Source organism: Zea mays, chromosome 10 (genome assembly GCF_902167145.1).
Source record: "Zea mays cultivar B73 chromosome 10, Zm-B73-REFERENCE-NAM-5.0, whole genome shotgun sequence".
NCBI classification, from domain to species: domain Eukaryota; kingdom Viridiplantae; phylum Streptophyta; class Magnoliopsida; order Poales; family Poaceae; genus Zea; species Zea mays.
In genome coordinates this window covers 66,757,804-66,901,982 of record NC_050105.1, presented here as the reverse complement: position 1 = coordinate 66,901,982, position 144,179 = coordinate 66,757,804, and the positions used below count along the sequence as shown (strand labels likewise).

General features: G+C 47.6%; 1 protein-coding gene and 3 pseudogenes across 1 annotated transcript; 2 read left to right on the top strand and 2 right to left on the bottom strand.

Moving 5' to 3' along the window:
- Positions 1 to 63,354: 63,354 nt before the first annotated feature.
- LOC103642487 (osmotin-like protein) lies at positions 63,355 to 106,016 on the top strand (annotated as a pseudogene).
- An 828-nt stretch (positions 106,017 to 106,844) lies between these two features.
- Positions 106,845 to 108,794, bottom strand: LOC103641158 (uncharacterized; annotated as a pseudogene).
- A 1,379-nt stretch (positions 108,795 to 110,173) lies between these two features.
- Positions 110,174 to 110,614, bottom strand: LOC103641159 (uncharacterized; annotated as a pseudogene).
- Positions 110,615 to 111,140: 526 nt separating this feature from the next.
- LOC103642488 (uncharacterized) lies at positions 111,141 to 111,896 on the top strand. Its single transcript, XM_008665750.2, has one exon. The coding sequence runs from the start codon at positions 111,141 to 111,143 to the stop codon at positions 111,894 to 111,896; it is 756 nt and encodes a 251-aa protein (XP_008663972.1).
- The last annotated feature ends 32,283 nt before the right edge of the window (positions 111,897 to 144,179 follow it).

Sequence of the window (144,179 nt, the reverse complement as noted above, 5' to 3'; positions counted from 1 at the left end):
CCATTGATCTCCTTTTAATGTCCTAGTGAGAATTTATTAAGATTTCTAGTTGAACTTATTTGAGCGAGGTTTATCTTTCCTCTCTTTCCTTCTATTTCTTTTATGCCTTTAAGGTGGGTTTGAACTACAAGTTAACTTAATAAATTTCCAAAACTTCTGTAAAAATTACAGTGCCTTCTTACTGGTGTATAATTCTCAGTCGCAAAATTTGGGGTTCAAAAAGTGAGGGGTTTTCTCTGTATAAAATTATCAAATATTAGGGCAGAGGGGGCGTTTTGAACTACAACTCCTTTTTAACAGAGGGTTATTCTCTAAGACATATTTTTTTCTGGCATCTAGATGTTATAACATGACTTTGTACCAATTTGTAGCCAGTAATACGTATTACTTATTTTTCTATGATTTTCTAAAGTTTCTAGCCAAAGGGGTGCTTTCTACTACCACTATATTTGAAAAATATCAAACAACAGATTTCTAATTTTTTCTATCTTCTTCTTTGTGCAAGAGCAATCATTCTGAAGTTTGGCAACTTTTTTGCTTAAGGGAAGGGTGGTAGGAATTTCTTAAACTAAATGGCCTTTTTCATGAAGTATTGGTAATGGGTAGTCTTTTGCAGCTTTCAATTGGGTTTTAAGATTTTTTCTGATGGCCTACTTCATTACCTATCTGGTAAAATTTTATTTGCCCATTATTGCACTATTTTTGGTTTGCTCATGATTTATTTGAAATATGGCCCAATATCAAGTTTTATTTGTTTACCCTACTTAAAATGATGGGCTGGGGTGTTTATCATTTTTGTAGTGGGGTTCTAGTGGTTACAAGTTTACTGGATTTTTATTAACAATTTTGAAATTGTTTTCATAATTCTAATAATTGTTTTTCTAGTTTGGTTAGTGCTTAATAAAACATTTCACTTTGAATCTGTTCTAGACTAGGGGTCCCTTTATTTTTCATAGGTTCTCTGTTACTTAAGTAGACTAGGAAGAATAATTGCATTCGCTGTTCATTGTTTTCTAATGCCTTTCTGATTTTCCTAAGTTTTGGGCAAAAACAGTTTTTAATAGATAACCTTACTTAAACTTTCAATATTGGGGTGCTCACTATTTTTAAACAATGCTTAAGGGGGGTTTACACATCTACAAATTTTCTTAAGTTCAGCACAGAAGCATAACAAATTTTCTTTAGTTTATTAAGGTTTGGTTATTTTCCTTAATCAATTTCAAACTCTAAAATTTAAAACAGAAAGTATAGGGTTCAGTATTTTTAATTGAAAGTCCATAATATTTTGAATCCAGCAAAATTGGTTTGGTCAAATTTGGTTGAATATAACTCAAGATATAAATTCTCTAAGTTTTCTGCTGAATTTAAAAAGGTTAAAAAGAAATGGATAAAGGAAAATGGTTTTGCATTGGGGTCCCTAGCGAAAGATCTTAAGTGAATTACAGACAGGTCCTTGGTGCACTATTCACATGAGTCTACGGCTCTGTGGAAAACCCCCTAGGGTTTCTGGAAATCGAACCCGCGATCCTTCCTAATGGAATAGTGGTCGTGGAGGAAGAAAGGGGCGGAGGGGCGTACCGGCAGCGAGACTGCTCCGGTGAGGTGGCCGAGAGTGTAGGGGAGGTCCTGAGGGTCACGGCGATGTGCGGGTCACCGTCGGGGATGGTCGGATTCGGCCGGTCCACGTGCGCAGGCGAGGGAGCTCGTCGGCGGCGAGGAGTCCGGCCTAACCAGGGCACGATAGGTCAATTTAATGGGTCAGTGAGCTTCACAAAGATCAAGGAAGGCGTGTGTGCAAGGAATCGGAGAATGACTCACTGGATTGCTCGGTCTTCGCGCGCAGGCAGGCGACCGATGTCCGGCGAGGATAATCATGGGTCTCCGGTGAGGTTCTGCCCGGTCCGAGCGCTTGGAAAGCTTCACGGGTCACTGGCGAAGCTAACCGAGAGGCCGACACAACTTGGACGCAACTGGAGTGAGCTGGCCGCGATGGCCGAGGCTTGGGCAGTGGTGGCGGGCGGAGGAAAAGCTCGCCGGAGCTAAGGAGGGGCGTCTGGCCAGCGAGGGTGAGCATGGGGTGATGTGAGGCGCGCTCAGGGGAGGCTTTAAAGGCGCGGGCGAGCACGGCCGAGGGCGAGGGCGCACGGCGAACTTAACCGGACGCAGAGGCGAGCGCGCGCGCGGGTTGGGCGAACGCCGGCGTGCCGACCAGGGTCGAACACGTGTGCGCGTTCATTCTGCCCGAGTTCTAGCGCGTGTGGTCATTCATCTGAGCTTGCTCTTGCCTTGGTCAGTGCACAAAACCTCTTCTCCTCCCTATAAGCTACCTATCTTGTGTAGGGGTCATAGGATTTGGCCTACTGGTTTCAAAGATTTGGAGCTCTGAAGTCTAGTCTGTCTCCCAGCCCGAGGCAAATCTTCGGTTTTGTCGTGTCTAGGGCTCGCGTCCCGATGCCATCTTCTGACATGTGATAGAGGGTTAGTTAGACACGTTTTTTTCAATGGGAGCATTAGGATTAGAGCTAAGGATCAAGGTGAACGCGCTCGGTTTTGGTTCAAGGGCTGAAAATTCAGAAATTTGAATTTCATATTTCCCCATTGAACCTTCGCTTGAATGGCTTGTTTGGAGTTTTTAATAAACTATTTTGGCCAAGCTTTCATAATCTTTATTATAGCTTATTTGGTGTATTTCATTTTTAATAATTGGCCTAAGCCATGATTTCAAGTTTTTCATGGTCTTTCATCCCTTTTCTTCATTTCTACTTAAATAGCTTAATTAGGGTTGATATTAGGGTTTCAACATTTTCCCTTTTTGAAAACCTCAATTGTGTTAAACATGATTCTTTTAGATATAAACTTAGTGGATCTTTTATTCTTAATTTGATTTGGTGCTTCATGCTCAATTTGGCTTACATGAAATGATGGTTCTTAGGTTAGCACTGAGAAAAGCCCTAGGTGACACTGGTGTGTCACAGCCTTCCCCCTTAAAGGAATCTCGTCCCGAGATTCGAGGCAGAGTCCTCCTGGGGTGAAGCGAAGGGTGAGACTTACATGAAGTGGGTGCTTTATTTATTAGGGCAAACTGCTCTTCGAATGTCATTCTCTTTGCAACTTCAGAAGGAAGTCCTTTTAGTTTTAGTTTTAGAATTTAACTCATTCTATTTTAAGATCATTTTTCTAAAATTTAGATTCGAAGGGCAGGAGGAGGGGTTGGGCATGATTACGTACCAATTTCCTTACGTAGGCAATCGGGGAAGTTGGAACGCAGAAATTTCTCAGTCTCCCAAGTAGCCTCTTCCTCTGAGTGATTACTCCATTGGATCTTATACATCCTGATCGATTTAGCCCGAGTTGATCTTTCTTTGCAATCCAGAACCTTGGAAGGGTACTCTTGGTACGATAGATCCGGCTCTATCTCCAATTCTGGTTCTGCTATGATCTCAGTCGGCAATCGAACACACTTCTTCAGTTGGGATACATGGAACACATTGTGGATGGCAGACATTTTTGGAGGTAACTTCAATTTGTATGCCACGAGTCCACATGCTTCTATGATCTCATAAGGTCCAATGTAACGAGGGGCTAACTTGCCTTTGATACCGAATCTCTGCACTCCCTTGGTGGGTGATACGTTCAAATATACGAAATCTCCCACCTCGAACTGGAGAGGTTTCCTTCTCTTATCATAATAACTCTTCTACCTGGCCTGAGCAGCTTCTAGATTCTTCCTGATTAGTTTGACCTTCTTTTCGGCTTCAGTCACTAAGTCAGGTCCGAAAACTTCTCTTTCTCCAGGCTGAGACCAATTGAGGGGTGTTCTACACCTTCTCCCATAGAGAGCTTCAAAGGGTGCCATCCTTAGGATGGATTGGTAACTGTTGTTATAAGCAAACTCTGCCAAGAAGAGGTGCTTATCCCAGTTCTTGCCACAATAGATTGCACAAGCCCTCAGCATATCTTCAAGAATTTGATTTACCCTCTCGGTCTAACCATCAGTCTGTGGGTGGTAAGCTGAACTTCTGATTAGCTTGGTTCCCAAAGACTCTTGCAGTTGTTCCTAAAATCTAGAAACAAATTGGGCTCCTCGGTCAGAAACAATGGTCCGGGGCAATCTGTGCAAACACACGATCCAGTCAATGTACAACTCTTCATTCTTTTGAGCCTTATCAGTGGTGTGCACTGGGAGAAAATGTGCCACTTTCGTCAGTCGGTCCACAATAACCCAAATCGAATCATGATGACAAGAGGTGTTGGGCAGACCCACAATGAAATCCATGCTGATGTCATCCCATTTCCACGAAGGTATAGATAGGGGTTGCAAAGCTCCAGCTGATTTCAAGTGGCTTGCCTTTATCCTCTGACAGGTGTCACATTCCGATACATATTGGGCTATCTCCCTCTTCATTCTGGTCCACCAATACAAGGGCTTCAGATCATGGTACATTTTGGTGCTCCCTGGATGCATAGAGAATCTAAAGAGATGGGCCTCGTCCAAGATTTTCTTCTTGAGATCCTTATTTTTAGGAACCACCAATCTGCTTTCAAACCACAATATACCATTTCCATCTTGGTGGAAACATTTATACTTCTCGGTTTTCTGATAGAGGTTCTCCTTAATAATTTGCACTCCCTTGTCACTGAGCTGGGCCATGATGATCTTGTCTTGCAAAGCTGGCTCAACGGAAATGTGAGACAAAGCACCAGAAGGAATCACTTCAATCTTCATCTTGGTCAACTCATCACACAAGGTGTCAATGCGAGAATCCATCATAACACAGTTGCATTGCAACTTCCGACTCAAGGCATCTGCTACCACATTGGCCTTTCCTGGGTGATAATGTACCTCCAGGTCATAATCCTTGATCAGCTCTAGCCATCTTCTCTGCCTCATGTTGAGATCAGCCTAAGTAAAAATATACTTAAGGCTCTTATGACCAGTGAAGATGTTGCAGTGGGTTCCCATCAAATAGTGTCTCCACATTTTTAATGCATGAACCATGGCTGCCAACTCTAGGTCATGAGTGGGATAATTTTGCTCATAAGGCCTTAGTGCTCTTGATGCGTAAGCAATGACTCGGTTGTCTTGCATCAAGACACAACCTAGTCCAGTGCCAGAGGCATCACAATACACATCAAATGGCTTGCTGTTGTCGGGTTGCGCTAACACTGGCGCTGTGGTCAGATGTTGCCTCAATGCATGAAAGGCATCTTCGCACTTCTGACCCCAAACAAACTTGGCTTCTTTCTTCAACAGCTCAGTTATGGGTTTCGCAATTCGAGAGAAATCCGGAATGAATCTTCGGTAATAACCAACTAATCCCAGAAAACTCTGAATCTGACGGACAGTCGTTGGCGGCTTCCAGTTCATCACCTCTTGCACCTTATCAGGATCAACAACTATACCTCCCTAAGAGATAGTGTGACCCAAGAATTTGATCTCCTTTAGCCAAAAATCACATTTTGACAATTTGGCATAAAGATGGGGCTCTCGCAGACGTTGAAGCACTACATGCAAATGTCCGACATGTTCTTCTTTGTTCTTCGAGTACACCAAGATATCATCGATGAAAACCACTACGAATTTGTCCAATTCAAGCATGAAAACAGAATTCATCAGATACATGAAATATGCTGGTGCATTAGTCAGCCCAAAAGACATCACCAAATATTCATATAGCCCATATCTGGTTGAGAAAGCAGTCTTCGGAATATCGCTTGCTCGTATCTTGATCTGATGGTAGCCGGAGCGAAGGTCTATCTTGGAAAACACTTTGGCTCCGACCAACTGATTGAAAAGAACATCAATACAAGGCAAAGGATACTTGTTCTTGACAGTCACCGCATTAAGTGGGCGGTAATCTATACACAGCCTCAAGCTTTCATCTTTCTTCTTTACAAACAAAGCTAGACATCCCCAAGGCGAAGAAATTGGGCGAATAAAGCCTTTGTCCAGCAATTATTGCAATTGCTTCATCAATTCTGCCAACTCAGCGGGTGCATCCGGTAAGGCCTCTTGGAAATAGGTGTCGTTCCCGGTTGCAACTCGATGGCGAATTCAATATCCCGGTCTGGTGGCATTCCTGGTAATTCTTCAGGAAAAACATCTGCATACTCACAGACCACTGGAATCTTCTTCAGAGGTAACTCCATCATAGCAAAAGCACATGACTGAGTAGAGTCTTGACGGGGCAGAAACAAGGTGAAACTCCCACAGATTGGGGAATTGATTTCCACGATGCGGCTGGCTACATCAAGCACTACTTGGTGTAGGGTCATCCAATTAGCTCCTAGAATAATATCCACATTTTCCAAACCCAAAACAAGAAGGGTGGTTTTGATAATGTGGCTTCTCAGTTGAATAGGCACACTTTGGTTTAATTGGTTAGTTGCAATTTTACCTCCAGGTGTGGCTATCATAAATGACCCTTTTGTGTGATAGAAAGGCAGTTGACATTTAGCACTAAACTTTTGGCTAATGAAACTATGAGATGCATCAGAATCAAACAGAATTAATGCAGGTTGATTATAAACTGAAAAGATACCAGTCATGACGGGGGCTCCCTCAGGTAACTCCTCCAGAGTAGTGAAGTTGAGCTTCCCTTGCCTGACTTGTACCTTCTGCTTTCTTCCCTTGTCTTGATTTGGTGCTGGCATCTGCCTCTGCTGATTTCTTGGGCAATTCTTGGCATAGTGGCCCACATTGCCACAAGTAAAGCACTTGTTCCCATTGCCCTGTCGGAACTGCTGCTGCTGCGGAGGCTGATTGTTCCTTGGAGCGGGAGCTGGAAAACAAGTGGGTGTCGGCTGCTGCTGCTAAGGTGGCCTGATCACCCATCTGCCTGCCTACTGCTAAAATCCCCTGCTCTGATTGTGAGAAACAATCCTGAACCTCTGGGCCTGAGCGGATGGTGTTGCCATTGGTGCCTTTCTCTTCTTCTCTACCCGATGAGCTACAATACAATCCTCCTGGGAGATGGCCAGGTTGACCAACTCATTGAAGCTATCAGCCCGGACAGTGTTGAGACGTTCCCGCAGCTTGGTGTTGAGACCCCTGCAGAAGCGGTCTCTCTTCTTCTCGTCAGAATCAGCATGATAACCTGCGTACTGGAACAGGTCGTTGAAGGCCTGAGCGTACTGCAATACCATGTGGGTTCCTTGATTGAGTGCCAGGAATTCATTCAGGTTGCGATCAAGAATTCCTGCTAGAATATGGTGCCCTCTGAAAGTAATCTTGAATTCCTCCCAAGACACTTCACGATTAGTAGGTAGCATAGCACGAAAGTGGTCCCACCAAGTCTGAGCAGGGCCACGAAGCTGCTGCGCTGCGAAGCGAGCCTTGGTATCATCAGGGCAGTCTCCCGTGAGGAGGGGAAACTTGGACTCGACGACGCGGAGCCACACGTCGGCATCCAACGGATCCTCTGCCTTGGTGAACAAGGGCGGCTGCGTGCTCAAGAATTCCTAGTAGGTTGTTGTTGCCGGAGGTCGCTGCGGCTGGCCTCCACCATGCTGCTAAGGGTGGGGCTGGCGCTGCAAGAGATGTCGCAGAATCTCATTCTGCTGGGCCATCAGCTCCTGCACTGTGGGAGCTGGAGGAGGTGGCGGGGGAACTTGCTCGTTATGCCCGCGATGCTACCTAGCTGCCATCTGAAAACAGAGATTGTTGCCATTATTATCCCAATTCACAATTTCGAACAACATGCTATTATCTCATATGGAAATAAATTGCCATAATCAGAACATTAAGTTCGAATGAAGATAATATGGTTACAAACATCCCACAGATCTCAAAAGTTCTCAAGGGTTACATCAATTAGGGGAAAGTACCCGTAAGCCTAGTCCAAAATCTGCCATTAACTAAGCTCGCGTAGGTTTCTATCCTCTAAGACGTTAAAACGACTGATCAACCCTGAGCGGTGGAAGCGACACTGGATGCGAGTGAAGGGGCATCATGTAGGTAGTCCCGTTGGCACCAGGGGCTGGTCCTAACTCCTCAAGAGCCTCTTCTCCCTCGCTTCCGGCCTCATTTGGCCTCCATCTCTAAGTGGTGCATGTCCAGGTGGTCATTAGCTTCTTCAAGTTCTCACTGCACATCATGGAGCTGGTTCTCCAAGACATCAATAGTGTTATCTTGGATTTCCACCTGCTGCTCCAAGGTGGTAATGCGCTAGCTCAGCCTTTCCACCTGTAGGTCCTTCTCCACCAACTCGGAGGACAAGTCGACCACAAAGTCTTCTCGGCTGTCGAGGGTGAGCTTGGTGGTTTGAGCAATGTTAGCAAGATGTGCCATAGCATCGCTCAACAGGGCCTGAAGGCGGTACAGCGCACTCATGCACTAAACAGTGACCCTCCCAACCAAGTCAGGATACATTGCCCACACATCCTTCACATGGCTCACACGGTTACACCACATGGGGTCATCCTTCTTCTTAGCAGGGAAGAGTCCCAAGGGGTGCATCACCATCTCCAGGGGGTGGTAGCCACAGAAAGTTGTCAGAGTCTTCATGGCTGCTGCTTCAGTGGTGTCGTCCGTCCTGAATCCAATCGTCTCGGAGTCAAGAGAACGCCAACCCGGCTGAAGGGGATGATCCTCCAAAGTCAGCCAGACTCAGCAATGTGGTACCCGATGCTCCTCGTACAACTGCACCGTGTATAGAGGGGGTGTAGGGTAACCGGCGGAGTTAAGCACTTCCCACAAGATGGAAGGAAAGCCATCATGAGAAAGGAAGTCAGAGCTGAAACGAGTGTCTCCTCCACTGGCGGGGGTGGGTGAAGTCATCTGCAGAAGGGTATCAAATGTAAAGATTATGGTGGAAGGAAGAAAATAAAAGAGCCTGAGTGGTTTAAAAGGAAGCGGTTTAGCTCAAGTTTTTGCTTCTTTAGTTCTTAATCCCTTTTAATTTTATAATGCATGCATGCTAAAAATAACGTCTCCTCTCCGAATAAAAGGGTGCTTTTAGGGCATCCTTTAAGAATTTGAATACTGGCCCACAGGGCCTTATTAATTAGCCACCTATTTCTCCCTCTATTCCTAAGGCCTTTCGTCCTAGGTCTAGCGGTCTAGTCCTGACGATTCATATCAGTTTCTAAGCAAGTTTTAGATTTTTAAAAAATTGGTATTCATGGTTTATTGTGCTTCTCTGTGGTGGTATTTGCTCTGTTTCTAGCTGTGGCAGAACCGCCCGAATTATTCCATTTAAGTGCCTAAGTCACGCCTCGGGGGCCGTAACACACTTAAATCGGAATAACCCGTTAGTCCCTCAGATCTAGTCTGATAAAGCCACTTAACCAGGATCAAATACCACATACTCACTCGAAGGTGAGTCACAGAAGAAATACAATAAAACAGGAAAACCTCAAATTAAAGTACTGAATTATTACATAAATCGGAGTTTTTTTCAAGTAGCTGGTAAAAGTTCATAAAATAAGATGCAGCGGATAATCGATATCGTCGGTAGCGAGGAAATGGGCAAGGCCTGTTAGAATTATAGGCATTTTCCATATCATTTTAATTCCATAAATTAACATTATGATGATGACATATAAAAGATAATTAACCATAGAAATCGTGATCTCAAATATATCCATAACAATATGGATCATGAGAACATAAATCTTATTAATCATATAAATCATATAAATATAATAAGCATGTAAACTGACGGAACAATTGAAAATAAACAGATAGCAACATAAACAACATGACTGTAAAATTAGAACAAACAGATATAACATATTACTAGCATGAACATACATCAGACATGTCATGATTGTCGGTGTTTTGGGTCCGACCGCACACCCGGGGTTGCCCCTCAAGGTGTTTCTAGGAGTAGGACGGTGTCGACGACTGTAGCAAAATGGTTCGTGCCAATCGCACGAGGGACAGTGGACAAGATTTGCAGGTTCGGGCCGCTTAGAGATGCGTAACACCCTACATCCTGGTGAGTATGTGAGCGTGGTTACAAGAGGGCTCTCTGGATTGAAGACACAGAGAGTTGTTGTGGGTGGCTAAATAAGATAAGGTCGATCGTTCTGAAGGGGTGCCCCCTAGGCCTTATATACTCGACCGTGGGGCAGTACACGTGGATATGATAACAACAAGTAGCTAAAAGGTAGTGAACCTCTTGGGTCTATCCCTACATAACCCTCGCCAACTTATCCTCGCATGTCAACGTTGCATGGGGGCTTCAGCGCGGGAAAGTCGGGTGTCTGTTGCGATTTACTCGTTCGACGTTGTGGGCCGTCCGGGTTTGCACCAATCCGATCTTACGTCTTCTCAGCTTTGTTGGTTGTCTCTCCCCAGGCCCACGAAAGAATGACCTTACGATTTATTGGGCCCTTGGGCCTTTCGTGAGGTCTTTTACTCCTTTAGTGGACCCGGGGGATATCTATCCCCCACAATGATATAATATAATAGGACAGTTTGGATAATTCTATGGCTACATACGAAACAACAGAGATGAATATATGAAACATATATAATCTGTAGAACGTAAAACAGTAAGGAACTGAATTGATCATACCCTCCCATGCGCTCCGAGGATCCTGATCCTTGTCCAGCTTCTCTTGTCATGTCGCCAGGAAGAAGAAGATGTTTTGGGCAGTCGCATAGACGCTCCCCAAAAACCTAATTGTCGATCCCCGTGCAAGGTCTCGAACGGCAAGGGCTTCGGAGGCACCTGTCCTCTCGCTGCTCTGTGCGCGCAGAGTCACGAGATGGAAATACCCTCACTTGTGGCTGGACTGTGACTCTAAAATGGTTCTGCTCTCGTGTACCAAGTGCCAGGGGTTCTCCTCTACTTAACCTCTCACGGAAGGAAGTTGGAGGACAAGGGTCGCATGCGGCTGATGGGAAGCTGAAGGAGAAGGGTCTCGCATGCGGCTAACGAAGAGACGGGCAACTGAAAGGTTTAACCCGGAGTTGAAACTCCCGCGGTTAATGAGTGCTAAAAATTAACACAACCACACCACGCCCGCTCGCCGCCTGCCTGCCTGCCTGCTCGCCTCGCCACGCCCGGCCCGGCCGGCGGCGGCACGTGCTCGCGCGTGTGGCACGCCCTTGTCCGTTTCTTGACTTCTCAAATTAAGTGGTATAATTCCTCCCATATAAGTCAAGCCAACGACCCTTGGACTTCCAATATGGTACTATTGGTATTCTCCACCATGACACACCATAGAGTTTATTCAATAAATGGGCCAAGCCCATAAAAGATCTAACAATCCCCACCAAACTCTAGGGTTTGTAATGATGAAGTATCAGAATCACAATCCTTTGATATACCAGTGTTTCGATGGAGACTGTTAAGTTGAACATCCATCTAGAATAAGAGTTTCACCCATTCACAACTGAACAAGGGACTAAGCCTTGAATTGACAGTTTTGTGCGAAGTGAGATTCGCTCAAATCCTTTGCTGATACTAGGCTGCAAAAGGGAATTCCCGCTGTTTAGAAGCATATAAGTCACACTTCAGTGCCTTTCATGAGTATTTAGGGATTACCCAAGTCCCATAGACTGTGACCAGCAGTCTGACTCATATAGGTGTATTCCTCAGCAGATGTTCTGTAGGACAACATCTCACCTTTATAAGACTCTTGGAATACATTAAGGTAAATACCATCCTGCCTTACAGATAGGAAAGATGTGCATCAGAAATGAGTTAAAGAAGGGAACTTTCCTCACAATCTACTCCTAGCTTGTTTCTCCACTCTACTTCATGGGATCTCCGATCACATAGAGCAGGTTACCACTAGAGTAGATTTCACATGGGTCTCATACCCATTTCTCTCGATGCATTTTCTATCACATTGCGTGACAGACCCTTAGTGAATTGATCTGCCAGATTATTCGATGTGTGGACATAATCCACCATTATAACTCTGGAGTTTTTCAGCTTTCTGACAGATTTCAATCTCATCTTAACATGCCTTATAGACTTCATATTGTTCCTAGAACTGTTAACCTTTGTAATCACCGTTTGGTTGTCACAGTTCATGAAAATAGTCGGTATCGGTTTTTCAACTACCGGTAAATCCAATAGGAAATCATGAAGCCACTCGGCCTCAGCCCCAGTAGTGTCTAATGCTGCGAGTTCTGCTTCCATTATAGACTTTGTTAAGATAGTCTGCTTGCAAGAATTCCATGAAACAGCGCCACCTCCAAACAGAAACACATATTCGCTTGTGGCATAATGCTCATCAGCATCAGAAATCCAGTTGGCATCACAATAGCCTTCCAGCACTTTTGGGTTTCTAGTATAATGAATATCGTATGTCATAGTACCTTTCAAATATCGCAACACTCTCTCAAGAGCACGCCAGTGATCATCTCCTGGTTTTGACACAAACCGACTCAGCTTACTCACAGCATATGAGATGTCCGGCCTTGTTGCACTTGCAAGGTACATGAGCGAGCCAATGATCTGGGAGTATGTCAATTGATCCCTTGCTATTCTCCGATTCTTTCTCAATAGCATGCTAGGGTCATAAGGTGTTGGAGCAGGATCACAGTCACTAAAACCAAAGTGACTCAATACCTTTTCCACATAGTGAGATTGTAACAGAGTTACCCCACCATCACCTTCTCTAACAAGCTTGATGTTTAGAATGACATCAGCTTCTCCCAAATCTTTCATTTCGAAATTTCTCGATAGAAGATTTTTTAACTTCCTCAATCACATTGAGATTTGATCCAAAGATCAGGATGTCATCAACATAAATGCATAGCATAACAGACTTACCCCCACCATACCGATAATATACACACGTGTTAGATTCATTTACAACAAAACCAGCAGCTGTAAGAGTATTATCAAACTTTTCATGCCATTGCTTAGGTGCTTGTTTTAGGCCATACAATGATTTTATCAACCTGCACACCTTGTTCTCTTGACCATCCGCAATGAACCCTTCTGGCTGATCCATGTAGATCTCCTCATCCAACTCTCCATTTAGGAAAGCTGTCTTAACATCCATATGATGAATGATAAGACCATAAGAGGCTGTCACGGCTATTAATGTGCGAATTATAGTCAATCGAGTCACTGGTGAGTAGGTATCAAAGAAATCTTCACCCTCTTTTTGGGTATATCCTTTGGCCACAAGCCTTGCCTTGTACCTCTCGATTGTACCATTAGGCCTAAGCTTTTTCTTGAAGATCCATTTGCAGCCTATAGGTTGACAACCATAAGGACGGTCAATGACCTCCCAAGTTCCATTAGACATAATAGATTTCATCTCACTCCTTACTGCTTCCTTCCATAAGTCAACATCAGGAGAGGAATATACCTCACTAATGGTAGTTGGTGTGTCTTCCACAAGGTACACTATAAAGTCATTACCAAAGGATTTTGCAACCCTCTGTCTCTTGCTCTTTCGAGTGACTATAGTGTCATCCTCCTCAGGGATGTGCACGTGAAGATCCTCAGCCTGATCTATAGGAATAGACAGTTCGTGCTCATGGGGAATTATAGTCTCATGACTTGTATCACTAGGTGTATTCTTCATGGGAGACTCATTCTCAAAAAATGTTGCGTCTCTTGATTCCATGATAGTATCATCATGCATATCAGGCACATCGGATTTTATAATTAAGAACCTATACCCAGTGTTGTGAAAAGAGTACCCAAGGAATATACAATCAACAGTTTTAGGCCCAAGTTTACTCTTTTTGTTGATTGGCACATTCACTTTAGCCATGCAACCCCAAGTGCGCAAATATGAGAGATTTAATCTTCTCTTTTCCCATTCCTCAAATGGTGTGATCTCTTTGTTCTTTGTTAGAACTCTGTTCAGGACATGACACGCTGTCAAAATCGCCTCACCCCACCATGCCTTGGATAATCCCGCTGTACTCAACATGGTATTCACCAAATCTGTTAGAGTGCAGTTTTTCCTTTCAGCAATCCCATTGGATTGTGGTGAGAATGGCGGTGTCCTCTCATGAATAATACCATGTTCCACGCAGAACTCATCGAACACATTAGAGAAATATTCTCCACCTCGATCGGACCTTAACTATTTTATTTTCCTCTCAAGTTGGTTCTCAACTTCAGCTTTATAGGTCTTAAAATAACTAAACGCTTCATCTTTTGTTTTTAAGAGATACACATAGCAAAATCTGGTGGAGTCATCTATAAAAGTGAGAAAGTATCTTTTACCACCTTTTGTCAAAATTCCATTCATCTCACACAGATTAGAATGAACAAGTTCTAGAGGTGCCAAATTCCTCGCCTCAGCAGCCTTGTGAGGCTTGCGGGGTGGTTTTGATTCAACACACACATGGCACTTAGACTTTTTGACCAAGTTAAATTTAGGAATTAGATTTAGATTTGCTAACCGCATAAGTCAGCCAAAGCTTGCATGACAAAAATGTGAATGCCATAAATCTGACTCATCAGAAAAATTAACAGAATTCACCATTTTATTACACACACCATGAAGTGATAAGCTGAACAAGCCTCCGCAGTCATATCCTTTACCAACAAAAGTACCATGTTTCGACACAATGCATTTATTTGACTCAAGAACAACTTTGTATCCATCTCGACATAGCATAGAAGCACTAACGAGATTCTTCTTGATAGAGGGCACATGATGCACGCTCTTCAATGGCACCATCTTTCCCGAAGTAAACTTCAGAATGACCGTACCAACACCAAGAACATGAGCACGCGACCCATTTCCCATTAACAAGGCACCAAACCTCCCGACCTGGTAGGAGGAGAACATAGAGGCATCAACACACACATGAATGTTTGCACCACTGTCCATCCACCACTCAGGTGAATTACAAACTGAAAGAACAAATGGTAAAGAATTACCATACCCAGATGTTCCATCTCCAGTTTCAGTGGTTACAACATTTGCTGATTTCTTGTCCTGTGTGAACTTGCGATCAGGGCACTCTCTTGCCCAATGTTGATCACTGCCACAGACAAAGCATCCTCCCTTTCCCTTGTTGTTGTTCTTCTTCTTTTTAAACTGTGCTGTTTGAACAGGTTTATTTGCGTTCTCTTGTTTGTTCTGGTTTTTCTTCTTGTTGAACTTGCGGAAGTTTCTCTTCTGCACCACATTAGCAGTAGAGGTCTCCACACCTTTTCCATTGTCCTTTGTTCTAGCCCTTTCCTCAACATCAAGAGTACCAATGAGCTCTTCCACATTTAACTCTTGTCTCTTATGTTTGAGAGAGGTAGCAAAGTCCTTCCAAGAAGGTGGCAACTTGGCGATTATACCGCCAGCCACAAACTTGTCAAGCAAAGGACAAGGAAAAAGTTCGAGTTCCTTAGCTAGTGCCTGAAACTCATGAGCTTGTTCCACTACATATCGATTCTCAACCATCTTGTAGTCATACAGCTGCTCCATGAGATACAGCTTGCTACCAGCGTCAGTTACTCCGAACTTTCCAACAAGTGCATCCCACAGCTCTTTCCCTGTAGGAAGGATGATATAGCTTTTCTGGAATTTTGTATCAAGTGCGCTAATTACTGCTCCTCGAAACAGGTTGTCTTCAGCCTTAAACTTAGCCTCATCCTCAGGAGGTAAGTTGACAGGCTTGCCCTCAGCGGCATGAAAACAAGACATTGCAGTAAGCCATAATTCCATCTTAGCTTTCCATATCAAGAAGTTTTTACCATCAAAAGGATCAGGCTTTAGCACAACAGCAAAACCTCTGACAGAAAAATGCCTAACATTAGGTTTTTGGATTGTTAGAATTATAGGCATTTTCTATATCATTTTAATTCCATAAATTAACATTATGATGATGACATATAAAAGATAATTAACCATAGAAATCGTGATCTCAAATATATCCATAACAATATGGATCATGAGAACATAAATCTTATGAATCATATAAATCATATAAATATAATAAGCATGTAAATTGATGGAACAATTGAAAATAAACAGATAGCAACATAAACAACGTGACTGTAAAATTAGAACAAACAGATATAACATATTACTAGCATGAACAGACATCATACATGTCATGATATAATATAACAGGACAGTTTGGATAATTCTATGGCTACATACGAAACAACAGAGATGAATATATGAAACATATATAATCTGCAGAATGTAAAACAGTAAGGAACTGAATTGATCATACCCTCCCATGCGCTCCGAGGATCCTGATCCTTGTCCATCTTCTCTTGTCATGTCGCCAGGAAGAAGAAGATGTTTTGGGCAGTCGCGTAGACGCTCCCCAAAAACCTAATTGTCGATCCCCCGTGCAAGGTCTCGAATGGCAAGGGCTTCGGAGCCACCTGCCCTCTCGCTGCTCTGTGCGTGCAGAGTCACGAGATGGAAATACCCTCACTTGCAGCTGGACTGTGACTCTGAAATGGTTCTGCTCTCGTGTACCAAGTGCCAGGGGTTCTCCTCTACTTAACCTCTAGCGGAGGGAAGCTGAAGGAGAAGGGTCGCATGCGGTTGATGGGAAGCTGAAGGAGAAGGGTCTCGCATGCGGCTGACAAAGAGACGGGCAACTGAAAGGTTTAACCCGGAGTTGAAACTCCCGCGGTTAATGAGTGCTAAAAATTAACACAACCACACCACGCCCGCTCGCCGCCTGCCCGCCCGCCCGCCCGTCCGCCTCGCCTCGCCACGCCACGCTCGGCCCGGCCGTCGGCGGCGCGCGCGCGGGCGCGTCACGCCCTTGTCCGTTTCTTGACTTCTCAAATTAAGTGGTATAATTCCCACCATATAAGTCAAGCCAACGACCCTTGGACTTCTAATATGGTACTATTGGTATTCTCCACCATTACACACCATAGAGTTTATTCAATAAATGGGCCAAGCCCATAAAAGATCCAACAAGGCCTATCCCACTACTCCTCCTGCTCCTCTCCTGCCGGAGCAGCATCCCACTCGACCGTCCAACCCGGTGGCAGGGTGGTAGGCCAAGTCACACCATCAACCATATCCTGAAGCGTACCTGCAAAAATTATGCCACAAGCAAGGCTGAGCATACTAATACTCAGCTAGACTTACCCGGTGTGAGGAATCTACTCCTCTATCTCTAGACCATGCAGCTGTTTGGCTGAGGGGTTTGGTTTGCCAAAAGCACTAGTTGTATCCAAAATCAAATTTTAGCTTTTCAATTTCTAGCATCATTATTTTAACTGAGTTTGCTCCTTCTAAGCATACATGGTAGCAAGCATTTGGTACAAACAACAAGTTATCTCATGTAACCTCATTTCACTTCTTACTCAATGTAGTACAAGGGGTCAAGCAGTCTCATTAGCTGCGAGAAGCAGACGATTCGAATCGAGTTTTTAACCTTGCAAGGTAAACCTAAACACACGACATGTCAGGGCACTTCGTCCCCACACATGTCAACCGTCCCCATCGATTCCCCATTCGCGGCCAGGCCTCACCGCCTTGGCATACAATGCTCCACTAACCCTGGCTGCCGTCGTGCAGTGACCGCACTTAATTCCTTTTTCCCGTCTCATGGACAAGGCATCCTCCCTGGATCCAAGTCCATAGACTAACATATATCCCGTTATCAAGATGAATACAATCATGTCCTGACCTCGCGCGTGTGCTAGGAAAATCACTCGACTTCTACCAAGATCCTGATTAGCAAAGCAGCTACTCGACCTAGCATACTAGTATCCATCTCAAAAAGGAATCCTAAGTTCATGCAACTAGAGGTTTCAAGCAACTCTTACACTTAAGTGCACATTACAATCCTACAAACATTAAATGTAGTAAAGTAGCATATATAGATACGGTTATGCATAAAACCAGGGCTTGCCTTCAATAGCTAGGGCTGCGGGGAGATCCTCGATGTCAGTCTCGGGAGCTTGCTCCTGGTCTTCCTCGTGGACAGCTCCTTGCTCGGGGATGAGCACGTACTCTCCGTCATCGAGATTGCAATCTAATGAATGCAATGAGTAAGATATATGTATGGTATGATATGTAATTTAGCAATTAAACTTGGCTGGTGAATGATCATTTTAATAAGGTAGGGCTAAGTCATGCTACTTGAAGATTCTTGGGGTATACTTAGTAATTTACGGTTAAGCTTAGTTAAACTAAGTGGTAAGTCCATTTTGGTGTTCCACTGATCTCTTGTTAATGTCTTAGTGAGAGTTTATTAAGATTTCTAGATGAACTTATTGGAGCGAGGTTTATCTTTCCTCTCTTTCCTTCTATTTCTTTTATGCCTTTAAGGTGGGTTTGAACTACAAGTTAACTTAATAAATTTCCACAAATTCTGTACAAATTACAGTGGCTTCTTACGGGTGTATAATTCTCTGTCTCAAAATTTGGGGTTCAAAAAGTGAGGGGTTCTCTCTGTATAAAATTATCAAATATTAGGGTAGAGGGGGTGTTTTGAACTACAACTCCTTTTTAACAGAGGGTTATTCTCCAAGACATCTTTTTGCTGGCATCTAGATGTTATGACATGACTTTGTACCAATGTTTAGCCAGTAATACTTATTAGTTATTTTGCTATGATTTTCTAAAGTTTCTAGCCAAAGGAGTGCTTTCTACTACCACTATATTTGAAAAATATCAAACAACATATTTCTAATTTTTCCTATCTTCTTCTTTGTGCAAGAGCAATCATTTTGAAGTTTGGCAACTTTTTACTTAAGGGAAGGGTGGTAGAAATTTCTTGAACTAAATGGTCTTTTTCATGAAGTATTGGCAATTGATAGTATTTTGCAGCTTTCAATTGGGTTTTACAATTTTCTCTGGTGGCCTACTTCATTACCTATCTGGTAAAATTTTATTTGCCCATTATTGCACTATTTTTGGTTTGCTCATGATTTATTTGAAATATGGCCCAATATCAAGTTTTATTTATTTAGCCTACTTAAAATGATGGGCTGGGGTGTTTATCATTTTTGTAGTGGGGTTCTAGTGGTTACAAGTCCACTAAATTTTTATTAACAATTTTGAAATTGTTTTCATAATTCTAATAATTGTTTTTCTAGTTTGGTTAGTGCTTAATAAAACATTTCACTTTGAATCTATTCTGGACTAGGGGTTCCTTTATTTTTCCTAGGTTCTCTATTACTTAAGTAGACTAGGAAGAATAATTGCATTCACTGTTCATTGTTTTCTAATGCCTTTCTGATTTTCCTAAGTTTTTGGCAAAACGGCTTTAATAGATAACCTTACTTAAACTTTCAATACTGGGGTGCTCACTATTTTTAAACAGTGCTTAAGGGGGGTTTACACATCTACAAGTTTAATAAGGTTTGGTTATTTTCCTTAATCAATTTCAAACTCTAAAATTTAAAACAGAAAAAATTTGGTTGAATATAACTCAAGATAAAAATTCTTTAAGTTTTCTGCTGAATTTAAAAAGGTTAAAAAGAAATGGATAAAGGAAAATGGTTTTGCACTGGGGTCCCTAGCGAAAGATCTTAAGTGAATTACAGATAGGTCCTTGTGCACTATTCACATGAGTCTACGGCTCTACAGAAAACCCCCTAGGGTTTCTGGAAATCGAACTCGCGGTCCTTCCCTAATGGAACAGTGGCCGTGGAGGAAGAAAGGGGCGGAGGGGCTTACCAGCGGCGAGACTGCTCCGGTGAGGTGGTCGAGGGTGTAGGGGGGGTCCTGAGGGTCACGACGATGTGCGGGTCGCCGTCGGGGATGGTCGGAGTCGGCCGGTCCACGTGCGCAGGCGGGGGAGCTCGTCGGCGGCGAGGAGTCCGGCCTAACCAGGGCACGATAGGTCAATCAAATGGGTCAGTGAGCTTCACTAGAGATCAAGTAAGGCGTGTGTGCAAGGAATCGGAGAATGACTCACCGGATTGCTCGGTCTTCGCGGGCAGGCGGGCGAACGAAGTCCAGTGAGGATGATCTTGGGTCTCCGGTGAGGTTCTACCGGGTCCGAGTGCTTGGAAAGCTTCACGGGTCACTGGTGAAGCTAACCGAGAGGCCGACACAACTTGGACGCGATTGGAGTGAGCTGGCCGCGGTGGCCGAGGCTTGGGCAGTGGTGGCGGGCGGAGGAAAAGCTCGCCGGAGCTAAGGAGGGGCGTCTGGCCAGCGAGGGTGAGCACGGGGTGAGGTGAGGCGCGGGCGAGCACAGCCGAGGGCGAGGGCGCGCGGCGGACTTGACCGGATGCTGGGGCGAGCGCGCGCGGGGGTTGGGCGAATGCCGGCGTGCCGACCAGGGTCGGACACGTGTGCGCGTTCATTCTGCCCGAGTTCTGGCGCGTGAGGTCATTCATCCGAGCCTGCTCTTGCCTTGGTCAGTGCACAAAATCTCTTCTCCTCCCTATAAGCTACTGATCTTGTGTGGGGATCATAGGATTTGGCCTACTGGTTTCAAAGATTTGGAGCTCTGAAGTCTGGTGTGTCTCCCAGCCCGAGCTCGAGGCAAATCTTTAGTTTTGTCGTGTCTAGGCTCGCGTCCCGATGCCATCTTCTGACATGTGATAGAGGGGTTAGTTAGACACGTTTTTGTCAATGGGAGCATTAGGATTAGAGCTAAGGATCAAGGTGAACGCGCTCGGTTTTGGTTCAAGGGCTGAAAATTCAGAAATCTGAATTTCAGATTTCCCCATTGAACCTCTGCTTCAATGGCTTATTTGGAGTTTTTAATAAACTATTTTGGCCAAGCTTTCATAATCTTTATTGTAGCTTATTTAGTGTATTTCATTTTTAATAATTGGCCTAAGCCATGATTTCAAGTTTTTCATGGTCATTCATTCCTTTTCTTCATTTCTACTTAAATAGCTTAATTAGGGTTGATATTAGGGTTTCAGCATTTTCCCTTTTTGAAAACCTCAATTGTGTTAAACATGATTCTTTTAGATATAAACTTAGTGGATCTTTTATTCTTAATTTGATTTGGTGCTTCATGCTCAATTTGGCTTATATGAAATGATGGTTCTTGGGTTAGCACTGAGAAAAGCCCTAGGTGACACTGGGGTGTCACAGGCCTGCGCGGCCTCTAGCGTGCGTGGCGGACTGGCGCGGCCAGCCCGCCCGCGGCGCGCTCGCAGCAGCGGCCCGTGGCACGGCTCGCGGCCATGGCGTGGCCCGCCTGCCCAACACGGCGGCTCGCGGTCAGCCTGCTCAGCCTCTACCCGGCGCGACAGCTCGCCGACCTGCCAGCGCGGCGACGCGCGGCCAGCCATCCCCGGCCGGCTGGCGCGGCTGGTGCGGAGCGTGGCCCCGACATGGCGTGATCCTCAGCACGGCGGCCAGGGAACAGTCAGCTCAGCCCGCGGCGTGGCTGTCCGAGCCCTGCGTGGTCTCGCAGCTGGCCAGTGTGGCACGCGCATCCCAGCACGGCTCGGCCATGGTGGTGCGGCACCGGTGCCCTAGCGCGAGTTCGACCGCCGATGGGAGCAGCCACTAGGCTTGGCCGGCTGAGGCCTCAGTGCTGTGCAGTTGTGGGAAATGAAGACGATTGTGGCCACATGAGATCTCGTCGTTTTGAACTGTGAACTAGTACGTATTCAACATATGTGAATCACAAATACATTTGATCACGTTCTGATTGTGGTAACTTTGTAATCATGTCAAGTACACGTTAATAATAGTATTTTGTCGCATCATAGGATTTAGCTATTTAATTGATTATTTGTTTGTCTAATGATTAATAAAATAACATTCTAATTTAGGTATAGCTCTAACATGTTCTCGTATAAATACCCGTTAATGTGATTATGTTGATGCAAATGTTGTAATTAACACTTTCTTAATACAGATGCGGGATCGGTTAGCGATTCTAGCTTATCATCGCGTTGTTTTCACGTGTTGCCGCGTGATGTTTCACGTGTTGTCGCGCGCGTCATCGCGTGTCGTCCGTGCGTGTTGTTCGCACGCGTTGCCGCACGCCGTTCGCGTGTGTCACATGCCTTGCCGCGCGCCGTTCGCGCGTATCACGCATTGTTCGCGCGCTATTTGCGCGTCGTCGTCGTTCCTTCGTGCGTTCGTGCCGCGCGCCTGGTTCGCGTGGGTCGCGCATTGTCGTGCGCATTATTAACTTATTTTCGCTTATGACCACTCACGTTAATTAATCACCTGTGTAGTTGTTAACTATTAGAATATCAAATTAATTGAAACTAAGTAGTGGCGTTAATTTATACTTTATAAATGTCCTGACTATTACTTGTGTAACATAAACGTTATAACTTCTCGACCGTAGCTCCGACTGTTGCATTCATTTTTCCTCACGTGATCATAGAAGTGAGCTATATTCCATATTACATATTTTTATCATGTTTTCCTTGGCATGGTATAATGTTCTTATGCAAGTATATGTTTGCTTGTGCCTGTTTGTATTCGTTGCGCGTTGCAAATAGATTGTGGTCTGTTCCTGAGCTTCGAGGAATCAACGATCAAGATTTGGTGAACCACTAGTCCCGATATCAAACTCTTCGAGTTCTACAAGGCTGAAGATCCTGAGCATCTGTTTGGTGAAGGCAAGTGTCCCCTGACCCATTATGTCCCATTTACTGTATAATTCACTGTCCCGCATATTATGAACAACATAAGGATTGACTAGCATTCTATTTACCTTGTCCTTGATTACCTTTTGGGTTACTTGTCGGGGACCATAATTAGGGGTACACCCAACACTCTTAAACTCGGTTGGTAATCACCATCAGCACAAGCTGCAGAGCCTGATGGGCGCAATTTAGGTCAAGGCTCTGTCCACTCAAGGGACGTGATCTCGCCTCACTCGAGCCCAGCCTCGGGCAGGAACAGTAGACCCAGGCGGATTCACGCCTCGCCCGAGGGCCTCCTCAAGCAACGGGCACACCCTCGACTCGCCCGAGGCCCAGCTCGGGCAGGCTTCGCAGTGAAGCAACCTTGGCCAGATCGCCTCGCCAACCGACCGTATCGCAGAAGCATTCAATGCAAGGATCGCCTGACACCTTATCCTGACGCGCGTTCCTTAGCCGACAGGGCCGAAGTGACCGCAGTCACTTCGCCCCTCCACTGACTGACATGACAGGAAAATAGCGCCGCCTGCCTTGCTCCGAATGCTGTGCCACCCGCCAGGGTGAGGCTGACAGCAGCCGAGTCCAGCCTCAGGCGCCACAGGAAGCTCCGCCTCGCCCGACCCCAGGGCTCGGCCCCCGCCTCAGCCTTGGAAGGTGGTCTCCGCCTCGCCCGACCCCAAGGCTCGGCCTCAACCTCGACCTCAGAAGGCGGTCTCCACCTCGCCCGACCCCAGGGCTCGGACTCAACCTCGACCTCGGGAGGAATCGCGTCCTTACCCGACCCCGGCCTTGGCCTCAGGAGGAGTCTCCGCCTCACCCGACCTTGGGCTCGGACCGACCACGCCGCAGGGGGTATATCGTTGCCCTACCCCTAGCTAGCTCAGGCTACGGGGGAACAAGACCGGCGTCCCATCCAGGCTCGCCTCGGTGACAAGTAATGATGGCTCCCCGCGTGCGCCCATGACGACGGCGGCTCTCAGCCCCTTACGGAAGCAAGGAGACGTCAGCAAGGTCCCGACAGCCCAGACAGCTGTGCTTCTACAGGGCTCAAGCGCTCCTCCGACGGCCACGACATCGCATGCACAGGGCTCTAGCACCTCTCCAACAGCCACGTTGGCATGTACATAGGGCTCTGGCTCCTCTCTGCCGGACACGTTAGCATATTGCTACACCCCCCATTGTACACCTGGACCCTCTCCTTACATCTATAAAAGGAAGGTCCAGGGCCCTCGTACGAGGAGGGTGGTCGTGCGGGACTCTCTCTCTCTCTCCCTCGTGAACGCTTGTAACCCCCTACTGCAAGCACATCCACTCTGGCGCAGGACAACACGAAGCCACGGTTTTCCCCTCTTTGTGTTCTATCTCGCACCAACCCATCTGGGCTGGGGCACGCAGCGACAATTTACTCGTCGGTCCAGGGACCCCCCGGGGTCGAAACGCCGACAGTTGGCGCGCCAGGTAGGGGACTGTTGCGTGTTGACGAACAACTTCCCGTCAAGTTCTAGATGGGTAGTCTCCAGCAACCTCTTCAACCCGGGACGCTGCTCCGTTTCGGGAGTCTCGAGTTCATGTCCCTCGACGACAGCTACGACATGATACTCCTTCCTCCGCCATGCGACAACGACGGCCGTCAGCCCGCCTGGCGGCGGCGGACTCGGCGACGTCTTCCCTCCATGGCGGAAGAGCAACATCTGGGTTTGTCCCGTCGCCTTCCTCGCCGTAGGAGAAGGAGACGGGGCAACCATGGCCAAGCAGGAGGCGGCACCTCGTCGGCTGTCGAGCGAGTCGACGACGCCGGCGCCCCAGCGGGGGACACGTCGGGCGTTGACTTCGCGTCTGAGACGAAGACGGGCGCCGTTTGTGGCAGAACCACCCGAATTATTCCAGCTTAAGTGCCTAAGTCACGCCTCAGGGGCCGTAACACACTTAAATCGGAATAACCCGTCAGTCCCTCAGATCTAGTCTGATAGAGCCACTTAACCAGGATCAAATTCCACAATCCCACTCGAAGGTGAGTCACAGAAGAAATACAATAAAACAGGAAACCTCAAATTAAGTACTGAGTTATTACATAAATCGGAGTTTTTGAGTAGCAATAAAGTTCACAAAATAAAGTGCAGCGGATAATCGATGTCGTCGGTAATGAGGAAATGGGCAAGGCCTAGCCCACTACTCCTCGTGCTCCTCTCCTGCCGGAGCAACATCCCTTTTAGGTGTTATAACATGACTTGATACAAATTTCTAGTCATTACTACCTTTTAATTATTTTTCTATGGTTTTCTCAAGTTTCTAGCCAAATAGATGCTTTCTACTATCACTATATTTGAAACACATCAAACAACAGAGTTCTTATTTTTCATAGTTAGTATTTTGTGCAAGAGCAATCATTCTGAAGTTTGGCCTCTTTTTGCTTAAGGGAAGGGGTGGTAAGCATTATTTGATTTAAGTGGCCCTTCTCTTAAATCATGGTCAATAGGTATGGGTTTGCTTCCTTTTCATGGGTTTGCATTTTTCTCTGGTAGTTTATCTCATCATGGACTTAGCAAAATTTTGGTTGCCCATTATCATATTATTTGGGGTTGTTCATGATTTAGTTGGAAAATGCCTTGTTATCACTTTATATTTATTTTCCTTACTTAAAAGTTGGGCTGAGGTGCTCTGTATTTTTGTAGTGGGGCTCTGGTGGTTGTAAGTCTACTGGATTTTTATTAAGCATTTTAGTTCTAGTTTTGCCTCTTTAATAATTGATTTTCAGTCTATATAAGGCTAAACAAATCATTTTAATTTAAAACTGGTCCAAATTAATGGTCTCTGTATTTTCCCTAGGTTCTCTGTTACATAAGTAAACTAGGAAAAATAATCTTAATCACTGTTCATTAATTTATAAGGCCTTTCTGATCTTCTCTAAGTTTTGGGCAAAATAGCTTTAAATGAAAAACTACATCATATTTTTCAATGCTGGGGTTCCTACTATTTTTAAACAGTGCCTAAATGAGGTTTAAACATCTACAAATTTTCTTAAGTTCAGCACAGAAGAAAAACTAATTTTCCTTAATTAAACAAGGTTTAGTGGGTTTCTGTTTTTAATTTTAAACTCTAAAATTTAGAACAGAAAGCATAGGGTTTACTATTTTTAAATGATAGATCATAATATTCAGGAGCTAGCAAAATTGGTTTGACAACCTTTTATTAAGATTTCATCAAGTTATGGATTTTCTAAGTTCTCTGGTCATTTTAAAAAGAATAACAGAATTGGTTAAATGGAAATCCACTTTGCACTGGGGTCCCTGGCGGGTTTTCTAAGTTTTCTTCGCGGATCAGCCCTTAAGCTACTATTCACAAGAGTCACTGACATTACAGAAAACCCCTCGGGTTCTACAAATCCTAACCCGAGGTCCTTCTTCTACCTTAAACAGTAACCGCGGCGGGAAAAAGGGCGGAGGGGCATACCGGCGGCGAGGTTGCTCCGGTGAAGTGGTCGAGGACGAAGGGGAGGTCTCGGGGGATCACAACGGTGTGTGGGACGCCGTCGGAGATGGCCGGAGTCGGTCGGTCCACGCGCGCAGGCGGGGATGCTCGTCGGCGGCGAGGAGACCGGCCTGGTCACGGCGAGATAGTTCAAACAAATGGGTCAGGGAGGTCCACGGGATGCCAGAGAAGATATGAGCGCAAGGAATTGGGCGGGGACTCACTGGATAGCTCGGTCCACGTGCGGCGGCGGAAGACCGAAGTCCGGTGAGGTCGATCTCGGGCCTCCGGTGAAGTCCGGCCGGGTCCGAGGGCTTGGCAAGCTTCACGGGCTACTGGCGGAGCTAGCCGAAGCACTGGCTTGCCCAGAGGATGGCTGGAGTGGGCTGGCCACGGTGGCCGAAGCTCTGGCGGCAATGGCGGGCGGAATTGAGCTCGCCGGAGCTAAGGGAAAGTGGCTGGCCGGTGAGGGTGAGTGCCGGGCGAAGAGAGGTGCGCCCGGGGAGACTTTATAGGCACGGGCGGGCACGGCCGAGGGCGTGGGCGCGCGGCGGACTTGACCGGACGCCGGGGTGAGCGCGCGCGGGGGTTGGGCGAGCTCTGGCGTGCCGACCAGGGTCGAACACGTGTGCCCGTGCGTTCTGCCCAAGTTCTGGCGCGTGTGGTCGCTCATCCGAGCCTGCTCTCGCCTTGGTCAGTGCACAAAACCTCTTCTCCTCCCTACAAGCTACCATTCTTGTGTGGGGGTCATAGGATTTTGCCTACTGGTTGCAGAGATATGGAGCCAGGAAATCTGGTCTGTCTCCCTGCCCAAACCCGAGGCAAATCCAAGGTTTTGTCGTGTCTAGGGCTCGCGTCCCAATGCCATCTTCTGGCACACGACAGAGGGGTTAGTTAGACACAATTTTGTCAATAGGGCCATTAGGATTCGAGTTAGGGATCAAGGTGAACATCCCTGATCTTTGGCTCAAGGTCTGAATTTCAGAATTCTGAAATTCAGAATTCCCATTAAGTCCCCACATGAGAAGCTTGATTTGGGGCTTTAACTGAGTTATTTTGGCTAAGTTTTCTCAACATTTCTTGTTGCTTATTAAATATACTTCAATTTTTATAATTGGCTCAAGTCATAATTTTAAATTTTTCATCCCCTTTTTCTTATTTTCTTGAAATTTGCTCATGGGGCTCACTTAGAGTTTTTAATTAGGGTTGCACATTTTTATTTTTTTAAAAGTCTCAATTGTTTTGATCATGATACTTTTAGGTATATGCTTGGTGAATTCTTTGCCACTTAAGTTATTTTGATGCTCATGCTTACTTTGGCTCACATAAAATAATGATTCTTGGTTTGGCATTTGAGAGAAACCCTAGGTGACACTGGGGTGTCACAGCCTTCCCCCTTAAAGGAATCTCGTCCCGAGATTCGGGCCAGAGTCCTCCCAGGGTGAAGCGAAGGGTGAGACTTATAGGAAATGGGTGATTATTGTTATTATTAGGGTAAAACTGTTCTTCGAATGTCATTCTCTTTGCAACTTCAGAAGGAAACCCTTTTAAGTTTTACTTTATAGTTTCTTCATTCTGAATTAAGATCATATTTTTGAAAATTAGATTCGAAGGGCAGGAGGAGGGGTTGGGGGTGATTACGTACCAGCTTCTTTAGGTAGGCAATCGGGGAAGTTGGATCTCAGGAATTCCTCGGTTTCCCAAGTAGCTTCCTCCTCTGAGTGATTACTCCACTGGACCTTGAACATCTTAATCGATTTAGCCCGAGTTGATCTTTCTTTGCAATCCAGAATCTTGGAGGGGTACTCTTGGTACGATAGATCTGGCTCTATCTCCAATTCTGGCTCTGCTATGATCTCGGTCGGCAATCGAACACACTTTTTCAGCTGAGATACATGGAATACACTGTGAATGGCAGACATCTTTGAAGGTAACTTCAGCTTGTATGCCATGGGTCCACATGCTTCGATGATCTCATAAGGTCCAATGTAACGAGGGGCTAGCTTGCCTTTGATCCCAAACCTCTGCACTCCCTTGGTGGGTGATACCTTGAGGTATACAAAACTTCCCACCTCGAACTGGAGAGGTTTCCTTCTTTTATCATGATAGCTCTTCTGCCTGGCCTGAGCAGCTTCTAGATTCTTCTTGATTAGCTTGACCTTCCTTTCGGCTTCAGTCACTAAATCAGGTCCAAAAACTTCTCTTTCACCAGGTTGAGACCAATTGAGTGGTGTCCTGCACCTTCTTCCATAGAGAGCTTCAAAAGGTGCCATCTTTAGGCTGGATTGATAACTATTGTTATAAGCAAATTCTGCCAAGGAGAGGTGCTTATCCCAGTTCTTGCCACAATCGATCGCACAAGCTCTCAGCATATCCTCCAGGATTTGGTTTACCCTTTCTGTCTGACCATCAGTCTGTGGGTGGTAAGCTGAACTCCTGATTAGCTTGGTTCCCAAAGACTCTTGCAATTGTTCCCAAAATCTGGCAACAAATTGGGCTCCTCGGTCAGAAACAATGGTCCGAGGTAATCCGTGCAAACACACGATCCGGTCAATATACAATTCTGCATATTTCTGAGCCTTATCAGTGGTGTGCACAGGAAGAAAATGCGCCACTTTCGTCAATCGGTCCACAATAACCCAAATTGAATCATGATGATGAGAGGTGTTGGGCAGACCCACAATGAAATCCATGCTGATGTCGTCCCACTTCCACGAAGGTTCGGAAAGCGGTTGCAAAGCTCCAGCTGACTTCAAGTGGCTTGCCTTTATCCTCTGACAGGTGTCACACTCTGATACATACTAGGCTATCTCCCTCTTCATTCTGGTCCACCAGTACAAAAGCTTCAAATCATGGTACATCTTGGTGCTTCCCGGATGCATAGAGAATTTGGAGAGATGAGCCTCATCCAAAATTTTCCTCTTGAGTTCCTGGTCTTTAGGAATTACCAATCTGCTTTTGAACCATAACACACCTTTCTCATCCTGGCGGAAACAATCATACTTCTCAACCTTCTGATGGAGATTCTTCTTGATAATCTGCACTCCCTTGTCACTGAGCTGGGCCATGATAATCTGGTCTTGCAAAGCTGGCTCAACAGAAATGTGAGACAAAGAACCAGAAGGAATCACTTCAATTTGCATCTTGCTCAACTCATCACACAAGGTGTTAATGCGAGAATCCATCAGAATACAGTTGCATTGCAACTTCCGACTCAAGGCATCTGCTACCACATTAGCTTTTCCTGGGTGATAATGTACCTCCAGGTCATAATCCTTGATCAACTCTAGCCATCTTCTCTGCCTCATGTTGAGATCAGCCTGAGTAAAAATGTACTTAAGGCTCTTATGATTAGTGAAGATGTTGCAGTGGGTTCCCATTAGATAGTGTCTCCACATCTTCAATGCATGAACCACTGCTGCTAACTCGAGGTCATGAGTGGGATAGTTTTGCTCATGAGGCCTGAGTGCTCTTGAGGCATAAGCAATGACTCGGTTGCCTTGCATCAAGACACAACCTAGCCCGGTGCCAGAGGCATCGCAATACACATCAAAAGGCTTGCTGCTGTCGGGTTGCGCCAATACTGGTGCTGTAGTCAGATGCTGCCTTAATGCATGGAAGGCATCTTCGCACTTCTGACTCCAAACAAATTTAACTTCTTTCTTCAGCAACTCAGTAATAGGCTTCGCAATTCGGGAGAAGTCCGGAATAAATCTTCGGTAATAACCAGCCAATCCCAGAAAACTCCGAATCTGGCGAACAGTTGTTGGTGGCCTCCAGTTCATTACCTCTTGCACTTTATCAGGATCAACAGCTATTCCAGCCTGAGAGATAGTGTGACCCAAGAATTTGATTTCCTTTAGCCAAAAATCACACTTGGATAACTTGGCATAAAGGTGGTGCTCTCGCAGACGTTGAAGCACTACATGCAAATGCCCGGCATGTTCTTCTTCGTTCTTTGAGTACACCAGAATGTCATCGATGAAAACCACCACGAACTTGTCCAATTACGGCATAAAAACAGAATTCATCAGATACATGAAACATGCTGGTGCATTTGTCAGCCCGAATGACATCACCAAAAATTCATATAGCCCATATCTGGTTGAGAATGCCGTCTTCGGAATATCACTTGCTCGTATCTTGATCTGATGGTAGCCAGAGCGAAGGTCTATCTTGGAAAACACCTTGGCCCCAACCAACTGGTCAAAAAGAACATCAATACGAGGCAAAGGATACTTGTTCTTGATAGTTACCACATTAAGAGGGCGGTAATCTATACACAGCCTCAAGCTTTCATCCTTCTTCTTCACAAACAGTGCTGGACATCCCCAAGGCGAAGTGCTTGGGCGAATAAAACCCTTATCCAGCAATTCTTGCAATTGCTTCTTCAACTCTGCCAACTCAGCGGGTGGCATTCGGTAGGGCCTCTTGGAAATTGGGGCCGTTCCCGGTTGCAACTCGATGGCGAATTCAATATCCCGGTCCGGTGGCATTCCTGGCAATTCATCAGGAAAGACATCTGCATACTCACAGACCACTGGGATCTTCTTCAGGGGTAACTCCGTCATAGAGAAAGCACATGACTGAGAAGAACCCTGACTAGGCAGAATCAAAGTGAAATTCCCGCAGAACGGAGAATTAACTTCCACGGTACGACTGGCTACATCAAGCACAACTTGGTGCAAGGTCATCCAATTTGCCCCTAGAATAATGTCCACATTTTCCAATCCCAACACAAGAAGAGTGGTTTTGATAATGTGGTTTCCCAGTTGAATAGGCACACTTTGGTTTAATTGATTAGTTGCAATTTTACCCCCAGGTGTGACTATCATGAATGACCCTTTTGAGTGAGAGAATGGCAGTTTGCATTTAGCACTGAACTTTTGGCTAATGAAACTATGAGATGCACCAGAATCAAACAGAATTAAAGCAGGTTGATTATAAACTGAAAAGGTACCGGTCATGATAGGAGCTCCTTCTGGCACTTCCTCTAGAGCAGTGAAGTTGAGCTTCCCTTGCCTGACTTGCACCTTCTGCTTTCTTCCCTTGTCTTGATTTGGTGCTGGCATCTGCCTCTGCTGGTTCCTGGGACAATTCTTGGCATAGTGGCCCACATTGCCACAAGTGAAACACTTGTTCCCATTGCCCTGGCGGAACTGCTGCTGCTGCGGAGGCTGATTGTTCCTTGGGGCGGGAGCTGGGTAGCGGTTGGGTGCCGGCTGCTGCTGCTGCTGAGGTGGCCTGATCACCCATCTGCCTGCCTGCTGCTAAAAACCCCTGCTCTGATTGTGAGAAACAATCCGGAACCTCTGAGCCTGAGCGGATGGTGCTGCCATTGGTGCCTTTCTCTTCTTCTCTGCCCGGTGAGCAACAATGCAATCCTCCTGGGAGATGGCCATGTTGACCAACTCATTGAAGCTATCAGCCCGGACAATGTTGAGTCGTTCCCGCAGCTTGGTATTGAGACCCCTGCGGAAGCGATCCCTCTTCTTCTCATCAGAATCAGCATGATACCCTGCATACTGGCATAAGTCGTTGAAGGCTTGTGCATACTGCAGTACCGTGCGGGTTCCTTGATTAAGGGCCAGAAATTCATTCAACTTCCGATCAAGAATGCCAGCTGGAATGTGGTGTCCTCTGAAGGCAGTCTTGAATTCCTCCCAAGATACCTCACAATCAGCGGGGAGCATAGCACGGAAGTGGTCCCACCAAGTCCGAGCGGGGCCACGAAGCTGCTGTGCGGCGAAGCGAGCCTTGGCCTCATCAGGGCAGTCTCCTGTGAGGAGGGGAAACTTGGACTCGACGACGCGAAGCCACACGTCGGCGTCCAACGGATCCTCTGCCTTGGTGAACAAGGGCGGCTGCGTGCTCAGAAACTCCTGGTATGTTGCCATAGCCGGAGGTCGCTGATGCTGGCCTCCACCATGCTGCTGTTGGTGGGGCTGGCGCTGCAAGAGCTGTCGCAGAATCTCATTCTGCTGGGCCATCAGCTCCTGCACTGTGGGAGCTGGGGGAGGTGGCGGGGGAGCTTGCTCGTTCTGCCCGCGACGCTGCCTAGCTGCCATTTGAAAACAGAGATTGTCGCCATTGTTATCCAACTCACAGTTTCGAACGGCAAGATATCATCTCATATGGAAGGAAAATGCCATAATCATAATATTGGGTTCGAAAAGAAGGTAACATGGTGACAAATATCCCACAGATTTCAAAAGTTTACAGGGTTACATCAATCAGGGGAAAGTACCCATAAGCCTAGTCCAAAATGTGATACTACTAAGCTCGCATAGGTTTCTATCCGCCTAAAAATGTCAAAGCGACTCCTTAACCCTGAGCGGTGGAAGCGACACTGGATACGGGTGAAGGAGGCATCGTGGAGGTAGTCCCATTGGCACCAGGGGCTGGTCCTAGCTCCTCGGGAGCCTCTTCTCCCTCGCTTCCTGCTTCATTGGCCTCCATCTCCAGGTGGTGCATGTCCAAGTGGTCATTTGCTTCCTCGAGTTCCCTCTGCACATCGTGAAGCTGGTTCTCCAAGACATCAATAGTGTTGTCTCGGATCTCCACTTGCTGCTCCAGGGTGGTGATACGCTGGCTCAGCCTTTCCACCTGCAGATCCTTCTCCACCAACTCTGTGGATAGGTCGACCACAAAATCTTCCCGACTGTCGAGAGTGAGCTTGGCAGTCTGAGTGGTGTTAGCAAGAAGTGTCATAGCATCGCTCTGAAGGGCCTCAAGGCGGTACAGCGCACTCATGCACTGAACAGTGACCCTCCCAACCAAGTCAGGATACATTGCCCACACATCCTTCACATGGCTCACGCGGTTACACCACATGGGATCATCCTTCTTCTCAGCAGGGAAGAGTCCCAAGGGGTGCATCACCATCTCCAGGGGATGGTAGCCACAAAAAGTCGTTAGAGTCTTCATGGCTGCTGCCTCAACGGTGTCGTCCGTCCTGAGTCCAATCGTCTCAGAGTCAAGAGAACGCTAACCCGGCTGAAGGGGATGAGCCTCCAAAGTCAGCCAGACCCGACAACGAGGTACCCGATGCTCCTCATACAACTGCACCGTGTACAAAGGGGGCGTAGGGTAACCGGCGGAGTTAAGCACTTCCCACAAGATGGAGGGAAAGCCATCGCGAGAAAGGAAGTCAGAACTGAAACGAGAGTCTCCTCCACTGGCGGGGGTGGGTGAATTCATCTGCGGAAGGGAATCAAGATAAAGATTATGGTGGAAGGAAAAAGAAAAAGAGAGCCCGAATGATTTTAAAGAAAGGGGGTTAGCTCAAATTTTTAATTCTTCTTGGTGTTTTATAATGCATGCATGCTGGAAGAAACGTTGCCTCTCAAAAGAAAGATAGGGTGCCTTTTTAGGGCATCCTTAAAATATAAGTACTGGCCCACGGGGCCTACTTAGTTAGCCACCTATTTCTCCCTCTATGCCTAAGGCCTTTCGTCCTAGGTCTAGCGGTCTAGTCCTGACGATCCGTAGCAGTTTCTAGGCAAGTTTTAGATTTTGAAATTTGGTGTTCATGGTTTATTGTCCTTCTCTGTGGTGGAATTTGCTCCGATACCAGCTGTGGCAGAACCACCCAAATTATTCCAGCTTAAGTGCCTAAGTCACGCCTCAGGGGCCGTAACACACTTAAATCGGAATAACCCGTCAGTCCCTCATATCTAGTCTGATAGAGCCACTTAACCAGGATCAAATTCCACAATCCCACTCGAAGGTGAGTCACAGAAGAAATACAATAAAACAGGAAACCTCAAATTAAGTACTGAGTTATTACATAAATCAGAGTTTTTGGGTAGCAATAAAGTTCACAAAATAAAGTGCAGCGGATAATCGATGTCGTCAGTAATGAGGAAATGGGCAAGGACTAGCCCACTACTCCTCGTGCTCCTCTCCTGCCGGAGCAACATCCCACTCGACCGTCCAACCCGGTGGTAGGGTGGTAGGCCAAGTCACACCATCAACCATTTCCTGAATGGTACCTGCAAAAATGGTGCCACAAGCAAGGCTGAGTATACTAATACTCAGCTAGACTTACCCGATGTGAGGAGTCTACTCCTCTACCTCTAGACTATGCAGCTGTTTGGCTGAGGGGTTTGGTTTGCCAAAAGCACTAGCTGTTTCTAAAATCAATTTTTAGCTTTTCAAATTCTATCATCATTAACTTTGCTAGATTTGCTCCTTCTAAGCATACATGGTAACAATCAATTAGTTCAATCAACAAATTATCTCAGGTAACCACATTTCACTTCTTACTCGATGCAGTACAAGGAATCAAGCAGTCTCATTAGCTGCGAGAAGCAGACGATTCGAATCGAGTTTTAACCTTGCAAGGTAAACCTAAACACACGGCATGTCAGGGTACTCCGACCCCACACATGACAACCGTCCCCATCGATTCCCCGTTCGCGTCCAGGCCTCACCGCCTTGGCATACAATGCTCCACTGACCCTGGCTGCCGCCGTGCAGTGACCGCACTTGTACCCACCATAGCTAGCATGGGAGACCCAGTCTCAGGTCGCATGAGGGATAAAGTCCGCGCCCGGCTTCACTCAGGTACTAGGTTTACCGGTTACCATTTTTCCCGGCATGTGCTTAGTACGTTCAAAAGCTTGACTCAGGTATCCACACATTAATCCTTAATTCATTTTTCCCGTCTCGTGGACAAGGCATCCTCCCTAGATCCAAGTCCATAGACCAACATAAATCCCGTTATCAAGATGAATACAATCAATTCCTGACCTCGCGCGAGTGCTAGGAAAATCACTCGACTTCTACCGAGATCCTGATTAGCAAGCAGCTACTCGACCTAGCATACTAGTATTCATCTCAAAAAGGAATCCTAAGTTCATGCAACTAGAGGTTTCAAGCAACTCCTACACTTAAGTGCACATTGCAATCCTACAAGCATTAAGTGTAGTAAAATAGCATAATTAACAGGTTATGCATAAAACCGGGGCTTGCCTTCAATTGCTGGGGCTGCGGGGAGATCCTCAATAGCAGCCTCTGAAGCCTGCTCCTGGTCCTCCTCTTGGACAGGTCCTTGCTCGGGGATGAGCACGTACTCTCCGTCGGCAAGATTACAATCTAATGAATGCAATGCGTAAGATATATGCATGATATGATATGTGCTTTTAGAAATTACAACTTTAAAGGTGTATGATCTTTTGAGTTAAAACAAGTTAACTTTACTTATGTAAAATCCTTTAGTGGTATACTTGGTAAATTGGGTTAAACTTAGTTAAGGTAAGTGGTAGGTTTATTTTTGGGGTTCCACTGAATTCCTTTTAAGTCTTAGGGATAGATGATAAGTACTCAAGTTAGACTTATTGAGGTGGGGTTTATTTCTTCTTTCCTTTTCTTTTATTCTCTTTAATGTTTTGGAGTAGGTTTGAACTACAAGTTGCTTTTATAAAATTCTAAAAATTCTGCGAAAATTACAGTGGCTTGTTACTAGTGTGTGTTTCTTTGTCTCAAAATTTGGGGATCAGCAAGTGAATAGTTTTCTCTGGACAAAATTATTAAACTCTAGGGCAGAAGGGGTGCTTTGAACTACTACTACTATTTAACAGTGGGTAATTCTCTAAAACTTATTTTTGCTGGCTTTTAGGTGTTATAACATGACTTGATACAAATTTCTAGTCATTACTACCTTTTAATTATTTTTCTATGGTTTTCTCAAGTTTCTAGCCAAATAGATGCTTTCTACTATCACTATATTTGAAACACATCAAACAACAGAGTTCTTATTTTTCATAGTTAGTATTTTGTGCAAGAGCAATCATTCTGAAGTTTGGCCTCTTTTTGCTTAAGGGAAGGGGTGGTAAGCATTATTTGATTTAAGTGGCCCTTCTCTTAAATCATGGTCAATAGGTATGGGTTTGCTTCCTTTTCATGGGTTTGCATTTTTCTCTGGTAGTTTATCTCATCATGGACTTAGCAAAATTTTGGTTGCCCATTATCATATTATTTGGGGTTGTTCATGATTTAGTTGGAAAATGCTTTGTTATCACTTTGTATTTATTTTCCTTACTTAAAAGTTGGGCTGAGGTGCTCTGTATTTTTGTAGTGGGGCTCTGGTGGTTGTAAGTCCACTGGATTTTTATTAAGCATTTTGGTTCTAGTTTTGCCTCTTTAATAATTGATTTTCAGTCTATATAAGGCTAAACAAATCATTTTAATTTAAAACTGGTCCAAATTAATGGTCTCTGTATTTTCCCTAGGTTCTCTGTTACATAAGTAAACTAGGAAAAATAATCTTAATCATTGTTCATTAGTTTCTAAGGCCTTTCTGATTTTCTCTAAGTTTTGGGCAAAATAGCTTTAAATGAAAAACTACATCATATTTTTCAATGCTGGGGTTCCTACTATTTTTAAACAGTGCCTAAATGAGGTTTAAACATCTACAAATTTTCTTAAGTTCAGCACAGAAGAAAAACTAATTTTCCTTAATTAAACAAGGTTTAGTAGGTTTCTGTTTTTAATTTTAAACTCTGAAATTTAGAACAGAAAGCATAGGGTTTACTATTTTTAAATGATAGATCATAATATTCAGGAGCTAGCAAAATTGGTTTGACAACCTTTTATTAAGATTTCATCAAGTTATGGATTTTCTAAGTTCTCTGGTCATTTTAAAAAGAATAACAGAATTGGTTAAATGGAAATCCACTTTGCACTGGGGTCCCTGGCGGGTTTTCTAAGTTTTCTTCGCGGATCAGCCCTTAAGCTACTATTCACAAGAGTCACTGACATTACAGAAAACCCCTCGGGTTCTACAAATACTAACCCGAGGTCCTTCTTCTACCTTAAACAGTAACCGCGGCGAAAAAAAGGGCAGAGGGGCTTACCGGCGGCGAGGTTGCTCCGGTGAAGTGGTCGAGGACGAAGGGGAGGTCTCGAGGATCACAACGGTGTGCGGGACACCGTCGGAGATGGCCGGAGTCGGTCGGTCCACGCGCGCAGGCGGGGATGCTCGTCGGAGGCGAGGAGACCGGCCTGGTCACGGTGAGATAGTTCAAACAAATGGGTCAGGGAGGTCCACGGGATGCCAGAGAAGATATGAGCGCAAGGAATTGGGCGGGGACTCACTGGATAGCTCGGTCCACGCGTGGCGGCGGAAGACCGAAGTCCGGTGAGGTTGATCTCGGGCCTCCGGTGAAGTCCAGCCGGGTCCGAGGGCTTGGCAAGCTTCACGGGCTACTGGCGGAGCTAGCCGAAGCACTGGCTTGCCCAGAGGATGGCTGGAGTGGGCTGGCCACGGTGGCCGAAGCTCTGGCGGCAATGGCGGGCGGAATTGAGCTCGCCAGAGCTAAGGGAAAGTGGCTGGCCGGTGAGGGTGAGTGCGGGGCGAAGAGAGGTGCGCCCGGGGAGACTTTATAGGCGCGGGCGGGCACGGCCGAGGGCGTGGGCGCACGGCGGACTTGACCGGACGCCGGGGTGAGCGCGCGCGCGGGTTGGGCGAGCTCTGGCGTGCCGACCAGGGTCAAACACGTGTGCCCGTGCGTTCTGCCCAAGTTCTGGCGCGTGTGGTCGCTCATCCAAGCCTGCTCTCGCCTTGGTCAGTGCACAAAACCTCTTCTCCTCCCTACAAGCTACCATTCTTGTGTGGGGGTCATAGGATTTTGCCTACTGGTTGCAGAGATATGGAGCCAGGAAATCTGGTCTGTCTCCCTGCCCAAACCCGAGGCAAATCCAAGGTTTTGTCGTGTCTAGGGCTCGCGTCCCAATGCCATCTTCTGGCACACGACAGAGGGGTTGTTAGACACAATTTTGTCAATGGGGCCATTAGGATTCGAGTTAGGGATCAAGGTGAACATCCCTGATCTTTGGCTCAAGGTCTGAATTTCAAAATTCTGAAATTCAGAATTCCCATTAAGTCCCCACATGAGAAGCTTGATTTGGGGCTTTAATTGAGTTATTTTGGCTAAGTTTTCTCAACATTTCTTGTTGCTTATTAAATATACTTCAATTTTTATAATTGGCTCAAGTCATAATTTTAACTTTTTCATCCCCTTTTTCTTATTTTCTTGAAATTTGCTCATGGGGCTCACTTAGAGTTTTTAATTAGGGTTGCACATTTTTATTTTTTTAAATGTCTCAATTGTTTTGATCATGATACTTTTAGGTATATGCTTGGTGAATTCTTTGCCACTTAAGTTATTTTGATGCTCATGCTTACTTTGGCTCACATAAAATAATGATTCTTGGTTTGGCATTTGAGAGAAACCCTAGGTGACACTGGGGTGTCACACCGTTTCCCCGCAACACGCCAACCCCAAGCGGACGGATGACGCCAGCACGCTCGCGAAGGACTTGCTGGGCGTTAGCCTCGTACCTGAGATAACGGTGCAGTCCGTCCCCTACGCGACTTCGTCACCGTCCGTCGATCAGGAGGTACCGTCCATTTTCCACCCTGTGCCTTTTAGATTCAGCTTCGATCCGCCAAGCGACCCCGCTTCGGTGGACGCTTTCATAAAGGCATATCCTAACCTTCCGGGGTACCATATGTGGTCAACCTAGGACCGACTGACGGCTGTCTCGACCTACGGGGCCCCGGGCTCCGAGGAAGACGACGAGCCCAACTCTGATTGGGATTTCTCCGGGCTCGGTAATCCTAGCGCCATGCGAGACATCATGAACGCATGTGACTACTGCCTCTCCGATTGCTCCGATGATGGCCACAACCTTGACGATGAAGGTTGTGGCCCAAGTCGCAAATGTTTCCACGTCGATCTGGGGGGTCACGACGAAGGCAACCACCTTGGTATGCCAGAGGACGATGATCCCCCAAGGCCTGCGCCTCACGTTGACATCCTACGGGAGCTAGCTGTGGTCCCAGTCCCTGCGGGGGGTCAGGACACACAGCTCGAGCAAATCCGCGAGATGCAGGCCAAGCTCGACGAGGAAGCAGGACAACTTGTGCAGCTCCTGCAGAACATCGGGCAGGAGTGGGCAGGCCGAGCACTAGCCGGAGAAGCGCGTCATCTGGCCCAGGACGTCTAGTACCGCATCGCTGACGATGTCAGGGCAAGGCTGCCCCCGGCTTCCAGTGGGGTCGGCCAGAACCTGGCTGCAGCGGCAATACTACTCCGAGCGATGCCGGAGCCATCCACCACCAAGGGGCGGCGTATCCAGAGAGACCTCAAGAATCTCCTGGAGGATGTCGCGGTCCGACGAGCCGAGAGCTCTGCCTCCCAAAGGCAAGGGTACCCCCCGGAGCATCGCGCCGCGACTTCTCGATTCATGTGGGAAGCCTCGGTCCACACCGGGCGCACGCGGGACGCGACGCCTGTGGCCCCGGGTCACCTCGGCAACGAGCACCACCGTTGTGACCGTCGAGCCTACCTCGATGAGAAGGTGCGCCGAGGCTACCACCCTAGGCGTGGTGGACGCTACGACAGCGGGGAAGATCGGAGCCCCTCGCCCGAACCGCCTGGTCCGCAAGCCTTTAGCCGGGCCATACGACGGGCGCCGTTCCCGACCCAGTTCCGAGCCCCGACTACCATCACCAAGTACTCGGGGGAAACAAGGCCGGAACTGTGGCTTGCGGACTACCGGCTGGCCTGCCAGCTGAGTGGAACGGACGATGACAACCTCATCATCTGTAACCTCCCCTTGTTCCTCTTCGACGCTGCCCCGGGCCTGGTTGGAGCATCTGCCTCCTGCGCAGATCTACAGCTGGGACGACCTGGTCAAAGCCTTCGCTAGAAACTTCCAGGGCACATACGTGCGCCCTGGGAACTCCTGGGATCTCTGAAGCTGCCGCCAGCAGCCAGGAGAACCCCTGCGGGACTACATCCGGCGATTTTCGAAGCAGCGCACCGAGCTGCCCAACATCACCGACTCAGATGTCATCGGCGCGTTCCTCGCCGGCACCACTTGCCGCGACCTAGTGAGCAAGCTGGGTCGCAAGACTCCCACCAGGGCGAGCGAGTTGATGGACATCGCCACCAAGTTCGCCTCTGGTCAGGAGGCGGTCAAGGCCATCTTCAGGAAGGACAAGCAGCCTCAGGGACGCCAGCAGGAAGACGTCCCCGAGGCGTCCGCCCAGCGCGGCACGAAGAAGAAGGCCAAGAAGAAGTCGCAAGCGAAACGCGACGCCGCCAACGCAGATCTTGTCGCCGCCACCGAGCACAGGAACCCTCGGAAGCCTCCCGGAGGGGCCAACCTGTTCGACAAGATGCTCAAGGAGTCGTGCCCCTATCATCAGGGTCCCGTCAAGCACACCCTTGAGGAATGTTTCATGCTTCGGCGCTACTTCCATAAGGCCGGGCCCCCGGCAGAAGGTGGCAGAGGCCTCGACAACGACAAGAAGGAGGGCAACAAGGCAGAGGAGTTCCCCGAGGTTCACGACTGTTTCATGATTTATGGTGGGCAAGTGGCGAACGCCTCGGCTCGGCACCGCAAGCAGGAGCGCCGGGAGGTCTGCTCGGTGAAGGTGGCGGCGCCAGTCTACCGAGACTGGTCTGACAAGCCCATCACCTTCGACCAGGGCGACCACCCCGACCGCGTGCTGAGCCCAGGAAAGTACGCTCGTTGTCGACCCCATCATCGGCAACGTCAGGCTCACCAAGGTCCTCATGGACGGAGGCAGCAGCCTCAACATCATCTACGCCGAGACCTTCGGGCTCTTGCAGATCGATCTGTCCACGATCCGGGCCGGTGCGGCGCCCTTTCACGGGATCATCCCCGGGAAGCGCGTCCAGCCCCTTGGACAACTTGATCTGCCCGTCTGCTTCGGGACTCCCTCCAACTTCCGAAAGGAAACCCTCACGTTCGACGTGGTCGGGTTCTGAGGAACCTACCACGGAGTGCTGGGGAGACCATGCTACGCCAAGTTCATGGTCGTCCCCAACTACACCTACCTCAAGCTCAAGATGCCGGGCCCCAACGGGGTCATCATCGTCGGATCCACGTACCGACACGCGTACGAATGCGACGTGGAGTGCGTGGAGTACGCTGAGGCCCTCGCCGAATCCGAGGCCCTCATCACCGACCTGGAGTGCCTCTCCAAGGAGGTGCCAGATGCGAAGCGCCACGCCGGCAACTTCGAACCAGCAGAGGCGGTTAAGTCTGTCCCTCTCGACCCCAGCAACGACGCCTCCAAGCAAGTCCGGATCGGCTCCGAGCTCGACCCCAAATAGGAAGCAGTGCTCATCGACTTTATCCGCGTGAACGCCGAGGTTTTTGTGTGGAGTCCCTCGGACATGCCTGGCATACCAAGGGATGTCGCCGAGCACTTGCTGGATATCCGAGCTGGAGCCTGACCCGTGAAGCAGCCTCTGCGCCGATTCGACGAAGAAAAGCGCAGAGCCATAGGCGAGGAGATCCACAAGCTGATGGCCGCAAGGTTCATCAAAGAGGTATTCCATCCCGAATGGTTAGCCAACCCTGTGCTTGTGAAAAAGAAAGGTGGGAAATGGAGGATGTGTGTAGACTACACTGGTCTAAACAAAGCATGTTCGAAGGTTCCCTACCCTCTACCTCGCATCGATCAAATCGTGGATTCCACTGCTGGGTGCGAAACCCTGTCATTCCTCGATGCCTACTCAGGGTATCACCAAATCAGGATGAAAGAGTCCGACCAGCTCGCGACCTCTTTCATCACACCCTTTGGCATGTACTGCTATATTACTATGCCATTTGGTTTGAGGAATGCAGGCGCGACATAGCAAAGGTGCATGAACCACGTTTTCGGAGAGCACATCGGCCGAACGGTCGAGGCTTACATCGATGACATCGTAGTCAAGACGAGGAAAGCCTCTGACCTCCTCTCCGACCTTGAAATGACCTTCAAGTGTCTGAGGGCGAAGGGCGTGAAACTCAATCTCGAGAAGTGTGTCTTCGGAGTCCCCCGAGGCATGCTCCTGGGGTTCATCGTCTCCAAGCAGGGCATCGACGCCAACCCGAAGAAAATCGCGGTCGTCACCAACATGGGGCCTATCAAAGACTTGAAAGGAGTACAGAGGGTCATGGGATGCCTTGCGGCTCTGAGCCGCTTCATTTCGCGTCTCGGCGAAAGAGGCCTACCCCTGTACCGCCTCTTAAGGAAGACCGAGCGCTTCACTTGGACCCCCGAGGCCGAGGAAGCCCTCGGGAACTTAAAGGCGCTCCTTACAAGCGCGCCCATCTTGGTGCCCCCCGCTGCGGGAGAAGCCCTCTTGATCTACGTAGTCGCAACCACTCAGGTGGTCAGCGCCGCGATCATGGTCGAGAGACGAGAGGAAGGGCATGCACTGCTCGTCCAGAGGCCGGTCTACTTCATCAGTGAAGTACTATCTGAGACCAAAATCTGCTACCCGCAAATTCAGAAGCTACTGTACACGGTAATTCTGACGCGGCGAAAGTTGCGACACTACTTCGAGTCTCATCCGGTGACTGTGGTGTCATCCTTCCCCCTGGGGGAGATCACCCAGTGCCGAGCTGCCTCAGGTAGGATTGCAAAGTGGGCGGTGGAGATCATGGGCGAGACAATCTCGTTCGCTCCTCAGAAGGCCATCAAGTCCCAAGTCTTGGCGGACTTTGTGGCTGAATGGGTCGACACCCAGCTTCCGACAGCTCCAATCCAGCCGGAACTCTGGACCATGTATTTCGATGGGTCGCTGATGAAATCAGGAGCAGGTGTGGGCCTGATCTTCATCTCACCCCTCGGGAAGCACCTCCGCTATGTGCTATGCCTCCATTTCCCGGCGTCAAACAACGTGGTCGAGTACGAGGCTCTAGTTAACGGGTTGCGCATCGCCATCGAGCTAGGGGTTCGGTGCCTCGATGCTCGTGGCGACTCGCAGCTTGTCATCGACCAAGTCATGAAGAACTCCCACTGCCGCGACCCGAAGATGGAGGCCTACTGCGACGAGGTTCGGCGCCTGGAAGACAAGTTCTACGGGCTCGAGCTCAACCACATCGCTCGACGGTACAACGAGACTGCGGATGAGCTGGCTAAAATAGCCTCAGGGCGGACAACGGTTCCCCCGGACGTCTTATCCCGAGACCTACATAAACCCTCTGTCAAGACCGACGACACGCCCGAGCCTAAGGAGGCCTCGGCCCAGCCCGAGGCACCCTCGGCCGCCAAGGGTGAGGCACTGCGTGTCGAGGAAGAGCGGAATGGGGTCATGACTAATCAAAACTGGCAGACCCCGTACCTGCAATATCTCCACTGAGGAGAGCTACCCCTCGACAGAGCCGAAGCTCGGCGACTAGCGCGGCACGCCAAGTCGTTCGTCTTATTGGGTGACGAGAAGGAGCTCTACCACCACAGCCCCTCAAGCATCCTCCAACGATGCATATCCATCGCCGAAGGTCAAGAGCTATTGCAAGAAATACACTCGGGGGCTTGCGATCACCATGCAGCACCTCGAGCCCTTGTTGGAAACGACTTCCGACAAGGTTTCTACTAGCCAACCGCGGTGGCTGACGCCACTAGGATTGTACGCACCTGCCAAGGGTGTCAATTCTACGCAAGGCAGTCCGCTCAGGCCCTGCAAACAATACCCATCACCTGGTCATTTGCTGTGTGGGGTCTGGACCTCGTCGGTCCCTTGCAAAAGGCACCCGGGGGCTTCACGCACCTGCTGGTCGCTATCGACAAATTCTCGAAGTGGATCGAGGTCTGACCCCTAAACAGCATCAGGTCCGAGCAGGCAGTGGTGTTCTTCACCAACATCATCCATCGCTTTGGGGTCCCAAAAAACTCCATCATCACCGACAAAGGCACCCAGTTCACTGGCAAGAAGTTCCTGGACTTCTGCGAGGACCACCACATACATGTGGACTGGGCCGCCGTAGCTCACCCCATGACGAATGGGCAGGTAGAGCGTGCCAACGGTATGCTCCTGCAAGGACTAAAGCCGAGGATCTACAACGACCTCAACAAGTTCGGCAAGCGATGGATGAAGGAACTACCCTCGGTGGTCTGGAGTCTGAGGACGACGCCAAGCCGAGCCACGAGCTTCTCGCCGTTCTTTCTAGTCTATGGGGCCGAGGCTATCTTGCCCACAGACTTAGAATATGGTTCCCCGAGGACGAAGGCGTACGACGACCGAAGCAACCAGAACAGCCGAGAAGACTCACTGGACCAGCTGGAAGAGGCTCGGGACATGGCCTTACTACACTCGGCATGGTATCAGCAGTCTCTGTGACGCTACCACGCCCGAGGGGTTTGGTCCTGAGACCTCCAGGTGGGGGACTTGGTACTTCGGCTACGACAAGACGCCCGAGGGCGCCACAAGCTCACTCCTCCCTGGGAAGGGCCGTTCATCATCGCTAAGATTTTGAAGCCCGGAACATACAAGCTGACCAACAGTCAGGGTGAGGTCTACAGCAACGCTTGGAACATCCGACAGCTACGTCGCTTTTACCCTTAAGATGTTTTCAAGTCGTTCATATACCTCGTTTTCTTTACATGCACAAATAAAGTCTAACCATCAAGGAAGGGTCAGCCTTGCCTCGGCAAAGCCCGGCCCTCCCTCGGGGGCTAGAAGGGGGGAACCCCCTCTGCGTCAAAATTTTCCTCGGAAATGTTTGACTACCAAAACGACTTTCGTGTTTCTCGACTATATCGGTAACAGAACCCCGCAAAACGAATAAGAGCGCATGTAAGCAGCAAGGCCGACCGAGCCGAGGGACTCCTACGCCTCCGGGATACAGATACCTCACTCGTCACCTTCCACGAAAAACAACTCTTACTCAGATAAGCGATTCTGCTACTGACGAACAAGTCCGGATACTCGAAACAAGAGGAAAAGAAACGCAGCTTTATAACATGACGGCAAAGTGTTTAGGCCTCGGCGGCCGCGAAAGACACATGCATGTTCCAAACAAACTGCTCCGGCAGAATCAGGCATCGCCCGGGGGAGGAGCGGCACCCTCGGCTTCGTCTCCACCCTCAGCGTCGTCTCCACCCTCGGCGAGGTCCGCCCCGGCCCTGGACGGCGACGCAAGCGGAAGGATCTCCACCTCGAAAAAGGACGCCAGCACCGCGCTTGGGCCCACGACGACCACGTCGAGCCTCTGAACCTCGGCTAAGGCAGCTTCATCTTTGTCGGGTAGACAGTACCCCTCACTGACCCGCTCCAGGTCCACGTTGTAGTGGGAAGCGAGCACGGCGAAGGCCCGCCTAACGCCGTGATGCAGCGCCTCGCAGAGTCTGCTGTGCGCATGGCCGCCCAAGGCCTGCAGGCGACTCTGGGGGGAGCTTTCCGAGGGGACGTCGTCGAGACCAGGTCGAGATAGCTTCAGACATGGCCACGCAGTCGGCCTCCTTCTGCTCAGCTGCCTGGGCAAGTGCCTTGGCGAACTCATTGAGGGCTAACTCAAACTCTGCAAACAGCCAAACAGAATTCCTCAGACACGAGTTGAAGAATGAAGCTGAATCGAAATCACCGAAGCTGCGGCTTGGGCGGACTGGGCAGACCCGACGGCCACGGCCAGGTCCTCCGCAAGGGCTCCGGCCCGAGCAGACACCTCGGCTAGCTGGCCCCCAAGGGCCTCAGCCCGGCTTTCAGCCTCGGTAGCCTGGTTCCGAGATTGGTCCCGCTCGCCGATGACCTAGCCAAGCTCCAGCTGCCGCTGCTGCGCCTCTGCGCGTGCCACCGCTGCCTCCACCCCCAGCTCATCACAGAGCAACCGAAGGTCCGCCGCCTCGGTGCTCCGTTGGGCGAGGCGTTCGATAGCCTCGGTAAGCGCGGCCCTCAGGAACCACAGCGAACCCCAGACGTCGGCCTCGCGGCGGATGAACAACGACTTGGTGGCGCTCAGATCCATCAGATCCTGAGGAAGGCAAGCAGGGCGTCACAAAGAATGCCCTGGTCATGCGAAAGGTATGCCTGAAATCCTTACCTGGAGGATCCTGGGAACGTCCCTGGAAAGGATCTCCATGGTCGACCGAAGCGACCCCATCGCTGCCTCGGCGTACTCACGGAGCTCATCCCGAGACTACTCCTCCCGCTCATCGTCAAGGACGAAGAGGGGTTTTGAGGCGCCGCGGGTCCAGAACCGGAGCGCCTGTCCACGTCGCTCATTGGAATCGCGCCGCGCGGGGATGAGGTCGCCGCTCCCCAAGACGAGTCGCGGTTCTGCGCCCCCCTCCTCCAAGGCGTCGGAAACCCCTGCAGTCGACGCATCGGGTACCCCCTCGGCTAAGGAGGCGGGCTTCCAATCACCGACCTCAAGCAGCGGCACCTCAGCCATCTCAGCATCAGCGGTGACGGGTGGCTCCACGGGTAGAACGGCAACAGCCTTGATAGAAGCTGGTGCCGGTGTCGGCAACACGTCAGGTGGGCTCAAGGCCACGGCCGCGCCAGCAGTCTCCCCCAACACGACGGCCGCCTCGACGGAGGGGTCAGCCTGGGGAGCTCGCCCCATGGCAACTCGCGCCGCCTGGGCCCCCCGCTTGGGGGCATCTTGTGCGGAGGCCAGCCAACCGACGTGGTGCGGTGCGGCACTGGCTGCAAAAGCCAGCACCGTCTTAAGGGCCTTCCTGGGAGTTAGATCGGCCAAACTGTACCTCCGTTTGCTGGGAGGAAAAGGTAAAGCAGGATCAGGACACACGAAGAAAGAGCTAGGACATAGGTATCCTCAGATACTTACCCGCTCCGGACCAAGTCCAATCGTGCCTGCATGGAGGCCCCTCGGTCCTCGCAGGCGCCGCCGAGGTTCGCCCCGCTGCCGGCTTCAACGTCGTTCCCACTTTGGGCGCCCGGGGCGCCGAAGGGACGGCCTGCCCATGCGACGTCACGACGACCTGAGGATCAACCTCCTGTACGACCGGCACGAGTGGCTGCTCTTGGGGGACAGGCGGGTCGGCCTGACCCCCCGGGGTCACCTCAACTACCTTGCCCAAGGGGTCAAGTACCCCCTCAGCCTGCCCCTGCTCTTCGGACCGGGACCCCGATGTCCCGGCCTCAGATACCGATAGCACCAGCCCGCTCGGGGGCTGGCTCGACGACCCCTGGCCTAGCCTCAGATCCGGGCTGAGGCCAAGGCGGGCCACCATGTCGTCGTCCTCGTCATCATCGTCGTCAGGCGTCTCCGGCGATGGCTCCCTCGGGAGCCCGTCCCTCTCCTGCCTCCGACAGCGCCTCTCCAAGGCGTCCCGAGCCTGCATCCGCTCGCGAGCCCGAGCCTTTTTCGCGTCCTTCTTCTCCTTCTTCTCCGCGGTGACCCTCCGCGCGGCTCGGTCCACCGCGTCCTCCAGGACCGGTGGCAGGGAAGGCTTGTAACACCCCAACTCCTGGAGACGAACAGAAATCCTGACCGTGAGAATCAAGGGCAACCTGACACAAGAAAGGAGAAGGAGCGGACACTCACCAGGGACACGCACCCACGCTCGGGACGCATCAAGGGCTGGGTAAGGGCGTCGGCGTCCAGCGTCCCTACCGTGCCCGCTACCCGCCTGCGGAGGTCATCGGCGGAGAGGGGGACCGAGGACATCTGCGAACCCTCCAAGTCGACCCCCGGCATCATCTCCGAAAGTGGCAACCGCCGCTCTGCCAAGGGAAGCACCCTCCAGCGATGGATGGCGGCAACCACCCCCGCGGCGGTAAGCCCCCCGTCTCGTAGCTCCTGCAAGGCCTCCAGAAGGGGCTAGAGTTTCTCCTGTTTCTCGCATGCGGCCCCATAGCGCCAGTTGCTGCCGGCGGTAGTCACCACTCGTTGAGAAAACGACAGGAGCCTCCCGTCGTCATTCCATAGGTAAAACCACCGGCGCTGCCACCCCTTGTTTGAAGACACAAGGATGGCGGGGATGTACTGTTGCGCGCGCGCTTGCCTCAACTGGAGGATGCAGCCACCAGCTCGCACCGCCATGCGAACCTTCTTTTCCCCCATCGTCAAGGCAAAAGGCTCCGCGGTGAAGAGATGGGTCCATAGATCCCAGTGGGGGTCATTCCACAAAAAACCCTCGCAAACCGCCGCGAAGATGGCCGCTTGCGCAATGGAGTTGGGGTTGAGATTGTGCAGCTCCACCCCGTAGTAATGAAGGAGCGCCCACATGAAACGGCTTGCTGGCACTCCAAACCCCCGCTCATGGAAGGAGACGAAACTCAGCACGTACCCCGGCGGGGGGTCGGGCCGGCCCCACTCGGAGGGACCATCCACTCCGGCTGTGGGTCACCGGAGAGGGGACGGAGCAAACCATCGGTGACAAGGGCCTCCAGATCGTCCACCGTGACGGTGGAGAAAGGCCACGGGTCGCGCGGCGGAACGACGGTTACCCGGTCGGCCATCGCCAAATGAAGGGGGCGGCGGCGGAGCGGACTAGGTGCGTGGTTTTCTTTCTCTGGCTATTCCCTTGGGTCGCGGAAACCAAAGCAGGAGGCGAGCAGCAGAGTAAAAACCACTACCGGTCCCTCTTTTAGGTATATAAAGGCCCGGGCAAGACCCGTTCAACACTTCGCCCAAACCCACCGCGAAATTCAAACTCGAAGGCGAAACGCCCGTTCCTCGAACGACTCACGCACGCACAACGGCTGCCCCACGAACCACCCATCCCATCGGATTAACTCCGCGGTAGGGCAGGCGACACCTTTGGCAGGCGAAGCGGGCGACGTTTCACCTCCGCCATGATAACCGCGTCAAAAAGGTGTGCCACATCGTTTAATTGCGTATCCTTTTCCTCTTCCTCTTTCTCTCTCTTGCTACAGGGACCGGAAAGGGGATATTTCGAAAGTGATCCTTCTCCGCGAAGGAAGCGGGCCCCGAGCCCTCCTACTGATCAGGGGTTCGAAGGCTGGCCCCTCGGAAGGGTTCGACAGCCGCCCCAGAGCAATCGGGCTTCAGGCTCATTACTGATCAGAGGTTCGAAGGCTGGCCCCTCAGAAGGGTTCGACAGCCGCCTCAGACCACTCGGGCTCCGCGCCCACTACTGATCAGGGGTTCGAAGGCTGGCCCCTCGAAGGGTTCAACAGCCGCCCCAGAACACGCAGAGCGAGGGATGACTCTAGGTACGTCCGATACATGGCCGAGGCTCGGGCTATGCTCCCGAGGTACCCTAGGACATTTCCGAGACCAGCAGGAGCGATTCTATAACGGAATCCCATTAGAGGGAGGCATCGACCCTCGGACCCTATCGAACAGGACCGGGTCCGGCAAATCACCTGCAGGGCCACTAGCCGACCCTTATCGAACGAGGCACGGGCGTCCACTCGGATCACCCGTTAGCAACTCACTGGAGACACCATGTTCGGCGCCCTCCGAGGGCAACATGGTGCTTTCCCCCCTCCTCCTTGCGGAAAGGCGACGAAGGGGCGTATGATAAAAGCCGAGTCAGTCCTTGACCGTCCTCTCGCTCTGTGCAGAGGCTCGGGGGCTGCTCTCGCAAACCCGGCTCTGGCCAAACCGTTGACAGCGTCAACATACCAGCCCGAGAACTTGGAACCTGACCATGCACCCGGGCTACAATCAGATCGCATGAGGGAACAACCAGACCGACCGAGGCATCATGAAAGGCATTAAGACCTCAGAGGAGTCAAACCACTCCTCCGAGGCCTCGGGGGCTACACCCGGCGGGTGCGCTCGCGCGCACCCACCGGAACGAGATGTAACCGAGAAAGGCCGGTCCCCTTGCAAAAAAGTGCGACAAAGCCTCCAAGTGAGTACCAACACTCCTTTTGAGGCTCGGGGGCTACTATCGGGGACCATAATTAGGGGTACCCCCAACACTCTTAAACTCGACTAGTAATCACCATCAGCACAAGCTGCAGAGCCTGATGGGCGCAATTCAGGTCAAGGCTCCGTCCACTCAAGGGACGCGATCTCGCCTCACTCGAGCCCAGCCTCGGGTAGGAACAGTAGACCCAGGCGGATTCACGCCTCGCCCGAGGGCCTCCTCAAGCAACGGGCACACCCTCGACTCGCCCGAGGCCCAACTCGGGCAGGCTTCGCAGTGAAGCAACCTTGGCTAGATCGCCTCGCCAACCGACCGTATCGCAGAAGCATTCAATGCAAGGATCGTCTGACACCTTATCCTGACGCGCGTTCCTCAGTCGACAGGGCCGAAGTGACCGCAGTCACTTCGCCCCTCCACTGACTGACCTGACAGGAAAACAGCGCCGCCTGCCTTGCTCCGACTGCTGTGCCACCCGCCAGGGTGAGGCTGACAGCAGCCGAGTCCAGCCTCAGGCACCACAGGAAGCTCCGCCTCACCCAACCCCAGGGCTCGGCCCCCGCCTCGGCCTCAGAAGGTGGTCTCCGCCTCGCCTGACCCCAAGGCTCGGCCTCAACCTCGACCTCGGAAGGCGGTCTCCGCCTCGCCCGACCCCAGGGCTCGGACTCAACCTCGACCTCGGGAGGAATCATGTCCTTACTCGACCCCGGCCTCGGCCTCAGGAGGAGTCTCCGCCTCGCCCGACCATGGGCTCGGACCGACCACACTGCAGGGGGTACATCATTGCCCTACACCTAGCTAGCTCAGGCTACGAGGGAACAAGACCGGCGTCCCATCCAGGCTCGCCTCGGTGATAAGTAATGATGGCTCCCCGCGTGCGCCCATGACGACGGCGGCTCTCAGCCCCTTACGGAAGCAAGGAGACGTCAGCAAGGTCCCGACAGCCCCGACAGCTATGCTTCTACAGGGCTCAAGCGCTCCTCCGACGGCCACGACATTGCATGCACAGGGCTCTAGCACCTCTCCGACAGCCACGTTGGCATGTACATAGGGCTCTGGCTCCTCTCTGCCGGACACGTTAGCATATTGCTACACCCCCCATTGTACACCTGGACCCTCTCCTTACATCTATAAAAGGAAGGTCTAGGGCCCTCGTACGAGGAGGGTGGTCGCGCGGGACTCTCTCTCTCTCCCTCGCGAACGCTTGTAACCCCCTACTGCAAGCGCATCCACTCTGGTGCAGGACAACACGAAGCCGCGGTTTTCCCCTCTTTGTGTTCCGTCTCGCGCCAACCCATCTGGGCTGGGGCACGTAGCGACAATTTACTCATCGGTCCAGGGACCCCCGGGGTCAAAACGCCGACATTACTATGGTTAGCTTCATGCTAGCGCTTTACTTTAATCAATGAACATGATGAGATACAATGATGATACTATGGTTTTATTCTGGATATGATGATATACTTGTGGCATTTAAGGGGACTCGAGCTGTTTCTCGAGTGCCTCTCCGTAAGGACTGGTTCGTTGGATGACCGCCCGGGAAAACAGTGCAACCATGAGGGTGGAATGGGACACCCTTAGCTGAATAATTAGAGAACTGGGGTGTAGTTCGCTTCACCGTCGTACCGTTAATGGAGCTCGGTGTATGCGGCTCGCTCTGTCAAGGTTGGTTCGCCCCTTGGCGAGGAGAGCGGTGCATTTAGGAAACCTAACGGGCGGCTACAGCCTCAGGGAATCTTTGTAAAGGCTTCGTAGTGAATCCCTGGCCATTCACCTCGGGAGTGAATAAGGGTCTTGCAAGCCCGGGCTAGAGAGGAAATCACGACTTGTGGGTAAAGTGCGCAACCTCTACAGAGTGTTATGAAACTGATATATCAGCCGTGCTCGCGGTTATGAGCAGCCAAGGGAGCTCCATTGATTAGAGACACATTGATTAGAGATGTTTGGTTACAGATGATGACAAGGATAATGATGTTTTTTATGATTATGATTATGCTTATGGTTTCTGGTATTCTTTCCATTTGGAAAGAGTACTTTTGGGTTAACAACTTGGGTTAATGTTAAAACCTGGCTCTCTACTATTAATAATTACCTGACCAACTAAAAGCAACTGCTTGACCTTAACCCCACATAAAGCTAGTACACTTCAGCCAAACGGGACATTTGTTGAGTACGTTGATGTGTACTCACCCTTGCTTTCACAAAACACCAGGTTGCCTTTGGTGCAATCTATGCTCAGGTAAAGAAGAAGGTGTCGAGGCGGATCTCCAGGAGTTTCAGGACTTCGATGAGTTCGAGGATTAGGCAAGCGACCTCCCCCAGTCAGCTGCCTGTGGTGGGTTTATTTACATTGGCTACGTTTTGATTCTGTGTACTTTGATTTATATTATGTAAATGGCTCTAGTCTGTAATATTATTACTTACTCTTTATTGTAATTCGAAGCATTGTGCTATGATGAGTCATTTATGTAATCGTTGTGTACATGAATTACTGATCCTGGCACGTACATGGTTCACATTCGGTTTACCTTCAAAACCGGGTGTGATACACATGGTCGGGATACCTGTCATTCTCAAAGCCAGGGGGTTGTTCCACGTATACCTCCTCCTTCATTGGCCCATTGAGGAAAGCGCTCTTCACGTCCATTTGAAATAGCCTAAAGGAATGGTGAGCGGCATAGGCTAACAAAATTCGAATTGACTCTAACCTAGCCACAGGAGCAAAAGTCTCCTCGAAATCCAACCCTGCGACTTGGGCATAACCTTTTGCCACAAGTCGAGCCTTGTATCCTGTCACCACCCCGTGCTCGTCTTGCTTGTTGCGGAACACCCACTTGGTTCCCACAACGTTTTGCTTTGGACGTGGCACCAGGCTCCAGACTTCATTTCTTTTGAAGTTGTTTAGCTCTTCCTGCATGGCCAACACCCAGTCCGGATCCTGCAAGGCCTCTTCTACCCTGAAAGGCTCAATAAAAAGAGACAAACGAGTAATGCTCACAAAAATTAGCTAATTGTGAGCGAGTAGTTACTCCCTTGCTGATGTCACCCATAATTTGATCGACGGGGTGATGTCTTTGGATCGACGCTCGGACTTGAGTTGGAGGGGCCCGTGGTGCTTCTTCCTCCATAACTTGATCTTCCTTTGCTCCCCCTTGATCCTGCCCTTCTTCTTGAGGTATCTGTACATTGTCTTGAGTTGGGGGATGCACCATTGTTGAGGAAGATGGTTGATTTTCTTCATGTGGTTCTTGTGGTCGCACATCGCCTATCGCCATCGTGCGCATTGCGGCCGTCGGAACTTCATCCTCATCTATGTCATCAAGATCAACTTGCTCTCTTGGAGAGCCATTAGTCTCATCAAATACAACGTCACTAGAGACTTCAACTAATCCTGATGATTTGTTGAAGACTCTATACGCCTTTCTATTTGAGTAATACCCTAGTAAAAACCCTTCTACAGCCTTGGGAGCACACTTAGAATGTCTACCTTTCTTCACCAGAATGTAGCATTTGCTTCCAAATACACGAAAGTAAGAGACATTAGGTTTGTTACCGGTAAGAAGTTCATAGGAGGTCTTCTTGAGTAGGCGATGCAGATAAAGCCGGTTTATGGCGTGGCAGGCTGTCTTCACAGCTTCCGACCAAAACCGCTCAGGCGTCTTGAACTCTCCAAGCATCATTCTCGTCATGTCGATTAGCGTCATGTTCTTCCTCTCTACCACACTATTTTGCTGTGGTGTGTAGGGAGCGAAGAACTCATGCTTGATGCCTTCCTCCTCAAGAAATTCTTCAACTTGTAGATTCTTGAACTCGGACCCATTGTCGCTTCTTATCTTCTTCACCTTAAGCTCAAACTCATTTTGAACTCTCTTTAAGAAGCGCTTTAGGGTCCCTTGGGTTTCTGACTTATCCAGTAAAAAGAACACCCAAGTGAAGCGGGAAAAATCATCAACAATTACGAGACCATACTTACTTCCCCCGATGCTTAGATAAGCAACGGGCCCAAAAAGGAGCTCCAGTGGTCTTGATGTTGTCATCAAATTCTTGCTGTGATGAGTTCTTCCCACCTATTTCACTGCCTGACATGCTGCACAAGGTCTGTCTTTCTCAAAACAGACATCGGTTAAACCTAACACATGATCTCCCTTTAGAAGCTTATGAACGTTCTTCATCCCAACATGTGCTAGACGGCGATGCCAAAGCCAGCACATATTAGTCTTAGCCATTAAGCATGCATCTAGATCGGCATTCTGTAAGTGCAATCAACACTAATTGAGGGTTTTGGTGATTAAATGACAAAACAAACAGAGATTCTAACAAGTTTGCTCCTAGCATGTATACAATTATTCTATAGATAGGAGAAGCACAGATCTTATGAGTATGCAAATGTAAAAGCACAGCGGATTAAAATTCTACATCATATAGCGTGCTCCAAGTGCTTGGAAACAACGGCCGTTCAATTAAGAGGGATCCACAATAAGTTAAGTAAGTAATACAATGAGCTCAGTTCAAAATCCTTCAAATCCTCTAAGAGAATACTTTTCTAGATCATGAATGTCTTTGGAAAAACCACTCTTACTCCCCACAAAAGTTCCACCTTGGTTCACTTCAGTTTTATCAAAACTTGCTCTTCAGTTTCAAAAACCGGTTCAACCGGACCTAAAACCGGTTCAACCGGTTTCTGTACTGTTCCTTCTGCCACCTCTGACCTGCTAGTCTGCCAGTCAAAAGCTGTCAGAAAAGTCGTGTGCAGAGTTTTTCGAAAACCGATTCAACCGGATTTGGGTCCGGCTCAACCGAATTCTGGGTCGGTCGGGTCTCCGACTGAGTAGCTCAGTGAACCGAGAACTCCCTGGTGGAAACCGGTTCAACCGGTTTTTGGTCCACTTCTCCCAACGGCTGCCAGCTTTTGGAGGATCCTTTAAATACCCCCCACACTCTCTCTCTCTCTTCATTCACTTTTGCCCTTCCATGATTTCTTGGCTAACCAACCTCCAAACAAAGGCATTCATTTCACCTCTCACACCCGAAATCGCATCCCCTTCAATCGTTTGAAGGATCCTTGGTGTGAGGTGAAGTCGATCTAACACACTGTTGATTTCATCTTGATTCTCCTATTCTCTTCATTCTTGAGATCATTGCAAACTTAACCTTGTGCGGATTTGTTACTCTTGGAACCTTGCGTTCCTTGACGGTTAGAGGTTGCTTGGGAGTCTCCAAATTTGTGGATGACCCCAAGAAGTTTGTATCACCCGCTCTTTGCGCAAATTTGAGAAGAGATTGCCTTGACCTTAGTGGTCGGCTTGTGGAGGATTAGGGTTGGAAAAGACCCAGCCCTTTGTGGGCTCCTCAACGAGGAGTAGGACACCTTTGTGGTGGTTGCCGAACCTCGGGTTAAATCGTGTGTTCTTGTGTGTTCTTGTTAAGCGCTTTAATTTGTTGGTTAGTTAGTATTCGATTATATTGTGTGCAAATCGTGTGAAAACAATTCATACCAATTTGTCATCTATTCGAGTGGATTTTCTCTAGGGCAAAGTCTTTAGCAAAATCTCTCACTACTTTTTCACATTTGTTTAATTGTTTATCTAATCTAAGTTGAGCAGGTTCAAACTTGTTCAGTTGTAAACAAAATCAACTGAACCGGTTTGCACCAGTGCAACTTGAATTTGACACTATTTCGAAGTTTTTAGTGGAAAATTTCAGGTGTATCCTATTCACCCCCCTCTAGCCTACTTTCAATTGGTATCAGAGCTTCGTACCTCGTTTTACGCTTAACCGCGTGAGGAAACGATCATGTCTACTCAAAGGGACCATGTGGATCCTCTCCTTGAGGAAATCCCCATCACATCTTCCGGTGAGGAAATAGACCCCAAGGTCCTCGACCTCGCCATGAAGATTGCCGAGAAGATGTTCCTCAAAATGAAAGAGGAAGATGCTAAGAAAAGGGAAGAAGAAGAAGAATCAAGAAGAAAGGCCGAAGAAGACAAAGGAAAGGGAAAAATTGAATACAATGACGACCTAGTGGAACTTTTGGTGTCTAGGGTGATGAGCAAGGTAAGTCTCAACATCGAAGGATCATCTACCAAAAGTAAAGGTAACGAGTTCGACAAAGTTCAATTTGTTTATTCTAGAAATTTTATCCCCAACTTCTTTTCCGCCCCACTTGGAAAGTTACCAACTCTTAGTGAGTTGAACTATGATGAGTGGGCCGATAAGATGAAGTCGCATTTAATCGGTGTACATCCTAGTCTTTGGGAGATTGTTAATATAGGTATGTATAAGCCCGCCCAAGGAGAAGAGATGACTCTGAAAATGATGCAAGAAGTTCACCGCAATGCTCAAGTGGTGAGCATAATAAAAGGAAGTCTTTGTCCGGAAGAATACTGGAAAGTCCAAGGAAGAGAGGATGCTCGTGACATTTGGAACATTCTTAAAATGTCACATGAAGGAGACCCCAAAGCTAAGAGACATAGAATTGAAGCTTTGGAGAGTGAGCTTGCTAGATATGATTGGACTAAGGGTGAGTCACTTCAATCACTCTTTGATCGGTTAATGGTGTTGGTAAACAAAATAAGAGTGCTTGGAAGTGAAGATTGGAGTGACTCCAAGGTCACTAGACTATTCATGAGAGCATACAAAGCAAAGGACAAGAGTCTAGCAAGGATGATAAGGGACGTGATGACTATGAGGAAATGACGCCTCACCAACTATTTGCAAAAATTCAACAACATGAATCTGAAGAAGCCCCAATCAAGACAAGAGACTCTCATGCCTTGATCTCAAATGAACAAGACACCCCCCAGAAGAACAAAGACCACAAGGCAAAGAAAGTGGTCGAAACATCAAGTGATGAAGATAGTTCAAGTGATGAAGACACAGCTATGTTCATCAAAACCTTCAAGAAGTTTGTGAGGAAAAATGATAAGTTTCAAAGGAAAGGAAAGAAGAGGGCATGCTATGAATGTGGCCAAACCGGTCATTTCATAGCGGATTGTTCTAACAAAAAGGAACAAGAAGCAAAGAAGGAATACAAAAAGGACAAGTTCAAAAAGGGGGCAAGAACAAGGGATATTTCAAGAAGAAATATGGTCAAACCCACATTGGTGAAGAATGGAACTCCGATGAAGAAAGTTCTAGCTCCAAAGAAGAGGAAGTGGTGGCAAACATCGCCATCCAATCTACTTCAAGCTCGCAACTCTTCACCAACCTCCATGACGACTCCTACACTCCAACTTGCCTCATGGCAAAAGGAGATAAGGTAACTTTATTTAGTGAAGATTTTGAAAATGATGATAATGAACAACTTGCCATGAAAAACAAAATGATTAAAGAATTTGGTTTAAATGGATATAATGTTATCACTAAATTAATGGAGAAGCTAGATAAAAGAAAAGCAACTTTTGACGCTCAAGAAGACTTGCTCATCCTTGAAAAGGAGAGAAGCCTAGAGCTTTAAGAATTGCTACTCAATAAAGATGAAATGTTAGAAGCCTTGACTAAGAAAGTCTCTTTAGTCAAGATAACTATAGAGGATAAGGAGAAAGAAATGACAAATATGAAAACCTTTATAGTTAATATTGCAAATGAAAAGGATGCACTTGAATCAAGCATGTTAAGCTTGACATTCCAAAATCAAGAACTTCAGGTGCAACTTGAAAATTGCAAGAACCTCAATGCTTCATCTTTATTGATTGAATCCAAGTCTAGCTCCTCAAATATACCGTTTGTAAACATTGTGTAAAATATCATGCTTCTTGTTGTTTGACTAACCATCTAAGGAAGAAAAGCCCATAGGTTAAGGTCAAAGAAATATTGAAGAGATGCACTAGCAATGATGGGTTAAAGAAAGTTGAACCCAAATACAAGTCCTTGAAGCCCAACAATGGAAAAAGGGGGCTTGGGTTCAACTCATGTAAGGAAAACCCTAGCATAGTGCATAAGGGGTGGAGATCCCCCAAGTACATAGAGGGAACCATCCTATATGATGCCTTGGGGAGGATTCACTCCTCAAATGACAAGTCAACTCAAGTAAAGGTAAACTTGAGTTCCACAAAGAATAAGATGAAGGAAGCGGGATCCACAAGTGGAGAAAAATTTATTGCTCCCATTTCTCATTCTTATCTTTGTGATTATATGTTGACTTGGGATTCAGGGAAATTGGTTGTGAAATATGTGGGTGCCTACACTAAAAGAAAAGTCATGAAAAGAAGTGTGTGGGTACCCAAGGCTATAACTAACACTGTAGGACCCAATTCAATTTGGGTACCTAAAAGCATAGCCTAAATTTGTTTTGCAGGTCTACTCCTCTGGTGGGTCAAGCTGGGTGCTTGACAGTGGATGTACAAATCACATGACCGGGGAGAAAGACATGTTTCACTCCTTGCAACTAACTCAAGAAGCACAAGAAATTATGTTTGGAGATAGTGGCAAGAGTAAAGTGATTGGTATTGGTAAAATTCCTATCTCTGACCAACAATCACTTTCAAATGTTTTATTAGTAGATTCTTTAAGCTACAATTTGATGCCTGTTTCACAACTTTGTGGAATGGGATATAATTGTCTATTTTCTGATGTCGATGTGAAGATCCTTAGAAGGGAGGATTCCTCAGTTGCCTTTACGGGTCGCTTGAAGGGCAAACTTTATCTTGTTGATTTCACAACAAGTAAGGTGACGCCTGAGACTTGTTTAGTGGCAAAATCTGACAAGGGTTGGCTATGGCATCGCCGGCTAGCTCATGTCGGCATGAGGAATTTGGCCAAACTTCAAAAGGATAGTCACATCATTGGACTAACAAATGTTGTGTTTGAGAAAGATAGGGTTTGTGGCGCATGCTAAGCAAGAAAGCAACATGGAGTCCCACATCAATCAAAGAATGTGGTCACAACAAAGAGGCCTTTGGAGCTTCTGCATATGGACCTCTTCGGACCTGTGGCCTACATTAGTATTGGTGGTAGTAAGTATGGTTTAGTTATTGTAGATGATTTTTCTCGCTTCACCTGGGTTTTCTTTTTGAGTGACAAAGGTGAAACCCAAGAGACCTTGAACAAATTCATGAGAAGAGCTCAAAATGAGTTTGAGCTTAAAATCAAGAAAGTGAGAAGTGACAATGGGACAGAGTTCAAGAATACAGGTGTTGAAGAATTCTTAGGCGAAGAAGGAATCAAACATGAGTTCTCGGTCCCCTACACTCCACAACAAAATGGTGTTGTGGAAAGGAAGAACCGAACACTAATTGAAGCCGCTAGAACCATGTTGGATGAGTACAAGACCCCTGACAATTTTTGGGCAGAGGCGGTCAACACCGCCTGTCATGCAATCAACCGCCTTTATCTTCACAAGATTTACAAGAAGACTGCCTACGAGCTTCTCACTGGTAACAAACCTAGAGTTGATTACTTTAGAGTATTTGGTTGTAAATGCTTTATTCTTAACAAGAAAGTCAAGAGCTCGAAGTTTGCTCCTAGAGTGGACGAGGGCTTCTTGCTTGGTTATGCATCAAATGCGCATGGATATCGTGTTTTCAACAATACCACCGGTCTTGTTGAAATAGCGATAGACGTGACATTTGATGAGTCTAATGGCTCACAAGGGCATGTTTCTAATGACATTGCAGGAAATGAAGAACCACCTTGTGAGGCCATAAAGAAGCTTGCAATAGGTGAAGTAAGACCTCAAGAAAAGGATGATGAGGAAGGAACCTTGTGGATGACTAATGAGGTTTTTGATGTGGGCACAAAGGTGGTGGGTGATAAATCCTCCACCCAAGCAAACCCATCAACCTCAAGTCATCCAAGTCTTGAAGAAGGTCATCAACCCCACAGGATGCCAACCGTGGTGGAAGGTGAACATGAAAGTGTTGATGTTGAAGTGCCTCTTGATCAAGTGGATGATGAGGAGGAGCAAATTCAAAGACAACCATCAGTGCCCCATCCTCGAGTCCACCATACCATCCAAAGAGATCATCCTGTGGACAACATCCTGGGTAGCATCAGGAGAGGGATAACAACTCGATCTCGTTTAGCAAATTTTTGTGTATTTTACTCGTTTGTCTCCTCTCTTGAGCCACTTAAGGTTGAAGAAGCGTTGGGTGATCCAGATTGGATAATTGCCATGCAAGAGGAGTTGAACAACTTCACCCGGAATGAAGTCTGGTCCTTAGTCCAAAGACCCAAGCAAAATGTGATTGGGACAAAATGGGTCTTTAGGAACAAACAAGATGAACATGGCGTTGTTACAAGAAACAAAGCACGGTTGGTTGCCCAAGGCTACACTCAAGTGGAGGGACTTGATTTTGGTGAAACATATGCACCGGTAGCAAGGTTAGAGTCAATTAGAATATTAATTGCCTATGCTACTAACCATGATTTCAAGTTGTACCAAATGGACGTCAAGAGCGCATTTCTAAATGGACCACTACAAGAGAGGGTCTATGTGGAGCAACCACCGGGCTTTGAAGATCCAAGAAAGCCCAACCATGTCTATCTACTTCACAAAGCGCTCTACAGGCTTAAACAAGCCCCTAGAGCTTGGTATGATTGTCTTCAATATTTTTTAATTAAGACTGGATTTACAATAGGAAAAGCTGACTCTACATTATTCACTTGCAAAGTTGATAATGAGTTATTTGTGTGCCAAATATATGTCGATGACATTATATTTGGTTGTACTAACGAAAAATTTTGTGAAGAATTTAGCAAGGTGATGATGAACAGGTTTGAGATGTCTATGATGGGCGAGCTCAAATACTTCTTGGGATTTCAAGTCAAACAACTGAAGGAAGGCACCTTTCTATGTCAAACCAAGTATACACAAGACATGCTAAAGAAGTTTGGCATGGAAAAGGCAAAGCACGCCAAGACACCAATGTCATCAAATGGACATCTCGACCTTAATGAAGAAGGTAAACCGGTAGACCAAAAATTATATAGATCAATGATAGGTTCACTGCTTTACTTATGTGCATCTAGACCTGATATCATGTTAAGTGTTTGCATGTGTGCATGTTTTCAAGCTAATCCTAAAGATTGTCATCTTGTTGTCGTTAAGAGAATCTTAATATACTTAGTCCACACCCAAAACCTAGGATTATGGTGTCCTAAAGGCTCCCTTTTCGATTTACTTGGCTACCCTGACTCAGACTATGCCGGTTGCAAAGTAGATCGAAAAAGCACTACTGGGACTTGCCAATTTCTTGGGCGGTCCTTAGTGTCATGGAGTTCCAAGAAACAAAATTGTGTTTCACTTTCCAATGTAGAAGCTGAGTACATAGCAGCTGGTGCATGTTGTGCACAGTTGCTATGGATGAAGCAAACCCTTAGAGACTTTGGTTGTGAGTTTAAAAAATTCCACTATTGTGTGACAATGAGAGTGCCATTAAACATGCAAACAATCCTGTGCAACACTCTAGAACCAAACATATTGATATTAGACATCATTTCTTGAGAGACCATGAAGCCAAAGGAGATATCAAATTATTTCATGTGAGCACTGAAAATCAACTAGCCGATATCTTCACCAAACCCCTTGATGAGACTAGGTTTTGTTTTCTTAGAAGTGAACTAAATATCTTGGATTCTCGAAACGTGTCTTAAGAACTAAAATTTGAATCATTATTGATTGATATAAAATTGTTTTATGCACAAAATGACATGTGAAATCCTATTTTTTATTGCCAAAATTACTCATGTCATAAATATTGATTGTATTTTAGGCCTTACCGGGCTATATCTAAAAACTGGTTGAGTAAACCGGCTGAGTAGGCCACTCAACCAGATTTTCTCTGGTAAGAACCGGTTGAACCGGTATAAAAACCGGTTGAACCGATTTTCGTCGCGTCGGTGTCCGCGTTGTCTGTCAGCTCCACAGTCTGCGCCGTCAATCTTGCAGACTGTGCTGTCAGTGTGGCAGGTTTTCTGCGCAGTCAACGTTGTTTTCTGCGCGTTTTACTGTTCACACTGCAGCAAAACCGGTTGAACCGGTTTCAGAACCGGTTGAACCGGTTTCAGAACCGGTTGAACCGGTTTCAGAACCGGTTGAATCGGTTTTGGTCAGCTTGACCAGCCGCCGCCTCCTCTTTTCTCTCCGCCCCTTCCCTCTTTCTCTCTTTACCATTTCATTTGTTACAGCCGACGTCGCCTTCACTTTTTCTCTCTCTCTCTCAACACACCACACGACAAATCCCTCTCGAGCCATCAAATCCTTATGGAGTTTGTTGGAGAGTTGTTCCCCTTAGCCTCCTCCATCAACTCCTTCCTCTTCGTTGGGATTTTTGTGGTTGAATCATCATATCGAGGTATTGTCTTTTTCCCATTTTTTTGACTCGACCCAACACCGTTCTTGATTATCTTGTGTACTTTTCAAAGATACTGTGTAATTTAGGTGCTTGGCACACTTAAACTGTTTTCATTTGTCTCGAACATTGTTTGAATTAAGTAGTTTGATATTGTTCGTTGTAGTTAAACCGCTCACATGAACGGTTGAAGTGAATGCTCAATATCATACGAGTCTTTACTCAAACATGTTCGTTAAAATCCTTGAACATCGATTACCTGTCTCACCATATGTTCCTCCTTTTTATCTTAAGGATGGTGCGTCGTAGAAATCCGTCTGTAGTTGAGTCCGACTCCGATGACGACGCTCAAGAGATTCATGAAGAAACTCCTCCACGGTCCAGATCCAAGCGCGGGCGCGGATCTGGCAATGTGATGCAAGGTGGTGAGGCCTCAGGGTCTCATGGGCTCGCGGTCGAACGGCCCGGAATCCCTCCGGTCAGTCTCGACCCGTGGCCAATCCACAAGCCTGGGAGACAACCAGTGATGATGACGGAGGCAAAGATGATGAAGTTGATCTCCCTTCTGCCAACACACCCATTATCCGGGGGTTGGTTCTTCACCGGGCAGAGGCCTGTCGATCTACAAATGAGCCAGTCACTGATTTCACTGCCAACGGAGGGTCTGCCCTTCTCCAGGACATCCGCTTCCAAAATCCTACATTACGTGTTCGTGATGTTAGGATCGATGGTAATCGGTTCTGGACCCTTCAACATGTTGATTTTTATAATTCCGTGATTCTTCCCAAGAAGCACCAGCCAATCCTGCATCAGCGGTATATTAACTCGGAAGGATGTGAAGCAATTGGTGATCTAGAGATGACATAGGCATTGAGGGCCTGTGAGAGGAAGAGGATGAAGAACATAATGACATTTCAATACGATTGTAATGATCAAGTGATTGCTCAATTCTATTCTACCCTTTGGATCAAGCTGGCTGATGAGGAAAGTCCTTACAACTTTCCTTATCTCAATTTCTATATTGAAGGCAGCTGGTATAAGGTGAGCTACCAGAGGTTTGCTCACATCCTGGGATTTTCTGATGGAGATATTTCAGGCGACAAAATTAAGATTCATGACTTTCGTCCTCCCACCAAGGATGAAGCCAGGGATCTTCATATCTCTGAGACTGATAAATATTGGGAGTCTACCAATCTGCACAAGTTCTACAGATACATAAATTCTCTCTGCAGAATGACTCTCATCCCCAGAGAGGGTAATCAAATGAATATCTTGGGAGAGAGAAAAGTCTTGCTCTCATTTATGAAGCCAAATAGTTCTGAAAGTATCAATGTATTTGATATGATTTGGCAAGAAATCATTCATGCTGCCTGCTTCCCTCTCAAGGGATGTCTTCACGCCCCCTTCATCATGAAGATGATTGAAGTGGTGACTCAGTTTTGCTTTGAGAAAGGAATAAGACATCTCTCTTACACCCCCTTCTGGATTGATCCAAACAATCCAGCAGGGCGTCTGAGGAAAGCCCCCTCCAGCTCTCGTGGACATGCTGCTGCCAGCCCCTCGCATCCCTCTCCTGGTCGTGGATCTCCCACACCACGTGGTCGTGGTCGAGGTCGTGGTCGTGGGATGGGAGCTCGACTGGCCCATGGTATTGCAGCCTTCTTTTCCATGTGCATGAGTGTAACACCCCAGGTGTTACTCAGGGTGACCACCCCAGGGTTACCCTTTTTTTTACCCATTATCACATGAAGATTGAATTGGGCAAAGTATACCAAACTTGGAATTCTAGGTCCTAAGCAAGTGTAACCCACCTTGGATGTCATGCCCTAGCTTGTCATGCACATCTAAGTGGGGATCTCCCAAAACCCTAAATCAAAACCCCCATAGGCAATGGGAACCCTAATTGAAGCCATGATCAAAAGAGCATGTAAACCTTATGATCATGGTTTGGGCCAAATATAAAAGTTGTAATATACTTAATAACCTACAATTAATAGTAAGGAAGTACCCCCAAAAAGTTTTCAGAAAAGCCCTAAACAGTTCACCTAAGATTTAGCACAAGGGGGAATTCAGTTTTTGCCTAAGTACAAAAACTAACCCTTGCACAAAGACTCCACATGTTCACCCTAATCCCCTTTTCAAAACCTTTCGACCCAATTGACAAAATGGCGCCAAATTAACCCTAGAACACCCTGGAAAGAGATGACACCTACCCTAGGGCGCTAGACACGACTTGACACCCCTTTTGTCTCGGCTCGGGCTTGGCTGACACAGCAAACTTCTCCCCTCTCTATCTCCCTACCCCGACCATATCTCGACTTGGAACTCACAGCAAAAAGATAGGATTTGGAGCAGAGAAGCGACCGTACACAGTGACTTTGCCAAGATACGCACGCTATGGCACTCTAATCGGCCGTTGAACCATGGCAGAAGCAAGCTTCCACGTGTTCGACGCGAGCTGACATCCGGGGGCGCGCTCAGAGCACGCCCGTGCGCGAACCCCCGCGCGCCCGCGGCCGCCCGTGATCACGCCCGCGCTACGGCTATAAAGCCCGCCCCAGTACTTGGCTGCCTTCCCCGTTACCTCCTCCGTACCTCGCCGGACTTGCCCGAGCCAGCCATTAGCTCCGGCGACCTCCCCGCGACCCGCTAGTGCCGCCCGAGGGCAACCACCGCGGCCAGCCCCTCTCCCGTCCTCCTCTGTTCGATCCAAGCCCTCAGTTAGCTTCCTGGTGAAGCCGTGAGACTTGCTCAAGCTTGACCCGGGGACCCGCGTCACCGGAATAGCCCAATCGTGCTCACTGGAGTTCAAGAACCCGCCGGCGCACGTGGACCGGGTAAGCCCCTGCACCGTTTTCCAATTCCTTGCGCGCATGGCCTCTGTGTCATCCCGTGAAGCTCCTCGTGCACCCTAATTGAACTATACCGCCGTGGTTTGGCCGGAGCAGGAGCCGCCGACGACCCCCGCCGCCTGTGCTCGTGGCCAGGGTAGCTCCGACCACCTCCGACACCGACCCGCACACCGACGTGACCGTCGCGACCTCCCGGACGTCACTGACCACCCCGCCGGAGCTCTACTGCCGCCGGTAAGCCCCACCGCCGTAAACTATGCCGCGGGTACTGTTTAGGCCGGCCAGGGAGCGCGGGTTGGATTTCAGTTAAGTCCAGGGGGCTTTGCGCAATGTCAGTGACCCAAGCCAATAGTGGACCAAGGGATGTTCTGTGAGAAAAGAAAAGGAAAAACCCCAGGGGCCTCAGCGTAAACCTGTTTTCTTTTCCATTTTCGAATTTCTTTTCTTTTTGTTATAACAGATAGCTAAATAAATGCATAACTTGAAGAATATTCATCCAAAAATGTTCAAACCAATTTTGCTAGATTCTGGAATTCATGAACTATTAGATAAAAATAATAGAACCCATGGCTTCTGTATTTCTTTCTGAAGTTTTGAATTAAATAAGAAAACTACTCAAAACTCAATATTAGGAGGAAAAATAGGAATATTGTTTGACCAGGGTTAGAAAAATTTTGAGAAGCTTATATCTACCTACTAGACCAAGTAAAAATGTTAAACCTCTATGTCTACTCCATTTAAATTAGTTTTACCCCTTATTCTATAATATGCTTAAGGATAAGAAAAATAGAAAATGTAATTAAATTAATGAACCAGAGAGTACCTCTATTTTTGTTAGGTTACTTATTCAATATAGTTCACTGGAAAAATATATCATACCCTGTTTTAGTGTAAAATGAGTAGGATCCCTTTTGTTTTAATAAAACAAGTAAAACTTAGGAAAACTCTACAAAAATAACCCCAAGGTAAAAGCACCCCCACCCTTGGGATAACTATTGTTTTATTAGAGAGAACTTAGGAAAAATATGAAATCTGCTGTTTGACATTTTTCAAATAATAATGTAGTAGAAAGAGCCTTTTTGACCTTAAACTTAAGAAAATCATAACTAAATAACCACCCCTTAGTTTTCTGTGATTTTTAGCACAGAGACCTATTATTACTATGGGATGCCAATAAAAATAACCTTTAGGGCAGAACCTATCCCTAACTAAGAGGTGTAGTGTAAAATGGCCCATTTTGCATAACTCTTGTCATTTTTGTTTAAAGCCTAGCTTTTATACTTTAAGCCTCATATTCTTAAAACAAGCTAGAATAGCAAGTGACAACCCACTGTAATTTTTGCAGAATTTTTGGAAATTATTAAAACACTGTCGTAGTTCAAACCTACCCTAGAAACCCTAAATAGAAATTAAGGAAAGGAAAATGAATAATGTGAATTAATGTTATCCTAAAACCCTTGTAATCTGTCCACTAAAATGTATCAAGACAATACCAATCCACTATGTTATTCTAAAAGAAAACCTGAGCTTAAAAGGTAATAAGTCTATATCTATGTATACCACTAGAAGCCCCACAGAACCAGGAAACCACTAAGTTAATTCTTGACTTAGTTTCTTTAGTTTAATGTTCTTAAATCTTGCATAATCATGACATACATGTTCATTGCATTTCGATAGACTGTAATCTTGCTGACGGAGAGTACATCCTCGTGTCGGAGCAAGGAGCTGCTCAGGAGGTAGCCCCAGATCCAGCACCCGAGCCTGCACCAGAGGACCTGCCTGCCACTGCTTTGGAAGGCAAGCCCCGGTTTTATGCATAACCTATTATTTATGCTATTTTACTTCACTTAATGATTGTAGGATTGATTGTGCACTTAGGTATAGGAATTGTTTGAAACCCTAGTTGCATGATCTCAGGAATCCTTTTGAGATGAATACTAGTATGACAGGTCGAGTAGTTGCTTTACTTAATTAGGATCTCGGTAGAAGACGAGTGATTTTTCTAGCACTCGCGCGAGATCAGGAAATTGATTGTACCCACTTTCACGCTGTCATGATATCAGTTGGTGGACAACAATCCATGGGGATTGGTTGTTTACGAGATGGGAAAATGGAATAAGGATTAACGTGCGGATACCTGTGTCAAGCGTTTGAACGTACTAAACACATACCGAGAAATATGGTAAATCGGTAAGCCTAGTACCTGAGTGAACCTGCCCGCAGATTGCCCTCCTCACGCGACCTGAGACGAGGTCTCCCATTCCGGTTATGGTGGGTACAAGTGCGGTCACTGCACGACGGCCAGTCGGGGTCAGTGAGGCATTGTACGCCAAGGCGGTGAGCCCCTTTCTGTTGCCAGGGAATCGATGGGGACGGTTGATATGTGTGGGGACGGAGTGCCCCTGCATGTCGTGTGTTTAGGTTTACCTTGCAAGGATAAAAACTCGATTCGAATCGTCTGCTTCTCGCAGCTAATGAGACTGCTTGATCCATTGTACTGCATTGAGTAATAAGTGAAGGTATGATGAGATGAGATAAGATGTTGATTGTTAATAATGCTTGCTACCATGTATGAGTAGATAGTCCACTTTTAGCCTTAAGAGAGTCACACTTAACTTTGACTAAGTTAAAATCTTGATTTAGAAACTCAGCTAGTGCTTTTGGCAACCAAACCCCACAGCCAAACAGCTGCATGTCTAGAGGTAGAGGAGTAGACTCCTCACACCGGGTAAGTCTAGCTGAGTATTAGTATACTCAGCCTTGCTTGTGGCATAATTTTTTACAGGTTCTCTGGAGGAGATGGTTGCTGGGATAACTTGGCCGTCCACCTTGCCACCGGGTTGGACTGTTGAGTGGGACCCTGCCTCAGCTGAGGAGGAGCATGAGGAGTGAGGGGACAGGCTTCCCCATCTCTCTGTTTAATTACCGTTAGTTTTATTCCGCTGCACTTCGAACAATGATGGTTACTTTTGCAAAAACTCCGATGATGATGATGGTGATGTAATAATTTAATATTCTGACATGTATGGTTTTATGCTTTATTGTATTTGCTCTGTGACTCACCTTCGAGTGAGATTGTGGTACTTGATCCTGTCAGTGGCCGTGTCGGACTAGATCCGAGGGATTGACGGGTTATTCCCATTTAGGGCTTGTTCGTTTTGGAGTGGATTGAGGGGATTGGAGGGGATTAAATCCCCTCCTATACAAATTTGTATAGGAGGGGATTTAATCCCCTCCAATCCCCCTCAATCCGCTCCAAAACGAACAAGCCCTTAAGTGTGGTCTAGCCTCTAAGGCGGGGCTTGGGCACTTAAGTTGGAATAATTCGAGCAGTTCCGCCACAATGAGCTGGCGAGGCGTCAGCGGGAGACTGACGACAACCTTCGTCGTCAAGCCTCTTCCATGGGCATGTCATTTGCTCCCCACTCGCCTGATGTGCCTCTTCATCCTCCTCCACCAGAAATCAATGAATGGCACCAGCAGGCCTATGGGGTGCCCTTCATGACAGTTGAAGATGTAGAAGAAGAGGAAGAATAATTTGATGATCGTGAGCAGTATGCCCCGCCTCCCCACCAGGGGGATCTGGGTCAATCCTCTTCATATCCTCCACCCCAGGATCCATCGGGCAGCTTGTGGCGGAACCGCCCGAATTATTCCAGCTTAAGTGCCCAAGTCACACCCTTAAGGGCAGCAACACACTTAAACAGGAATAAACCGTCAGCCCCTCAGATCTAGTCCGATAAAGCCACTTACCAGGATCGAATACCACTAGCTCACACGAAGGTGAGGCACAGAGAAATACAATAAAACATAATACCATAAATTTAATAAGTATCATTACTGATTACATTATCGGAGTTTCAGAAATAATAACCATAAATTTTAATGCAGCGGAAATAACTAAAGGAGAAAACCGAGTAACATGGCGAAGCCTGGCCACGCTACTCCTCCTGGTCCTCTCCTGCGGAAGCAGTAACCCACTCGACCGTCTATCCCGGTGGCAGGGATGGAGGCCAAGTCACACCAACAACCAATCATCCTAAGGAGTACCTGCAAAAATTGTGCCACAAGCAAGGCTGAGTATACTAATATTCAGCTAGACTTACCCGGTGTGAGGAGTCTACTCCTCTACCTCTAGACATGCAGCTGTTTGGCTTAGGGATGGCAATCGGGTGGGTAGTACGCGGATATATAGTTCGTGAATCCATACCCGCGAGACAAAACTCAACACATACACGTACCCATAAACGTTCGTGGATATGGATCTGTACCCATACCCGTACCCGCCGGGTATCCGTTATCCGGCGGATACCCGTTACCCGCCCGCCCACTACAATGTTAGCATTAAACATCAAACAACAATTTTATCACATTTCAAAAACAATTATCATTCAATTATCATCAAATGATAATTTCAGCACCAATCAACATGTCATAGATAAAAATTGAAAAAATAGAGTTTAGGATAATATATTAAATCCGGATGGCCCACATGTCAGATATCCATTGGGTAACAGGTATAGATACTGGATATCCATACCCGCGAAAAACTTATCCGTGGATACCTTATTATATCCATAACCGTACCCGCGGATACCAAATTCCATCATACCCATATCCAATCGATAATTATCCGCGGTTATATACCCATACCCATACCCATTGCCATCCCTAGTTTGGTTGAGGGGTTTGGTTTGCCAAAAGCACTAGCTGAGTCTAAAATCATGTTTTAGCTTTTCAAGTTTTAGTATGATCCTTTTTAACTAGATGTGTACCTAGCTAATCATACATGGTATCAAACATTTTTATCAAACAACATCTTTTGCCAGTCACCTCATTTCCACTTATTACTCAATGTAGCAGCATAGATCAAGCAGTCTCATTAGCTGCGAGAAGCAGACGATTCGAATCGAGTTTTTAAACCTTGCAAGGTAAACCTAAACACACGACGTGGTGAGGCACTCTGTCCCCACACACATCAACCGTCCCCGTTGATTCCTTGGCAACAGAAAGGGGCTCACCGCCTTGGCGTACAATGCCTCACTGACCCCGACTGCCGTCGTGCAGTGACCGCACTTGTACCCACCATAACCGGAATGGGAGACCACGTCTCAGGTCGCGTGAGGAGGGCAATCTGCGGGTAGGTTCACTCAGGTACTAGGCTTACCGATTTACCATATTTCTCGGCATGTGCTTAATACGTTCAAAGGCTTGACACACGGTACCACACCTTAATCCTTATTCCAATTTTCGTCTTGTAGACAACGCGTCCCCATGGACCGTTGTCAACAGACCATCATTATTCCAATATAAAATGGATACAATCAATTCCTGACCTCGCGCGAGTGCTAGAAAAATCACTCGACTTCTACCGAGATCCCTAATTAGTAAAACAGCTACTCGATCTAGCATACTAGTATCCATCTCAAAAGGAATCCTGAGTTCATGCAACTAAGGTTTCAGTCAACTCCTACACTTAAGTGCACAATACAAACCTACAAGCATTAAGTGTAGTAAAATAGTATATATATAAACGGTTATGCATAAAACCGGGGCTTGCCTTTAATTTAACACTTAGATAGTGTTTGGTGGGGGGAGGTATTCGCTTGGCGAGCACCCACTGGTTATGTCCATCATTCTTCATGTCGTCCACCAACTGCACCTTGTTGTTGGCACCACATCACTTGCACGATGATCATCTCTCGGTCCTAAATGAGATGCAGGATGCACATGTATGAATATGGTGAAAAATATCATAAGACAATGCAAAAATAGACGGTAGCGAACTAAACACTAAATAGAGAGACATCGTGAACAACCACACACACTAGCGCTATCTATCTACACATCAACGGGCATAACAAGTCAACATTACTGGAAATATGACGATTACTACCTATAATTAACCAACGCAAACACATCATCACATGTACAAGCATTTACCATGTTCACTTTAATCGTTCATTGGCTACTTATGATTAAACTAGTTAAGTACACATAATTTACGATGACTTACACATAGACTGACTTAGTTAACAAGGAATAGTTATTTAATCTGGTTTTACAATTGTTCGCAATACTCTAATGCAAGCATACATCCAAGGGCACACAAGAAAGTGATAGATTAATCACACTGCTTATTATACTAATCTATTGAGGTTGGTTATTTAGTAATACTCAGATTAGCAGCACAATTATTGGAAATGGTAACATCTCATTAATTTTGTTTCTCGTCCATATAGTGACACTTGCTAAATTGACGTTGATTGAAGATGATTACTTACTAGACTTCAACAATTTAATTTACTACTTAGGAACGTGCACTAGTTACTTACATATAACCTAATTATATTAGTTACTATCATTGTTACTCATATGCACTTAACACCAAAACAAGCAAGCAGACACTCAAGACAAACACAACAGAGTAGAGTAATCAATCACAATCAACATGACTAAGACAGTAGCACATCAGTTACTTGTATCAGTCATAACTCACAAGATATTTATCTAAAAATAGTGATCAAATACTTTTTGGAAAGCATAACAAACACTCTACAACTGTGGTATTGTCATCTAAAGGTGATTAGACACTTAACAAGGTTAAATAGTGACAAACGGTAACTCTGTTCATATTTAGACAGATTCAGGGTTGTGACTACAAAAATTCATAACTAGAGACTCAGACCTCCAATTCATTTGAACTTAGACTTTATGGAAATATAATTAAATTGTCTACAAATCATTTATAAACAACTCAGGTTGATTTAAACTGTATCAAGGTTAAAAATACACTAGGAAGGCTTTGTTGTCCAGATTTGGACAGATTCAGACTACACACTTCAAACGCCTTAACTTAATCTTTAGACCACCAAAAAGGGTGATCCAAGACTTTTTGGAAAGCTTAGAAAACTTACTACATAACTTTTATAATCACCAAGAAGTGATTCTGTATTTAACTAAATCAAACAATACAGTTTGAGAAATCTGTTCTGACAGTAGACAGAATACAGCAATCCTCTTATAAAATTTATAACTCTCAAACTATCAGGTTTATTGTCATGAAAATTTAACACAAGTAATATAATAAAATTATCTACAACTTTTTTATAATTAACAAGGACTGATTCTAAACTTAACTTAAGCAAACAATGTGATCTCTGAAATCTGTACAGGAATTGGACAGATTCAGTTACTAAACTTGTGAAAAGCATAACTTCTAAACGATCAGACTTATGACTGTAAAATTTTAACACAAGCAAGTTAATAAAGTTATCTACGACTTTCTTGTGACCACAAATAACTGATTGCAACATTAACTTAAGCAACCATTGCAATCTCTGAAATCTGTTCAGAAATTGGACAGATTCACATACTGAATTTGTGAAAAGTATAACTTCTAAACCATTAATCCATAGCTCATTAAATTTTTGGAAGAGCTAGATACACAAGTTAATTACAACTTTTATATAGAACATATGTACATAAAACACACTTTAATTTACTAGATTAAGCACAACAAAAACTGTACGTGCAGGAATTTCAGTTTACTAGCACAATAGCACTCAACTCAATCATCAATTAAAATCATGGAGAGACACTACCACCAATTTCTCAAGTTTAAATCATTATGACTTAGTTATCAAGTTTCAATTTATATTGAGATACTTAAGCATTTCAAAAAAACATGCACGCTTTTGTTTACTTCTAATTTTTCACTAATTGTTCTTATAATTATAAAATGTGTGTCATTTTAGCACCAAATGAAACTATCTAATTTGGGGCTGAAATTTTTATGAGGTATAGGTAATAACAAATTATGACTAATGTATAAATTTCACATTCTCAGGTTTTATATTGTATTTACTACAAAAATAACAAATTACTAATGCAATAAAGCATGTGAGAGCAAGTGAAATCTAAAACTAATTATTTTCTGTGAATGCATGACCATATTAAGTTTTCTTAGGCTACTATAATATCGTGAAACGACAGTGGAAGACCATTTTCCATTTTTACATCTATATCTTATTTATAAACCATTTAAAACTACTTAATATGTCTCAAACAAGTTAAATCACTAACTCAGCTACACATGCACCACTATTGATGAACTTTTTACCAGTCACCAAGCATCACACAGAGGGTCTACTGTAAAATTTTTAATTCATTTGGAGCACTAGAGCTACAGATCCAAAAATAACAAGTAAATCAATCTTCTTTTCTCTATTTAACTTGTTTTAATTAACACACCAAGAAAACAGTGAACAACATATAAGTTTTATATTTTTCTTAGATGGAGTATGACAACATCTAACTAACAAAACAAGTTTCGTCATTTTTGGAGTTTTATAAATAAAACTATGGAGAGAAGCAAGTTCATTTATTTTCTAAACCAGTTTTTTTAAATACGAATTTCTGCCGAAAACTTTTCCACTAAAACATACCAACATATAGATCCACTAGTCAAATAATTTAATAAGGAAGCCAACAAAACAAATTTCACGATTTTAGGAGCTCTAAAACTCGAGATATGAATTTTTGAACACAACACAAAAATCTGCAACTTTGTGCATCCATACCTATGGCCTTGGGCCCACTCGTCATAGACTCAGGGGGGCTTCTTCAACCTCACGTGAACAACAGCCAAGCCCAGGGGAGCGGCAGGGGGCTAGCGGTCTGCAGCCCGCGTCCAGGAAGGGGCGAGCACAGGGCTTGCCGGCGAGCACAGGGAGAGGCTGGGCGTCTGTGGCAGAAGCTGAGAAGCTCTACGGTGTCCTGTCGTGGAAGACTGACCGTCGCGGCGTGCCTGCTGGTGGAGGCCGACGGCCATGGAAGGGGCGCCTGCTCCCTGCTGCTCCTTCATTTGGAATAGATAGGAGGAGGAGTGGCTTGTGGGGGAAGGGAAGGAGAGGAGAGAGTGTTGGGGAGGCCAAGGGCATTCATTTATAGGCGAGGAAGCAGCCAAGAACGTGGACAAGTGGCAGCCATGGCGGATGCAAGCTCTGCGCATAGTGGCCACACGTCCTCCTTTGCAGCAATCCATCGAACAGGTGGTGGATGCTACAGTAGCGACTTTGGGCGGCATTTTTTGGTGTCTTCTGCTTGGATTCGGACATGGGTCACTATAGCAAAGATATTTCCCACACAATACACTACAAGTTTGATTAAGGGTTCTCTGCCATTTACCAACTAGATTAAGAGATAATTAAGTCCAAATTTGCTACTGTCAGAGGGTTAATTTCCCTAAAGAATGGATGTCAAACCTTGTCAAAATGGGTCAGATGAATGCCATCTTTTAGTATGTTGTGCCTCTATTAGTTATTAACAACTTTTATATTTGGGGAATCTTGAGTTGTTCAACAAAAATTTGGAAACGCGAGACGTCAACCCAAACGACACTGATTCCAGACTTAGAAAAATTCGAATTCTGAAATCAGATGTTTATTATGTCTTGAGGACACTGTTTGAGATACTTAGAGATTGAATCAATACTTGGTTTAAATATAATATTTGTTGTGTAACACAGGTTCTACAACTTTTATTAAAGGTCAAACCTCATATCTTGAATATAAATTTGTCGGCGTTTCGACCCCGAGGGGTCCCTGGACCGACGAGTAAATTGTCGCCGCGTGCCCCAGCCCAGATGGGTCGGCGCGAGACGGAGCGCGAAGGGGGAGAAGCCGGAGGGAGACAGGCGTAAAAGGGGAAACCCGCGGCCTTCGTGTTTGTCCCGCGCCCAGGTCGGGTGCGCTTGCAGTAGGGGGTTACAAGCGTCCGTGTGGGGGAGAGCGAGAAGGCTTATGCGCGTCGTCCCATTCCCCCGCGCGGCCAACCCTCTGTAAGAGGGCCCTGGACCTTCCTTTTATAGGCGTAAGGAGAGGGTCCAGGTGTACAATGGGAGATGTAGCAGCGTGCTAACGTGTCTAGCAGAGAGGAGCTAGTGCCCTAAGTACATGCCGTCGTGGCAGCCGGAGAGGTTTTGGCACCCTGTTCGTGTAATGTCGTGGCCGTCGGAGGAGCGCTGGAGCCTTGCGGAAGGACAGCTGTCGGGGCTGTCGAGTCCTTGCTGACGTCTCCTTGCTTCCGTAAGGGGACTGAGAGCTGCCGTCGTCATGGAGCACACGGGGCGCCATCATTACTTGTTTTACCGGGGCGAGCCAGATAGGACACTGGTCTTGTCCCCCGTAGCCAGAGCTAGCTAGGGGTAGGGTAATGATGGCCCCTCCTGTGGCATGGTCGGTCCGAGCCTTAGGTTGGGCGAGGCGGAGGCTCCTCCAAGGTCGAGGTCGAGTCTGTCTTCTAAGGTCGAGGTCGAGTCCGAGCCCCTGGGTCGGGCGAGGCGGAGACCGTCGGCTGAGGCCAAGGCTGAGGCCAAGCCCTGGGGTCGGGCGAGGCAGAGTTCGTCGTCTTTCGGGGCCGAGGCCGAGTCCGAGCCCTGGGGTCGGGCGAGGCGGAGTTCGTCGTCTTCCGGGGCCGAGGCCGAGCCCTGGGGTCGGGCGAGGCGGAGTTCGTCGTCTTCCGGGGTCGAGGCCAAGTCCGAGCCCTGGGGTTGGGCGAGGCGGAGTTCGTCGTCTTCCGGGGCCGAGGCCAAGTCCGAGCCCTAGGATCGGGCGAGGCGGAGCTTCCTATGGCACCCGAGGCCGGACTTGGCTGCTGTCAGCCTCACTGTGTCGAGTGGCACAGCAGTCGGAGCGGCGCAGGCGGCGCTGTCCTCTTGTCAGGCCGGTCAGTGGAGTGGCGAAGTGACTGCGGTCACTTCGGCTCTATCGATTGAAGGGCGCGCGTCAGGATAAGGTGTCAGGCCATCTTTGCATTAAATGCTCCTGCGATACGGTCGGTCGTCGTGGCGATTTGGCCAGGGTTGCTTCTTGGCGAAGACCGGGCCTCGGGCGAGCCGAAGGTGTGTCCGCTGCTTGAGGGGGCCCTCGGGCGAGACGTAGATCCTCTGGGGTCAGCTGCCCTTGCCCGAGGCTGGGCTCGAGCGAGGCAAGATCGTGTCCTTGAGTGGACCGAGCCTCGACTTAATCGCACCCATCAGGCCTTTGCAGCTTTGTGCTGATGGGGGTTACCAGCTGAGATTAGGAGTCTTGGGGGTACCCCTAATTATGGTCCTCGACAGTAGCCCCCGAGCCTCAAAGGGAGTGTTAATACTCGCTTGGAGGCTTTTGTCGCACTTTTTTGCAAGGGGACCGGCCTTTCTCGGTTGCGTTTTGTTCCGGTGGGTGCGCGCGAGCGCACCCGCCGGGTGTAGCCCCCGAGGCCTCGGAGGAATGGTTTGACTCCTTCGAGGTCTTAATGCGTTTCGCGATGCTTCGGCCGGTCTGGTTGTTCCCTCATGCGAGCTGGTCGTAGCCCGGGTGCACGGTCGGGTCCCAAGTTCTCGGGCTGGTATGTTGACGCTATCAACGGTTTGGCCGGAGCCGGGTTTGCGAGAGCAGCCCCCGAGCCTCCGCACAGAGCGAGAGGGCGGTCAAGGACAGACTCGACTTTTTTACATACGCCCCTGCGTCGCCTTTCCACAAGGAGGAGGGGGGGAAGCGCCATGTTGCCCTTGGAGGGCGCCGAACATGGTGTCTCCAGTGAGCTGCTAACGGGTAATCCGAGTGGACGCCCGTGCCCCATTTGTTAGGGGTCGGCTAGTGGCCCGGAGGCGCGCTCCAAAAGTACCTGCGGGTGATTTGCCGGACCCGGTTCCCTTTTGACGGGGTCCGAGGGCTCGATGCCTCCCTCTGATGGGATTCCGTTACAAAAATTGTTCCCGTTGGTCTCGGAAATGTCCTAGGGTACCTCGGGAGCGTAGCCCGAGCCTTGGTTATGTATCGAACGTACCCAGGGTCATCCCTCGCTCTGCGTCTGAGGTGGCTGTCGAACCCTTTCGAGGGCCAGCCTACGAACCCCTGATCAGTAGTGGGCGCGGAGCCCGAGTGGCCTGAGGTGGCCGTTGAACCCTTCCGAGGGACCGGCCTTCGAACCTCTAACCAGTAGTGGGCGCGGAGCCCGAGCGCTCTGAGGCGGCTGTTGAACCCCTCCGAGGGGCAGCCTTCGAACCTCTGATCAGTAGGGGGGCTCGGGGCCCGTTTCCTTCGTGGAGAAGGATCCCTTTCGGGGTATCCCCTTTCCTGGTCCCTGTTGTAAGAGAGAGAAAGAGGAAGAGGAAAAGGATACGAAATCGAATGACGTGGCGCACCTTTTTTGACGCGGTCATTATGGTGGAAGCGAAGCGTCGCCTGCTTCGCCCGCCAAAGGTGTCGCCCGTCCTGCCACAGAGTTAATGCGATGGGACGAGTGGTTCACGGGGCGGCCGTTGCGTGCGCGAGCCGTTCGAGGAACGGGTGTTTCGCTTTGAGTTTTGAATCCCGCGGCGGGTTCGGGTGAAGTGTTGAATGGGTCTCGCCTGGGCCTTTATATATTCGGGAGAGGGACCGGTGACGGTTCTTTGCTCTGCTACTTGCCTCCTTCTTAGGTTTTTGCAACCCGAGGGAATAGCCAGAGAAAGGAAACCGCTCACCCAGTCCTTTCCGCCGCCACCTCCTCTGCTTGGTGATGGCCGACCGGGTGACCATTGTTCCGTCGCGCGACCCGTGGCCTTTCTCCACCGTCACGGCGGATGACCTGGAGGACCTCGTTGCTGAGGGTTTACTTCGCCCTCTCTCCGGTGACCCGCAGCCGGAGTGGATGCCCCCCCCCCTGAGCGGAGCCGCCCCATCCCCGCCGCCGGGGTATGTCGTGAGCTTCGTCTCCTTTCACGAGCGGGGGTTCGGAGTGCCGGCAAGCCGTTTTATGCGGGCGATTCTGCACGTCTACGGGGTGGAGCTGCACAACCTCAGTCCTAACTCCATCTCGCAAGCCGTCATCTTCGCGGCGGTTTGTGAAGGATACTTGGGGATTGACCCTCACTGGGACCTGTGGACTCATCTCTTCTCCGCGGAGCTTTTTGCCTTGCCGACGGGGGAGAGAAGGGTCCGCACGGTAGTGTGGGCTGGCGGCTGTATCCTCCAGCTGATGCAGTCGCGGGCGCCGCAGTATATCCCCGCCATCCTTGCGTCCTCGAACAAAGGGTGGCAGCGCCGGTGGTTCTATCTCCGAAACGACGACGGGAGGCTCCCGTCGTTTTCTCAGCGAGTGGTGACCGCCGCCGCCAATAACTGGCGCTACGGGACCCCACACGACAGACAGAAGAATCTCCAGCCCCTTCTGAAGGCCCTGGGGGAGTTGCGGAAAGGAGGGCTCACCGCTGCGGGAGTGGTTGCCGCCATTCATCGCCGGAGGGTGCTTCCCTTGATGGAGCGGCGGCTGCCGCTTTGGGAGATGACGCCAGAGGCCGACTTGAAAGGTTTGCGGATGTCCTCGGATCCCCTTCCCGTCGACGACCTCCACAAGCGGGTAGCCGTCACGTTGGGGAAGCCGGACGCCGACGCCCTTTCCCAGCCCTTGATGCGTCCTGACCGCGGGTTTGTGTCCCTGGTGAGTGTCCGCTCCTTCTTTCTCCTTGCGTCGGATTGCCCTTGGTTCTCGCAGCCGAGACTTTTTGTCTGTCTCCAGGAGGTAGAGCATCACAAGCCTTTCCCGCCACCGGTCTCGGAGGACGCGATGGACCGAGCTGCGCAGAGGGTTGCCGCGGAGAAGAGGAAGGAGAAAAAGGACACGAAGAAGGCTCGGGCCCGCGAGCGGATGCGGGCTCGGGGCGCCTTGGAAAAGCTCCGTCGTCGGCAGGAGAGGGATGGGCTCCCGAGGGAGCCGTCACCGGAGACGCCTGATGACGACGACGACGATGAAGACGACAATGAAGACGACGATATGGCTGCCCGCCTTGGCCTCAGGCCGGATCTGAGGCTGGGCCAGGGTCGTCAAGCCAGCCCCCGAGCGGGCTGATGCCGTCGGTATCCGGGGCCAGGACGTCGGGGTCCCGGTCCGAAGAGCGGGGGCAGACCGAGGGGGTACTTGACCCCTCGGCCAGGGAAGTTGAGGTGACCCCGGGGAGTCAGACCGGGCTGCCTGTTCCCCGAGAACCGTCGCCTGTCCCGGCTGCGCAGGAGGGCGATCCTCGGGTCGTTGTGGCTGCTTCTGAGCAGTCCATCCCTCGGGTGCCTCGGGCGCCCAAGGCGAGGATGGTACCGAAGTTGGCAGCGAGGCAGACCTCGGTGGTACCTTCGGGGGTCGAGGTTCGAGAGACCTCCCCACAGGCACGGTTGATTATGGCCTGGAGTGGGTAAGTATCTTAGGATATCTTCGTCCTGGCTCCTCCTTCATATGTCCCGACCCTGATTTTCCTTTTCTCCTTAGCAAGCGGAGTCACGGTCCGACCGATCTGGCTCCCCGGAAGGTCCTCAAGATGGCGTCGGCTTCCGCAGCTAGTGCCGCGCCGGGCCTCACCGACCAGCTGACCTCCTCGCAAGACGCCCCACAGCGGGGGGCTCAGGCGGCACCAGTTGCCGTGGAGCGAGCTCCCGAGGCTGGCTCTTCTGTCGAGGCGGCCGTCGCGCCGGGGGAGGCTGCTGGCGCGGCCATGGCCTCGGGCCCACCAGACATGCTGTCGGCGCTGGCGCCGGCTGCTGCCGAGGTCGTTGCCGTTCTGGCCGTGGAGCCACTCGTCGCCGTCGATGCTGAGATGGCCGAGGCGTCACTACTTGGTGCCTCGGAGGAGGGGGGAGCGAGACCGTGACCTGTCCCGTCGAGCGACAGCCTTGTCCCCGCGCGGCGCAGTCCCGAGGGGCGGCGCCAGTTGCTTCGGTTCCGGACCCGTGGGGCCTCGGATCCCCTCTTCGTTCTCGATGATGAGCGGGAAGAGCAGTCTTGGGACGGGCTTCACGAGTGTGCCGAGGCAACGGTGGGGTCGCTCCGGTCGACCTTGAAGGTCCTTTGCAGGGACGTTCCCAAGTTCCTCCAGGTAATAATTTCAGGCATACCTTTCTCGTGATCGAGGCGTTCTTTGTGACGCCCCGCTTCCTTCCCTCAGGATCTGACGGATCTGAGCGCCGCCAAGTCGTCGTTCATCCGCCGCGAGGTCGATGTCTGGGATTCGCTGCGGTCCCTGAGGACCACGCTTGCCAGGGCTACGGCGTGCCTCTCCCAACAGAACACCAAGGTGGCGGACCTTCGGTTGCTCTGTGTCGATCTGGGAGCAGAAGCAGCAGCGGCAGCAGTCGGAGCTTGACCAGGTCACCGGCGAGCGGGACCAATCTCGGGGCCGGGCCGCCGAGGCTGAAAGCTGGGCTGAGGCTCTTGGAGTCCAGTTAGCCGAGGCGTCTGCTCGGGCCGGAGCCCTTGCAGCAGACCTAGCCGTGGCCCAAGACGCATCCTCGGAGCAGCGTTCCCGAGCCGGAGGTATGTCTTGGCTGTTTTAAGTTTTTGTTTCAGCTCGGTTCCTCAACTTGTGTTTGAGGTCTTCCGCTTTGGCTGTTCGCAGAGCTCGAGTCTGCCCTTGGTAAGTCTACCAAGGCGCTTGCTTAGGCGGCCGAGCAGAGGGAGGCCGACCACGCGGCCATGTCTGAGGCCATCTCGGCCTTCTGCCGAGTCTTTGGCTTTGACGACGTCCCCTCGGGAAGCTCCCCTCAAATTCGCCTGCAGGCCTTGGGCGACCATGCGCGTGGTAGACTCCGCGAGGCTCTGCATCACGGCGTCAGGCGGGCCTTCGCCGTGCTTGCTTCCCACTATGTCGTGGATCTGGAGCGAGTCAGCGAGGGGTATTGCCTCCCCGACGAAGATGAAGCCGCTCTGGCCGAAGTCCAGAGGCTCAACGCGGCCGCCGTGGGCCCAAGCGCGGTGCTGGCATCCATCTTCGAGGCAGAGGTCCTCCCTCCTGCGCTGTCGTCCGAGGCCGGGGCGGACCTTGCCGAAGGTGGGGACGAAGCCGAGGGCGCGGCTCCTTCTCTGGGCGACGCCTGACTCTGCCGGAGCAGTCTTCTTTGAATGCATATGTGTCTTTTGCGGCCGCCGAGGCCCGAACACTTTATTATCGTAATATAAGGTTGTGCTCCTTTTCCTTCCGTTTTGCGTATCCGGACCCGTTCGTCAGTAGCAGGGTAGCTTGCCCAAGTAAGAGTCATTTCTTGTGGTAGGTGACGAGTGAGGTATCCGTATCCCAGAGGTGTAGGAGTCCCTTGGCTCAGTCGGCCTTGCCACTTACATGCGCCCTTATTCGTTTCTTGGGGTCCTGTTACTGATATAGCCGGGAGACGCGGAAACCTTTTTGATGGAAGACTTTTTTCGAGGAAAATTTTGTCGAGAGGGGGTTCCCCCCTTCTAGCCCCCGAGGGAGGGTCGGGCTTTGCCGAGGCAAGGCTGACCCTTCCTTGATGATTAGACTTTGTGTGTGAACGAGGTGTACAAACGACTTGAAAGCATCTTAAGGGTAGAAGCGACGTAGCTGTCGGATGTTCCAAGCGTTGTTGTAGACTTCGCCTTGACTGTTCGCCAGCTTGTACGTCCCGGGCTTTAGAACTTTGGCGATGACGAACGGCCCTTCCCAGGGAGGCGTGAGCTTGTGTCGCCCTCGGGCGCCTTGTCGCAGCCGAAGCACCAAGTCGCCCACCTGGAGGTCTCGGGACCAAACCCCTCGGGCGTGGTAGCGTCGCAGGGACTGCTGGTACCGCGCCGAGTGTAGTAAGGCCATGTCCCGAGCCTCTTCCAACTGGTCCAGTGAGTCTTCTCGGTTAGCTCGATTGCTTTGGTCGTCGTAGGCCCTCGTCCTCGGGGAACCGTATTCTAAGTCTGTGGGCAAGATGGCCTCGGCCCCATAGACTAGAAAGAACGGTGTGAAGCCCGTGGCTCGGCTCGGCGTTGTCCTCAGACTCCAGACCACCGAGGGAAGCTCCTTCATCCATCGCTTACCGAATTTGTTGAGGTCGTTGTAGATCCGCGGCTTGAGCCCTTGCAGAATCATGTCGTTGGCACGCTCTACTTGCCCATTCGTCATGGGGTGATCCACGGCGGCCCAGTCCACCCGGATGTGGTGATCCTCGCAGCAGTCCAGGAACTTTCTGCCGGTGAACTGGGTGCCGTTGTCGGTGATGATGGAGTTCGGGACCCCAAAACGATGGATGATGTTGGTGAAGAACGCCACCGCCTGTTCGAACCTGATGTTGTTTAGGGGTCAGACCTCGATCTACTTGGAGAATTTGTCGATGGCGACCAGCAGGTGCGTGTAGCCCTCGGGTGCCTTCTGCAAGGGGCCGACGAGGTCCAGCCCCACACAGCAAACGGCCAGGTGATGGGTATCGTCTGCAGGGCCTGAGCAGGCAAGTGTGTATGCCTCGCATAGAACTGACACCCTTGGCAGGTGCGGACAATTCTAGTGGCGTCGGCCACCGCGGTCGGCCAGTAGAAACCTTGTCGGAAGGCGTTTCCAACAAGGGCTCGAGGCGCTGCGTGATGACCGCAAGCCCCCGAGTGTATTTCTTGTAAGAGCTCCTGGCCTTCGGCGATGGATATGCATCGCTGGAGGATGCCCGAGGGGCTGCGGTGGTAGAGCTCCTTCCCGTCCCCCAGCAAGACGAACGACTTGGCGCGCCGTGCCAACCGCCGAGCTTCGGCTCGGTCGAGGGGTAGCTCTCCTCGGTGGAGATATTGCAGGTACGGGGTCTGCCAGTTTCGATTAGGCGTGACCCCGCTCCGCTCCTCCTCGATGCGCAGTGCCTCACCCTCGGGGGCCAAGGGTGCCTCGGGCCGAGCCGAGGGTGCCTCGGGCTGAGCCGAGGGTACCTCGGGCTGAGCCGAGGGTGCCTCGAGCTCGGGCGCGTCGTCGGTCTTGACGGAGGGTTGATGCAGGTCTCGGGAGAAGACGTCCGGGGGGAACCGTTGTCCGCCCCGAGGCTATCTTAGCCAGCTCGTCCGCAGTTTCGTTGTATCGTCGGGCGATGTGGTTGAGCTCGAGCCCGTAGAACTTGTCTTCCAGGCGCCGAACCTCATCGCAGTAGGCCTCCATCTTCGGGTCGCGGCAGTGGGAGTTCTTCATGACTTGGTCGATGACGAGCTGCGAGTCACCGCGAGCGTTGAGGCGTCGGACCCCTAGCTCGATGGTGATGTGCAACCCGTTGACCAGAGCCTCGTACTCAGCCACATTGTTGGATGCCGGGAAGTGGAGGCGTAGCACGTAGCGTAGGTGCTTCCCGAGGGGCGAGATGAAGAGCAGGCCCGCGCCTGCCCCTGTCTTCATCAGCGACCCGTCGAAAAACATGGTCCAGAGTTCCGGTTGGATCGGAGCTGTTGGGAGCTGGGTATCGACCCATTCAGCCACAAAGTCCGCCAAGACTTGGGACTTGATGGCCTTCCGAGGGGCGAACGAGATTGTCTCGCCCATGATTTCCACCGCCCACTTTGCAATCCTACCCGAGGCCTCTCGGCACTGGATGATCTCCCCCAGGGGGAAGGATGACACCACAGTCACCAGATGAGACTCGAAGTAGTGTCGCAACTTCCGCCGCGTCAGGATCACCGCGTACAGCAGCTTCTGAATTTGTGGGTAGCGGATCTTGGTCTCGGACAGTACCTCACTGATGAAGTAGACGGGCCTCTGGACGGGCAATGCATGCCCCTCTTCTTGTCTCTCAACCACGATCGCGGCGCTGACCACCTGAGTGGTAGCGGCGACGTAGATCAAGAGGGCTTCTCCGGCCGCGGGGGGCACCAAGATGGGCGCGTTCGTGAGGAGCGCCTTCAGGTTCCCGAGGGCTTCCTCGGCCTCAGGGGTCCAAGTGAAGCACTCGGACTTTCTTAAGAGGCGGTACAGAGGCAGGCCTCTTTCGCCGAGGCGCGAGATGAAACGACTCAGAGCCGCAAGGCATCCCATGACCCTCTGCACGCCTTTCAAGTCCTTGATGGGCCCCATGTTGGTGATGGCCGCGATTTTCTCCAGGTTGGCCTTGATGCCCCGCTCGGAGACGATGAACCCCAAGAGCATGCCTCGGGGGACCTCGAAGACGCACTTCTCGGGATTGAGCTTTACGCCTTTCGCCTTGAGACACCGGAATGTCGCTTCAAGGTCGGAAAGGAGGTCGGAGGCTTTCCTCGTCTTGACTATGATGTCATCGACGTAGGCCTCGACCGTTCGACCAATGTGTTCGCCGAACACGTGGTTCATGCACCTTTGGTATGTCACACCCGCATTCCTCAAACCGAACGGCATGGTAACATAGCAGTACATGCCGAAAGGTGTGATGAAAGAAGTCGCAAGCTGGTCGGACTCTTTCATCCTGATTTGGTGATACCCTGAGTAGGCATCGAGGAAAGACATGGTTTCGCACCTAGTAGTGGAATCCATGATTTGATCGATGCGAGGTAGAGGGTAGGGAACTTTTGGACATGCTTTGTTTAGACCAGTGTAGTCTACACACATCCGCCATTTCCCTCCTTTCTTTCTCACAAGCACAGGGTTGGCAAGCCATTCGGGATGGAATACCTCTTTGATGAACCCTGCCGCCATTAGCTTGTGGATCTCCTCGCCTATGGCTCTGCGCTTTTCTTCGTCGAATCGGCGCAGAGGCTGCTTCACGGGTCGGGCTCCAGCTCGGATATCCAGCGAGTGCTCGGCGACATCCCTCGGTATGTCGAGCATGTCTGAGGGACTCCACGCGAAAACATCGGCGTTTGCGCGGAGAAAGTCGATGAGCACTGCTTCCTATTTGGGATTGAGCTCGGAGCCGATCCGGATCTGCTTGGAGGTGTCGTTGCTGGGGTCGAGAGGGACAGACTTAACCGTCTCCGCTGGCTCGAAGTTGCCGCATGGCGTTTCACGTCTGGCGCCTCCTTGGAGAGGCTCTCCAAGTCGGCGATGAGGGCCTCGGATTCGGCGAGGGCCTCGGCGTACTCCACGCACTCCATATCGCATTCGTACGCGTGTCGATACGTGGGGCCGACGGTGATGACCCCATTGGGGCCCGGCATCTTGAGCTTGAGGTAGGTGTAGTTGGGGATGGCCATGAACTTGGCGTAGCATGGCCTCCCCAACACCGCGTGGTAGGTTCCTCGGAACCCGACCACCTCGAACGTGAGGGTTTCCCTTCGGAAGTTGGAGGGAGTCCCGAAGCAGACGGGTAGATCGAGTTGTCCGAGGGGCTGGACGCGTTTCCCGGGGATGATCCCGTGGAAAGGCGCCGCGCCTGCCTGGACCGGGGACAGATCGATCCGCAGGAGCCCGAGGGTCTCGGCGTAGATGATGTTGAGGCTGCTGCCTCCGTCCATGAGGACCTTGGTGAGCCTGACGTTGCTGATGACGGGGTCGACAACGAGCGGGTATTTCCCCGGGCTCGGCACGCGGTCGAGATGGTCGCCCTGGTCGTAGGTGATGGGCTTATCGGACCAGTCTAGGTAGACTGGCACCGCCACCTTTACCGAGCAGACCTCCCGATGCTCTTGCTTGCGGTGCCGAGCCGAGGCGTTCGCCACTTGCCCACCGTAGATCATGAAGCAGTCGTGGACCTCGGGGAACTCCCCTGCCTTGTGATCTTCCTTCTTATCGTCGTCGCGGGCCCTGCCACCCTCCGCAGGTGGCCCGGCCTTGTGAAAGTGGCACCGAAGCATGGCGCACTCCTCAAGGGTGTGCTTGACGGGCCCCTGATGATAGGGGCACGGCTCCTTGAGCATCTTGTCGAAGAGATTGGCACCTTCGGGAGGTTTCCGAGGGTTCTTGTACTCAGCGGCGGCGACAAGGTCCGCGTCGGCGGCGTCACGTTTCACGTGCGACTTCTTCTTGCCTTTCTTCTTGGTGCCGCACTGAGTGGACGCCTCGGGGACATCTTCCGGCTGGCAGCCCTGGGGCTGCTTATCCTTCCGAAAGATGGCCTCAACCGTCTCCTGGCCAGAGGCGAACTTGGTGGCGATGTCCATCAGCTCGCTCGCCCTGGTGGGGGTCTTGCGACCTAGCTTGCTCACCAGGTCACGGCAGGTGGTGCCGGCGAGGAACGCGCCGATGACATCCGAGTCGGTGACGTTGGGCAGCTCGGTGCACTGCTTTGAGAATCGCCGGATGTAGTCCCGGAGAGACTCTCCCGGCTGCTGGCGGCAGCTTCGGAGATCCCAGGAGTTCCCAGGGTGCACGTACGTGCCCTGGAAGTTGCCGGCGAAGGCTTGGACCAGGTCGTCCCAGTTGGAGATCTGCCCCGGAGGCAGGTGCTCCAACCAGGCTCGAGCGGTGTCGGAGAGGAACAGGGGGAGGTTGCGGATGATGAGGTTGTCATGGTCCGTTCCACCCAGGTGGCAGGCCAGCCGGTAGTCCGCGAGCCACAGTTCCGGCCTCGTCTCCCCCGAGTACTTTGTGATAGTAGTCGGGGTTCGGAACCGGGTCGGGAACGGCGCTCGTCGTATAGCCCGGTTGAAAGCCTGTGGACCGGGTGGTTCGGGCGAGGGACTCTGATCTTCCCCGTTGTCGTAGCGTCCCCCACGCCTGGGGTGGTAGCCTCGGCGCACCTTCTCGTCGAGGTGGGCTCGACGGTTGCGGTGATGGTGCTCGTTGCCGAGGCGACCCGGGGCCGCAGGCGCTGTGTTGCGCGTGCGCCCGGTGTGGACCGAGGCTTCCCGCATGAATCGGGAAGTCGCGGCGCGATGTTCCGAGGGGTACCCCTGCCTTCGGGAGGCAGAGCTTTCTGCTCGTCGGACCGCGGCATCCTCCAAGAGATTCTTGAGCTCTCCTTGGATACGCCGCCCCTCGGTGGTTGATGGTTTCGGCATCGCGCGGAGAAGTATTGCCGCTGCAGCCAGGTTATGGCCGACCCCACTGGAAGCCGGTGGCGGCCTTGCCCTGACATCGTCGGCGATGCGGTGTTGGATGCCCTAGGGTAGATGACGCGCTTCTCCGGCCGGAGGTTGGCCTGCCCATTCCTGCCCGATATCCCGGCGGAACGGCTCAAGTGTTCCTGCTCCCTCGTCGAGCCTGGCCTGCATCTCGCGGATTTGCTCGAGCTGTGGGTCCTGACCCCCCGCAGGGACTGGGACCACAGCTAGCTCCTGAAGGATGTCAACGCGAGGCGCAGGCCTAGGGGGATCACCGTTCTCCGGTATACCAAGATGGTTGCCATCACCAGGACCCCCTAGATCGACGTGGAAACATTCACGACTTGGGCCGCAGTCCTCGTCGCCGAAGCTGCGGCTACCATCGGAACAATCGGAGAGGCAGTAGTCGCATGCGGTCATGAAGTCCCGCATGGCACTGGGGTTACCAAGTCCGGAGAAATCCCAACAAAGGTCGGGCTCGTCATCTTCCTAGGAACCCGAGGGCCCGTAGGTCGAGACGGCTCTCAGCCAGTCCTAGGGTGACCGCATACCGTACCCCGGAGGATTTGGACTCGCCTCTATGAAAGCGTTCACCGAAGCGAAGTCGCTTGGTGGGTCGAGGCTGAATCCAAAAGGCACGAGATGGGAATCGGTCGGTACCTCTTGGTCGACGGGCGGTGACGAAGTTACGTCAGGGGCAGACTGCACCGTCGTCTCATGTACGAGGGTGACGCCCAGCAAGTCTTTTGCGAGCGTGCTGGCGTCGTCTGTCCGCTTGGAGTTGGCGTGTTGCGGGGAAACGGCGCTCGTCTTCGTCTCAGACACGAAGTCGATGCCCGACGTGTCCCCCGTTGGGGCGCCGGCGTCGTCAACTCGCTCGACAGCCAACGAGGTGCCGCCTCCTGCTTGGCCTTGGTTGCCCCGCCTCCTCCTCTGTCGGTGGGGGAGACGACGGGACAAACCCGAATGTTGTTCTACCGCCATGTGGGGAAGACGTCGTCGATTCCGCCGCCAGCGGGCGGGTCGTCGGCCGCCATTGTCGCTGTCGCGCGGCGGGGGAAGGAGTATCATGTCGTAGCTGCCGTCGAGGGACATGAACTCAAGACTCCCGAAACGGAGCTCCGTCCTGGGCTGGAAAGGTTGCTGGAGACTGCCCATCTGGAGCTTGACGGGAAGTTGTTCATCAACACGCAGCAGGCCCCTATCTGGCGCGCCAACGGTCGGCGTTTCGACCCCGGGGGGTCCCTAGATCGACGAGTAAATTGTCGCCTCGTGCCCCAGCCCAGATGGGTCGGCGCGAGACAGAGCGCGAAGGGGGGAGAAGCCGGAGGGAGACAGGCGTAAAAGGGGAAACCCGCGGCCTTCATGTTTGTCCCGCGCCCAGGTCGGGTGCGCTTGCAGTAGGGGGTTACAAGCGTCCGCGTGGGGGAGAGCGAGAAGGCTTATGCGCGCCGTCCCGTTCCCCCGCGCGGCCAACCCTCTATAAGAGGGCCCTGGACCTTCCTTTTATAGGCGTAAGGAGAGGGTCCAGGTGTACAATGGGAGATGTAGCAGCGTGCTAACGTGTCTAGCAGAGAGGAGCTAGTGCCCTAAGTACATGCCGTCGTGGCAGCCGGAGAGGTTTTGGCACCCTGTTCGTGTAATGTCGTGGCCGTCGGAGGAGCGCTGGAGCCTTGCGGAAGGACAGCTGTCGGGGCTGTCGAGTCCTTGCTGACGTCTCCTTGCTTCCGTAAGGGGGCTGAGAGCTGCCGTCGTCATGGAGCACGCGGGGCGCCATCATTACTTGTTTTACCGGGGCGAGCCAGATAGGACGCCGGTCTTGTCCCCCGTAGCCAGAGCTAGCTAGGGGTAGGGTAATGATGGCCCCTCCTGTGGCGTGGTCGGTCCGAGCCCTAGGTTGGGCGAGGCGAAGGCTCCTCCGAGGTCAAGGTCGAGTCTGTCTTCCGAGGTCGAGGTCAAGTCCGAGCCCCTGGGTCGGGCGAGGCGGAGACCGTCGGTTGAGGCCAAGGCTGAGTCTGAGCCCTGGGGTCGGGCGAGGCGGAGTTCGTCGTCTTCCGGGGCCGAGGCCGAGTCCGAGCCCTAGGGTCGGGCGAAGCGGAGTTCGTCGTCTTCCGGGGTCGAGGCCGAGTCCGAGCCCTGGGGTCGGGCGAGGCAGAGTTCGTCGTCTTCCGGGGCCGAGGCCGAGTCCGAGCCCTGAGATCGGGCGAGGCGGAGCTTCCTATGGCGCCCGAGGCCGGACTTGGCTGCTGTCAGCCTCACTCTGTCGAGTGGCACAGCAGTCGAAGCGGCACAGGCGGCGCTGTCCTCTTGTCAGGCCGGTTAGTGGAGCGGCGAAGTGACTACAGTCACTTCGGCTCTTTTGACTGAAGGGCGCGCGTCAGGATAAGGTGTCAGGCCATCTTCGCATTAAATGCTCCTGCGATACGGTCGGTCGTCGTGGTGATTTGGCCAGGGTTGCTTCTTGGCGAAGACCGGGCCTCGGGCGAGCCGAAGGTGTGTCCGCTGCTTGAGGGGGCCCTCGGGTGAAACGTAGATCCTCCGGGGTCGCCTGCCCTTGCCCGAGGCTGGGCTCGGGCGAGGTGAGATCGTGTCCTTAAGTGGATCGAGCCTCGACTTAATCGCACCCATCAGGCCTTTGCAGCTTTGTGCTGATGGGGGTTACCAGCTGAGATTAGGAGTCTTGGGGGTACCCCTAATTATGGTCCCCGACAAAATTAAAGTTTCACTTTGGTCAATGTAGTATCATTATAAAGTTTCAAACTATATTTTTAAGGCAATCGGTGTATTCTCTCGACATTTTCTTGGCATGGACCCTCAATAACTTTTGTTGTAGAGTTGATATATAGTTGTTTGAGCAAAATGGCAAGGTTTGATTGAGTTTCAAAATTTGGATTTTTCTAAACGAGAAGTTTCAAGCAAGTATAGGATTCATCTTTTATGTGAGTACTTGGTTCAACCTTCTAGAAATTTTTAGAATACACTTGATGGATATAGATGAATGATGATATAGAGATAACAAGTTGATTTGAATAAGAATTAATTAGAGGTTGAACATGGGGTGTCACAGCCTTCCCCCCTTAAAAGAATCTCGTCCCGAGATTCGAATGAGGATCTTCAAGGGTGGAGAAGCATGTAACTCCCAGGTTGGAGATAGATGCAAATTCATGAGATGGGATCTGACAAGATACTGTCGATAGATAAGATACTGTCGATAGATTCGGATATAATATCACGACATGTTGAGATAAAATGCAGCGATCACTTTGAGAGAATGTTCACAAAAGATAGCACATTAGTATAGTCTCGTAATGGATCACGACTATTAACCGTGCTACCAGCGCGTGCCGAGTAGCTCAACCATGTGTGCGCGCCCACAGGAGGCTCTCGGTTTCGTTGCGGCGCCATCAGTTGTTAGCCATGACATCATTACCAAACGCAACCAATGAGAAATCCACATAGCACAGATAGATGGAGCCCATGAGAGTATGGCTCAGAAAATAAGAATGTGACCGGAGTTGAAATAGAGATTGCTGGTGAAAGAGCATCACATGAGAATTTTCTTCAACTCAGAGAACTATTTTATGATCAACATGGAGATTATCAGGTCAGAGATTTATACGAGAGTGGATGTGAGGGGAACCAACCATGAGATCAAGATTGGCAACTTGCCGAGACATGAGAGAACTAAAGTCAACAGCATAATCCATTGAACCAAAGGGATACACTGTTGACAGATAAAATGGATAAAACGACGTCATGATGCCTAGAGAATGAGCATCAGAAAGACTGCAAATGAGAGATTTAGGTAAATTAACATCCGATACTTGAGAACGGGTTATAGCAGATAACCAGATAATAGGGCAGAATCATTAAAGGATCCAGAGATTTGGAAGATAAGGCCACAACATGATTCACAAGGAAAAAGATTACCAGATTCGGACAAAGGAGAAGTAGGAAAACAAGATTTGCTAGGATGATCAACAGAAATGCTATGAAGTTTTTGGATTAAGGATTTACGGAAAGAAACATGGCTGGCATATGGTTTGCGCAACTAGACCCAACAACAAATTTTTTTAAGTGCACAAGGAGACTTGGGTTGGTCTAGCGGTCAAGCTATGAGGTTCTATAAACTGTGCAGGTGTAAATTCAAGTGTAAAACACACAAGGGCTAGAAACATCAAAACAAGCACATGAATTTTTTTAAAAGGTTTCACTTGCTAAGCTCAAGGTTGTTGGGGGGATCTTCTCATGAGCAGGATGGATAACATTTTTTTGCAAAAAGGTTTGAACATTTACAATACCACCTAGATAACAAGGCAAGAGAAACACATAACACAACCTAGCGAGACTTACTGAAAGGGAAATGTGCCCTTGGGCCATTTCTAAGTATTTTGGTGATTGAGTGCCAACGCAAATGCTTTTGTGTTGATCTATGCAATGTAGTGGACAAAGTGCAAATCATGTCAAAAGGTATGTTTCTCAGACTTAGTACATTGTTTTAAAGACTAATGTATTGTGTCTAAGTGCTGGAAACAGGAAAAGAACAATTGGAAATGTCTTGGCTCGAGCAGCCAAGACACCGGACAGTGTCCGGTGCGCCAGGCTGGCTCGTGCGAACTCGCTGCTCTCAGGATTTCATCGGCGACGTACGGCTATAATTCACCGGACTGTCCGGTGAGCCAACGGTCGGCCGGGCCAACGGTCGGCCGCGCGATCCGCGCGGGACACGTGGCCGAGCCAACGGCTAGAAGGGGGCACCGGACTGTCCGGTGTGCACCGGACATGTCCGGTGCGCCAACGGCTCTCAGGCTGCCAACGGTCGGCTTCGCCATTTAAGGAAAGAAATCCGCACCGGACAGTGTCCGGTGTGCACCGGACTGTCCGGTGCGCCAGGCGACAGAAGGCAAGAATTGCCTTCCCAGATTGCCCTCAACGGCTCCTAGCTGCCTTGGGGCTATAAAAGGGACCCCTAGGCGCATGGAGGAGTACATCTAAGCATTCCTTGAGCACTCTTGATCACTCACACTCCATTCCTGCGCACTTGTTCGACATTCTAGTGATTTGAGCTCCGTTCTAGTGTGCTAGTCTCTTGAGCTTAAGTTTGGGTCTTGTGTGTGCGTATTTGCTGTGATCTTTGTGTCCTGTGTGAGTTGCTAATCCCTCCCTTACTCCGTGCTTCTTTGTGAACATCTTTGTAAGGGCGAGAGACTCCAAGTTGTGGAGATTCCTCGCAAACGGGATTAAGAAAAGCAAAGCAAAACATCGTGGTATTCAAGTGGGTCTTTGGACCGCTTGAGAGGGGTTGATTGCAACCCTCGTCCGTTGGGACGCCACAACGTGGAGTAGGCAAGCGTTGGTCTTGGCCGAACCACGGGATAACCACTGTGCCATCTCTGTGATTGATATCTTGTGGTTATTGTGTTTTGCTGAGACTCCTCTCTAGCCACTTGGCATTATTTGTGCTAACGCTTAACCAAGTTTTTGTGGCTTAATTTTCAAGTTTTACAGGATCACCTATTCACCCCCCCCCCCCTCTAGGTGCTCTCAATTGGTATCGGAGCCGTTCTCTTCAAGAAGGGACTAATCGCCCGAAGAGATGGATCCTAAGGGAAAGGGGATGGTGGTCAACAACAACGAGAAGGAGTCTATCTTCAATGAGCCGAAAGATGACAAGCCTACGGACTCGGGCTCGAACCACAAAAGAAAAGACGGGAGGAAGAAGAAGACAAGTCGCATCAAGGATATAGTCTACTACGACAGCGACGAATCTTCTTCTTCCCAAAAGGACGACGACGACTACGAGAAAAAGAAAACGGTCAATTCGAACTTTTCTTTTGATTACTCTCGTATTCCTCAAAGTACAAATGCTCATTTATTATCTATTCCACTTGGTAAACCTCCTCATTTTGATGGAGAGGACTACGGATTTTGGAGTCACAAAATGCGTAGTCACTTGTTCTCTCTCCATCCTAGTATATGGGAGATTGTAGAGAGTGGAATGCACTTTGATAGTATGGATAGTCCCATGTTCATTAATGAGCAAATTCATAAAAATGCACAAGCTACTACTGTTCTTCTAGCTTCATTGTGCAGGGATGAATATCACAAAGTGAGCAGCTTGGATAACGCCAAGCAAATTTGGGACACCCTCAAGATCTCTCATGAGGGGAACGACGTCACAATGCTCACCAAGATGGAGTTGGTGGAGGGCGAACTCGGGAGATTCGCGATGATAAGGGGAGAAGAGCCAACCCAAACATACAACCGGCTCAAAACCCTTGTCAACAAGATAAGAAGCTATGGAAGCACGCGATGGACGGACCACGACGTCGTCCGCCTAATGCTAAGGTCTTTTACTATCCTTGATCCTCATCTTGTGAACAATATTCGTGAGAATCCTAGGTACACCAAGATGACGCCCGAGGAGATACTTGGAAAGTTTGTAAGCGGGCGGATGATGATCAAGGAAGCTAGATACGTGGATGACGCATTAAATGGCCCAATCCAAGAGCCTCAAACTATTGCTCTCAAAGCAACAAGGAGCAAGGAGGCGCTACCTAGCAAGGTGGCACAAATTGAGGCGGCCGGGCTTAATGATGAAGAAATGGCCCTCATCATCAAGCGTTTCAAGACGGCACTAAGGGGTCGCAAGGAGCATCCAAACAAGAACAAGACGAAGGGGAAGCGCTCATGCTTCAAGTGTGGTAAGATTGGTCACTTTATCGCTAATTGTCCCGATAATGATAGTGACCAGGAAAAGAAGAGTGGAAAGTGGGAAAAGAATAAGAATTACAAGAAGGCAAAGGGCGAGGCACATATTGGAAAGGAGTGGGATTCGGATTGCTCCACGTCCGACTCCGACAATGAAGGACTCGCCGCCACCGCCTTCAACAAGTCATCCCTCTTCCCCAATGAGCATCACACTTGTCTCATGGCAAGGGAGAAGAAGGTAAGCACTCATGATACTAGTACTTATGCTTCTTCAAGTGAGGATGAGTCTAGTGATGATGATGAGATAGATTACTCATGCTTATTCAAGGGATTAGATAGATCTAAAATTGATAAGATTAATGAGTTGATTGATGCTTTGAATGACAAGAATAGATTACTAGAAAAACAAGAGGATCTTTTATATGAGGAGCATGATAAATTTGTTAGTGCACAAAGTTCTCTTGCTCTAGAAATTAAGAGGAATGAAATGCTCTCTTGTGAATTATCTACTTGTCATGAATCCATCGCTAATTTAAGAAGTGTTAATGATGATTTGAATGCTAAGTTAGAGATCGCTAGTAAATCTAACTCTTGTGTAGAAAATGTTGTAACTTGCACTAGGTGTAAAGATATTAACATTGATGCTTGTAGTAAACACCTAGCTTGCATTTCTAAATTAAATGACGAGGTGGCTAGTCTTAATGTCCAACTTAAGACTAGCAAGAGTGATTTTGATAAACTAAAATTTGCTAGGGATGCCTACACGGTTGGTAGACACCCCTCAATTAAGGATGGGCTTGGCTTCAAGAGGGAAGCCAAGAACTTGACAAGCCATAAGGCTCCCATCTCCGCCAAGGAGAAAGGAAAGGCCCCTATGGCTAGTAGTACTAAAAAGAACCATGCTTTTATGTACAATGATAGAAGATAGTCTTATAAGAGTAGTAATGCTTATGATGCTTTTGACTCTCATGCTATGTTTGCTTCTAGTTCTTCCTATATGCATGGTAGAAATGTGTTTAGAAGAAACATTGTTCATCATATGCCTAGGAGAAATGTTGTTAATGTTCCTAGGAAAGTTCATGAACCTTCTACAATATATCATGCTTTAAATGCTTCCTTTGCTATTTGTAGAAAGGATAGGAAGATAGTTGCTATAAAATTAGGGGCAAAATGCAAGGGAGACAAAACTTGCATTTGGGTCCCTAAGGATATTTGTGCTAACCTTGTAGGACCCAACATGAGTTGGGTACCTAAGACCCAAGCCTAAAATTGCCTTGCAGGTTTATGCATCCGGGGGTTCAAGCTGGATTATCGACAGCGGATGCACAAACCATATGACGGGGGAGAAGAAGATGTTCACCTCCTACGTCAAAAACAAGGATTCCCAAGATTCAATAATATTCGGTGATGGGAACCAAGGCAAGGTAAAAGGGTTAGGTAAAATTGCAATCTCAAATGAGCACTCTATTTCTAATGTGTTTTTAGTTGAGTCTCTGGGATATAATTTACTATCTGTTAGTCAACTATGCAATATGGGATATAACTGTTTATTCACAAACATAGATGTGTCTGTCTTTAGAAGGTGTGATGGTTCACTAGCTTTTAACGGTGTACTAGACGACAAACTTTACTTAGTTGATTTTGCAAAAGAAGAGGCCGGTCTAGATGCATGCTTAATTGCTAAGACTAGCATGTGCTGGATGTGGCATCGCCGCTTAGCACATGTGGGGATGAAGAACCTTCACAAGCTTCTAAAGGGAGAACATGTGATAGGTTTAACTAACGTGCAATTCGAAAAAGATAGACCTTGTGCAGCTTGTCAAGCAGGTAAACAAGTGGGAGGAGCACATCACAGCAAGAATGTGATGACCACATCAAGACCCCTGGAGCTGCTACATATGGACATTTTCGAACCCGTCGCCTATCTAACCATAGGAGGAAGTAAGTATGGTTTAGTTATTGTTTATGACTTTTCCCGCTTCACTTGGGTATTCTTTTTGCAGGATAAATCTGAAACCCAAGGGACCCTCAAGCGCTTCCTAAGGAGAGCTCAAAACGAGTTTGAGCTCAAGGTGAAAAAGATAAGGAGCGACAATGGGTCCGAGTTCAAGAACCTTCAAGTAGAGGAGTACCTTGAGGAGGAAGGGATCAAGCACGAGTTCTCCGCTCCCTACACACCACAGCAAAATGGTGTGGTAGAGAGGAAGAACAGGACGCTAATCGATATGGCGAGGACGATGCTTGGAGAGTTCAAGACCCCCGAGCGCTTTTGGTCGGAAGCTGTGAACACGGCTTGCCACGCCATCAACCGGGTCTACCTTCACCGCCTCCTCAAGAAGACTTCGTATGAGCTTCTAACCGGTAACAAACCCAATGTATCTTACTTTCGTGTATTTGGGAGCAAATGCTACATTCTAGTGAAGAAGGGTAGAAATTCTAAGTTTGCTCCCAAAGCTGTAGAAGGGTTTTTGTTAGGTTATGATTCAAATACAAAGGCGTATAGGGTCTTCAACAAATCATCGGGTTTGGTTGAAGTCTCTAGCGACGTTGTATTTGATGAGACTAATGGCTCTCCAAGAGAGCAAGTTGTTGATCTTGATGATGTAGATGAAGAAGATGTTCCGACGGTCGCTATACGAACCATGGCGATTGGTGATGTACGACCACAGGAATAAAAGGAGCAAGATCAACCTTCTTCCTCGATAATGATGCATCCCCCAACTCAAGAAGATGAACAGGTTCATCAAAAGGAGGCGTATGATCAAGGGGGAGCACAAGATGATCAAGTATTGGAGGAAGAAGCACAACTGACACCTCCAACTCAAGTCCGAGCGACGATTCAAAGGGATCATCCCATCGACCAAATTTTGGGTGACATAAGCAAGGGAGTAACTACTCGGTCTCGATTAGTTAATTTTTGTGAGCATTACTCCTTTGTCTCCTCTATTGAGCCTTTCAGGGTAGAGGAGGCCTTGCTAGATCCGGACTGGGTGTTGGCCATGCAAGAGGAGCTCAACAACTTCAAGAGGAATGAAGTTTGGACACTGGTGCCTCGTCCTAAGCAAAATGTTGTGGGAACCAAGTGGGTGTTCCGCAACAAACAAGACGAGCACGGAGTGGTGACAAGGAACAAGGCTCGACTTGTGGCAAAAGGTTATGCCCAAGTCGCAGGTTTGGACTTTGAGGAGACTTTTGCTCCTGTGGCTAGGCTAGAGTCCATTCGTATTTTGCTAGCATATGCCGCTCACCATTCTTTCAGGTTGTTCCAAATGGATGTGAAGAGCGCTTTCCTCAATGGGCCAATCAAGGAGGAGGTGTACGTAGAGCAACCCCCTGGCTTCGAGGATGAACGGTACCCCGACCACGTGTGTAAGCTCTCTAAGGCGCTCTATGGACTTAAGCAAGCCCCAAGAGCATGGTATGAATGCCTTAGAGACTTTCTAATTGCTAATGCTTTCAAGGTTGGGAAAGCCGATCCAACTCTATTCACTAAGACTCTTGACGGTGATCTTTTTGTGTGCCAAATTTATGTCGATGACATAATATTTGGTTCTACTAATAAAAAGTCTTGTGAAGAGTTTAGCAGGGTGATGACGCAGAAATTCGAGATGTCAATGATGGGCGAGTTGAACTACTTCCTTGGGTTCCAAGTGAAGCAACTCAAGGACGGCACCTTCATCTCTCAAACAAAGTACACGCAAGACTTGCTGAAGCGGTTTGGGATGAAGGACGCCAAGCCCGCAAAGACTCCGATGGGGACCGACGGACACACCGACCTCAACAAAGGAGGTAAGTCCGTTGATCAAAAGGCATACCGGTCAATGATAGGGTCATTACTTTACTTATGTGCTAGTAGACCGGATATTATGCTTAGCGTATGCATGTGTGCTAGATTTCAATCTGATCCTAAGGAATGTCACTTAGTGGCAGTGAAGTGAATCCTTAGATATTTAGTTGTTATGCCTTGCTTCGGGCTCTGGTATCCCAAGGGGTCTACCTTTGACTTGATTGGATATTCAGATTCTGACTATGCTGGATGTAAGGTTGATAGGAAGAGTACATTGGGGACGTGACAATTCTTAGGAAGGTCCCTGGTGTCATGGAATTCTAAGAAACAAACCTCTGTTGCCCTATCCACCGCTGAGGCCGAGTATGTTGCCGCAGGACAGTGCTGCGCGCAACTACTTTGGATGAGGCAAACCCTCCGGGACTTTGGCTACAATCTGAGCAAAGTCCCACTCCTATGTGATAATGAGAGTGCCATCCGCATGGCGGAAAATCCTGTTGAACACAGCCGCACAAAGCACATAGACATCCGGCATCACTTTTTGAGAGACCACCAGCAAAAGGGAGATATCGAAGTGTTTCATGTTAGCACCGAGAACCAGCTAGCCGATATCTTTACCAAGCCTCTAGATGAGAAGACCTTTTGCAGGTTGCGTAGTGAGCTAAATGTCTTAGATTCGTGGAACTTGGATTGATTTATAGCATACATGTGTTTATGCCTGTGATCATGTTCCTTATGCATTTTGTTGATTATTTATGGTGCTCAAGTTGTACAAGCACTCCCCGGACCTCACAAGTCCGTTGCAAAGTGATGCACATATTTAGGGGGAGATGTGTTACAACTTGACCCTTTGAGACTAACTATGTGCTTGAGTTTGCTTGATTTAGTCTCTAAGGAGGATTGAAAGGGAAAAGGTGGACTTGGACCATGCAAGACTTCCACTGCACTCCGATGAGAGGGTAACTTATTCCAAGTTCATCTTTATGATCTTATTGCCTTTTACTCTTAGTTGAAGATTTTGGTGAGCCAATGGGGTTAAAGGGCCAAAGTTGATCCCGTTTTGGTGCTTGATGCCAAAGGGGGAGAAATAAGGCTAAAGCAAATAAATGGATCAACTACCACTTGTGAATTTTGAAAATAATAGAATAGAGCTTTTGTTTTGTCAAAATACTCTTATTGGCTCTTTTTGTCAACAGTTGGCTTCTTGTGGGGAGAAGTGTTGATTATGGGAAAAAGGGGAGTTTTTGAAATCTTGAATCAATTTCTCTTGGAACGACTCTCTTCATGTCTTAACAAGTGTGTTTAACTTAGAGATAGAAATTTGAGTTTGATTTGAAAAACAAACCAAGTGGTGGCAAAGAGTGATCCATATATGCCAAAATGAATCAAAACAATTTTGTGTTTTCATTTGCATTGATATTGCACTTGTTCTACTTGCTTTATGTTGTGTTGGCATAAATCACCAAAAAGGGGAGATTGAAAGGGAAATGTGCCCTTGGGCCATTTCTAAGTATTTTGGTGATTGAGTGCCAACGCAAGTGCTTTTGTGTTGATCTATGCAATGTGGTGGACAAAGTGTAAATCATGTCAAAAGGTATGTTTCTCAGACTTAGTACATTGTTTTAAAGACTAATGTATTGTGTCTAAGTGCTGGAAACAGGAAAAGAACAATTGGAAATGTCTTGGCTCGAGCAGCCAAGACACCGGACTGTCCGGTGGTGCACCGGACAGTGTCCGGTGCGCCAGGCTGGCTCGTGCGAACTCGCTGCTCTCGGGATTTCATCGGTGACGTACGGCTATAATTCACCGGACTGTCCGGTGAGCCAACGGTCGGCCGGGCCAACGGTGGGCCGCGCGATCCGCGTGGGACACGTGGCCGAGCCAACGGCTAGAAGGGGGCACCGGACTGTCCGGTGTGCACCGGACATGTCCGGTGCGCCAACGGCTCTCAGGCTGCCAACGGTCGGCTTCGCCATTTAAGGAAAGAAATCTGCACCGGATAGTGTCCGGTGTGCACCGGACTGTTCGGTGCGCCAGGCGACAGAAGGCAAGAATTGCCTTCCCAGATTGCCCTCAACGGCTCCTAGCTGCCTTGGGGCTATAAAAGGGACCCCTAGGCGCATGGAGGAGTACATCTAAGCATTCCTTGAGCACTCTTGATCACTCACACTCCATTCCTGCGCACTTGTTCGACATTCTAGTGATTTGAGCTTCGTTCTAGTGTGCTAGTCTCTTGAGCTTAAGTTTGGGTCTTGTGTGTGCGTATTTGCTGTGATCTTTGTGTCCTGTGTGAGTTGCTAATCCCTCCCTTACTCCGTGCTTCTTTGTGAACATCTTTGTAAGGGCGAGAGACTCCAAGTTGTGGAGATTCCTCGCAAACGGGATTAAGAAAAGCAAAGCAAAACACTGTGGTATTCAAGTGGGTCTTTGGACTGCTTGAGAGGGGTTGATTGCAACCCTCGTCCGTTGGGACGCCACAACGTGGAGTAGGCAAGCATTGGTCTTGGCCGAACCACGGGATAACCACCGTGCCATCTCTGTGATTGATATCTTGTGGTTATTGTGTTTTGCTGAGACTCCTCTCTAGCCACTTGGCATTATTTGTGCTAACGCTTAACCAAGTTTTTGTGGCTTAAGTTTCAAGTTTTACAGGATCACCTATTCACCCCCCCTCTCCTCCCCTCTAGGTGCTCTCACTTACTATTTCTTATATTTCATAACATAGCAATACAGCACATTATTCAAAAAAAATTTATTATTGAATAAAGGTGAGAGAAGTGTGTTGATGCACAAGAGACAATTATAATGCGACAATCATGATGCATGCTCATTCTAGTCGTCTTCTCAGACCTCACTAATTTTCGGGTGCTTCTACAGCATCCCTATTAATATTTGTAGTAGCCTTTATGGCCTATATAAATATAGCCACCTAGCTACCCATCTATTTTCCTAAGGCTTCACGTCCTAGGTCTATCCTTATCGTCCTGACAGCTATCCAACTTGGTTTCTAAGCAAGTTTTACTTTAGAAAAAGTTGGTAATCATGACTTATTGACATCTCTGTGATGGTATTCGCTCCGATACTAGCTGTGGCGGAACCACCCGAATTATTCCAGCTTAAGTGCCCAAGTCGCACCCTTAAGGGCAGCAACACATTTAAACAGGAATAACCCATTAGTCCCTCGGATCTAGTTCAATAAAGCCACTTACCAGGATCGAATACCACTAGCTCACACGAAGGTGAGGCACAGAGAAATACAATAAAACATAATACCACAAATTTAATAAGTATCATTAGTGATTACATTATCGGAGTTTCAAAAATAATAACCATAAATTTTAATGCAGCGGAAATAACTAACGGAGAAAACCGAGTAACATGGCGAAGCCTGGCCACGCTTCTCCTCCTGGTCCTCTCCTGCGGAAGCAGTAACCCACTCGACCGTCTATCCCGGTGGCAGGGATGGAGGCCAAGTCACACCAGCAACCAATTATCCTAAGGAGTACCTGCAAAAATTGTGCCACAAGCAAGGCTGAGTATACTAATACTCATCTAGGCTTACCCGGTGTGAGGAGTCTACTCCTCTACATCTAGACATGCAGCTGTTTGGCTGAGGGGTTTGGTGTGCCAAAAGCACTAGCTGAGTCTAAAATCATGTTTTAGCTTTTCAAGTTTTAGTATGATCCTTTTTAACTAGATGTGTACCTAGCTAATCATACATGGTATCAAACATTTTTATCAAACAACATCTTTTGCCAGTCACCTCATTTCCACTTATTACTCAATGTAGCAGCATAGATCAAGCAGTCTCATTAACTGCGAGAAGCAGACGATTCGAATCGAGTTTTTAAACCTTGCAAGGTAAACCTAAACACACGACGTGGCGAGGCACTCCGTCCCCACACACATCAACCGTCCCCATCGATTCCCTGGCAACAGAAAGGGGCTCACCGCCTTGGCGTACAATGCCTCACTGACCCCGACTGCCGTCGTGCAGTGACCGCACTTGTACCCACCATAACCGGAATGGGAGACCACGTCTCAGGTCACGTGAGGAGGGCAATCTGCGGGCAGGTTCACTCAGGTACTAGGCTTACCGATTTACCATATTTCTCGGCATGTGCTTAGTACGTTCAAACGCTTGACACATGGTACCACACCTTAATCCTTATTCCAATTTCCGTCTTGTAGACAACGCGTCCCCATGGACCGTTGTCAACAGACCATCATCATTCCAATATAAAATGGATACAATCAATTCCTGACCTCGAGCGAGTGCTAGAAAAATCACTCGACTTCTACCGAGATCCCTAATTAGTAAAACAGCTACTCGATCTAGCATACTAGTATCCATCTCAAAAGGAATCCTGAGTTCATGCAACTAAGGTTTCAGTCAACTCCTACACTTAAGTGCACAGTACAAACCTACAAGCATTAAGTGTAGTAAAATAGTATATATATAAACGGTTATGCATAAAACCGGGGCTTGCCTTTAATTTAACACTTAGATAGTGTTTGGTGGGGGGAGGTATTCGCTTGGCGAGCACCCACTGGTTATGTCCATCATTCTTCAGGTCGTCCACCAACTGCACCTTGTTGTTGGCACCACATCACTTGCACGATGATCATCTCTCGGTCCTAAATGAGATGCAGGATGCACATGTATGAATATGGTGAAAAATATCACAAGACAATGCAAAAACAGACGGTAGCGAACTAAACACTAAATAGAGAGACATCGTGAACAACCACACACACTAGCGCTATCTATCTACACATCAACGGGCATAACAAGTCAACATTACTGGAAATATGACGATTACTACCTATAATTAACCAACGCAAACACAACATCACATGTACAAGCATTTACCATGTTCACTTTAATCGTTCATTGGCTACTTATGATTAAACTAGTTAAGTACACATAATTTACGATGACTTACACATAGACTGACTTAGTTAACAAGGAATAGTTACTTAATCTGGTTTTACAATTGTTCGCAACACTCTAATGCAAGCATACATCCGAGGGCACACAAGAAAGTGATAGCTTAATCACACTACTTATTATACTAATCTATTGAGGTTGGTTATTTAGTAATACTCAGATTAGCAGCACAATTATTGGAAATGGTAACATCTCATTAATTTTGTTTCTCGTCCATATAGTGACACTTGCTAAATTGACGTTGATTGAAGTTGATTACTTACTAGACTTCAACAATTTAATTTACTACTTAGGAACGTGCACTAGTTACTTACATATAACCTAATTATATTAGTTACTATCATTGTTACTCATATGCACTTAACACCAAAACAAGCAAGCAGACACTCAAGACAAACACAACAGAGTAGAGTAATCAATCACAATCAACATGACTAAGACAGTAGCACATCAGTTACTTGTTTCAATCATAACTCCCAAGATATTTATCCAAAAATAGTGATCAAATACTTTTTGGAAAGCATAAGAAACACTCTACAACTGTGGTATTGTCATCTAAAGGTGATTAGACACTTAACAAGGTTAAATAGTGACAAACGGCAACTCTGTTCATATTTAGACAGATTCAGGGTTGTGACTACAAAAATTCATAACTAGAGACTCAGACCTCCAATTCATTTGAACTTAGACTTTATGGAAATATAATTAAGTTGTCTACAAATCATTTATAAACAACTTAGGTTGATTTAAACTGTATCAAGGTTAAAAATACACTAGGAAGGCTTTGATGTCCAGATTTTGACAGATTCAGACTTCACACTTCAAACGCCTTAACTTAATCTTTAGACCACCAAAAAGGGTGATCCAAGACTTTTTGGAAATCTTAGAAAACTTACTACATAACTTTTATAATCACCAAGAAGTGATTCTGTATTTAACTAAATCAAACAATACAGTTTGAGAAATCTGTTCTGACAGTGGACAGAATACAGCAATCGTCTTATAAAATTTATAACTCTCAAACTATCAGGTTTATTGTCATGAAAATTTAACACAAGTAATATAATAAAATTATCTACAACTTTCTTATAATTGACAAGGACTGATTCTAAACTGAACTTAAGCAAACAATGCGATCTCTGAAATCTGTACAGGAATTGGACAGATTCAGTTACTAAACTTGTGAAAAGCATAACTTCTAAACGATCAGACTTATGACTGTAAAATTTTAACACAAGCAAGTTAATAAAGTTATCTACAACTTTCTTGTGACCACAAATAACTTATTGCAACATTAACTTAAGCAACCATTGCAATCTCTGAAATCTGTTCAGAAATTGGACATTTTCACATACTGAATTTGTGAAAAGTATAACTTCTAAACCATTAATCCTTAGCTCATTAAATTTTTGGAAGAGCTAGATATACAAGTTAGTTACAACTTTTATATAGAACATATGTACATAAAACACACTTTACTTTACTAGATTAACCGCACAACAAAAACTGTACGTGCAGGAATTTCAGTTTGCTAGCACAATGGCACTCAACTCAATCATCAATTAAAATCATGGAGAGACACTACCACCAATTTCTCAAGTTTAAATCATTATGACTTAGTTATCAAGTTTCAATTTATATTGAGATACTTAAGCATTTCAAAAAAATATGCACGCTTTTGTTTACTTCTAATTTTTCACCAATTGTTCTTATAATTATAAAATGTGTGTCATTTTAGCACCATATGAAACTATCTAATTTGGGGCTGAAATTTTTATGAGGTATAGGTAATAACAAATTATGACTAATGTATAAATATCACATTCTCAGGTTTTATATTGTACTAGGTGTATGCCTGTGCGTTGCTACGGAGTCAACATGTACTTGTAAGATGCAATGAGATGTAGAAGCACTATGATAAAATACATTGATGTGCAAAACAATTATTGTTATTCTATACTTTTGTTAGTTACATACCTAAAAATATAGTACAATGACTGTGTGTTGCAATTACACACAAATTCGATAAAATGTTAATGTACAACGACTGCACAAAAAAATGAATAGCATACATTATTATAGATCTCAATTTTTCACATCCTAGTTTTATATCAGACTCCCATCTTATTATTATTTTTAGGCGAGAAACAAACATGTTAAGAAAACTTGGTCCAAAACCTCTATAAAAGCCCCTCCAGCCATCTTCATCAAGCAACAACCTGGTAATTTTCATGACTGAAGGCCTACCCTTACCATAGTTGTCCATAACCTGAAATCACATGAAAATAATAAAACACCCTGTGATGGAATTCTCACAATTACCATGCATGATAATAGTTCCTTCTATGACCGTAGTTAACTACTTAGTTGTACTAACTTTAAGTTCGGGTACATAGCCTATGTAACAAAGGTGATATGATAAACAGCCAACTCAAAGGTAACCTGCATACCTAAGGTATAACATGATCATCACAGTATTGACCACCACAGTATTGTAGACATCATTCGCTTGCACATGACATAACTAAAATGTTGCGGTGCCAGCCTTGAAATGTCATATTGAAATTGAATAATAGGTGTGGTTGTGAAACCGAGGCACCTGACATAGAGGAACAATAAGCTTGAGACCAAACCTGTGTCACCCAGGTTAAGTGCTAAAACATGATTTCACAAGCTACCTAGCATAGTGGACATGTTGTCCTTCTCCATCGTATATTGAGGAGCTTTGAGCCTAGTTGAAATCATGTATATTAAAGCTACCGATATTTCACAAGTCAGAAAGTATAGCCTAGGCATGTCAACTTCTAAATTTCAGGAAGAACTACCTAAGAAAACCCCTATGATCTTCTAACACTCACAATGATTCATCGTCCTAGTCCAAAAATCTTGTCTAATAAATAAGCTAGTAGCAAAAATATGGGACGCTAGATTCCTTATACTAGAAATAAGGTGCTAGCAAAAAGAAAACATGACGATTGACGAATACCACATAAATTGTTTCTGCAAAGATACATAATCACACCTTCAGAAGAACAATTAAATTTACCTGAAGTCGAGTCTTGATGGTATCTATTGGAGTGGTGATAATCGACCAGCAAGCACCAGTAGTTGTTCTTCCTCCCACTGCTCTCCCACAAGTCCTTCCCGGCGTCGGCCCACCCCTGGTCTGGCAGCATCTGGGCGCACACGGGCTGCACGGGAGCCGGCGCGCAGCTCCACTGCGCCACGGACGATTGCAGCGGGCGGCTCCAGTGCAGCGAGCTCGGCGGTGCGGTGCCCGCAACGCTGGCGTGGGTGAACCTCCACCACGGCAACGACCAGACCTCGTATGGCGTGAGCGTGGTGGACGACTTCAACGTGGGCCTGTCCGTGACCCCGCACGAGGGCCGTGGCAACTACCCCATCCTCGCCTGCCGCAAGAACCTCACCGAGACCTGCCCCGGCGAGCTGCAGTTGCGCTCCCCGGCCGGCAGCATCCTTGCATGCAAGAGCGGCTGCGAGGCCTTCCGCATCGATGAGCTATGATGCCGCAACATGTACAACAGCCCGCGCACCTACCGCGCCTCCAAGTACTCGGAGTTCTTCAAGCACGAGTGCCCGCAGGCCCTCACCTACGCGCACGACAGCCCCTCGCTCACCCACGAAGCAATAGCGAGAGCAAGCGATGAGGGGTCAGCTGTGGCTCGCGCAGAGGGGGAGACGACCGAGGGGGATCTGGGGGCGACGCACGCGGGTGGGGTAGGGGCCATAGGATGGACGGTCCAGATTAACAGAAGGCAGAACAAGGGGAGGCAGACTACCCTCTTGCAGCCTTAATATAGTAGTATAGATAGTCAACTAAAAAATAATTATATAACAACTTTCATAATACAATATGTGCATTTAATAATTGATCTACTTCTTTCTTTCACAAATTATCTAGGGTAAGTGAGCATCCCATTTTTATTGGGTGCTCATGAGCAATCTGTTTTTCTTCTCTCTATGTTTCCATAAATAATTCTAACGTGGCATCCCTTACTATCTATCTATGTCATCTTATTATACTCGCTCTTGGGGACCTCAATCGTGTGCATTTTAAGCTCGGTAGGCTCTTGTCGCACTGAGCCATATTGCAATCGTTGCAATCGATTAGAGAATGGTTCCACGAGTCCTCCGCTCCACGTAAAATTAAGCATGAGTGCTCTGTGTCGACATGATCCTGCGTTTGAGTTGAGAACGTCGTCCCCCGTTAGCAGAGGGTGACGTGCTAGTCTCTATGAAAAAACACAAATACTGGATGGGAATTTGACCTGTCATACTTTAAATCCGACCAGTCTGGCTCGTAGGCTTTTGTATCTGGCGCTCGTCCACCCATGCCTCATCACGGGCCTCGTTTTCAATCAGCATGTGATACGCTTATTGAGCCCGGGAAAAAATCCCAAGTGCCAAGCCCAAAAAAACATCTTGTATAATTCTCGTGAGAGTTTAAAACAGGACATATATAGTACGTCGGAACTGCTTGTGCAATCGCTTTGGTAAGAACACTCTTTTTCTTCGGTTGACAAAGCTTGCTCCATCCATCCCTGAACCCTTTACCAGACTCTATCTCAACATTCATCGGAGAACACTAAAACATTTTTAATCTCTTCAGGACTACTGGCAGCACTTCCTAGAATAGGTAGAGGACATGTCCATATTTATCTGTTGCTTTGAAAAAACCGAAGGCTATCATTCCTAAAGAAAGAGTACGTACAGTAGGTGACTGTCTGACTGACCATCGGTGCCCAATTCGATTGGATGAGGAGCAAACCCTTCCAGTTCCAGTTTGCATTGCCAGCACAAGAAATGCATTGCCAGCACAAGAAATGAGTGCTGGAATAGCAGCACATGGAACATGCTAAATGACATTTGAACTTTGAAGCATTTCTATAACTTTCAAGGAAGATGTCATTCGTACTGGTTCAATGTGGACAAAATTTGAGGTACTCAGGACCTTCATATACATTATATTAAGCGAAACATAGCATCTTTCATCAGCATACCACTGGATAAACCATGTAAATGTTTACGACTAAAAAAAGGTTTCCACTTCGATGAGAGGCTGGTTTCAGTTCCATTACAAATGGTGAAAATCTGTTGTTGAAAAAAATAAAAGCATCAGGAATCAGGATCGACAATGATCAATGAACCCTTTGACATATCATTTCCCTTGTGAGAATAAAATCGCATGTACAAAGCTCTTCAGATTATCTTCAGGCCTTGCTTAATTTTGTTGACATGTAATTTTGTTTGAAATTATTTTGTACACTTCATTTGTGTCCTGTGAGGTTACCCACCTAAAGCTGGAGCATGAACAGGTGCCTCCTCTTAATAACCTCCGTCCTGTTGGTATTCAGGCTGGTTATTGTAGCCGCCTCTCCTGCCACGACCCCTGAAACTGCGACCTCTTCCACGGGCATATCCATTTCCCATATATGCAGGGGCGTGATCGTCTTCCCAACCAGCATCAGCAAACTCATTGAACCCATTTCCTGAAACATAACATGTGAGGAATAATTGAACATGTGACAAATTGATGGTTTACTCTGTAGCACTCAGCCTCACCACGTCCACCTCTGCCCCTGCCCTGCCCACGGCCTCGACCACTACGACCCCTTCCACGGCCACCAGGTGAGTGTGCATCTACAATCAATTAAATGAATTATGATGCCATACAGAATTATTAGAACGTTAACAATAAATAACACAAGTGAATCTCGCACAATACCTTCATCAGTATCACATTTAACCAAAGGCTTCACTTCATCAGCAGGCAAAGGAGATTGATATCTGCCCAAACAATTAATTCAACTGTTGATAAGCCAACATGAATCCTGAACTACTCCCTCCATCTCAAAATATAGACATATCAAGATTCAAACAAGACAGATTTCTTAGATTTTGACCAACAATTACTCAAATGATACACATGCATGTATAAAAGTTGTATCAATAGAACAACATTTCACATGTAATTTAATGCAAATTGATTTTGAAGCAATTGATGATATATTGTAAGCGCCATTAATGATCAAAGAACATTTCTAAAGATTTCTCAAATCTTACTATATACCTTATAAAAGAAACAGAGGGAGTACAAATTTCTTATTAGATTACTTGACGCAACGAGATGTAAGTTCATGGCATAGGAAACCATAGAATTTTGTTAAGACAAACTGGCAAAGAAAGTCATTAAATGCAGTTGACAAAAGAGTGCAGTATGCATACCCGATAGATGATGTGTCCACCTCCTTCTTTGAAAGAGTTATAGTGATCATAGAGACATGTCTTGTTGTCTCAAGCCTGCAGAGAGATATAATCTTGAACTCCAAAATTACGGGTTCATGTGAAGTTATAGTTCTATCCTGGAATAGAAACAAGTCACTTACAGAAGTAGGCATTCTTCCAATGGCTCCCACATATCAGTAGATCCAGTGGTGGTATTCTGATGGAGGCCAACAATCCTCCTCTTCACAGTAATAACAGTAACAATTAGAATCAAGTGATAAGTAATATTAGCAAGCACCAGAGTCATCAGGAGTACCTTAATCAATTCCACAACCATGACAGTCTTATTGATAGCCCTCCCCATGGCCTTGAATACAACCTCATAAGAACCTTTGTCCTTAAAGTAAGAAATATTATGGTGCAACAGGCAGCAAAGTTCCTTGAATAGTTTCTCCCCGGGGCATTTGCCAACCTCTAGATCTCCTACGGCGCGACCCCGCCGCCTGGCGCCCCGTGGGGGCTCACGCTGCAGCAGGCACCGCCCACCTTAGCCGCACGTCCGGGCCCTCCACCGTCCGCTGCCTGTCCTGCCTTCCCTGGCAGCCCGCCCGCACCACCGTTCGTGCGGGCGCCGACGCCGTCAGCTTCTGCCTCGCTGCCCTTTGGCGGACAGCCTGGGGTAATGTCCCAGCCGCCGCCACCGTTCGGAGGTCCTCCAGGTGCGTCATCTCAGTCGTCGCCGCTGTTCGGTGTCCCCCTCGGGGTGGTGTCCCAGGCCCCTTCCCCGTTTGGAGGCCCTCCTGTGACTGCGTTTGGTGTCCTAGGCTCCGTTGCGCACTGCCACCGCCGGCCGGCCAGCCAGCGGAGCACCGAAAGACCCCCATTCTTTCCTGTAAAAAAAACCCGTCGCCTTTAGAGCAACTCCAACAACTTATATAAAATTCTAGCTAAATCTAAAGTTTAGAGAGCACTTTTTAAAATAGATAGCTTTCTACATAGCATGGTTACCAACAGACTATGTAAATCAAACGCTGACTCGACTTTTGTGTATGTTTGAATTTTTCTGCATTGCACGCTCCGCTCTCGCACTCGGCTTTTGGGTCCTATTTGAAGTTGTCTCTGATAATACAACTGCATTTGTGTTTCGAAAACTCATTCAACTTAGCATGAATAATGTAATCTCATTTCAAAAGATCTGACAAATCAAGCCCAAGTAATGAACTATATTATAGCCACCTATCGATAAGAGTTATTGGCCACAAGAAGTTTCAGAACCAAGATTTCAGTCTATCATTTGACAGCTAGGAACAAGATTATATGTACTATTTTTGTGAACAGATAGCTACTTAATCCATCTACAATCAAGGACATAAACCTACACCTGCCACTGAACAACATATACCCAACTATCCAACAAGCGGGAAGCAGATCTAAAAGTACTTAGTCATGAAAGGGACTGTATCTTCGTAACAAATAACATTGGATTTATTATCCTAGCACATAGGATACAACTACGAAAATTACGTGTAGACAACTACACCTTCTACTGAATAGCTACATGTGCTATCTTAAAAGTTGCATTAATCACCTATTTCAACAGTGCAGAGTGGCTTTTACACAGCAAATGCATATGTGTAACCAAAAATTAGCAATGGTATGTGTTTTCCACTACTACAACCCTGAATTCGCATGGACAAAAACCTGTCAGACTTAAACAGCTACACACAATGCAAGCCATGGGGAGGAGAGCGTACGATCGACAGATGGCAAGTCTCAAGGGCTAGGCAAATATGGCTAGCGATGGGGAGGAGATGACGAGCCGGATACAATGGCGAGTTTGAAGGCGAGACTGTTGCAAGCTAATATCTGGAGGTTTTCCATTTCTTTACCGAGCACATGCTGTTTAGCCAGTCTGTTGGTGATGCTCTTAGCTAGCTAACTGGCCGTCCTCTTCACCCCCTAGCTTTGCTAGCTAGCTAGGAACGAAAGAAATTAAAGGATATCTGATTACTGATTGGTGGTCCGGGACTTCGGGTACGGTGTTCTTGAGTCGTGAAGCGACACTACAGTGGCTAGGGTCATGTCGCCCCTGCCGTCTCTAGGGTTGCGTGCAGGATGGTCGTCAGGGATCGGGAGTGAGGAGGCATCAGCTCTCACGGTCGTGGAGCCTAAATGTACCGCAACAACGACTCGGCACTATCCTGCTTCTACCTCTTCCTCCTCTGGTTCTTCTTCTTGAAGTAGACACCGGTACACCACCAGTTCGCCAGGTAGCTAGCAGCCCAGTTGCGACTGGGGATCGGTGGCTGGCTGTCGTTTGCGAGTTGTAACCTTGGAGGAGAGGGGAGGGGAGCAGGAGCAGGAGATGCAGCTGGATCTGGACGTGGCCGAGGTGCCACCGCCGGTGGAGATGGAGGCGAGCGACTCGGGGTCGTCGGTGCTGAACGCGTCGGAAGCGGTGTCGGCGAGCGGCGTCGGCGGGCGGCGCGCCCGCGCCGGCAGAGGGGTCCAGCTCAACGTCGGTCGTGCTGGAGTTCAGCATCCTCATCTGGAGCGACAGTGACGCGGCCAACGCGGACGAGGACGAGGATGCCACGCCGTCGCCGGCCAAGAAGAGCCACCACGGCCCGCGCTCCCGTAGCTCGCAGTACCGCGGCGTCACCTTCTACCACCGCAACGACTCGACACTCTCCTGCTCGGTGGTGACCTGCTTGCTTGGTGGTGACCTCGGCGGAGGGAGGTGACGGATCCCAGATGAGGATGGCGGCGATGCGCACGGGGCGGGAGGCTGGAAAAGATGGAGTTAGGTTCGGGCTTTGGGATGAGGACGGTTGGTCTTGGCGGATCAGATGGCGGAGGCACGGGACGCAACAACGGACGATGCTGATTTGATTGGTATAGATGGACGGTCGAGATTCGCTGAAGGCAGAACCAGATGGAGGCAGGCTACCCTTACATTCTTAATATAATAGTATAGATATAAAACCGAACAAGCCAAAAGGAAGAACAGAACACAACAAAAACCTGACCATTTCTTCTCCCCGTTCTCCTTAGACCAGGAAAAGAATCCGACCATGGCAGAGGCAGAGTGCCGCGCCTCGGACTCGGCCGACGACTTCGAGTTCTGCATCCTGTTGTCCGACGGCATCGTACCAGCCGGAGAGAGCGCGGGGACGGACATGTGCGTGGCCGACGAGGTCTTCTGCCAGGGCAAGCTCCTCCCGCTCCGCGCCTCCTCGGTTGCGGCCGCCGACGGCGCCAGCGTCGCCACGCTGCCGAGGTCGGAGTCAGTGGCCTCCACTGTGGGCCTGGTGTCACGGTCCGGCAGCCGCAGCACGAGCTTGAGCTCGAGCGGCAGCAGCAGCGGGTGCGTGAGCCGGAGCCAGTCGTCCAAGAGCGCCTCCTCCGACCACGGCGCCGGGGCGCCTCCGCCGCGGCGCTCGCTGTTGAGCATCCTGTTCTTCGCGCACCCGAGCCCGTCGCCGCGGCTGCGCTCGGCGCGCCCGCGCCGCAGCACCGGGTCCGCGCAGCCCGCCGCGGCGGCATGGGGCCTGTTTCGTTTCCACCTCGGCGTCGTCGGCGCCCCGGACGTGTACCCGCCGCCGCCGCGCCCCGCGGTCGATGCCAAGGTCACCGCCGCAGCGAGGGGCGGCGGTAGCAGGAGCGCGCGGTTCGAACAGGTGGCCGCCGCCGTCGACAGGATCGGAGCGGGGCAGTTAGGTGAGAGAGGGGCGTGGGGAGGAGGGATGGATCGGGGGAGCCGGTGCTCGCGCGAGGCGTGGGCGTGTTTCGGCGTTGGTTGCTACGTGGTTGCATCCGACGGACGATGAAACAGAGTCATGGACGGACGGTTGAGATCATTGGAAGGCAGAACGAGAAAAGGCAGGCTACCCTTGGAGACTTAATAAGTAGTATAGATTTACTACAAAAATAACAAATTACTAATGCAATAAAGCATGTGAGAGCAAGTGAAATCTAAAACTAATTATTTTCTGTGAATGCATGACCATATTAAGTTTTCTTAGGCTACTATAATATCATGAAAGGACAGTGGAAGACCATTTTCCATTTTTACATCTATATCTTATTTATAAACCATTTAAAACTACTAAATATGTCTCAAACAAGTTAAATCACTAACTTAGCTACACATGCACCACTATTCATGAAATTTTTACCAGTCACCAAGCATCACACAGAGGGTCTACTGTAAAAATTTTAATTCATTTGGAGCACTAGAGCTACAGATCCAAAAATAACAAGCAAATCAATCTTCTTTTCTCTATTTAACTTGTTTTCATTAACACACCAAGAAAACAGTGAACAACATATAAGTTTTATATTTTTCTTAGATGGAATATGACAACATCTAATTAACAAAACAAGTTTCGTCATTTTTGGATTTTTATAAATAAAACTATGGAGAGAAGCAAGTTCATTTATTTTCTAAACCAGTTTTTAAATACGAATTTCTGCCGAAAACTTTTCCACTAAAACATACCAACATATAGATCCACTAGTCAGATAATTTAATAAGGAAGCCAACAAAACAAATTTCACGATTTTAAGAGCTCTAAAACTCGAGATATGAATTTTTGAACACAACACAAAAATCTGCAACTTTGTGCATCCATACCTATGGCCTTGGGCCCACTCGTCATAGACTCAGGGGGGCTTCTTCAACCTCACGTGAACAACAGCCAAGCCTAGGGGAGCAGCAGGGGGCTAGCGGTCTGCAGCCCGCGTCCAGGAAGGGGCAAGCACAGGGCTTGCCGGCGAGCACAGGGAGAGGCTGGGCGTCCGTGGCAGGAGCTGAGAAGCTCTACGGTGTCCTGTCGTGGAAGACTGACCGTCGCGGCGTGCCTGCTGGTGGAGGCCGACGGCCATGGAAGGGGCGCCTGCTCCCTGCTGCTCCTTCATTTGGAATAGATAGGAGGGGGAGTGGCTTGTGGGGGAAGGGAAGGAGAGGAGAGAGTGTTGGGGAGGCCAAGGGCATTCATTTATAGGCGAGGAAGCAGCCAAGAACGTGGACAAGTGGCAGCCATGGCGGATGCAAGCTCTGCGCATAGTGGCCACGCGTCCTCCTTTGCAGCAATCCATCGAACAGGTGGTAGATGCTACAGTAGCGACTTTGGGCGGCATTTTTTGGCGTCTTCTGCTTGGATTCGGACATGGGTCACTATAGCAAAGATATTTCCCACGCAATACACTACAAGTTTGATTAAGGGTTCTTAGCCATTTACCAACTAGATTAAGAGATAATTAAGTCCAAATTTGCTACTGTCAGAGGGTTAATTTCCCTAAAGAATGGATGTCAAACCTTGTCAAAATGGGTCGGATGAATGCCATCTTTTAGTATGTTGTGCCTCTATTAGTTATTAACAACTTTTATATTTGAGAAATCTTGAGTTGTTCAACAAAAATTTGGAAACGCGAGACGTCAACCCAAACGACACTGATTCCAGACTTAGAAAAATTTGAATTCTGAAATCAGATTTTTATTATGACTTGAGGGCACTGTTTGAGATACTTAGAGATTGAATCAATACTTGGTTTAAATATAATATTTGTTGTGTAACACAGGTTCTACAACTTTTATTAAAGGTCAAACCTCATATCTTGAATATAAATTAAAGTTTCACTTTGGTCAAGGTAGTATCATTATAAAGTTTCAAACTATATTTTTAAGGCAATCGGTGTATTCTCTCGACATTTTCTTGGCATGGACCCTCAATAACTTTTGTTGTAGAGTTGATATATAGTTGTTTGAGCAAAATGGAAAGGTTTGATTGAGTTTCAAAATTTGCATTTTTCTAAACGAGAAGTTTCAAGCAAGTATAGGATTCATCTTTTATGTGAGTACTTGGTTCAACCTTCTAGAAATCTTTAGAATACACTTGATGGATAGAGATGAATGATGATATAGAGATAACAAGTTGATTTGAATAAGAATTAATTAGAGGTTGACACAAAGAGATTCTGCGGGAGAATGCGGATTCGGATTAAGTATTTGGACGTAGACCAACTATCGAGAAAGCGGATTCGGACACCGATTGGATAACATAGCAACTATCGAGAGTCCGAATAAATGAGTCTAGACAGGAGTTGCGAGACGAGATTGACTTTCGAATTTGCCTTTGCTCTGAGAAATAAAAGTTCTAACAGGCTCCAAATTTGGATGTTCTTGAGATCAAATAATTCCAAACTTGGTGAAACTTTCATGAGTAACTTAATAAATGGAGATAAATGTGATAAAGAGATAGAAATTTTCACTGAGTATCCGAGATTAGGATAAATCTCCCGACATAACGCGAAATAGACACATGGGGTGTCACACAGCTATCCTCCCCCAGCTCAGCCTGGGGAAGAAAACTTTGCATCTAACTTGGTGTCTCAATTCTTTGGTCCGACTCCTCCTCAGTGGTGATTTGTGGTTGATGGTTCTCTCCATTTTTGGTGCTAGTTGCCAAAAAGGGGGAGAAGGATTGATAGCTTGGCTTGGTAGCCCTCAGGGGCCTTTTTGTAATGAACACCTGGCCTGTAATAACTTTATTCGCCTGACTATTGTGATGCATGTGGTGATGGCCTAGTGCCACAAACATTTTAATGATGTGATGACCTTTATTGTAATAGCCAGTACCATCATATCTTATGCTATACAATGATGGATTTGTTAGAGTAATATTTTTTTATCATCACATCTTATATAATTGTGTTGCATCCCTCAGTGTGTGTGTGTATTGTGTTGGTTTTTTACTCTCTCCAAATATGTTGCAAATTGACATATTAAGTCAATATGAATATCACAAAATTCATGCACATATTTAGGGGGAGCTGCACATACACAAGTACTTATATCTCGCCAGTGCTTTTATTTTTTAATTTTTATCTCTACTCTAGTTTGTTTGGGCATCAATCACCAAAGGGGGGGAGATTGTAAGTGCAATCAACCCTAATTGAGGGTTTTGGTGATTAAATGACAAAACAAACAGAGATTCTAACAAGTTTGCTCCTAGCATGTATACAGTTATTCTACATACAGGAGAAGCACAGATCTTATGAGTATGAAAATGTAAAAGCACAGCAGATTAAAATTCTACATCATATAGCGTGCTCCAAGTGCTTGGAAACAATGGATGTATACATTTTATAATTCTTGAGTTATAGAAATCGTCGTTCAATTAAGAGGGATCCGCAATAAGTTAAGTAAGTAATGTAATGAGCTCAGTTCAAATTCCTTCAAATCCTCTAAGAGAATACTTTTCTAGATCATGAATGTCCTTTGAAAAATCACTCTTACTCCCCACAAAAGTTCCACCTTGGTTCACTTCAGTTTTATCAAAACTTGCTCTTCAGTTTCAAAAACCGGTTCAACCGGACCTGAAACCGGTTCAACCGGTTTCTGTAATGTTCCTTCTGCCACCTCTGACCTACCAGTCTGCCAGTCAAAAGCTATTAGAAAAGTCATGTGCAGAGTTTTTCGAAAACCGGTTCAACCGGATTTGGGTCTGGCTCAACTGAATTCTGGGCCGGTCGGGTCTCCGGCTGAGTAGCTCAGTGAACCGAGAACTCCGTGGTGGAAACCGGTTCAACCGGTTTAAGAACCGGTTCAACCGGTTTTTGGTCCACTTCTCCCAATGGCTGCCAGCTTTTGGGGGATCCTTTAAATACCCCCCACACTCTCTCTCTTCATTCACTTCTGCCCTTCCATGATTTCTTGGTTGACCAACCTCCAAACAAAGGCATTCATTTCACCTCTCACACCCGAAATCGCATCCCCTTCAATCATTTGAAGGATCCTTGGTGTGAGGTGAGGTCAATCTAACACACTGTTGATTTCATCTTGATTCTCCTATTCTATTCATTCTTGAGCTCATTGCAAACTTAACCTTGTGCGGATTTGTTACTCTTGGAACCTTGTGTTCCTTGACGGTTAGAGGTTGCTTGGGAGTCTCCAAATTTGTGAACGACCCCAAGAAGTTTGTATCACCCGCTCTTTGAGCAAATTTGAGAAGAGATTGTCTTGACCTTAGTGGTCGGCTTGTGGAGGATTAGGGTTGGAAAAGACCTGACCCTTTGTGGGCTCCTCAACGAGGAGTAGGACACCTTTGTGGTGGTTGCCGAACCTCGGGTTAAATCGTGTGTTCTTGTTAAGCGCTTTAATTTGTTGGTTAGTTAGTATTCGATTATATTGTGTGCAAATCGTGTGAAAACAATTCATACCGATTTGTCATCTATTCGAGTGGATTTTCTCTAGGGCAAAGTCTTTAGCAAAATCTCTCACTACTTCGTCACATTTGTTTAACTGTTTATCTAATCTAAGTTGACCAGGTTCAAACTTGTTCAGTTGTAAACAAAATCAACTGAACCGGTTTGCACCAGTGCAACTTGAATTTGACATTATTTCGAAGTTTTTAGTGGAAAATTTCAGGTGTAGCCTATTCACCCCCCCCCTCTAGGCTACTTTCACATTCTCTTTCGAAAAATCAACTAAATAGAGCTTGCCGCCTAATACACCCTTAAAAGGTAATGAACCATCACTCCTTCTAAAGACAGATACATCTATATTTGTGAATAAGCAATTATAACCCATGTTACATAATTGACTCACAGACAATAAGTTGTACCCGAGCGATTCAACTAAAAACACATTGGATATAGAATGCTCGGATGTGATGGCTATTTTTCCCAATCCTTTAACCTTGCCTTGGTTCCCATCTCCAAAGATAATCGCATCCTGGGAATCCTTGTTCTTGACGTAGGAGGTGAACATCTTCTTCTCCCCCGTCATGTGGTTTGTGCATCCGCTGTCGATAATCCAGCTTGAGCCCTCGGATGCATAAACCTGCAAGGCAATTTTAATCTTGGGTTTTAGGTACCCAACTCTTGTTGGGTCCTACAAGGTTAGTTATAACAGTTTTTGGAACCCATATGCAAGTTTTATCTCCCTTGCATTTAGATCCCAACTTTCTAGCAACTACCTTTGCATTCTTACATGAAAGTACAAAAGAAGCATTACAAGCATGGTAAATAGTAGTAGGACTATTACAAACTTTCCTAGGCGCATGAGTCACAACATGATTATGCCTAGTCCTATTTCTACCATGAGCATAAGTAGAGCTAGAAGCAACCATAGCATGAGACATATGATGACCAGGTAAAACAGCATGGTCATAGCATCTACTAGTAAATTTCCTATCATACATGTAGGCATGGTTCTTTTGTGAACTACTAGCCATAGGGGCCTTCCCTTTCTCCTTATTGAGAACGGGAGTCCTTTGGCTTGTTAAGTTCTTGGTTTCCTTTCAAAAGCCAAGCCCATCCTTAATTGAGGGGTGTCTACCAACAGTGTAGGCATCCCTAGCAAATTTTAGTTTGTCATAATCAACTTTGCAAGTCTTAAGTTGAGCATTAAGACTTGCCACCTCATTGTTCAATTTAGCAATAGAAACAAGATGTTTATCACAGACATCAACATCAAAATCCTTACATCTATTACAAATAATAACATGCTCTACACATGAAATAGTTTTATTAACTTCCTCTAGCTTGGCATTTAATTCATCATTTAAATTCTTTAAGCTAGAGATAGATTCCTGACACGCAGACAACTTAGAGGATAGCATTTCATTTCTTTTAAGTTCTAAAGCAAGAGATTTTTGAACACTAACGAACTTGTCATGTTCCTCATACAAAATGTCCTCTTGCTTTTCTAGCAGTCTATCCTTTTCATTTAGAGCATCAATTAATTCATTAATTTTCTCTACCTTAGCTCTATCTAAACCCTTAAATAATTCAGAGTAATCTACTTCATCATTAGAAGATTCCTCATCACTAGAAGAAGAGTACTTAGGAGTATCTTGAATATGTACCTTCTTCTCCTTGGCCATAAGACATGTATGACGTTCATTGGGGAAGAGCGAAGACTTGTCGAAGGCCGAGGCAGCTAGTCCTTCATCGTCGGAGTCAGATGAAGAGCAGTCAGAATCCCATTCCTTTCCAAGATGTGCCTCGCCTTTTACCTTCCTGTAATTCTTCTTCTTCTCCTTCCTCCCATGTCTTTCTTGTGCCTAGTCACTTTCATTATCGGGACATTGAGCAATAAAATGACCAGTCTTACGGCATTTGAAGCAGGAGCGCTTTCCCCTTGTTTTATTCTTGTTGGGGTACTCCTTGCGTCCTTTAAGCGTGGTCTTGAAGCACTTGATGATAAGCGCCATTTCGTCCTCGTTGAGCCCGGCAGCCTCCACTTGTGCTACCTTGCTTGGTAGCGCCTCCTTGCTGCTTGTTGCTCTGAGAGCAACGGGCTGCGGCTCGTAGATGTGAAGTGGACCATTTAGTGCATCGTCCACGTATCGCGCCTCCTACACCATCATGCGCCCGCTCACGAATTTTCCAAGGATCTCCTCGGGCGTCATCTTGGTGTACCTGGGATTTTCACAAATAAGGTTGACAAGATGAGGGTCAATTACAGTAAATGACCTTAGCATGAGTCGGACGACATCATGATCCGTCCATCTTGTGCTTCCATAGATTTGGATCTTATTGACCAGGGTCTTGAGCCTGTTGTAGGTTTGTGTTGGCTCCTCTCCCTTGATCATCGCGAACCTTTCCAACTCGCCTTCTAACAGTTCCATCTTGGTGATCATGGTGGCGTCGTTTCCCTCATGAGATATCTTGAGGGTGTCCCAGATTTGCTTGGCGTTGTCCAAGCCACTTAGTTTATTGTACTAATCCCTACAAAGAGATGCTAGCAAAACCGTAGTAGCTTGGCCATTTTTATGAATTTGTTCATTTATAACAACAGGATTATCAGTGCTATCGAAATGCATCCCATTTTCTACAATTTCTCATATGCTATGGAGAGAAAATAAATGACTATGCATTTTATGACTCCAAAACGAATAGTCCTCTCCATCAAAGTGTGGAGGTTTTCCGAGGAGAATTGATAGTAAATGCACATTTCAATTGTAGGGAATGCGAGAGTAATCAAACGAATAATTTTGATTGACTATCTTTTTCTTTGACAAGGAGTCGTCGACGTCCCTTGGTGAAGAAGATGATGCATCACTGTCGTAGTAGATGATCTTCTTGATGCACCTCTTCTTCTTCTCGTCCTTCTTCTTATAACTCGAGCCTAAGTCAGTGGGCTTGTCGTCTCTTGGCTCGTTGAAGATGGAGTCCTTTTCCTTGTCGTTGACCACCATCCCCTTACCCTTAGGATCCATATCTTCGGGTGGTTAGTCCCTTAGATGAAGAGTACGGCTCTGATACCAATTGAGAGCACCTAGAGGGGGTGAATAGGTGATCCTGTAAAATCAAACACTAAATAGCCACAAACTTGATTATAAAGATGTTAGTGCGAGTTAATCAAGTTTATGAAGCGAGCTCTTGCGAACACAAGCAATCACAGAGAGGAGCAACATAAGAGACGCACGATTTTTATCACATGGTTCGGCCAAGTAACACTTGCCTACTTCCACGTTGTGGTGTCCTAATGGACGAGGGTTGCACTCAACCCCTTTCAAGTGATCTGATGATCAACTTGAATATCACGATCTTTCCTTTGAGATCTTTTCCCGTTTGCGAGGAATCTCCACAAGTTGGAGCCTCTCGCCCTTACAAAGTTTTAATCACAAGAAGCACAAGAGTAAGGGAGGGAAAATAACACACACAAGATTCAATCCGCAACACACACACGCACACAAGCCAAGACTTGAGCTCAAAGCACAGCACAGGGAGTTCACAACTCGAACGGAGATCAAATCACTAACACAACGAATCAAATGCGTCAGGGCGGAGTCTGGATGTCTTAGTATGCTTAGATAATGCTTGGTGTCCTGCTCCATGCGCCTAGGGGTCCCTTTTATAGCCCTAAGGCAGCTAGGAGTCGTTGGAGATCAATTTGGAAGGCGATTCTTGCCTTCTGTCGAGTGGTGCACCGGACAGTCCGGTGTACCACCGGACAGCCACTGTTCATGTCCGGTGCGCGATCTCCTTCCATATCGGCCGCAGCCGACCGTTGCTCCTCGGGACCGGTTGGCGCACCGGACACTGTCCGGTGCACATCGGACAGTCCGATGCACCTAGCCGACTGTTGGAGCTAGCCACGTGTCGCGCGTTGATCGCGCGGACGACCGTTGGCCGCTGGCGCAGTTGGCTCACCGAACAGTCCGGTGAATTTTAGTCGTACACCTCTGTCGTTTCCCGAGAGCAGCCGATTCACCGTCGGCCAGCCTGGCGCACTGGACACTGTCCGGTGTGCCAAGCCCGAGCTGATGTTGGCTGCTCACAACTAATCCTTTTCCAAATTCATTTCTCTTTTCTCTGCTCTGTTTCTAGCACTTGGATAAACATGTTAGTACTTAAAAAACAATTCACTAAGTCTAGTAACGTACCTTGTCCTTGATTTGCACTTCTTGCTCACTTAGTACATACAAGTTCAAAACATTTATGTTGGGCATCTAATCACCAAAACAATTATAGAAATGGCCCAAGGGCACATTTCCCTTTCAGATATGCTTGGATTCAGGTACAATGCTATTGACTGTGCGAGCTTCGGACTCCTCTCGAAAATCGCGCTGCTGCTGAGCGTGTTGGTGCCCTTCTAGCTGCTGGCTTCGGGCTAGAGTAGGTGCTAGCGGTGGTGGTGGTGGGAGCTGGGCCCAGGAATCTTGAGAGTGGCTTGCCGAAGTGACATAGGTCGTAGGCTGTTGATTACCTACGTACTCTAGGACATAGGGAGAATAGCATGAAGCACTATGTAGGACTTGCTTTGGCTGATTTTGTCGTGCTTCGGCTTCGGCAATCTCTTTCTGCTTCTGAATTGTGACTTGGCACGTTCTTGTAGTGTGGCCTTTGTCTTCGCCACAGAACAAACAAAATAGTCTCCTTGGCTGATCTCTGTATCTTCCTCCGAAGCTTCTGCCCCCTCTGCCTCTTGGAGCTGGTGGCCTGAAGGAACTCTGTTGGGGCCCAGATGATTGGGAAATGTGCTGTTGTCTTTGGGGTTGGCTTCCCCTATCATCACTTGGGCTAGCATTATGGATTGACCTGACATGCCTGGGGTGGGATCTTCCTCCGAACCCCTTGGCCATCTTAGAGTACCTGTAAGCTTCTTCCCTTCTTTGTCGGAAATCATTATCAACTCTGATGTATTCATCCATTTTTTGGAGAAGCTTCTCCAAGGTTTGCGACAGCTTCCTTGCAAAATATTGTGCCATTGGTCCTGGTCTGAGCCCCTTGATCATGTCCTCGATGACAATCTCATTAGGCACTGTAGGCGCCTGGGCTCTCAGTCGCAGGAACCTTCGGACATATGCCTGGAGATACTCTTCCTGATCCCGTGTGCATTGGAACAGAGCTTAAGCGGTGACTGGCTTCGTTTGAAAGCCCTGGAAGCTAGTGACCAGCATGTCCTTTAGCTTCTATCAGGACGTAATTGTCCCTGGCCGAAGAGAAGAGTACCAAGTTTGCGCTACGCTTTTGACTGTCATGACGAAGGATTTCGCCATAACTGCAGTATTGCCCCCATATGAAGATATGGTTGCTTCGTAGCTCATCAGGAACTGCTTCGGGTCTAAGTGCCCATCATACATAGGAAGCTGAGGTGGTTTGTATGATGGGGGCCATGGGGTAGCCTACAATTCTACTGCCAAGGGAGAAGCATCATCAAAAGCAAAATTGCCATGATGAAAATCACCATACCTTTCATCATCATTGTATGAATTTTCTTGACGAAGCTCCCTGTGCTGGGGCCTTCGGTCTTGGTCATCCTGGGTGAGGTGGAGCATTTCTTCGGCGGCCTCATCAATCTTCCTCTGGAGATCGGTGAGCTGAAGCATTTTCTCTCTCTTCTTTTGGACCTGTTGATGGATAGCTTTGAGATCCCTGATTTCTTGGTCCAGATCCTCCTCCTGAGGTGTTGGGCTGGTAGCCTTCCTCTTCTGGCTCCTAGCTTCGCGTAGCATCTCTTGATTAACGTCTAGTGGCTGCAGTGCAGCCCCTGGCGCTGTTGTCTTCTTCGGCAGCATGACGAAGGTCGATGCTTGTCGAAGGTGGTCGGATGAGTTCACCGGAGGTGGGCGCCAATGTTGGTCCTTGTTCTAGGATGCTATACACCAAGAACAAAGCAACCCAATTGTTAACGATTAAAGACCTTCGTTCTTCGAAGCATTATCTCCCCTGGGATATAATGATCTTCAGTCGAAGGTCGTGAAGGGCATACATTCATCATTTTAGTGAGCAAAGATGTGAATAGGAACATATAAAACACAAAAAGAATATAAAAAATTATTCCAAATCATTAGCTTATTTATATTCTCATTTTATAAACATGAATAAACATTAATAATATTTATATTACATTTGTACCTTCGGCTTGACAGAAGGTGGAAAAGCGGGAGTGACGCCAGAGTGATTACAATTCAGCGTGAACAATACGGTGTTACTGTTAATCTATTTATAGGCACAGGACGTAGTCTGCACAAAATTACATTCATGTCCCTGACATTTACTGTTGACCATAAGGCAAGTTGTCGAGGACTAAGCAACCTTTTCTCCTTTAGGTCGGTTTCATCTTTCACCATCATCCTCGTGTTAAGTCAAAGCTCCTTCAGCCACAGCTTTGGAGCTAGTTTGTCCTTCCTTCAGACCGCACCTTCATACTATGCACACCTTCATCTCAAAGTCGAAGCCTCCTATAACAGTCTATGTTATACTGAAAACATGTTAGTTAAGTTTTTGAGGACCTTCGAAAGAGGAATGCCCCCCAACATAACTTTGTATTGTTCATCAAAAAGCAAATCCTCTTGCTTCTCTATTAATCTATTCTTATCATTCAAAGCATCAACCAACTCATTAATTTTATCAACTTTTGATCTTTCTAATCTCCTAAACAAATCACTGTAATCTGCATTATCATCCAAATCCTCGTCACTAGAAGAAGTATACTTAGGAGTTTCATGGGTAAATACCTTCTTCTCCTTATCCATGAGGCAGGTGTGGCACTTGTTGGGAATGAGAGTTGATTTGTTGAAGGCAGAGGTGGCTAGTCCTTCGTCGTTGGAGTCGGGTGAAGAGCAATGAGTCCCACTCCTTGTTGATGTGCACCTCACCCTTCTTATTCGTATAGAACTTCTTCTCCTTACCCTTGACGCTCTTGTCTTTAGCCTGGTCATCATTATCACGACATTGTGCAATAAAATGACCAGACTTACCACAACTGAAGCACACACTTTCCCCTTGCTTTGTTCTTGTTGGGGTATTCCTTCCGCCCCTTGAGTGCGGTCGTGAAGCGCATGATCACAAGTGCCATCTCATCTTCGTTGAGGCCGACCGCCTCACCTTAAGCCACCTTGTCGGGAAGCGCCTCCTTGCTCTTCATCGCTTTGAGGGTGATGGGATGCGGATCGCTGTAGTGGGGGAGGCTCCCATTAGCGACGTCGTTAATGTACCTCGCCTCCTTGTCTATCTTGCATCCACTTACAAACTTACCAAGGATCTCCTCAGGCATCATCTTCGTGTACCTGGGACTCTCACAAATAAGTTTACAAGATTAGGATCAAGAACAGTAAATGACCTTAGCATTAGTATTGCATATAAGTAGGTTCGTGAATGACAAACCAAGGTTCTTACAAAAGTACCACGCACAAAGTAAGCCAACAAACAAGACTACGAACAGGACATAGCCATCCCCGACAACACAGACATTTGAGCCATTCTTTATTTGGATTAGGGATGGCAGTTGGACCCGTGGGTATGGATACCCGCAGGTTTCGTACCCGATGGATATGGATACGAGTAAAGAAATTCACCTGCGGGTCTTGTCGGGTCGGGTACCTGAAATATATAGGGTAGGGTATGAATACCATATTTTACCCGTGGGTATCCATTGGATACCTGAGATATCAATTCACCTAGTGTATGGCCCATATTAAGAAATCAGAATGAGGCCCATCAACCGAAGCCCAAAAAAATCCTAAACCTATCAACTGAAGCCCAACATCACGTACGATCCCCATTCCTAGACCCAGCCGATCCCCACTCTCCCACACCCGATCCTCGTTCCCCACTCTCCCAATCTCAGTCGCGCTGGTGCCCCAGGCGTGCAGGCCCCAGCCCAGTCCTACCCAGATTTGTGCCAGCCGCCGAAGAAGTGCCCCACGATGCACCACACTGCACCCTCGCCCAGGATCCATGCCGGCGCAATCGGCTCTGCCCACGCCTAGGGTTTGAGCTCGACATCACGCCACCGGCTCCACCCTGCCCTGCCTAGGGCTCTGGTGATTCCCCAATCTTGCCCCTGACACGCGACAGGACCCTCCGATGACCTTAACATTGGCGCACCCGAGCTCCTTACCGCCCTGCCCAAGCCTCCAACGATCCAAGGTATTTCTTCAAGCTCGGTTTCATCTTCAAAAGGTAGTAGTAGATGAAAGGGAATTAGGCTTACACCTATTTTCCTAATTAATTTTGGTGGTTGAATTACCCAACACAAATAATTGGACTAACTAGTTTGCTCTAGTGTACAAGTTATACAGGTGCCAAAGGTTCACACTTAGCCAATAAAAAGACCAAGTATGGGGTTCAACAAAGAGAGCAAGGGATAACCGAAGGCACCTCTGGTCTGGCGCACTGGACTGTCCGGTGCACCAAGGGACTTCACGCTGAACTCTTCACCTTCGGAAAAATCCAGAGGCGCTCCGCTATAATTCACCGGACTGTCCGGTGTACACCGGACAGTGTCCGGTGCCCCAGGGAAGAGCGGCTCTGGAACTCGCCAGCTTCGGGAATTTGCTCCGCTATAATTCACCGGACATGTCTGGTGTACACCGGACTGTCCGGTGAACCAGCAGAGCAACGACTACTTCGCGCCAACGGTCACCTGCAGGTGCATTTAATGCGCGCCAGAAGCGCGCAGAAGTCAGGCACGCGCGGGACGGTGCACCGGACAATCTACAGTACATGTTCGGTGTACACCGGACAGCCAGGCGGGCCCAGAAGTCAGAAGCTCCAACGGTCGAATCCCAATGGCCTGATGACGTGGCTGGCGCACCGGACATGTCTGGTGTGCACCGGACTGTCCGGTGCACCATGCGACAGACAGCCCCACCAAACGGCTAGTTTGGTGGTTGGGGCTATAAATACCCCCAACCACCCCACATTCAAGTCATCCAAGTTTTCCCACTTCAACTACTTACAAGAGCTCTAGCATTCAATTCTAGACACACCCAAGTGATCAAATCCTCTCCAAACTCCACACAACGCCCTAGTGATTAGTGAGAGAGATTTGCTTGTGTTCTTTCGAGCTCTTGCGCTTGGATTGCTTTCTTCTTTCTTTGATTCTTCATTGCGATCAAACTCACTTGTAATTGAGGCAAGAGACACCAATCTTGTGGTGGTCCTTGTGGGAACTTTGTGTTCCAAGTGATTGAGAAGAAAAGCTCACTCGGTCCGAGGGACCGTTTGAGAGAGGGAAAGGGTTGAAAGAGACCTGGTCTTTGTGACCACCTCAACGGGGAGTAGGTTTGCAAGAACCGAACCTCGGTAAAACAAATCCACGTGTCACACTCCTTATTCGCTTGCGATTTGTTTTGCACCCTCTCTCGTGGACTCGATTATATTTCTAACGCTAACCCGGCTTGTAGTTGTGATTATTTTTGAGAATTTCAGTTTTGCCCTATTCACCCCCCCCCCTCTAGGCGACTTTCAATTGGTATCAGAGGCGGTGCTTCATTAGAGCCTAACCGCTCGAAGTGATGTCGGGAGAACTCGCCAAGAAGGAGATGGAGACCGGCGACAAGCCCACTACAAGCAACGAGAAAGCTCTATCGGGAGAGTCCCGCAACAAGGAGAAGAAGAAGGGGAAGAAGAAGGGAAAGAAGACTTCTTCTCACAAATCGCATCGGAGTGGCGACAAAATAAAGAAGATGAGGAAGGTGGTCTACTACGAGACCGACACTTCATCACCTTCTACCTCCGGCTCCGACGCGCCCTCCATAACTTCTAAGCGCCATGAGCGCAAGAAGTTTAGTAAGATCCCCTTACATTATCCTCGTACTTCTAGACATACTCCATTACTTTCCGTTCCATTAGGCAAACCGCCAACCTTTGACGGTGAAGATTATGCTAGGTGGAGTGATTTAATGAAATTTCATCTAACCTCACTCCACAAAAGTATATGGAATGTTGTTGAGTTTGGAGCACAGGTACCATCCGTAGGGGATGAGGATTATGATGAGGACGAGGTGGCCCAAATCGAGCACTTCAACTCCCAAGCCACAACCATACTCCTTGCTTCTCTAAGTAGGGAGGAGTACAACAAGGTGCAAGGACTAAAAAGCACCAAGGAAGTTTGGGACGTGCTCAAGACGGCGCACGAGGGTGATGAACTCACCAAGATCACCAAGCGGGAAACGATCGAGGGGGAGCTCGGTCGCTTCTGTCTTCGCCAAGGGGAGGAGCCACAAGATATGTACAACCGGCTCAAAACCTTGGTGAATCAAGTGCGCAACCTCGGGAGCAAAAAGTGGGATGACCACGAGGTGGTTAAGGTTATTTTAAGATCGCTTATTTTCCTTAACCCTACTCAAGTACAATTAATTCGTGGCAATCCAAGATATACACTAATGACTCCCGAGGAAGTAATTGGGAATTTTGTGAGCTTTGAATTTATGATCAAGGGCTCACGGAAGATCAACGAGCTTGACGGTCCTTCTACGTCTGAAGCTCAACCGGTCGCATTCAAAGCGACGGAAGAGAAGGAGGAATCTACATCGAGTAGAACACCCATCGATGCCTCCAAGCTCGACAACGAGGAGATGGCGCTTGTCATCAAAAGCTTTCGCCAAATCCTCAAGCAAAGGAGGGGGAAAGATTACAAGCCCCGCTCCAAGAAGGTTTGCTACAAGTGTGGTAAGCCCGGTCATTTTATTGCAAAATGTCCTATATCAAGTGACAGTGACAGGGGCGACGACAAGAAAGGGAGAAGAAAGGAGAAGAAGAGGTACTACAAGAAGAAGGGCGGTGATGCCCATGTTTGTCACGAGTGGGACTCCGACGAAAGCTCTAGCTACTCCTCCGACGACGAGGACCCGCCAACATCGTCATCACCAAGGGACTTCTCTTCCCCAACGTCGGCCACAAGTGCCTCATGGCAAAGGACGGGAAGAAGGTTAAATCCAAATCCTCCACTAGATATGAGTCTTCTAGCGATGATAATGCTAGTGATGAGGAAGATAATTTACGTACTCTTTTTGCCAACTTAAACATGCAACAAAAGAAGAAACTAAATGAACTAATTAGTACCATCCATGAGAAGGATGATCTCTTGGACTCCCAAGAGGACTTCCTAATCAAGGAAAATAAAAAGCATGTTAAAATTAAAAATGCTTATGCTCTAGAAGTTGAAAAATGTGAAAAATTATCTAGTGAGCTAAGCACTTGCCATGAGACAATCGACAACCTTAGAAATGAAAATGCTAATTTATTAGCTAAGGTTGATTCAAATATTTGTGATGTTTCAATTCCCAATCTTAGAAATGATAATGATGATTTGCTTGCTAAGATTGAAGAATTAAACATGTCTCTTGCTAGCCTTAGGATTGAAAATGAAAAATTGCTTGCTAAGGCTAAAGAATTAGATGTTTGCAATGCTACTATTTCCGACCTTAGAACTAAAAATGATATATTGCATGCTAAGGTTGTAGAATTAAAATCTTGCAAACCCTCTACATCTACCATTGAGCACACTTCTATTTGTACTAGATGTAGAGATGTTGATGTTAATGCTATTCATGATCACATGGCTTTAATTAAACAACAAAATGATCATATAGCAAAACTAGATGCTAAGATTGCCGAGCATGACTTAGAAAATGAAAAATTTAAATTTGCTAGAAGCATGCTCTATAGAGGGAGACGCCCTGGCATTAAGGATGGCATTGGCTTCCAACAGGGAGGCAATATCAAAATTAATGCCCCTCCTAAGAAGTTATCTAATTTTGTTAAGGGCAAGGCTCCCATGCCTCAAGATAACGAGGGTTACATTTTGTACCCTGCTGGTTATCCTGAGAGCAAAATTAGGAGAATTCATTCTAGGAAGTCTCACTCTGGCCCTAATCATGCTTTTATGTATAAGAGTGAGACATCTAGTTCTAGGCAACAATCCCATGTTAAGTTGCCTAAAAAGAAAACTCCTAGTGCATCAAATGACCATGACATCTCATTTAAAACTTTTGATGCATCTTATGTTTTGACTAACAAATCCGGCAAGGTAGTTGCCAAATATGTTGGGGCAAGCACAAGGGGTCAAAGACTTGTGTTTGGGTACCCAAAGTTCTTGTATCTAATGCCAAAGGACCCAAAATGTTGGGGGCCTTCGGCTTCCGAAGGTCCTCAAAAACAAGATTTAACAGTGTTTCTAGAGTATAATGTGTGAACAGGTATCTTCGGACTCGAGTCGATATCACAGTAGGAGAAGCCCAAATAATACGAAGGTTGATACAGCGCCGAAGATGTGAGCAGGAAAGCTTCGGCGTGGTAGCAGAAAAGGAAACCGACTTAAAGATGAAAAGGCTATTCAGACCTCGGTGGATTATTATAGAATTACTACCAAATGTAAAGGGCATGGATGTAATTTTATATGGGTTGTGTCCCGTGCCTATAAATAGGTGAACAGTACCCCCGTACTGCTCACGCTGACTTGGTATTTGCTTTTGCGTCACGCTTGTACTTTCGCCTTCTTTCAAGCCGAAGGTACATTTGTAATTTGATATTATTTCTACTTTTCTATAATAATAATACAAAAATGAGTTGATAATAATACATAATGGTTTATGCTATATTTTGTGTCTTATATGATTCCTTCTTCATTATTATATGTTAAAGTTATGAAGGTATGTCCTTCATAACCTTCGTCCGAAAATCATTATGCCCTAAGGGAAATAATGCTTTGAAGGACGAAGGACTTTAACGTTTAACATTTCTGGTGTTGCCTTGTTCTTAATTCATAGCATTTGAGAACAAGTCCCCAACATTGGCGCCCACCGTGGGGGAACTCACTTCCACTCTTTGAGTTTTTGAACACCTTCGGCGATCATAAACCTTCGCTATGGCGCCGAAGAAAGCTTCAGCAACTAGGGCTGCAGCTCTGCAACCGCTAGACCCCAATCAGGAGACTCTCTCCCTTCGGGAGGCCCGAAGCCAGAAGAGGAAGGCTGTCAGCCCGACACCGCCAGAGGATGAGCTAGACCAAGAAATCAGAGACATGGAGATGCTTCATCAACAGGTGCAGAGGAAGAAGGAAAAGATGGCTAGGCTAGCTGAACTGCAAAGGCAGATAGACGAAGCCTCTGAAGAAGTTCGTCATCTTACTCAGGATGAGCAGAACCGAAGGCCTCAGAATAAAGACCTTCATCAAGAGGATTTCCTCAACGAAGATGACTGGTATGAGAATTTTCACCATGGAAATTTTGCTTTTGATGATGCTTCTCCTCTGTCCGCTGAGCTGCAGGCTACACCTTGGCCTCCGTCCTACAAGCCGCCTCAGCTTCCCATATTCGACGACCATTCAGACCCGAAGCAGTTTCTAATGAGCTACGAAGCAACAGTATCTTCGTATGGTGGCAATACTGCAGTCATGGCAAAATCTTTTGTTATGGCTGTCAGGAGTGTTGCTCAAACCTGGTATTCCTCTCTTTGGCCAGGAACAATCACTTCATGGCAAAAGCTGAAGGACATGTTGTTAACCAGCTTCCAAGGGTTTCAGACGAAGCCGGTCACTGCTCAAGCTCTATTCCAGTGCACCCAGGATCACGAAGAATACCTTCAGGCGTATGTCCGGAGGTTCTTGCGTTTGAGGGCACAGGCACCAACAGTGCCCAATGAAATTGTCATTGAGGCCATGATCAAGGGACTTCGGCCAGGACCTTCAGCTCAGTACTTTGCTAGGAAGCCTCCTCAAACTTTGGAGAAGCTGCTCCAGAAGATAGACGAGTATATTCGTGCCGACAATGATTTTCGTCAAAGAAGGGAGGAGGCTTTCAGGTTTTCTGAAATGACCAGGGGCTTCGGAGGAAGATTTTACCCGAGGCATGTTAGGTCAATTCACAACTCTACTCAAAATGATGATAAGGGAAGTCAGCAGCAAAGGCCACAGTGCTCCTCACAGGCTTCGGGGCAACAGCAAAGCTCCTTCCGGCCGCCAGCTCCAAGAGGCAGAGGCGCCAGGGGCTTCGGTGGAAGGTTTGGAGATCAACCAAGGAGAATATTTTGCTTGTTCTGTGGTGAAAACAAGGGCCATACCACCAGGATGTGCCATGTTACCATCCAGAAGCAAAAGGAGATAGCCGAAGCTGCAGCACAACAGGCTCAGCCGAAGCAAATCATGCACACTGCTTCGTATCATTCGCCTTACATCCCAGAATATGTAGGCAACGACCCTGCAGTTTCTGTTGCTTCGGCGAGTCAACCTCAAGCTTCCTGGCAACAGCCTCCGCCTCCACCACCGCTGCAACAAGGCCAGCAGCCAGAAGGGGGCCAATATGCTCAACACCAAAGGGACTTCAGAGAACAGTCCGAAGCTCGCACAGTCAATAGCACTGTGCCAGAGTCGAAGCACATCTATTGACAAATATCCTACCTTGATAGTAGTCTTTTCCGTTCAGTTTTATTTTCTGTGTAATAAAGGACATTTTTTAAATTTCATGTAATAGTTTCGTTGTTTGCCACAAGGAAAATATATTTTCTCCACAGGCTTAAGTTGTTGAAGCTTAAAGATTTACGATAACAAGGAGGACCTTCGAATTATCAAAAATTCTTCGAAGCAACAAAAAGTCATTCTAAGGAACGCAGAGTAAGTTTGCTGAAGTTACAAAAAGCCGTTCCAAAGGGAGCGCAGTGTAAGTTTTCTGCTCCAAAGTCGTTCCAAAGGGAATGCAGAGCTTACAGCGAAAAATAAACGCTGATACCGCCTAAGTAAAAGGTGAAGCGCGAAAAGTCAACGCGAATACCGCTGAAAGTAAAAGGCGAAGAAGCTCCTAAGGGAGGCTTACAGCGAAAAATAAACGCTGATTCCGCTGAAGTAAAAGGCGAAGAAGCTCCTAAGGGAGGCTTACAGCGAAAAGTCAACGTTGATTTAACAAGATTATGTGTTTTATTACAGGGATGTGCGTGTATCTTCGGAATAAATACCATTTTACATAGCATAACATCATCACATCATTTCGCATGGCATAAGCATCATACTTCATGCTGCATATGGCACAAGAAGGGGACACAATATCGATCTTCAGAAGAATGTTTTGAAAAAGGGGGAAATCATGCTAAGTCACAAGGAGATACACTATTGATCTTCGGAAGTGTAGCTTCAGAAAATATCTTCACGAAGCTTGGATATTCTTCATCAGAACACTACGGATATTGTTGTGATAAATGAAAATTCTTCTTCATGAAGCATGAAAAGAAGGGAATGTGTTTTTTCGTCAAAGACTCAAAAACGGTACGTATGTAAAATTTCATGCATCGTAAAGAATTGAACCATAAAAAAAAGACAAGTATATTACATTCAGGATTACAAGATATTATACATATTATATTTCAGATGTTTTTACAATAGCACCTAGTCTTCCCTAAGTACTACTTCCGCAACTTCATTCAGGAGTTGATTAACAACTTGATCCATGATAGCTTCAACCATCTTTTTAATTTCATCGTCATCTTTCGGGGGAGGGCCCGGAGACGCTTTAGTAGGATCTGAGGGAGGACAGGATACAGCTACATTGCTATTGCAAATTGCGAACGAAGTTTAAAATCAAAAATTACAACACAATAAAAACCATTAGTTAATACCTATTTGCCCTTCGGGCTCTGCGCTTTTCTCAGCAACCTCTGCTACTTTTCTAGCATCATGGATGCCCTTTTCGCTTTTTTGGATAATTTCTCGGGCCATTTCTCGACCACCATTGTCCCAGACATCAGTGAAAAATTTTCCACCAACCATGCTAGCTTCGGCTGAAGGATCTTTTGCATCTTCGAAGGACAAGGTAGCTTCGGATTGCGCTAAAATCTTTACATGCTCGCAGCCCTTTTTCTCCAAAATGGTGGCAATCCCCCTGGCACCCGAAAAAGCACATATGTCCCCACGGCTATTTAAAATTTCCTCGAAGGCCTCAGCTTCGTGATTAATCCATTCGATGGGATCTTCGGGGTTGCCTCTTGTAAAGTTTTCTTCGCTCGAAAATGCGCCAACGCTGGCGAAACTAGCTTTCATTTTCTTAACACACTCCATAGATTTGTCGTAGCATCTTTTCTTGGACGAACAAAGCTCTTCAACAGTTCCTTCTAAATGATTTGCCCATTGGTCGCTAAGTTCTCGCCTCGTTTCTTCAAGTATGCGTTCCTCTTTAGCTCTGGCTAGTTGTTTTCGAAGATCTTCAATTTCACGCTTCTAAGCCTCAGCTTGACCTTTAAAAGTAGCTTCGTCTTCTTTTATTCTATTTATCAATGAATGCAATATTTTATCTTTTTCGAGACCTTCGTTCCTTAGTTCAATTACTTCGGAACGAAGGTTGCTCAGGGCCATAGCACACCCTTCATCTTCGGCATCTTTTTGGGCCCTAAGGGCATTACTAAGTATAAGGCCCTACAAAGAAAAATGTATGTGCGTCAATAAATTTAAGCAAACGAAAAATTTTGGTTTCAAGAAAAAATACAAAGACCTCATTTTTTGCACCTTTAAGCTATTGTACGCCAAGCTGTCGGCCAGCTCGTTTTTCGACAACACCGAGAGCCCGTCTTCAAGTGTTGGGAATCCGAAGCTCTTGCTCATCTCCCGACAGACAGAAATCTCCTTGCTGTCAGGGAGACAATACAAGAAGTCTTCTTCTCCGCTGCCGTTGAATATCAACACCCCCTTTGGATATTTCAGTTTTTGGGCGTAAAACTGGGCCTCTTGCTTTTCTTTTTCAGACAACTTTTTCCCCGAAGCATGTCGAACAATATAATCAAGGACTTTGGGGGATGCTTCGGGGGCAACAGCACTGATTTCTTCAACAAGAATTGGCTCTGTCATTTTTTCTTCCTCGGTTTCCAAGGATTTTACCTTCGTGGGCTCTGAAGGCCCAGCTTCAGTCTCAGTTTGTTGCTTTGGAGCTTCAGCATCAAAGATTTCAGTTTCCGCTTCGGAAGTTTCAACAGTCTTCTTCGGAGTCGTGCTTGAGGACTCAATTGTCTCCAGAACATCTAGCACAGTGACCATTCTTTTTCTTTTTGGGGTCACCGTTGGGCCCTTTTGGTTTTTTGTTGTCTCAACACTTGCTGAAGGACTTAAAATTTCCAATATTTTTGTTCCTTCAGTACTCGGTTCTTCTGCTTTCTCTGCTGAAGGTGCTTCAGCTTTTTCTTCGAACTTCGGCTCTGAAGTTAGTTCTTTAATTTTGGTGGCCGAAGAGGTTTCACCGGTGAACTCAGGCACTATAGCTGGTTCAATGTAGCGTGGCCGGTGTGTGAGAACTTTTACCCTTTGTCTCTTCGGCGCTGGCTCGCTGGGAGCGGCTGAAGCAGTTTCCTGTGCAGAAGTTGCGTTTTTTCTTTTTTGGCCCCGCGTTGGATACTAGTAGTCGGGGTACACGAACCCAATTGCGTCAAACACTCGGTTCAGTCTTTTCTTTTTCCGGCCTCCGAAGGCTGCTGACAATGCAGTATCTTTGGCCTTTGAATAAACCCCAAGTAGTTCATCACTTACATTTTCAATGCTTTTTAGCCAGTCATCATCTGGCTCTACGAATTTGTCTCCGAATTTGAAAGTATACTTCAGCCTGATAAGTCCACCTTCGTCAGCCTCCTTTATAGTCTCTTGTGGCATTTCCCATTTTTCCGCGAGCGGCCATACTCTGAAGGCAATATGCTCTTGGACCAAGTCTCTCGTTCCAATAAAAGAACAAATAACTCCGAAGGCTCTCTGGCATTCTTCGGCAGCTTCATTCATTTCAACCTTCGGCCTCCGCAGGCCGAAGCTTTGCCAAATAGGGCGCATAACTATACCTTTAATATCTTCCCGTGTTTTCAGGTCATTCTTCACATAAAACCATTCTGTCATCCAGTCGCCGGGCCATCTCTTCCGAAAGGTTGGCACGGGACAGCTTGACCCAGACCGAGAAACGAAACTGTAGCAGCCAAAATTATTGTGATATTGTTCCTTACCCTAGGGTTTTGTCTCGTATAATAATTCGTGTATGTTGCAGAAACTTTTCGCATCAGGTTCCAGACCTTGGCTTCTCACGGCCCACACGAAGATATTCAGTCTTATGATTGCTTCGGGGGTAAGTTGGTGAAGATAGACTTCAAATATTTTCAGCACCTCTACGACAAAGTTGCTCAGGGGAAATCGTAGTCCAGCTTTCAAAAAGCTTCGGTACACTACGACTTCATTTTCTTCAGGGTTCGGACAAGTCTTTTCTCCTTCGTCGGCCCTCATAACGGACAAGTCCCGGAAATATCTTCCCCTCATGTTGACAAGATGATTTTCTTTGATACTTGATTTGCCGAAAACCGCATGGCTTGGTCGCCAAGGGCGATCTTCGGAGTCTTCACCACCACTATCCACATCATAACTGTCGTTGTCATCAGTATCTTCAGACAAACCTTCTAAGATCTCTTTGGTGATTTTTTCTGTATTGGTCTTCGACATTGCTATAAGAAACCCCAGGTTTTTCTCTTCAGAGAGACTCAGCTTCATCTCGACAGCAGCCTTCTTATCTTCAGACATCTTCGGAAACACTAAAAAACTGTTTTCAACGCCGAAGCTTAAAAACTCAAAAAGCTAAGCAAGTCTTGGTGCGCAAGAGCTAAAAATTGAGTGAGCAAGAGCAGATGGCAAGAGAGCGTATCAAATGAGCTCGCGGTATGCTCTTATTTATACGCCCGGGGTGTTGAAAATTGGAAGACCCCGCTTGTCAGTGAATGTTGCTATTCTAGCAAAGGGAAGGTGTTTTTCGGACCTTCGGCTTAAGGCCTTCGTCCATGTCGCAATCTAAATTTATTATTCTAACAAATTAATATTGCGAGGGGCTACTGTTGGGGGCCTTCGGCTTCCGAAGGTCCTCAAAAACAAGATTTAACAGTGTTTCTAGAGTATAATGTGTGAACAGGTATCTTCGGACTCGAGTCGATATCACAGTAGGAGAAGCCCAAATAATACGAAGGTTGATACAGCGCCGAAGATGTGAGCAGGAAAGCTTCGGCGTGGTAGCAGAAAAGGAAACCGACTTAAAGATGAAAAGGCTATTCAGACCTCGGTGGATTACTATAGAATTACTACCAAATGTAAAGGGCATGGATGTAATTTTATATGGGCTGTGTCCCGTGCCTATAAATAGGTGAACAGTACCCCCGTACTGCTCACGCTGACTTGGTATTTGCTTTTGCGTCACGCTTGTACTTTCGCCTTCTTTCAAGCCGAAGGTACATTTGTAATTTGATATTATTTCTACTTTTCTATAATAATAATACAAAAATGAGTTGATAATAATACATAATGGTTGATGCTATCTTTTGTGTCTTATATGATTCCTTCTTCATTATTATATGTTAAAGTTATGAAGGTATGTCCTTCATAACCTTCGTCCGAAAATCATTATGCCCTAAGGGAAATAATGCTTTGAAGGACGAAGGACTTTAACGTTTAACATTTCTGGTGTTGCCTTGTTCTTAATTCATAGCATTTGAGAACAAGTCCCCAACACAAAACCATTTGGGTACCTAAAGTCAAGAACTAAACATGTTTTGTAGGTTTATGCATCCGGGGGCTCAAGTTGGATCATCGACAGCGGGTGCACAAACCACATGGCAGGGGAGAAGAAAATGTTCTCCTCCTATGAGAAAAACCAAGATCCCCAACGAGCTATCACATTCGGGGATGGAAATCAAGGTTTGGTCAAAGGTCTTGGTAAAATAGCTATATCTCCTGACCATTCCATTTACAATGTTTTTCTTGTTGATTCTTTAGATTACAATTTGTTTCCGTTTCTCAATTATGTCAAATGGGCTACAACTGTCTTTTTACTGATGTAGGTGTCACTGTCTTTAGAAGAAGTGATGATTCAATAGCATTTAAGGGAGTGTTAGAGGGTCAGCTATACTTGGTAGATTTTGAAAGAGCTGAACTCGACACTTGCTTAATTGCTAAGACTAACATGGGTTGGCTCTGGCACCGCCGATTAGCCCATGTTGGGATGAAGAATCTTCATAAGCTTCTAAAGGGAGAACAGATTTTAGGATTAACAAATGTTCATTTTGAGAAAGATAGGATTTGTAGCGCTTGCCAAGGAGGGAAGCAAGTTGGCACTCATCATCCACACAAGAACATAATGACGACCGACAGGCCACTGGAGCTCCTACACATGGATCTATTCGGCCCGATTGCTTACATAAGCATCGGCGGGAGTAAGTACTGTCTAGTTATTGTGGATGATTATTCTCGCTTCACTTGGGTGTTCTTTTTGCAGGAAAAATCTCATACCCAAGAGACCTTAAAGGGATTCTTGAGACGGGTTCAAAACGAGTTCGGCTTAAGGATCAAGAAAATTAGAAGCGACAACGGGACGGAGTTCAAGAACTCCCAAATCGAAGGCTTCCTTGAGGAGGAGGGCATCAAGCATGAGTTCTCTTCTCCCTACACGCCACAACAAAATGGTGTAGTGGAGAGGAAGAATAGAACTCTATTGGACATGGCAAGAACCATGCTTGATGAGTACAAGACATTGGATCGGTTTTGGGCCGAGGCGGTCAACACCGCCTGCTACGCCATCAACCGGTTATATCTACACCGAATCCTCAAGAAGACATTATACGAACTCCTGACCGGTAAAAAGCCCAATATTTCATATTTTAGAGTCTTTGGTAGCAAATGCTTTATACTTGTTAAAAGAGGTAGAAAATCTAAGTTTGCTCCTAAGACTGTAGAAGGCTTTTTACTAGGTTATGATTCAAACACAAGGGCATATAGAGTCTTTAACAAGTCCTCTGGACAAGTTGAAGTTTCTTGGGACGTTGTGTTTGATGAGACTAACGGCTCTCAAGTAGAGCAAGTTGATCTTGATGAGATAGGTATTGAAGAGGCTCCATGCATCGCGCTAAGGAACATGTCCATTGGGGATGTGTGTCCTAAGGAATCCAAAGAGCCTCCAAATGCACAAGATCAACCATCCTCCTCCACGCAAGCATATCCACCGACTCAAATTGAGGATGAGGCTCAAGTTGAAGAAGGAGAAGATCAAACAAATGAGCCACCTCAAAATGACGGCAATGATCAAGGGGGAGATGCAAATGATCAAGACAAGGAGGATGAAGAGCAAAGACCGCCACACCCAAGAGTCCACCAAGCAATCCAACAAGATCACCCCGTCGACACCATCCTCGGCGACATTCATAAGGGGGTAACCACTAGATCTCGTGTTGCACATTTTTGTGAGCATTACTCTTTTGTTTCCTCTATTGAGCCACATAGGGTAGAGAAAGCACTTCAAGATTCGGATTGGGTGGTGGCAATGCAAGAGGAGCTCAACAACTTCACTAGGAATGAGGTATGACATTTAGTTCCACGTCCTAATCAAAATGTTGTAGGAACCAAATGGGTCTTCCGAAACAAGCAAGATGAGCATGGTGTGGTGACAACGAACAAAGCTCGACTTGTGGCCAAAGGATACTCCCAAGTCGAAGGTTTGGATTTCGGTGAAACCTATGCACCCGTAGCTAGGCTTGAGTCAATTCGCATATTATTAGCCTATGCTACTTACCATGGCTTCAAGCTTTATCAAATGGACGTGAAGAGTGCCTTCCTCAATGGACCAATCAAGGAAGAGGTCTATGTTGAGCAACCTCCCGGCTTTGAAGATAGTGAGTACCTTAACCATGTGTATAAACTCTCTAAGGCGCTTTATGGGCTTAAGCAAGCCCCAAGAGCGTGGTATGAATGCCTTAGAGATTTCCTTATCACTAATGGATTCAAAGTCGGAAAAGCGGATCCTACTTTGTTCACTAAAACTCTTGAAAATGACTTGTTTGTATGCCAAATTTATGTTGATGATATTATATTTGGGTCTACTAACGAGTCTACATGTGAAGAATTTATTAGGATCATGACACAAAAGTTCGAGATGTCTATGATGGGGGAGTTGAAATACTTCTTAGGATTTCAAGTGAAGCAACTCCAAGAGGGCACCTTCCTAAGCCAAACAAAGTATACTCAAGATATTCTAAGCAAGTTTGGAATGAAGGATGCTAAACCCATCAAGACACCCATGGGAACCAACGGGCATCTCGACCTCGACGAGGGAGGTAAATCCGTGGATCAAAAGGTATACCGGTCGATGATAGGCTCTTTACTCTATTATGTGCATCTCGACCGGACATTATGCTTTCCGTATGCATGTGTGCAAGATTTCAAGCCGACCCTAAGGAAGTTCACCTTACGGCCGTAAAATGAAACTTGAGATATTTAGTTTATACTCCTAAGTTTGAGCTTTGGTATCCTAGGGGATCCACTTTTGATTTGATTGGTTATTCGGATGCCGATTGGGCGGGGTGTAAAATCAATAGAAAGAGCACATCGGGGACTTGCCAGTTCTTGGGAAGATCCTTGGTGTCTTGGGCTTCAAAGAAGCAAAATTCCGTAGCTCTTTCTACCGCCGAGGCCGAGTACATTGCCGCAGGACATTGTTGCGCGCAACTGCTTTGGATGAGGCAAACCATTAGGGACTACGGTTACAAACTAACCAAAGTCCCTCTTCTACGTGATAATGAGAGTGCAATCCGCATGGCGGATAATCCCGTTGAGCATAGCCGCACTAAACACATAGCCATTTGGTATCACTTTTAAGGGATCACCAACAAAAGGGAGATATCGAGATTTCATACATTAATACTAAAGATCAATTAGCCGATATCTTTACCAAGCCTCTTGATGAACAAACCTTTAACAAACTTAGGCATGAGCTAAATATTCTTGATTCTAGGAACTTCTTTTGTTGACTTGCACACATAGCTCTTTTATATACCTTTGATCATGTCTCTTTCATATGCTATGACCAATGTGTTTTCAAGTCTATTTCAAACCAAGTCATAGGTGTATTGAAGGGGAATTGGAGTCTTCGGCAAAGACAAATGCTTCCACTCCATAACTCATCCTTCGCCGTCGCTCCAAGCAACTCTCCATCTTTGGGGGAGAGATCACTCTCCTACTTTGGTATAATCTTCACTCATTTATTTATGACCAAAGGGGGAGAAAGTATTTCTAAGGGCTCTAATGACTCCGTTTTTGGCGATTCATGCCAAAGGGGGAGAAAGTATTAGCCCAAAGCAAAAGGACCGCACCACCACCTAACTTTAAAAAGAGTTTGTCAATTGGTATGATTCTCAATTGATAAATTTCAAATTGGTATCTTATTGTGTTCAAAAGGGGGAGAAAAGTAGTATTTCAAAATTGATATATCAAAACCCTCTTGAACACTAAGAGGAGAATTTCATTTAGGGGGAGTTTTGTTTAGTCAAAGAAAAAGCATTTTGAAACAGGGGGAGAAAATTTCAAATCTTGAAAATGCTTCGCAAAATCTTATTCATTTACCTTTGACTATTTGCAATAGAACTTTGAATAGGATTTACAAAAGAATTTGCAAAAACAAAACATGTGGTGCAAGCGTGGTCCAAAATGTTAAAAATGAAGAAAACAATCCATGCATATCTTATAAGTATTTATATTGGCTTATTTCCAAGAAATCTTTGCACTTACATTATGCAAACTAGTTCAATTATGCACTTCTATATTTGCTTTGGTTTGTGTTGGCATCAATCACCAAAAAGGGGGAGATTGAAAGGGAATTAGGCTTACACCTATTTTCCTAATTAATTTTGGTGGTTGAATTGCCCAACACAAATAATTGGACTAACTAGTTTGCTCTAGTGTACAAGTTATACAGGTGCCAAAGGTTCACACTTAGCCAATAAAAAGACCAAGTATGGGGTTCAACAAAGAGAGCAAGGGATAACCGAAGGCACCTCTGGTCTGGCGCACCGGACTGTCCGGTGCACCAGGGGACTTCACGCTGAACTCTTCACCTTCGGGAAAATCCAGAGGCGCTCCGCTATAATTCACCAGACTGTCTGGTGTACACCGGACTGTCCGGTGTACACCGGACAGTGTCCGGTGCCCCAGGGAAGAGCGGCTCTGGAACTCGCCAGCTTCGGGAATTTGCTCCGCTATAATTCACCGGACATGTCCGGTGTACACCGGACTGTCCGGTGTACACCGGACTGTCCGGTGAACCAGTAGAGCAACGACTACTTCGCGCCAACGGTCACCTGCAGGCGCATTTAATGCGCACCAGAAGCGCCCAGAAGTCAGGCACGCGCGGGACGGTGCACCGGACAATCTACAGTACATGTCCGGTGTACACCGGACAGCCAGGCGGGCCCAGAAGTCAGAAGCTCCAACGGTCGAATCCCAACGACCTGGTGACGTGGCTGGCGCACCGGACTGTCCGGTGCACCATGCGACAGACAGCCCCACCAAACGGCTAGTTTGGTGGTTGGGGCTATAAATACCCCCAACCACCCCACATTCAGTCATCCAAGTTTTCCCACTTCAACTACTTACAAGAGCTCTAGCATTCAATTCTATACACACCCAAGTGATCAAATCCTCTCCAAACTCCACACAACGCCCTAGTGATTAGTGAGAGAGATTTGCTTGTGTTCTTTCGAGCTCTTGCGCTTGGATTGCTTTCTTCTTTTTTTGATTCTTCATTGCGATCAAACTCACTTGTAATTGAGGCAAGAGACACCAATCTTGTGGTGGTCCTTGTGGGAACTTTGTGTTCCAAGTGATTGAGAAGAAAAGCTCACTCGGTCCGAGGGACCGTTTGAGAGAGGGAGAGGGTTGAAAGAGACCTGGTCTTTGTGACCACCTCAACGGGGAGTAGGTTTGCAAGAACCGAACCTCGGTAAAACAAATCCACGTGTCACACTCCTTATTCGCTTGCGATTTGTTTTGCACCCTCTCTCGCGGACTCGATTATATTTCTAACGCTAACCCGGCTTGTAGTTGTGATTATTTTTGAGAATTTCAGTTTCGCCCTATTCACCCCCCTCTAGGCGACTTTCAGTAGACTGCACCCATATTATTAGTCTACAATAGTATATCCACCGGGTACCCGATACCCGATGGGTACCCGGTGGGCACGAGTACGATTATAGATTCTTGCCCGATTGGCTTGGTGGGTATGGATATTTGGAGAAGGTTTGGTAAAATATCGGGTTGGGTATTGCTGTACCCAATCATAACCCAACCCGTTGCCATCCCTAATTTGGATGACATACTAACACTTAGCCAGAACTACTAAATATAATTACAGGTTCTAGATGCTATATCTAGTGGACATGTCCGAGTCGTATGAGTCATTGTCACTTGCCTCATACAACTCGGGAGAGGACGGGGGAGTAAAAGGATTTTGGTGGAATGGTTGCACTGGTTCCAAATTCTTCATTATTTCATCTAACCTCTCCTTCTCTGGGTCATATCTTGCTTTGGCCTCGAGTGCGTCCTGTTCCAGGAGGTCAACCTCTTTTTGGATGGCTAGTAGAGCATTGAGAAGGTAGTGTTCATCACCCAAGTGAATTAAAGTCTTTTAAAAACTCTTCAATTTTGAATGCCCCATTTTCCACTGATAATCCAAGGGTGAGGACTAATTTTTGAAGAACTTTGGCATCATTGATGCTCATCTTTAATCCTAGCTCAGTGAGTTTCTCCTTGGATAGACAAGGTGCATGCATTAAATTAGTAGTGTATGGTGCACTGAAGGGGGCAACCTTAGTGATGGTGAAGTAGAACAAACAACAATGAGCACTAACTAACACATAACTGTAAACATACCAAAGATGTGGACCGACTTAGAACTTTGAGCAATGGTAAGTAAGTAATCACTACAATTGGTTGCATGCATAACAACTGGTAAATAGTGCCAAGTTTTGGAATGGTTGACAAAGTACAAGTTCTGTGTTAATCATGTGAGGAACATAACAGATGGATTCATTGAAAATGTAATGGATTTGCAACAAGAAAGATAAGGCAAAAAGAAAATAGAACCTGAATTAGTTATAGTCCACGTGAAATAATAAACTTAAGTTTTGAAGTTGTATAAGCAAAAGTTACATTAGTCCGACACTGTGGTTAGTCCTATAGATGCATGGTTTACATTACAGTTGCAGTAAACGTAACCCTAAGTATGTAAACGATGACAAATATAGCAAAAGGAAGGTCCCCTCAACTCCCACCACCCGTATCTGTTGTTAGATGTTCCTAATCCGATTGGATTTGGGATGCAACGTAACACCGCTTAAGAAAAATGGAACACAAATAATTGCACATGTAAAGTGTTCACTAAGCCGTAAATCGACTCGGAGCACATATTTGACAGTGAAATGAAATAACATAAGAATCCCAAATCCACTTCATCACAAGAAGTAGAGCCCTAGATTTAAATATTCATACCTCAACCCGTTGAGATCCAACGAAGAGGAACGTGGAAAAGCAGATCTATAGTGGGATTATTCAACACCGTTGCGCCAGCTACCCCGAGAAAGTTCCCCCACCGAGACAGAAGCACGGTCGCGACGCCGTTGATGGCACTCCCGCCGGTGAAATATCTGTCCTCCGCGATCGAGGTCTACTGCCGACGGAGGGGACGCGCGGATACCAACAGGTTCCCCAAAGGTGTCGTCGAGGCGGCAGTCAGACGGATCTCGACGGACGGTTGCAACAACGGCGAAAACGAGTCCGCCTCCATTGCCCCTTCCCTCGCCTTGGAGACTTCCAGACGCGGGCTCAATCTTAGCGAGAGGTCGTTCGCATTGGGGTGAACGCTCCATGTAGAGGGAGAGAGAAGGAATCACTAGGGTTGAGGAGGAGGCGACCGGTGAACAGGTAGCGTGTGCGTAGCCGCTACCCGTGATAGAGAGGGGGACACAGCAGAACAGTAGAACACAGTCTAAGACTGTCTGCAACGGTCGATTACCCCTAAATTTTCACCACTATATCACTTTTTTGCATCACATCATCAACATTTCATCCCCTACTTTTTCATCTTTCGCAGCGGTTCCACTCATATTCTCCCCCAAATACCTACCCCATTACAACTATAAAATATTATTATCTAACCCATTCATCTTTTATTACTATTTTTTTTCCAATTATTAAATAGGGGACCATAGTGCTCCCCTAGATCTAGGGGACAGGCGTGGCCTCCCCTTGCGCTGCAGCGCGTAGGGGGCCATTTGGAGGCAGCCGCTGCGCAAGAGGCGGGGGCACGGTGCGGCTGCCGCTGCAATCAACCTAAGGGCTAATTTGGGAATCCAAAAAACAGAGGGGATTGGTAGTGTTTGGTTGAGGAGCCAAGTAGAACGGAGCCGTTCCATCCCTGATTCTAGGAACAGAGCCGCACTGTTCTATGTTTGGTAAGATGGAACGGAGCGGCTCTGTTTTTTGTTTGGTTGCAGGGTGAACTGGAACAGAGCGACTCCATCCTTTGTTTGGTTGAAGAGTCACTGAGTCGCGTGAGGAGAGAGGTACCTAAGTTGCGTGACTGTGCGAGTAGGCTGGGAACGGAGCGGCTTCGTCCGGTTGATTTTTTGAAGTGAGATGATTTCAGATCTGAGAAGAATATTTCCTAATTAGAGCCACTCCGTTATAGTTATTTTGTAACCAAACAACAACAAAACTTGGACAGAACGGCTCCATTCTACTTCTCCTCAACCAAACACTACTTAGGTAGCGTTTGGTTCCAGAGTATAGGGTCATGGAGCCACTCTATTCTAGTATATAGTGTGTTTGGTTTGATTCTACGTAGAATCGATAGGCTCTAAAAAGAGAATATTCCTTCAATATACTGCATCTCTGGGCTCCAGAAAAACACTCGAACCTATACGCTCGAGTTCTCCAGTGGCAGCGTGGGGCTGTGCCCCTGTTCTCTCCCCTCCCGTCGTAGCGTCTCTGTTCTAAACTATGTAAATCGTGCGGGCTGTTCTATCAAATCTAGTCATTACTCATTAGTCTTTAATAGCTT

Bases quoted from the DNA above. Each gene is read 5' to 3' on its own strand.
- LOC103642488 (XM_008665750.2), top strand. From the start codon at position 111,141: ATGGCAGAGGCAGAGTGCCGCGCCTCGGACTCGGCCGACGACTTCGAG.